Source organism: Dendropsophus ebraccatus, chromosome 5 (assembly GCF_027789765.1).
Source record: "Dendropsophus ebraccatus isolate aDenEbr1 chromosome 5, aDenEbr1.pat, whole genome shotgun sequence".
Lineage (NCBI taxonomy): Eukaryota > Metazoa > Chordata > Amphibia > Anura > Hylidae > Dendropsophus > Dendropsophus ebraccatus.
Genome location: NC_091458.1, coordinates 49,757,061 through 49,901,239, shown reverse-complemented (window position 1 = coordinate 49,901,239; position 144,179 = coordinate 49,757,061). Strand labels below are relative to the sequence as shown.

General features: G+C 43.8%; 1 protein-coding gene across 2 annotated transcripts; it reads left to right on the top strand.

The window, feature by feature from the left end:
- The first annotated feature begins 71,637 nt into the window (after positions 1-71,637).
- Positions 71,638-116,873, top strand: NR4A1 (nuclear receptor subfamily 4 group A member 1). Of its 2 annotated transcripts, none has more exons than XM_069972151.1 (7): positions 71,638-71,888; positions 111,319-112,133; positions 113,636-113,765; positions 114,370-114,521; positions 114,611-114,813; positions 115,107-115,285; positions 115,940-116,873. In XM_069972151.1, exons 2-7 carry the CDS (start codon positions 111,321-111,323, stop codon positions 116,194-116,196), a joined length of 1,734 nt encoding a protein of 577 aa, XP_069828252.1. In that variant the 5' UTR covers positions 71,638-71,888; positions 111,319-111,320; the 3' UTR covers positions 116,197-116,873. The 2 variants fall into 2 exon arrangements, with proteins under 2 accessions (XP_069828252.1, XP_069828251.1); XM_069972150.1 differs by lacking the exon at positions 71,638-71,888 and adding an exon at positions 108,582-108,690.
- Positions 116,874-144,179: the final 27,306 nt, after the last annotated feature.

Here is a 144,179-nt window from a genome sequence, read left to right as displayed (position 1 = left end):
TTGGTCCCTGCTATATATATATATATATATATATATATATATATATATATATATATACAGTGTGTGTATATATATATATATATATATATATATATATATATATATAGCACAAAAAATGTACGCGGCACTGAGGAAAAGAGGAGAGCAACTTTGTGCCAGCTAGCAAGCCAGGGGTCCACCAGGCTGTCCGTATATATCTTCAAAAAGGCTGCGGCACTCCAATGATAGTGATAAACTGTGCAAAAATTTATTCACTTTGACAGAGGTCACCCAGCTTTCTGGCATCCTGTAGTCAGTATAATGGAGGTCACCCAGCTTTCTGGCATCCTGTAGTCAGTATGATGGAGGTCACCCAGCTTTCTGGCATCCTGTAGTCAGTATGATGGAGGTCACCCAGCTTTCTGGCATCCTGTAGTCAGTATGATGGAGGTCACCCAGCTTTCTGGCATCCTGTAGTCAGTATGATGGAGGTCACCCAGCTTTCTGGCATCCTGTAGTCAGTATGACAGAGGTCACCCAGCTTTCTGGCATTCTGTAGTCAGTATAATGGAGGTCACCCAGCTTTCTGTAATCCTGTAGTCAGTATGATGGAGGTCACCCAGCTTTCTGGCATCCTGTAGTCAGTATGATGGAGGTCACCCAGCTTTCTGGCATCCTGTAGTCAGTATGATGGAGGTCACCCAGCTTTCCCAGCATCTTGTACTCAGTACGATGATTAAGAACAAAAAACATAGTTGCTTTCTTCTAAAACAGTGCCACCCTGCTCTTAGGTTGTGTGTGGTATTACAACTTGGCTTCATTCACTTCAGTCGAATACCACACACAAACTGAGGACAAGAGTGGTGCTGTCTGTGGAAGAAGGTGGCTATATTTTTCTAATCTTAAAGGGAACCTGTCACCCCCAGTACCGGGGTGACAGGCTCCCGACCACCCGTTAGAGACCCCTATACTTACCTCATCCCGCCGGGTCCCGCTTCTGGATTCGGTCGGGTCCCGGAGATCTCAGCCGCTGCAGCCCGGCGCGCGCGCTGAGAGATGAGTCCAACACCCATAGAGAATGACAGGAGAGTCCAGCGCTCCGTCATTCTCTATGAGCGTTGGACTCATCTGTCAGCGCGCGCGCCGGGCTGCAGCGGCTGAGATCTCCGGGACCCGACCGAATCCAGAAGCGGGACCCGGCGGGATGAGGTAAGTATAGGGGTCTCTAACGGGGGGTCGGGAGCCTGTCACCCCGGCACGGGGGGTGACAGGTTCCCTTTAAGCACATTTAATTTTTTTGTGGTTCTATATGTGAAATGTAGAAGCCTCTTACACAGCTCTTTTTCCTTATTCACTGTTAATAATGTTGAAGAATATACTCTTTATTATTTAGAAATCCTTGTCACCTGCTGGGTCATGTCGGTTTGGGGCCCACTCAGACTCACTCGCCCCCCCTAGGCTGAACCCCTAGCTACGCCCCTGGTCGGTTGGTTTGTGTAGATATGGCTAAGTCCAAAAATTCGATTTTTTTCTGTACTGATATGAGGTGTAAATTTGAGATTAAATTGGTTATTGTTAAGTGTTGTAATGAATGTTTCCAATTCCGTGCTTGGGCCTTTCCAAAATAAAATAATATCGTCTATGTACCTTTTCCAGCAAATTAAATTCGATTCTGGATGTTGTGTAATGGTTTGGGATTCCCAGTATGCCATAAACAGGTTTGCATAGCTTGGTGCAAACCTGGTACCCATTGCAGTACCGGTAATTTGGTTGTAGTATTGTCCATCAAAAAAGAAATAATTATGTGTGAGTATAAAATGTATTGCTTGTAGGGTGAAGTCTATCTGTTTGGTCGGCATGGGGGTCTGGCTTTGGAAGTGTTGGATAGCTTGTATTCCAAGATTGTGTCGTATGACTGTGTATAGTGATTGAACATCAAGAGTAGCCATTGTGAACTCAGGTTGCCATGGAAATGTTTCAACTAGTTGTACTACTTGTGTGGTGTCCTTGATGTAGGATGGGGTAGATTGTACTATTGGCTGAAGGATTTTGTCGATGTAGTTAGACAGGTTAGCAGTTAGAGAGTCGATTCCAGAGATGATGGGACGGGCGGGGGGGTTTAGGGGGTTCTTATGGATTTTGGGTATACAGTAAAATACCGGTAAACGTTTTTGTGTTCCTGTGATGAAGCTGTGTTCTTTGGAATTTAGGATGTCATCATCTAAGGCTCTGTCACAGAGATTTTTAAGCTCTGTTTCATATTGGTTTGTCGGGTCTGTAGTGAGTTTATGATAGGTAAGGTTGTCTTGTAATTGGTTAAGACATTCTTGTCTGTATTTGTCTGTGTCTAATATTACTTTTCCCCCCCCCCCCCCCTTGTCTGCTGGACGTATGGTGATGTCAAGGTTTGTTTGTAATTGTTTTATGGCTAATCTCTCTTTATATGTCAAGTTGTGTTTGTTAGGTCTGCTATGGAGATCCCTTAGATCTTTTTCTACAGCTTTCTTAAATGCGGTGACATGTATACACAATACATAGATGTCTTCAATGATTGGTCTACCACAGTACTTGTGAGTGTTCCTCCATTTGGACATTTGTGTATTGGAGGTGGCCTTAGAGGGCTCAAGTGTGGTCTGTAGAAGAAAGTAGCCCACAGGGCAATAATCCACAGAACATTATGCCTGGGTCAGTTCAGGGTCTACTATAAGGAAGTAGTTGCCAGATAGAAAATGAGAACTGACCCTCGGGTGTGGTCTCGTGTGAAGTAACACAATCCAGTAAGGGGTACCTAAAAAGAGAACAAGAAGTAAAAACTATTTTAAAACCGTTGACCCCTTTTACGTTCATGTCAATGTTGTATTATTAAGGAACAGTGTCTCCTACTGGGCAAGTGACTGCTAGGCTTTTGTGCCACCATGACTGCTCAGTGTGTGTGAAAATGTTATTTGTTTGAATTATTTAGGTCTGTACTTGTCATCTTTTGAAGGGGTTGTCCAGGAAAAGAAAAAGCACAGCTACTTTCTAGCAAAAACAGCACCACCCCTCTCCTCAGGTTGTGTGATATTACTGCTCCGTTCCATTCACTGCAATGGAACTGAGCTAGAAAACCAAACCCAAACTAGGGACAGGAGAGGTGCTGTTTCTAGATAAAGTGGACATGTTTTTCTAAGCCTGGATAATCTCTTTAAGTTTAGCTTCACACGTACTGGATCCGCAGCGGATTTCACGCTGCCTGTATGGGACCTGGCCCCTTTAACCCCCTGCTGCCGGCCGCCCGTGTACTTTACCTGCTCGGCCCATCAGCCAATTAGTGCACGGCAGCGTGAAATCCGCTGCGGATCCGGTACTTGTGTAGCTGTCCTAAAAGAAACCAAAGCACGAAGATAGAGACCAATTCCCATGGTACTTTTTTTTTTTATTTTCTACTCAGTTCAGGAGACACAGTTTAAGATAAATTGGGGTAATTTTCTTGTAAATGTTGCATGAACTACAAATAATGATGACTTCCAGGCATCAATGTGGTCTCACTAGTGCAGTTGTAGAGTACACTTATAACCTACTTTATTTTACTTTACTACTCGCGCAATGAAATCAGCTGCTAAAAATAGTCCGATATATGTGTCACTAATATGGGTTAACACCATTTGTAATTTTTGGCAAAAAGCAGTGTGCACAGTTGGGTTCTACAAGCGCACCCTTCTACTACAGCTGTTGTGTGTCGGTGACTGTATATGTGATCACTGTTTCCATTTGCTGAGCACCAAATACATTTCGAGTACTGAGCCTTATAAAAACATTTCGGGTGTTAAAGTGACTGCAAACGTTCCCTGAATTTGACAAACGCCCATTGACAAGTATCAAAACTATAATAAAATAGCTCAAAATATGAGGAGACAAATGCATTCATTGCCATTCCAGTCATATAAAGAATCATAGTCACTTATAATTATGATTTTGGTCAACTAACAATCATGAGGAAAAAAAATCCAAAAATTTTACAGCCAAGATTATGCCCTGCCTCCAAGACCACCCAGGACCTCATAAGTCAAAAGTGCATCCTTAATGAGACCTTAGGACCCTAGGATTCCCTGAAACAACCTTAAAACTTTACTGAAAGTCTCTGTAAAACAAAATGACTCCTTATACAGCACAGGATGTAAAGTTATAATACCTGAATAAAATGTTAGAAATTCGGCCACAGTTCCATTAAAGTAGTTGCTCCTCGGAGCAGTTTTAGTGCAATAAAGTCTCTGAATACTTCAGATCACTTTCGTATTGCTAGTGGTAATGTATGCAGCTTATACAGTCATATACAAAAGACTTTACTTGGTTATGTTGGTTGTGGTATGGCACATTTCGTGTTGTGAAAGGCATGCTGCACTTACACTGACTGTAAGCCCATATAGAGTTAAGTGTTGCAAGAGAGTCCTGGATCAGATTTAACTCTCTTGGCTTGCCACTTTTCCCTGTCTGGGTTAAGAACAAGTGCAGAATTGTCCTCTCAGAGTGACTGAAGGTAGTCTTGGGTAAAACCTGCTAAACTCCACACAATGCTGTGATCACCATGCAAATGACCCAGATCTGTCCAAGGTTAACATAACAACTGGATCAGCACCTTTAGTAGCTTGCAGCATACAGGTGTTTAGTTACTTGCTTGTAGCAGGTTTAATTAGGAACTATAAATGAATTGGTCCAAAGGCCAGAATTGGTCGGTGACCTGCTGGGTTGTAATTGGTCCCTTGGGCGCCTTCACGGTGGTTCAGAGTAGGAAACGACCCAAGGACGGTGTAGCTGCTGTGTAGGTGCTATTGCAATAACCACTAAAACCCGGTAAAATAAATAAACTTGTTCTTTACTGACGAATACGTTGGCATGCAAGTAGACAATCACTTTGGACTTGACTAGATCCACACCAAGAACTGTAGAGGTAGTGAACGTAGAGTAGCAGTGCTGACTTAGTTACGTGCAAAGAAGAATAGAGTGAGTTGAGAGCAGTGGAGAAGAGTAGGTCGTAAAAGTTCAGAGTAGTGGAGAGGAGTTTGTCCCAACCCAATTTAGTACTGTGCTCTGCCTGTCCCAGTGTCACCTGTGTTGCGAGATAGAGTACGTAGGCTCTTGGCTACTTTGCTCTATCTGGATCAGTTCCTCTGCTGTAGGATACTGTCCTGCACTTTTAGAGATGTTTACAGCGTGGGTTGGGGTGATCCCTAACTTTTCCTCTTTGTTGGTGTTTAGCACTGCATTAGAGGTAGAGATGTTGCTTTAAGGAAAAGAGCCTCTCTCTGTCTTCCATATGTCTGTCTACTACCTCACTCCAGACTAGACTACACTGGACTTGGTAGGGGGACCTGGCAGAGTCAGGACCCAGCTGGACTACAGCAGGGACCGTCTTGTCTTGCTTCCTCTTGACTAAAAATGACTAAGTGTGGGTCTACACTTCCTCTTCCCATGTGACAACTTCCTACAGGGTGTGTAACAGTTCCTGTGAGTGGTGGAGAAGAGAGTGCAAAGAGAAAGAAGTATAGAGATAGGTAGAAGAGAATAGCAGTTCTCATTGGTGGTGCAGATCCTGAGCAAAACATTAACCCTTAGTTCACTACAGCTGTGCAAAATACATACATGAATATACATAATACTGACATCTAGTGGTAAATATGACTTCATTACGACTCTACAGGCTTACAGGCTTTTGCGAGGGGTGTTTAGAACCAGTAACACCCGTGATGGGACATCACAGATAGATAGATAGATAGATAGATAGATAGATAGAAAGAAAGATAGATAGATACAATCCAATGTGAAATAGTCTGCAGCACTCCCAATGGTACGTGCAAAAAGTGGTTTATTCCATCAAAACAATAAATTCACAACATGTGAGTAAATGCGGCGTGTGCAAACGCGACGTTTCGATTACCTCACGTCATCATTTTCAAGCGTGACAATGTGAAACAATTACAACTTTATATAGATGTGTTACAAATTCAACAAAACTTTCATTGGTTGTGAGAAAACAATTAGAAGCTCAGCAGCTGTGTAGAGCCAAATGCACATTAACCCCTTATCCCCACATAGGATCGCAATATATGCGAATAAAAGTGTCCAGTGAGTGTCCATAGTAGCTTGAAAATATGGGGAAGGTACATCCCATAAGATATATAAAGTCCATTTATAAGTAGATATAAACAAATAGTTTTATTTTATTGCGTGGTCCCATGAGCTCACTGCTCCACAAGAGTTTAGACGTAGTTCACATTGGCAGAATACTTTTTCTGCCAGAATAGGCAAAACAGTGAGGTCCAGCTGTCGGTTCCTCTCTAGATTCAGGGCGGCATAAGGTGTTTATGCATTCTAAGTACCTAACACCGGCTCAGGGGGGCAGTAACATCGTCTCACCATATAGGATCATCGTCGGTACTGTAACCAAGTTCCGTCCACTTCCGACGCACCGATGTGTGCCGGTGTGTACTGTTCCTGGTAATCTTCCACCCCTTCCACGCCGGATGGTCACTCCAGACCGTAATAAATATGTTGCCGCTACTGTATCCTGCTGTAGTTGGAATATGTTGTAAATGCATCTACGTGTTTCCTCTTGTTATTCAAGTGAGCTCACGGTCCACCATGCTGCAGTAAAAAAAGAGAGAAAATATAAGTAAGTATAAAGTGTTTCACAAATTTAAACACCAGCATTAATGTGAACACCGTCCAAGGGATACCAATGGAAAGTCAGATCACCTGTACATACCACTGCTGACTTTATACTCTACATTTAATCCTTTAGGTGTTAATGTTTGTAATTCAAAAATCCATTGCAACTCTCTCCTTTTTAAAAGGGTTTTTCTGTCTCCTCCATATTTCAAAGGTGCAATCCTGTCAATTATCATGTATTTCAAATCTCTTTCTCCATGGCCTGCCTCAAAAAAATGCTTAGAGACAGGTAAGTCTAACTTCCCTTTTCTGATAGTGTAGCGGTGCTGTGTTAGCCTGGTTTTCATACTTTTTGCACGTACCATTGGGAGTGCTGCAGACTATTTCACATTGGATTTATCAGCCCTTGGTCAAGGCAATCTGCTGGCACCAGTATAACAGGACTTTGTGCTGTGCTGCTTGATTATACTATCTAGATCAGGCATGTCCAAAGTCCGGCCAGAGGGCCATTTGCGGCCCGCGTTCCGAACTTTTACGGCCCCCCAGGTATCCAGCTTGCTATTATCTGCCTGTGTTATAAAGCATATAGCATGTAAAATGGTCGGCCCTCGCACATGTTCACTTCATCAAATTTGGCACTCTTCGAAAAAAGTTTGGACATGCCTGATCTAGATAGATAGATAGATAGATGTACATGGTATTAAAACATTAACCTCTTTCTAACCAGGCACTTTTTCAGATGCCTATAAAGCATGTTTGAGCAAGATATTTATAGCCTATGTCGGCAAGTGGTTAAGAACTGGAAATATTAGAGGAATTTTCCTACACATACATGCAGTACACAGAGGCAGATGTCTTTTTATTTGTAGATCCTGATGGGGTTTAACATAGCTAATGAAGAATGAATGTGAGATCAAAGCAAAATGATTCCTTGAATTTTTTTTTTCACATTTTAGGGCAAGAATGATTCAAAGTTCCAGACATAACCCAAGACAGAGTTAAGTACAGGCTGACCACAGCTGCCCTGCATCTACTTGTGGCTGTATAAAACTTGCAGTGTATGGAGATTTCTGAAGGAACTGTGTAAGTAGTCTGTCTGAGCTCCTAGTCCTGGGCATGTGACACTTTAATGCACACATAGTTCACAGTACTAGAGGAAGCAAGTTGCAAAATACTCAGTGTGCACTTTTCCCAGAGTCGCAAATCCTCACTCAGCACAATCTGCACCGCCTGCCACAGGTCAGAGGTTAGATGCTTTTGGAACAAACAGGAACTGACCTCACAAAGTGAATTTTTTAAAAGAGATATCAGTGTTATTCCATGCCTTGTCTCTGGGGACACAACCTCCCTCACTGGAAAGCTAGCACCCTGGACTATAGACATGGCTGGGTTTCTCAATTCGTTTTGAGTCCATGGAAGAGATGACTGGATGACTCCATAGCCAGCTGCCAGAGCACATTTCTAAACTGGTCTCCTAACAGTTGTCTTGCCCAAGTGAACTCAGTAGTAATCTGGAACAGTAAAGAATTCATAGCATAAATATCTCCTATAAAACACATGTTGTAGTCGTATGTCTGTGGCTGGCGAGGTTAGTCTTGACTTGCACAAGGGACCATTGGGGACACTGGCCACTTTGGTTAGGTTCACATATGTCTGACAATCCAGAGCCATCCTAGGTGTGAATGCTAAATGCAACAAGCTGGTCGGATTGGATCTGGTCTCCCAATCTATGACCTATAGGATGAAGTAGGGAAGGACCCCTGATCAATGGATGGTCCAGTATAGATGCTCGCATGGTTGTGCTGGATCGGAAAACTTTGCATACTGGAACCACATCAGATGCCACCTATGCCAGATAACTGGACATCTAAGTACCTGGCCACTGAGTTTGCTTTCTCCTACCATTCCTACTTCAGCATGACCAACACAGACTGACCTAGATTGTTTATTGACTTGATTGAAAATTGGTTGCCTTTACTTTGGATTGAACAACCATGCATTTGCTTTTAGGGATTCCATGCACTAAGCTACATAACCATGTGAAACTGAAGATGAAAATTAAAGGAGAAGTATGGCATCTACCCCATACCATAGCTGCGCTGGATTGCTGCTCTGGGATCTCCTGCACTGCTGATATCACAACCCGGTTGAAGGACTGTCTGTTCAGCCAGTCAGTGACTGGGTGGGACACCGCTGCAGTCACTGACTGGCTGAGCATGCAATCCATCAGCAGGGACGGGCATGAGTCGTGATGTCTTCCAGCGGGGATTCCAGAGCCTGTGACACAGCGCTTCACAGGCAGGTAGAGAAGTAAGTAATTGTGGTACTCAGCCAGTAGTTGAGCTAAGCGTGACGCCAATTCTGTGGTGGTAATTCCTGGTGTACGGCTAGTGATGGTGGTTGTTGTGACACCAGTGCTAGTCCAGCACACAGGTGTGATGTTGGTACCTGCTTTGTAGATGGCCAGTTTGTGTCCCCAAAATGGTCGGTGACCTGCCAGGTTGTAGTGGATCCCTTGGGCTTTTGTCATGGTAGTCCTGAGTGGCAACTGACCCACCCGGACTATCGATACCATCACCCAAAGCAAGGAGAAAAATAACCCAAGGTGTACACTTGGTGTGTATGGAAGCTTGTGTGTATAAAGTATGACGGAGTACTGAGTTCTGCTGTAGTATAATATATTTTTGTAGAATAGATAAATCTTTGACATAGACTTTAGTGCTTGAACTTGTTTGTGCTTGAAGAGGTGCTTAGAGTAGTAGGGTAGAAGTTAGTTGAGAAGTTAGAGAGTTAGTTGTAGCAGTGTTTGAAGAGTTGAGTAGAGTGGAGGAGAATAGTTTGTCAAGGGAGCCCCAATCTAATATAGCAATGTACTCTGCCGGAACTATGAAGAAATACTTTTATAGTGAGAAGTTTACTTGTACCTGTGTTTAGACTGTGTCTGGCCACCTTATGCCCTACAGTGTCGAGTGACCAGTCCTAATAGGGTGATACAAGCCCCAGCCGTGGTTATCTGGGTGTAGCTAAGCTTCCAAGCTTTCCCAGTTACCTGCACTGCAAGATAGGATAAGTAGACCTCCTTTGGTAGCTTTGTCCTATTCAGACTAGTTCCTCTTGTGTTTCAGGATACTGCCCTGCACTTTTTATACGGGTTCACAGAATGGGTTAGGGTGTTCCAGAACTCTTCTCCCTGTTTAGTGTTTAGCACTGCATAGTAGATATAGTATAAGTAGTAGAAGAACTGGTTGTCTCTAGCTACATTTGTACACCTTGGTGTCTCAGACTAGACTCCCTCTTTTGTCCCGCATAAGCCAGGCCCTGTCTAGGCTGCAGCAGGGATGCTTGCTCTCTGTGTCTTTCTCCAACGAGAATCTGACTAGAACTAACTCTATACTTCCTCCACCAGTGTCTCCTCCTACAGGGCCCTGTGAGTAGTGGGGATAAGTGTGTGTAAAAGAAAGAGGGAAAATGATAGGTAAGAAGTAGAAAGCACCCCCTATTGGTCAATAAGAGCACATGGTACACATAAAACATCAACCCATGACTTTCTTCAACTGGGCAATACATAGGAATACATATACATACAAAATATACTGACATCTAGTGGTGAAACTTTAAAGTATTTCATCACAACTTAACCTGAAGGAAGGAACTTTTTGAGAGGTGAGAGAGATAAAAACACGTGATGGGACACCACATAATGACTATTTGTTATGTTCCCGCCCAGCTGTGAAAATTTTTAAATGGCTGGACTTCTTTTTTAACTGTCATTAAAAGGTATATACATGCAATAGCAATAATGTTCGTTCGGCTGACAGCCATCTCTTTTATATCATACTGTCATAATGGGACTGAAGTCTTGGATGGTGAATAGCCATTTCATTCTAGCCATTAGGCATATATGATTACAACGAAAGGTGACACCATTAAATAGACAAGATGGCATCAGACAATTCTCTGCTGCGTTTAGCCTCCCCCTTCCCTGCACACTGATCTCTGTGCAGGTAATAGAAAACTGTCCCATAGAAGAAAATAGTGCCAGCTCCAGTCTATTTTATAGCTGCCCATATAATAATGGAGTAAAAAAAAAACTACCAGAAAACATACAGTGATTAGAAAAAAACAATCATGTTTCAGTATCAGGCTCTATCTAGGTGAACATTCATTTTAACAGAGAAATAGTCAGTCCTATGGAAATAATAGACTGTCACTTCTAGACCTCTCCATACAACTGCTAGCAGCTATAATTTGCTGCCAGTTCTGTAAATTACAGATCAGTGAAGCATGTTCATCATGGGTGGAGTACTTCTCTACAACAGAAACAAAGAACTGTAATGGACTATTATTATTACAAGTTCAGGAAGATTTGGAAATACCCCTCTTAGTTCAATCCTCTAAGGGTCATGAGTCAGATCTTCACTGTTTTGATAAGTATGTAAGGGGGGGTGGGGTGAAACTGGGGTGATCAGTGAATTGCGCAAGGACCCCCATTTTGTCTGCTGTAATTTTTCTTAAAGGACTAGCAACTGTTTTTGTGGAGTATTGGTGTTATATGCCATGTTACTGCTTACTGCTTTTCTTTGCGGAGGAGCTGCTGTATGTTTTATTGTGCTAGTGTTACTGTGTTTGTTGCACGTATAGTACAGTTTAGCTATATGGCAATGGGGCAGTCCACTGGCTATAAGGCTAGCATGGGAAGACCTGTGATAAGTACATGTAATGTACTGAACTGGTTTACTATAGATATGGTCCAAGATAAATTAAACAAACTCAATGTAACCAAAGCTCCAGGGCCTGATGGATTGCACCCCAGAGTTCTTAGGGAACTCAGTTCTGTAATTTCACTACCCTTGTATGAAATATTCCGTGATTCTTTGCTTACTGGTATTGTGCCGAGGGACTGGCGTAAGGCAAATGTAATACCGATCTTCAAAAAGGGCTCTCGAACTTCCCCAGGTAACTATAGACCCGTAAGCTTAACGTCCATTGTGGGGAAACTATTTGAGGGGCTTATAAGGGACTACATCCAGGAATATGTAGTGGCTAATAGTATTATAAGTGATAACCAGCATGGTTTTACTAAGGACAGAAACTGTCAAACCAACCTAATATGTTTCTATGAAGAGGTAAGTAGAAGCCTGGATGGCGGCGCGGCTGTGGATATAGTGTACCTGGATTTTGCAAAAGCGTTTGACACAGTTCCTCATGGACGTCTGATGGGTAAGTTAAAGTCTATCGGTTTGGAAAATTTAATGTGTAACTGGATTGAAAACTGGCTTAATAATCGTACCCAGAGAGTGGTGGTCAATGATTCCTACTCCGAATGGTCCCCGGTAATAAGTGGTGTACCCCAAGGGTCAGTACTGGGCCCTCTTCTGTTTAACTTGTTTATTAATGATATTGAGAATGGAATTAACAGCAATGTTTCTATCTTTGCAGATGACACCAAGCTTTGTAGTACAGTACAGTCTATGGAAGATGTGCAGATGTTACAGGATGACTTAGACACACTGAGTGTTTGGGCGTCCACTTGGCAAATGAGGTTCAATGTGGATAAATGTAAAGTTATGCACCTGGGTACTAATAACCCGCATGCATCATATGTCCTGGGGGGAGTTACTCTGGGAGAGTCACTGATAGAGAAGGATCTGGGTGTACTTGTAGATAATAGACTACAGAACAGCACACAATGTCAGTCAGCTGCTTCTAAGGCCAGTAGGATATTGTCATGCATTAAAACAACAAAACACAGCAATCGCTGAACTCAGGGAGACCAGCGACAAAAAAAAATCAGACGGAGTACTCACTAAAGAGTCTCCACTGATGAATTGCCCCCTAAAAATTTAAATATGCAAAAGAAGGGTCCGTGGAGTCTCAGTTACGAGTCTCAAAACACGGGAATAGCCAGATATCCCTCCAGGGGAGGGAAGCCTATTGCCAAGGGGGTACCTCCCAGTGGGGAGATCACCAAACCACCCTGATACGTAGCCCCCTAAGTCCCACTCGGTTGCGAGTATTGGAACATAAATAGGGAAATACCAGGGTGGTCCCTTATACGTCAAAGTCTAACTCTGTGGAGAGTATTGCGACATGACAAGGGTTTACCAAGGCAGGCATCCATCCACAGACGATCGTTTCGGGGTAGTTGCCCCTCGTCAGTGTGGAGTAGGATTCTGGCTAACAGGGGCAATGAAAAATAGACCAACAAAACACAGCAATCGCTGAACTCAGGGAGACCAGCGACAAAAAAAATCAGACGGAGTACTCACTAAAGAGTCTCCACTGATGCATTGCCCCCTAAAAATTTAAATATGCAAAAGAAGGGTCCGTGGAGTCTCAGTTACGAGTCTCAAAACACGGGAATAGCCAGATATCCCTCCAGGGGAGGGAAGCCTATTGCCAAGGGGGTACCTCCCAGTGGGGAGATCACCAAACCACCCTGATACGTAGCCCCCTAAGTCCCACTCGGTTGCGAGTATTGGAACATAAATAGGGAAATACCAGGGTGGTCCCTTATACGTCAAAGTCTAACTCTGTGGAGAGTATTGCGACATGACAAGGGTTTACCAAGGCAGGCATCCATCCACAGACGATCGTTTCGGGGTAGTTGCCCCTCGTCAGTGTGGAGTAGGATTCTGGCTAACAGGGGCAATGAAAAATAGACCAACAAAACACAGCAATCGCTGAACTCAGGGAGACCAGCGACAAAAAAAATCAGACGGAGTACTCACTAAAGAGTCTCCACTGATGCATTGCCCCCTAAAAATTTAAATATGCAAAAGAAGGGTCCGTGGAGTCTCAGTTACGAGTCTCAAAACACGGGAATAGCCAGATATCCCTCCAGGGGAGGGAAGCCTATTGCCAAGGGGGTACCTCCCAGTGGGGAGATCACCAAACCACCCTGATACGTAGCCCCCTAAGTCCCACTCGGTTGCGAGTATTGGAACATAAATAGGGAAATACCAGGGTGGTCCCTTATACGTCAAAGTCTAACTCTGTGGAGAGTATTGCGACATGACAAGGGTTTACCAAGGCAGGCATCCATCCACAGACGATCGTTTCGGGGTAGTTGCCCCTCGTCAGTGTGGAGTAGGATTCTGGCTAACAGGGGCAATGAAAAATAGACCAACAAAACACAGCAATCGCTGAACTCAGGGAGACCAGCGACAAAAAAAATCAGACGGAGTACTCACTAAAGAGTCTCCACTGATGCATTGCCCCCTAAAAATTTAAATATGCAAAAGAAGGGTCCGTGGAGTCTCAGTTACGAGTCTCAAAACACGGGAATAGCCAGATATCCCTCCAGGGGAGGGAAGCCTATTGCCAAGGGGGTACCTCCCAGTGGGGAGATCACCAAACCACCCTGATACGTAGCCCCCTAAGTCCCACTCGGTTGCGAGTATTGGAACATAAATAGGGAAATACCAGGGTGGTCCCTTATACGTCAAAGTCTAACTCTGTGGAGAGTATTGCGACATGACAAGGGTTTACCAAGGCAGGCATCCATCCACAGACGATCGTTTCGGGGTAGTTGCCCCTCGTCAGTGTGGAGTAGGATTCTGGCTAACAGGGGCAATGAAAAATAGACCAACAAAACACAGCAATCGCTGAACTCAGGGAGACCAGCGACAAAAAAAAATCAGACGGAGTACTCACTAAAGAGTCTCCACTGATGCATTGCCCCCTAAAAATTTAAATATGCAAAAGAAGGGTCCGTGGAGTCTCAGTTACGAGTCTCAAAACACGGGAATAGCCAGATATCCCTCCAGGGGAGGGAAGCCTATTGCCAAGGGGGTACCTCCCAGTGGGGAGATCACCAAACCACCCTGATACATAGCCCCCTAAGTCCCACTCGGTTGCGAGTATTGGAACATAAATAGGGAAATACCAGGGTGGTCCCTTATACGTCAAAGTCTAACTCTGTGGAGAGTATTGCGACATGACAAGGGTTTACCAAGGCAGGCATCCATCCACAGACGATCGTTTCGGGGTAGTTGCCCCTCGTCAGTGTGGAGTAGGATTCTGGCTAACAGGGGCAATGAAAAATAGACCAACAAAACACAGCAATCGCTGAACTCAGGGAGACCAGCGACAAAAAAAATCAGACGGAGTACTCACTAAAGAGTCTCCACTGATGCATTGCCCCCTAAAAATTTAAATATGCAAAAGAAGGGTCCGTGGAGTCTCAGTTACGAGTCTCAAAACACGGGAATAGCCAGATATCCCTCCAGGGGAGGGAAGCCTATTGCCAAGGGGGTACCTCCCAGTGGGGAGATCACCAAACCACCCTGATACGTAGCCCCCTAAGTCCCACTCGGTTGCGAGTATTGGAACATAAATAGGGAAATACCAGGGTGGTCCCTTATACGTCAAAGTCTAACTCTGTGGAGAGTATTGCAATACTCTCCACAGAGTTAGACTTTGACGTATAAGGGACCACCCTGGTATTTCCCTATTTATGTTCCAATACTCGCAACCGAGTGGGACTTAGGGGGCTACGTATCAGGGTGGTTTGGTGATCTCCCCACTGGGAGGTACCCCCTTGGCAATAGGCTTCCCTCCCCTGGAGGGATATCTGGCTATTCCCGTGTTTTGAGACTCGTAACTGAGACTCCACGGACCCTTCTTTTGCATATTTAAATTTTTAGGGGGCAATGCATCAGTGGAGACTCTTTAGTGAGTACTCCGTCTGATTTTTTTTGTCGCTGGTCTCCCTGAGTTCAGCGATTGCTGTGTTTTGTTGGTCTATTTTTCATTGCCCCTGTTAGCCAGAATCCTACTCCACACTGACGAGGGGCAACTACCCCGAAACGATCGTCTGTGGATGGATGCCTGCCTTGGTAAACCCTTGTCATGTCGCAATACTCTCCACAGAGTTAGACTTTGACGTATAAGGGACCACCCTGGTATTTCCCTATTTATGTTCCAATACTCGCAACCGAGTGGGACTTAGGGGGCTACGTATCAGGGTGGTTTGGTGATCTCCCCACTGGGAGGTACCCCCTTGGCAATAGGCTTCCCTCCCCTGGAGGGATATCTGGCTATTCCCGTGTTTTGAGACTCGTAACTGAGACTCCACGGACCCTTCTTTTGCATGCATTAAAACAGGCATGGACTCTCGGGACAGGGATATAATATTACCGCTTTATAAAGCTTTGGTGCGTCCTCATCTGGAGTATGCCGTCCAGTTTTGGAACCCGATTCATAAAAAGGATGTTCTAGAGCTGGAGAGGGTACAAAGACGGGCAACTAAACTAATAAGGGGAATGGAGCATCTTAGTTATGAGGAGAGATTAAAAGAATTACATTTGTTTAGTCTGGAGAAGAGACGTTTAAGGGGAGATATGATTAACTTATTTAAATATATAAATGGCCCCTACAAGAGATATGGGGAAAAGATGTTCCAGGTAAAACCCCCTCAAAGGACAAGAGGGCACTGCCTCCGCCTGGAGAAAAAAAGGTTCAATCTCCGGAGGCGACAAGCCTTCTTTACCATGAGAACTGTGAATCTGTGGAACAGTCTACCACAGGATCTGGTCACAGCAAAAACAGTAGAGGGCTTCAAAACAGGGCTAGACAAGTTCTTAGACCAAAATAATATAGATGCATATGTATAGAACCTATCACCCCTCCCCCTTCCCTGTATCCATCCCCTCCTTGGTTGAACTTGATGGACATGTGTCTTTTTTCAACCGTATTAACTATGTAACTATGTAACTATGTATATATATGTAAGTGTGGGGTGGCAGGTGATTATTTTATGGGCAGGTTCCCATTCCTGCATAACACGGGTAGTCTTCCTGCCAACCTTTGTTATAAAGCAATGTAAAACGAGAACAGTTCTTCAACGAAGGGACCTGATCTAGGCATTTGTGCAGATTAGGCTCCCAGGGGCGATGCTCAGACCTCGGAGGCGGGCCTCCTATGATGTCAGGGGTTCCTGGCTCCGTAGCTTCATGTCCCGGTAAAACACTGTTTAATGCTGTGCACAAGACAGAGAGAGAGCCCCACACTAGTCATATGGGCGGTGTGGGAGCCGTGACTAGTCATCTGGGTGGTGTCTGAGCTGTGACTAGTCATCTGGGCTTTGTCCGAGCTGTGACTAGTTACGGGTCTCTGCCTGTCAGCGTGCTCTGTGGGGGTGACTTACAGGCAAAGAGGCCCATTAGAGGCCACCAAGGATACTTTCCAAGCACTTAACCCCGGTATATAAATTAAGAAACCACCTCAAAATCAGTTTATTTATTTGGTTAATTTTTTTCAAGCTCCTGTTGATGTCAATGTGAGCATCCAAGTGGATAGCTAATGGGAGGCATTTTTGCATGGAGGATGCGCTTTTGAGACATGGTTTTTGCCCATGTGAATATACTCTGATGCCAACTGCCAAGCTTGCAGTACCTCTATTGTATAGTGCATGCCTGAGTTATTTGCAAAGACTGTCGGTCTAGTACTTGCTGTGCTACACTAACAGCCCATGGGGGATACCATTATATCTCCAACTGGCCCCTCTTACTAATATCCTCCCATAACTACATGGGATTCACATAGCTCCTAGAGGTAGTCATAGTGACGGTAATACCATGTGTGACGTAAAGATGAGGCAAAGTGATTGGAGTCTTAGTGTCTGATTGATCACAATTGGACATTTGTACCATAAACTTTAAAATACAAGCAATTGCAGAATACTCAAGATGAAAAGGCAGAACACTCATAATTGAGGCAACACATAATTAAGAAGGAACTAAAGGACATATGGGGAAAGAACCATTATATATACATATCTTCAAAGCAGCTGTGTTGGTGTATCATAGAAATGTGTGTACAGAGGATTTCCACATAATCCAGAATCCTAATATCAATGTCTATTGTCTCATTATTAGTCATAGTGACACACATCTCTGAACTAGTCAATATTACATTACAAGAGAAATATGTTTATATGTGCACATGGAGCCTGTACGGAGACTACAAAGCCATGAGCATTCTGCATGCTGCTTTATGGTGCCTAAGTATAGCACCATATAATATGGTGAATGCCAAGATTATTCTCTAACATTCATAAAAAATCTGTCAAAAGTAACATCAGTATTCAGAGGTGCAACAACAATGGGCGTCCATAGGTATCATATCATAGTGCCATACATCTCTTAGGTCCTTTTTAGCATCACTATACTTATTGTTTTTGGTGCAGGGTCGACCACTGTATATTAGGTCATAGGCCAATAATAATCAGAACCATAAGCTTTTAAAGGGGTTGTCCAGCGAAAATCTTTTTCTTTCAAATCAACTGGTATCAGAAAATTATATAGATTTGCTATTTACTTCTATTAAAAAATCTCCAGTCTTCCCATAGTTATCAGATACTATATGTCATGCAAGAAATGTTGTTTTATTTTCAGTCTGACACATTGCTCTCTGCTGACATCTCTGGCTGAGACAGGAACTCTGTCTCGGCCAGAGATGTCAGCAGAGAGCAATGTGTCAGACTGAAAATAAAACAACACTTCCTGCAGGACATGTAGTAGCTAATAAGTATGGGAAGACTTGAGATTTTGTAATAGAAGTAAATTAGAAATCTATATAACTTTCTGACACCAGTTGATTTGAAAGAAAAAGATTTTCGCTGGACAACCCCTTTAAAACCCCTTTAAAACCTTATCATTAAGATAAACTGTTCCTTGGGAATGTACCTAATAATCGTCGTAGGTCACCTCAGACGTAGTTATTGTTGAAAGCAGCTCAATCTTACACAGACGGACTTTATATAGTGATTGACCTCCGAAAACAACTTATTTCTTCACAGCTTCTTTAATGTCTACCAATGTTCACTGCTCCTTAGGCACCCAGAACCCACACAGACTTATTTACTCAGTATGTTCCTATCCACACAAGCTGGAGATATAGCTGAAAACACACCATGTATTCATACTGTCTATTTGGACTGGAACTTGGGAAGACATTTTACCTTGTGGTTAGTGTATTGGTGCTAAATAAAGATCTGGCTCGTTTTGATTCTGGAAATACACACTTTACCCACCAACAATTTTATATGAACATATAACTAAGGGCCCTAGTACACAACGTGATTATCGACTGAACAGACTGTCACCCTGTGTAATATGAGTGTGTTTACACAGAAAGATTTATCTGACAGATTTTTGAAGCCAAAGCCAGGAACAGACTATAAACAGAGGGCAGGTCGTAATGGAAAGACTGAGATTTCTCCTCCTCTCAAATCCATTCCTGGCTCTGGTTTCAAAAATCTGTCAGATAAATCTGTCTGTCTAAATGCACCATAAGATTAGTGATCGGAAGATGAACAAGCAAATGTTTGTCTGCTGATCAGACCATTGTGACTACAGCCAATGGTCGCACATCTTCCCATATAATAGGGGATGTGCAGCCAATGGCTAATTGCTTAAAAAGATCCACACAACTGATTGAGACTTGTGAAAGCTAAAACTTGGCTTTAAAGGGGTTATCCAGTGCTACAAAAACATGGCCACTTTCTTTCAGAGAAAACATGACTCTTGTCTCCAGTTCAGGTGCGGTTTGCAATTAAGCTCCATTCACTTCAATGGAACTGAGCAGCAAAACCCCGCTCAAACTGGAGACAAGAGTGAGGCTGTCTGGAAGAAAGTGGCCATGTTTTTGTAGCCCTGGATAACCCCTTTAAGGTGGGTGCTTGTTTACAGACATGTCTAATATGGCCCTAAAGGCCTTACGTTACAAAGGGCCTTTAACGTATACAAAACCATAGTCAATAACATTTTTTCTACGCTAAAAAACGGGAAAAAACACATCTGTCTTGATCCTTTTTCTTTTTTTTTTTAAATGGAAGTCAATGGAAAAATGGATCCAAACCAATTGCACATAATTGCATGCGTTTTTGCATCTGTTTGTTTCACCAGTTTTTTACCCATAACACATATATGTTAAACAGATCCCCAAAATACAGTGTGTACCCAGCCTTACCTGGCCTAATTTAATAAGAGGAACACGCCTCTTAGTAAATCCAGAGGGATATATGTGGTTCTCAACCGGTGACGTGCTATGGTGTTGCTGGTGACGCCACTTCTATGGTGTTTGGTCGGTTCTGTTGTACAGCTCAGCCAAGGGTGGTAATGTCATGACGCCAGTGCTAGTCCAGCACACATTTATGGTGTTGGTACCTGCTTTGTGTTGTAGCTGGCTGTACAGTTCCCCAAAAGATCAGTGACCTGCCGGGTTATGATGGGTCCCTTGGGCTCTTGTCATAGTAGTCCTGAGTGGCAATTTACCCACCTGGACTATCGGTACCGCCACCCACAGAAAGGGGAAAAATGACCCAAGGTGTACGGCTAGTGTGTATAGGTGCTGGTGCAGAGGAAAGGATGACTGAGTCCCAGTGATATAAAAATATAACAGCTTTATTGTACATTCTCTTAGGAATACAATACACTTTGGCAGCCAATAGATAAATCTTTGTACAGGCTTTGGTGCTTGAACTCAGTTGTGCTGAGGAGATACTTGAAAACATAGGGTTGAGTAGAGGTAGTTGTAGCGGTGCTTGTATAGATAAAAGTAGAGTAGCGTAGAGAAGAGAAGAAGAGTTTGTCACAGGAATCCTAACCCAATGTAGTACTGTGCTCTGCCGGAACTTGAGAGAATACTTGAGAGTGACAGATACTCTCTAGCCTTGGTTACCTGGGTGAAGCTAAGTGTCTGAGTCTTCCTGGTTTACTTGCACTGCTAGATAGGATACATAGACCCTCTGGTTGCTTTGTCCTATCCAGGCTAGTTCCTTTTGTGTATCAGGATACTGCCCTGCACTTTGTAGAGTGGTTCTCAGCGTGGGCTAGGATGATCCCCATCTTTTCTCCCTTTATAGTGTCTAACACTGCATAGTAGATGTAATAGGAATACTGAAAGAACTGGTTGTCTGGAGCTGCATCTGCAAACACGTGTGTCTCTGTCCCACTCACTAACTAGACCACAATGAACTGACTTGTCCTGGACCTCCTCCCACCAAGTAACTTCCTACAGTGGATGTGTTATCTATCCTGGGAGTGGTGGAAAGGAATGTGTGCAAAATAAAGAAGAGAAGAGATAGGTTAGAAGTAGAGAGCATCTCCTATAGGGTAACAAAAGCACATGGTACACAAAAAACAATGACCCTTTGTTATCTTGTTATGCTGTGCAATACATAAAAGCATACATATAAAATACTGACATCTAGTGGTAAAACTAGAGAATACTGCCTTCATCACCACTGAACCTAGAATAAGAAGCTTTTGGGACAGTTGTAAGAGAAGAACATGAAACATGTGGGACACCACATATACTATATATAAATATGTATACTATAGCTAGAGGAAATGTAAAGTATTTTTTTCAAATATATTAATTGACAAGCCCTACTTACCCCTCAAGTTTAACTATATGTGTTGAGATGGGAATATCCCTTTAAACATCACAGCCCCTTTAAACAGCTTTTTAGTGGGGGCAGGGCCGATTCAAGGGTTTCTGCCGCCTGAGGCAAACCTCAGGCGGCCGCCCCGAGTGATAGCCGGCATCCCCCCGGAATCCCCCCGCCGTGGCCGCCGCTGCCGCCGCAGCAGCGGCCATCTACTCACCTGTCCCACACCGCAGCCGGCCCGCGATCTCTGCTGTCTCCACATCCCGTCAGGTCCCGCGATGTCACCCTGCAGCTGTCACGGACCTCCAGGCTGTGGTGAGTGAGTGGGGTGATCGGGTCGCGCGGGGCGGTCCCGCGCGACCCGATCACCCCAGCGCGTCCCCCACCGACCCCGGGCACTCACCACAGCCTGGAGGTCCGTGACAGCTGCAGGGTGACGGGATGTGGAGAGCGCCGGCGACGGGACAGGTGAGCAGCCGCTGTCATTTTTGTTAAGTGATACTTAACAAAAATGACAGCAGGGGGGACATAATGCCGCCCCCTGCCGGACCGCAAATTCTGCTGCCTGAGGCGGAAGGCTCATGGCAGAAGCCTCATGGCAGAAGCGGGCCTGGTGGGGGTGACAGGAGTTGGACCGACACTGATCTAATATGGATGGTTTATGCTGTGGATCTTATTTCTGTTGTTTTAATACAGGGAACCAAAAAAAGTTTGCCATTGTTTTTTATGTTTTCAATAATTAAAGGGAATCTGTCATCACTCTCATGTGGCCTGAACCATGAGGCAAGCAGTAAATCGTGGGGGTGCTGTGGATCTATCTAAATAATAATGACCTTTCCTGAGGATAGATCATCTATTTTTAATGCCGAGATAACCCCCTTCAACACACAATGGAAATTCCCTTCGCAGCCCTATCAGTCACATGACTCTGCTGGTAATGACACAGGACATCATACTTTATTATTAATTTCTTCCAGTTTAAACTTGTAAAGAGCCAAGCTGTTGTACTTTACTCCTTTCTATGATGTGTCTCTTCCAGCCCTTCCTGTCTCCTTTCCTCTGGGATGTTGTGAAATGCCTTGAGCTCGGTTCCCACCCATAAGCATTTCCTATTTCAGCAGCACTGACATCTCCCGCCTGCTACATATGTCCATGCACCCAAAACACTTATCAGCAAGTAACACAAGAGTTGTATGCAACCAGATACATGGATGATGTAACTAAATAAACCAGGGCTAATGGTTTAAGAAAAAATGCTTTACCACAAGTCTTGTGATATAATGACGCATTTCCAGTGTAGATTAGCAGAATGCATTGCCTGTAATAGGGATCTAGGAATAGGGACATTTTCACTGTCACTTTACTATTGTATATGCCATGAAAGAGGTAACCGGTATAAATATTTGGCTGGAGCTTCAGGTTAAACCTAGAAAATGCTGCCCTCTTAGGAAAGACAGATGAACTGCGTATGTATCCTACAGATGCCTATTCATAGCTTATCTTTTTATACATGTAAAACTATGGAGCATGTGGATAGGTGGTTAAAAAAATCCGGCAGCCGGCAGGGGGAGGGGGGAAATTGATTACAAGTACTAACTTAACTCTCCCTGTGCCCGCAGGGAGCAGTGGGACCAACCCTGGGACGCCCACTGAAAATGTCTTTCTCGGCTGATGGACTTACTGCTGGCACAGGGAGAGGTAAGTTTGTACCTGTTATCAAATTCCCCCCTCCCCTTGCCGGCTGCAGGATTTTCAAAAAATTAAGATGACACTCCAGTTTCTAGTAAAAGGTTGGGAAGAACTATGTGCAGAAAAGCTCTCTGATGCCACCTTCTGGAACTAATTTTTACTTCAAGCCAGTAATTCTGTTAGGAAGCCTTAGGACATAACTGGGAATGTTAGAGTCCTATTCCACGGGCCTATTACACAGCCCGATAACCGTTTAGCGAGGGGTGCAGCCCTTGTTTAAACACAATACTTTACCTTAGCATGTTGCAGGGCTCCTCCTGCGCTCCCTCTTCCTCCCAGTCCCGCTCGCAGCAGCAGCTTCGGTGCGGCCTGTCTGAGCTGACAGACTGCTCAGCCAATCACTGGCTGTGGCCAGTGATTGGCTGAGCGGACTGTCAGCTAAGACAGGCCCCACGAAGCTGCAGCTGTGCGCAGGACGGGGAGGAAGAAGGAGCGCAGGAGAAGACCTGCAACATGCTAAGGTAAAGCATGGTGCTTGTTAAATTGTCGGTCGCCCACCACACATCGCCATTCCACGCAGCGATGTGCGGTTGGTGCCCGATGATTTTAGGTTTGAACCTAAACAAACGATCAGCCGATGACACAGTCATCGGCTGATCGTTGTCTTTATTCCACGGAGCGATAATTGATTTGGCCGATTATCGCTCCGTGGAATAGGCCCCTAAAACAAGAAAGAAAATTTACGCTTCCCTCCCATTAGCAAAGCTGCAAAGACAAAGCAGTAGCCCCCTTCATTTGGGTGATCAGTAGAGACCCTATCTAGATTCTGGACTCCAAACCGACCGGTTATCTGAGACTAAAGAATGGCACCCATTGTCTTCCCCTTGCAGAATATATAAGCACAGATCCTAGGGATCCATCTGTTTGCTTGTGTACACATGGACTAAGTGGCTATGTTATACATACAATAAACCACGTGTGTGTCTAAATAAACAACCATTGCTGCAGGGTATGTCCAACATTCTGCCCATTAATCAAGTAACACACACTCCTAACCGAGAGAATACATAAAACCAGCACATCTGGACACTGTTATTTTGGATAGTGATCGTGCTCGTGTAGTAGATGATGTGCCCATATACCCATGTCTCCACTGCAGCTAATCGCTGGCTTTAGTAGTCTTATATACTGATAAGGCCAGAAATTGGCTGCAATGGGTAATGTCATAGCTGTGCACACAGCTGGTGAGGAGAACTGGAGCAGTGATACTGTACAGGTAAGGTATCTCATAAAACCCCTAAGTGTTAGTAAGAGCAGACTCCCAATGGGTGCTTAAAGGGGTATTCCGCTCAAACATAACAATTCATTTCTTGTTATTATTTATTCAGTTTCCTTCCCCCAGTTTTGAGCTGCTTTTTTCTACTGAAGACTCAAAAACTGTGTGTTTTCTCCCCTCTTTACCCTCCTCACTTCTGAGACAGCTGATGTAAACAAGTCCCTGGCAGGCTTTATCTGCAACTTTGTAGCTTCTTTGTAATTCTGGGAGGGTTAATCTTAGGTTTAGTTGCTAATGAACTCACTGGGATTAATCCTCCCAGCATTACAAAGAAATTACAAAGTTGCAGATAGGGACTTGTTTACATCAGCCAGCTAGGAAGGGAGGAGGACACAGAGAGAAAAGCTCACACACAGATTTTTTTGTGTCTTCAGCAGAAAGCAGCAGCTCAGAACTGGGAGGAGACTGAATAGACCATGGGTCTCAAACTGCAGCCCTCCAGCTGTTGAAAAACCACAATTCCCATCAGACAGCTTTGGATTTTGCTCTCCATGCATGATGGGAAATGTAGTATTGCAACAGCTGGAGGGCTTCAGTTTGGAGACCCATGGAATAGATGATAATAAGTATGGAATTAATTGTTATTCTCACCATGGGCAGCAACATATGAAAAGTTATGTTTAAAGTGGAATACTCCTATAACCCTGCAGCGGCAATCAATCATCCTGGGTTGGACCATCCCCTGTTCTTTCAGCTCCTTCTCGCCATGCTCCCAATGTCAGGAGCCTCTTTAAAAGCTTCACTGGAATAGGCATACATATCATGTGGCTGCTAGGCGGGCAAAGCAATATCCAGCACAGTAGGTTCCTCTATAAATTCCTGAGTTTATTAGATATGCATTAAAAATACTGCCACCGACATGGAACAGACAAATTTCATGCTATTGACGCGTTTCAGGTGTTAACATTCTGATTCATAACATCCAAAACATGTCAACAGTATGAAATTTATCTGTTCCATGTTGGGGCCCTTTTTTTTAAAAAAAAAAAGTATATCTAATAAACTAAGGAATTTTAAAAAGAAACCTACTGTCCTGGCCATTTCCTGCATGTGAATGTGAGACTCTACTCCTCAGCTTCTATCCGTGGTGAGCTGAATCTGCTTTCTGGATCTGTATAAACACAAGGCAGCTATGGGGCCCTGCAAGAGAGGGGGCTGAGCCCTGTTTGGTTCCCATTCTTTTGATACTGTAAAAAACTGTTTAGGGCTCCTCTCCTCTAATAAATGGAATAGTCTTTAAAAAAAAGATAGCGGTATTCACTTAAAGGTCATGGAAAGTGAAGGGATAAGACACCAGACCATTATGTCCTGGAGGGCACTATAATAGAAGGCTCATTACTATGGGCCCCCCTTCTTCTATGTACACCACTGATCTATGGCCATCATTACACGTGTGTAACTTTATATACAGGACCAATAACTAGTTTGCTTAGACAAGACAATGTATGGGCTTTGAGAGTATACTTAGGCAACTGTCTGAACTAAGAAATCACCAAGCTTTATTTACTGATATTATGTTGTGGATGTGACTCGCCACCTAGTGGTCATTGGCTGTAGTGAACAACCCTGAACAGAGAAGTTATTCAAAGGAGTAGTGTGAGATAAGAAAAATAAAGGGTTGAGATTTTCCCCCCTCAAAAAAATTACATGTGTGTGCTGTGTGCTGTGTCTACTATTACAGCTCATATTTTTATTACTTGACAAAAGAACAACAATTACCTTCTCTTCATCCACATATTGTAGCCCATATAATCACAGCTGCGATGAAACAGTCAGTAAGGATGATGCCACACAAGTTAATAAACACATACATCATTATTTTTACATTATCAACTATAATTAGTATGCTACAGATAGCTGTCAATCACTAAGTAGGGCCGCCCACTTGACTATTTAGCCCCAAATGGGCTTTCTATGAATAAAAAACAATTTCTCGTGGAACTTATCTCACAAAACTATCTATCAATATGCTCAGCTCCTCCTGCTCTATACCATGCTGCCTTTTAACTGTTCCAGGTTCCCTGTAAGTTGTGGACATGACTATTTTACGTACTAGTCTATTCATCATTGAATTTATCATTGTCAACATCTGAGTTTGCTGTAAGTAACTGGAAGCATATTTGCATCCATTGATTAACTGTCCTGATCGTGTCTGAGCACATGTTCACACAGGTCAAAATCCAGGGTGATCTTGGATCCGCATCAAAATCAATGTTGGTTCTACTCCTAAAAATGTCTCTGAAATCCCATTACTGTTAATGCAATGTTCTGCTGGGAAACTTTGGGTCCTGGCATTGCTGTGGATGTTACTTTGACACATACAACCTGCCCTAAAGCAACTCTGCACCCACAAAGTGCCCCTCCCAAACCGCTTGTACCTTCAGATAGCTGCTTTTAATCCAAGATCTGTCCTGGGGTCTGTTCAGCAGGAGATGCAGTTATTGTCTAAAAAACAACTTTTAAACTTGCAGCCCTGCGTCAAACTGCCGTGGCCTAGAGTATCTGTGCCCTAACCTAGCACCCTCCCCCCTCCTCCTCACCCTCCTCATCTTTAGGAATGCCACTAGCAGGATTTTTTCCTATTCCTCTGCAGTGAACACTGTACAAGTGCTTTAATGATGCAGCCCATGTGCAGTGTTCTCACATCTGATGAATAGGAGACAATTTGCCTGGAGCATTCCTAATGATGAAGAGGGCCGGGAGGAGGGACAGAGAGGTTGTGCCAGCCTAATGCATAGACACTCAAGGCCACGCCAGTTTGACACAGGGCTGCAAGTTTAAGGGTACAAACCCACTTGCCAGATCTGCAGCAGATTTGATCTAAATAACTGAACTCAGCATCAAATCTGCACCATCAGGACAATAACTGCATCACCTGCCGAACGGACCGCAGGACAGTTCTTGGATTAAAAGCAGCTATCCGAAGGAACAAGCGGTTTGGGGGGGGGGGGGCAGATTGTGGGTACAGAGTCGCTTTAACAGTGGTGCAACCCAAATATAACCCTTCATGGTAATGAGCTTCCTAAATGGTAGAGTGCTTTTTTAGTAGGATGACGCTCCAGATCCCCAGATCTCAATCCAATTGAGCATCTGTGGGATGTGCTGGAAAACAAGTCTGATCCATGGGGGCCGCACATACACACAGGTTTGCTCATAGGCTATATACCTTAACCTTAAACCGTCCACCAATAAATGTGACCAAAATATTGTTGTGAGGGTTGTGTGACTATGATGATACCACATTCCTTAGTGGGGAAAAATGGTTGAGTTTGCTTCTAAATAGGTCTCTTGTACCTAAACATAGACACAAGTGATGTTATGTACACAAAACCCACAAAGTTAAAGGGTGCGGTTCATTCATTTAACTTGGTAGCACTTACAATCTCTACACTGGATGGAACCTGTGGCTTTAGCATTTCCTGTGCTCTGTCTGTAATTACTAAAGCAGCATAAGAGTAAACTGGAAACCCCAACCTGAAATAGACGAGAACTACATACAAGAAAAAGTCCTGACTGACCAAATTACCGGCTGTCACAGTCATAAAAATACATGTCCTTCCATTCAGAGGATATCACTGTATGTTTCTCACTACAAAGACACAATTTCCATTTTTGCTTTGCAGGAGAAATTGCGGATCTGATTTTATTTATTTATCTCTCTCTCTATATATATATATATATATATATATATATATATATATATATATATATATATATATATTATATATATAGTTAATTTGTATTTCCAAAAACTTTAATAGCAATTAAAGGGGATGTCTGGCACCACATTTGTTTATGGGCTATTAGCGTAAATCAAGTCTCAACACAACTTAAAGGGGTTATCCAGCATTAGAAAAACATGGCCACTTTCTTCTACAGATAACACTTTTATCTCCAGTTTTATTTACTCTCGTTCACATCAGCCGTCTCGGAAGGGACAGGGGGGAGGGGGAGATGGAGAGAAAAGCTCGCACACAGTTTTTTGTCTTTTCAGCAAAAAGCAGCAGCTCAGGACTGGGAGGAGTAGATAATACCAAGTAAGAAATGAATTGTTAGCCTCACTATGGGCAGCAACACATGAAAAGTTATGTTTGAGTAGAATACCCCTTTAATATAAGGATTTACTTTCCCCCTGCACTGTGGATGTTAACTTTAATGAGTCAATTACTCCATTTAGTTAGATTGTGTCTGTCTATTAGCGTGACTTAGGTAACAATCGGACCATATTTTGTCTGTTATTAATGCTGATATCCAGGTAATTCCACTTCACTTACTTTTTATTGCAGTTTTTTTTTCTTTTACACTGATGCCATTGCCAAGTATTCCTTCACTTTTTCACATCCCTGGTGGAAAAATAGACATTTGATATTATGGTTATAGTCAGGGCCGTATTTACCATTAGGCACCCGTGGTCCGGTGCCTAGGGCAGCACCTTGCAGGGGGGCAGCACCAGGGAGCAGGGGGACAGAAAAAACTATTTTTTTTGTTTTTATTTTTTTTGTTTCCCTCCTCCCGTTCAGACTTGCCAGTAAATCTAATGTCTTTTCCAGGGGGGTGGGGGGTATGGTGGTATTGGTCAGGTCTGGTATCGCCAATAGGTGCATGAAGATGGGGCGTCTTCAGGCTTAGTGCCTAGTGCAGCAGCAACTGTTAATACAGCCCTGGTTATAGTCACTGATATAAAATATCAAATCAAGGAAGTATGCCCCATACTAGGAAGGATGGGACAGCTCTTCCATTCTTAAATGACATTGAGCGCTAAAAGACGGAAGAAGAATTCCTTCCGATTGATTAGCTGATAAAAAAAAGTGCAGTGGATTTTACCTCTATAGGAATACCTGCAGCAGGATCTCAAATTTACAGCAGTAGAATTTTCTACATGTGAATGTGGTTTAAAAAAAACTTTGTTCTGTTGCAGATTTCCAGTCTAGAATCAGCAATGAAGGCCAAGACAGACAGGATCATGCAGTCTGCCCATCTACATGTAAAAACTCTAGTTTTGTAATTGAAACCTCTATAGTGTCCTCTAGTGGTGGGAAAACAAACTTCTGCTGACTTCTGCTCATGATCTCTCTGCACACCTTAGCCAAGCCCCTTGGCATACAAGTAAATGTTACATTGATACATACCACCTACCCAACATTGGCTTTTATGACAACAATATTCCCTAATGCTAGATTCACTACAAAAATGGTTCTGGAATGGTTTGAGGAACATGAAAAAGAGTTTAAAGGGGTTGTCCGGTGAGCCGAAGACGGCTAAAGCCTTCTGTTCACCAGTTCGGAAAGTTTTTTCTCCACCTTCCCTTCTGAGACGAGGGTTAGGTAGGGGCTAAGTTGCAATTATTGTGTGTGGGTGAACACACACAGTTTGGGGGCTACCTGCAGTTGGGGAGGGAGATATACAGTATGGGGGCTAGGTGCAGTGGGGGGAGGGAGATATACAGTATGGGGGCTAGCTGCAGTTGGGGGAGGGAGATATACAGTATGGGGGCTAGCTGCAGTGTGGGGGGGGGAGATATACAGTATGGGGGCTAGCTGCAGTGGGGGGAGGGAGATATACAGTATGGGGGCTACTTGCAGTGGGGGAGGGAGATATACAGTATGGGGGCCACTTGCAGTGGGGGAGGAAGATATACAGTATGGGGACTACCTACAGGGGGGGGGGAGTATGGGGGCTACCTACAGGAGGAATATACAGTATGGGGGCTACCTGTAGAGGAGGAGGGATATGCAGTATGGGGGCTACCTGCAAAGTAGGGAGGGAGATATACAGTATGGGAGCTAACTGCAGGGGGGGGCACTATGGGGACTACCTGTGTGTGTGGATATACAGCATGGGGGCTACCTATAGGGGGGATACACAGCATGGGGGCTACCTGAAGAGGGGGAGGGATATACAGTATGGGGGCTACCTGAAGAGGGGGAGGGATATACAGTATGGGGGCTACCTGCAGAGTAAGGAGTGAGGTATACAGTATGGGAGCTATCTGCAGGGGGGGGATAGTATTGGGGCTACGTGTGTGTGTGTTTGTGTGTGTGTGTGTGTGTGTGTGTGTGTGAATATACAGTATGGGGGCTACCTGCAGAGGAGGGATGTATACAGTGTGGGGGCTACCTGTAGAGGGGGATATACAGGATGGGGGCTACCTGCAGAGGAGGGATGTATACAGTGTGGGGGCTACCTGAAGGAGGGGATATACAGTATGGGGGCTACTTGCACTGGAAGGGCTGACTGCAAAGCATATAGGCAAGTTTGATGTCATGTGTTTTCAGTCATCATCATCATCATCATCATTATGAACTTTGCAGTAACGGAGCAGCTTTATCAATCTGCCAAAAACAAAACACAGTCTGATTTTCCTATAGCAACCAATCACAGCTCACCTTTCATATCTTAACAAGCTCTTATAAAATTAAAGCTGAGCTTTGATTGGTTGCTATGGGCAACCTAGACTGTCTAAGTTGCGTTTGGCAACCAATCACAGTTCAGTTTTTATTTTACCGCAATAATTTGAGAAATGAAAGCTGGGCTGTGATTGGCTGCTATGGGCCACATCAAACCTTGTTCTTAGTGTGGCCTAACCTTAAGCTGTTTGCTTGGTTACAGGTGTATTTAGTGACCTCTGCAGAAAAGCACATCGCCAGTCATTAATGGGTTAATGTTTCAGATGTGTTTAGCTGTTTAGCGCTTATGTCATAAAGAAGGTTCCATAAAGCAATGCAGTACACCTTGATCAGTGCCATCTTGGATGGGCCAGAGGACCTTGAGCTTGACTACTTTATTGCCCCCTACCCCTTGGAGGTTCTAGCAGGGGAAAAGGGGTGGTCTGCTTTGGACAACCCCTTCATCAAGTCTCTACCTTCTAGAGAAGTGGACCTGGATCTGTGAGGGAGAAGAGATACATCAATAGCCATCAATAAGGTGACAGATATTGCAGCCAGATTTCTCTCACATCCAGATTATTATATTTATAGTATGGTATTACCCTCTAAGCCCAGACAGAGGGGCAATAAAATTGGGACCCTTTGACACCTGATTATAATGTGTTGTGTCTTTATTTTGCTTTCTTTGGTTTAACTTATGCTTGGGAGTTGGGGGTCCATCACATATTGCAGAATCATAAAGCTGGACATCTGCCTGTTACATGAATCCATCACCTGCACAATGAGCGAAAATAAGATGGAACAGCGGATAGTAGAACTCCTGCATGTATGTGCATATCCCTGGATTAAAGGGGCACTCAAATCTTGAAGAAAAACATGCATGGCAAGGTTTATACCTACATCTACAAGGTTTTTCAAAAGGTCACACCAAACATAGCATATCATAGCAACATGGACACCACCATATAGATCATATATATGTTGCAGGGAAAGGATTTGATGTACATATTGTGCATGTTTGTTTACTATGTATATAGGTAATATGCATTTCTTTATATCTGTGTATGATGTGTGTATATATTGTGCATATTTGTATGTAATATGTATGTACACGTTATATCCCCATACCTAAACCTGCTGGGGACTCAGTGTCCAAGTGTCAATTAAAGAGGATGTACCAAAAACGGACCGCGGCACCGGCTTCCCCGTGACCCTTTGTACCAGAGAATGAAAGCATTTTCTACACTATGGAAGCACAGACAAATATATTTAAGGTACCATGTGTCTTCTTGACCTAACAGCATCTAACAGAGTCAGCAGTTTGGAACATGAATTACAGATTCCCTAAAGGAGAAGTCTTGTGAAACTAACAAATGACAGGCAGGCAGTAGGATGTGTGAAGATAATAAAGAAAGTAAACTTACCAGTCCTGTGCCTCCATAGTGCTGCTCTCGGGTCTCTCTTACAACTGCCTGAAGTAATTTTTGCCCTGGTTCGGTGTATGTCTCAGCCCTGGCTCCTCCAGCTGCAATGTCACGGAGCGGCTGATGGATTGCCTGCTCAGCCAGTCAGTGACTGCAGCGGTGTCCCGTCCCAGGAAGCGCTATGAGGGCACAAGGACAGGTAAGTATACTTTCTTTATTATGCTCCCACACCCAGGGGCGTAGCTAACGTCTCTTGGGCCCTGGTGCAAGAGGTCAACTTGGGCCACCCCCCCTTCCTCGACCAAGCGATGCTATTGGAATATATATATATTAATCTCAAGACTGATATTACCAATAATACCAGAATATAGGAAATATCACCATACATATTACCGCCATACTGTTACTAAGCAAATCCTTTATGCTGAGAACAATAATACCAGTATATAGGAAGGAAATATTACCGCCACACCACAACCACTACTATCATCACGATATTGTGACTGACCAAATCCTGTATACTAAATCCAATAAAACACTGTACCAGATTACAAGTAACAAAGAATACCACCACATGCTGACTAACACCACCGCTACTGAATAACACCACCTCATACTAACTAACACCACCGCTGCTACTGACTAATACCACCACATACTGACTAACACCACCACATACTGACTAATACCACCACATACTGACTAATACCACCGCTACTGACTAACACCAACCCATACTGACTAACACCACCACATACTGACTAACACCACTGCTGCTACTAACACCACCACTGCTACTGACTAACACCGCGGCTGCTACAAAATAAAATCCTCTGTACACAGATCACTATCACCTCATACAGTCATATAGAGGTGGCCCCAGCTCTACACAGGTTCTATACTCCATATACATTACAGTGCTGTTACATCAGGTGACTCACAGGGGATGTCTTCTCTGATTGAAATTCTTCCCTTTTCATCTTCTTCTTGTGTCCTGGGCCATTATGAGAACTTCTCCGAGCCACAAATCCACAGAATCTGCCAGACAGACATATTAGGCTCCTCACTCTGGCACCACCCTCATCTCTCTACACACTGCACATCTGTATTGGCCCCTTTACACCCTCATTTAGTGGAAGGCTGACTCTATGTGACCCACTTATAGTATATGTCCCCTTCTGTGTGGTCCACTATAGTACATGCCCTATTGCATACACTCCTCGTGTAGTGCCCCTTATAGATCCCCCCCAATGTTTCCCCCTTATAGATCCCCCCATGTGTTGTCCCCTTTATAGATGCCCCCCCATGTTATCCCCCTTATAGATGGCCCCCTGTGTAGTCCCCCTTATAGATGGCCCCCATTTTATCCCCCTTATAGATGGCCTCCATTGTAATCCCCCATTGTAATCCCCCTTATAGATGTCCCCCATTATAATCCCCCTTATAATGCCCCTTATAGATGGCTCCAATTTTAATCCCCCTAATAGATGGCCCCCATTGTAATCCCCTTTATAGATGGCCCCCATTGTAATCCCCACTATAGATGGCCCCCATTGTAATCCCCCTTATAATGGCCCCCAGTCTGTGCAGAAAAACAAACACACAACTCACCTGACAACTCGCTCCCCCACCGTGTCTCTCTCCTCCTGTCTTCTCCTCAGTCTGGCTGTTGGCTACTGCGCGGCTCCCGTCCCCGATCGCACACGCACCAGTAAGCTCTGTGCGCGCCAAGGATGTTACTTTCGGCACAGAGGGCAATGCGCCGGAAGTACCATCCCCGCCACACACAGAGCTCTATGGTGCGTGTGCGGCCGGAACAGAGGCTGGGAGCCGCGAGGCAGCCAGGGGCCCATCCCAGCCTCCCTCTTGTGACCACAAGCAAAACCCTGCTTGCGGTCACAAGAGGGAATGGGAGGGGGGCAGTGCAGTGGCAAGGAGGGGGGGCGTCCCCTTAGTAGAGGCCCGGTCGCAGCAGCTACGCCACTGCCCACACCCCCCTGGCTGCCTGAGATTTGTTAGTTTTATGACACTTATTTTCAAGAAGATTAAGTGGCACACTATGCTAGCATCGCTGGTCAAATTCACAGCTCTGTGCAAAGTCGCTTTAGTAATGTAAAAGTTTTGACGCTGGTTATATCTGGTATATGTAGGGTGGTCCCATAGGATTATATTCCCTTGTGGGGCTAAGTATGGTAACGAACTCTCGTCCATAGAGAAATCTTCCTAGCTCCAGCATAGTAGCAGCAGTCACCATACTAACTCACTGTCTTTTCCTCCTGTAATGACTGGCACAGAGGAGAAACAGGTTACAGGTATATAGTCATTAAGTCATTTGGGGGAGGCTTTTTTCAGGTGAACGGAGGGGTGCACATAGAACAGCACATGGATTCCAGGGTGTGAGGGTGCGTTTACACAGATAGAATTATCTGACAGATCTTTGAAGCCAAAGTCAGAAACAGACTATAAACAGGGAACAGGTCATAAAGGAAAGACTGAAATTTCTCTTCTTCTCAAATCCATTCCTGACTTTGGCTTAAAAAATCTGTTGGATAAATCTCTCTGTGTAAATGCACCCTAATGCTGGGTTTACATGGAGGGATTATCGGGCGAATTTTGGCGATAACGATCGAATTCGAACGATAATCGTACGTGTAAACGCGGCGAACGATCGAAAAATCGTTCAATTTGATCTTTTAACAGGTTCATAAATCGTCGTTCGCCGATCGCAAAAAATTCGCCGATCGTTCCGTGTAAACAGCCGTCGCGCGATAGTCCGGCCGCCCGGCCCCCCACTCGCAGCCCGGCCCCCCGCTCATCCGCAGCCCCCTGCGCCGGCTCGATCACCACCCCCGCCGGTCTGATCGACACCCCTGGATAAAATGGTTATGTCTCTTCCTGGATAACATGGTGATGTCACGACCCGACTCCCAGTGCTGTGCGGGCCGTGGCTGCTGGAGAGCATAATGGCAGAGGGACACTGAGGGTCACAGGGCATTGGAGGGACACTGAGCATCCCTCTTCCTTTAAATGAGGGCAGCATAAACTAGTTAAACAGAACAGTGTATTACTTACATTATTCTGATCAGTCATTCTCCTAATATGTAGGAGAATGGGATTCGTCCAGCACTAGGCCCCCCCCCCCCTCCAGCTGCTGATTGACAGTTGACTGCCTACACACAGCATGGACAGATAACTGCCAATCAGCAGCTGGTAGGCGGAGTTTGCTGAAGTTCATGAATATCCAGGACTACTAAGCATGTCCACATGAAGAAGAGGACTATTTATTGTCCATGATATCTCAAAGGATATCTCCAAATCAGCTACACAGACCAATGTAAGTGATACATCATTCTGTCCAGCTTCTCTGTTACTAGTTTATGCTACCCTTAGGGCAGCACAAACCTACTGCAATATGCCTGCATGAAACCTCCTGTCACAGTTCTGTAAGCTATCCCTCTGTTGGGAGTCCCATGGCTGCAAGAGGAGGTGGTAATTGAATGATTGCCTGTCAGCTAAGGAGACTGTCCGGCTCTTTTCCAATTGGCAAATCTCAAATAGAACCAGAACCTCAGCCGCACTCCACAGGGATCCCTTCACAAGCATTTATGAAGTTAAGTTAAACACATGGACAGTTAAAAGCAGGGTCACTGTCCTAACCTTCAGTTGCTGAACTTGAGCTCCTCAACCATATAACTTATTTTATCTTAAGTAGAAGTGCCAACACAGAGCTCCAGAATGCAACAGCTTTTATCCATCACCCACGTGTGATTGACAGCCTTTGACAGCCTCTTCAGTATACTCCACTGTCAATCAAAGGCAGGAGGCAGAGACAAGAGGTGAGAGGAGATGGGATTCTGGGGCAATCCAAATTCATAGATGCCCTGTGGGCACTTGCAGTAATTTGCATATTAAAATATGGTACCCTGTTCTCCCGAAAATAAGACAGGGTCTTATATTAATTTTTGCTCACAAAGATGCGCTAGGTATTATTTTCAGGGGATGTCTTATTTTTCCATGAAGAAGAATTCACACTTATTGTTGAAAGAACTATCATTTATTGTATACTGTATAGTATTGGTCATCACAAACTAGCTTAACCAGACAAGGGATCAGTAGTATGCTGCCAATAGAAGTCTATGGAGAGGGAAGAGGGAGAAGAGGCAGACAGAGAGAATACAGGACCCAAATATAAGATCTCACTTTGGGGCTGTATTCACTTATATTGTATTATATACTGTTTTATAAGGTTCTCTCTGATGCTGAGAGTGTTCTACAGGGGTGCAGTGTGTGTGCAGTGTATGGGAACCATATATTTGTTCTATACAAGACCTAATACAGTGAAACCACTTTCCCAAAACCAACTGTTCCCACCCATCAAAGCTGCATTAGATCAGTGATGTGGTGATGCCCTTCTTAAAGAGGGGTTCTGTAGGACAGGTTAATATATCTAACAATAATTATATAAAAGCTACATATTGTTCTACTGTGTATAAAACATGGTGCAATACCAAATTAACACAGCAGATGGCAGCATAACAAAAAAAAAAAAAAAGACCAAGCCTGCTGTGTATGTTTATAAATGCTGTTTTGACTTGTGAACAGTCTGGTGTGAGTTACTTTGTATATAATAGCTTAACCCTTTAGTGACTAAAGCCCATGTTTTATAGTGGCTCAAACACAGCTTTACAGGGAAGACCAGGTCCCTGTAGGAATATTGTAGGCCACAATCATATTCAATGACCCATACTTTTTATTATTTGATTAGGGACTGTATCCTGTTTTTGTAATAATTTTAGCAGTTTTATTAAGGAGTAATGATTATTGTTGTGTCAACTGTGAACAACTTGCTTTCCTTGGAGGGGGTTCAAACCAGTCGCCTTGTATTGGGAGTCAGTGCCGCTAACCATGAGGCTACAGCTCCTATTGTGCTGAATGGGTTGACACTTATAATTATAGCTGAATACATAGGCAGCGAATGAAGGGAAGTGAGATCCTGACACACACACTGCTGACTACCCCCATGGCGCCTGACTGCCCCCATGTTCATTCTCTGAGCAGAGAGAAAACGCGCAAGAGAAATCCCATTGAAGCAATAGGACAGGCAGGATGACAAGAGGAAATTTCACCTTTTTTACTTAATCATTTACGTAATCATTTACCAATGTAAATTTTACATTTATCAATGTAAAAACACGTATTTTTGTCGAAAAGTGGCCAGATGCGAATAAATTTATTTGCAAATGGCTTTTTTGCAAATAAAATATTCGCATCTGACCACTTTCAGACCAGTAATCCAGGGGGCGCTCTATTCATCATTTTATTCGGCAAAAGATAGTCAGGAAACCTACTGGTGCGCACAGGAGTTATATAGAGGCAGTGCGCCTCTATATAAATCTCCGTAGTGTCGGATGCTGCGGGGACATTTTTAAGTCCAGCGCAGAAAACACCGGACTTTATAAATGTCCCCCGATGTGATTTTTTTTCCAGAATAAGTAGAGGAGAAAAATAAATATATAATATCAGTCAATTTTGAAGCAAAAATTATAAAATCATTAAAGAGTAGAGATGAGCGAACCTCGAGCATGCTCGAGTCCATCCAAACCCAAACGTTCGGCATTTGATTAGCGGTGGCTGCTGAAGTTGGATAAAGCTCTAAGGCTCTAACGCATGAGTAAGAGGGACACGCCCTCGAAACGTCGCGTGGCAGACGGGACCCACGCAAACTCCGTGGATGCAGACCTCCTAAGCCTCCTCAGCTGAAAACACGAAAAAGAAAATGAATAAAATATGAAGACGGCAAAAAGTGAGTCTATCTCCTGCTTCTTTATCATTTTCATCATTGTATAATTGTTGCATAAGTGATGCACGCTGGCTCCAATCTTCATTGTATGGATAAAGCTCTAAGGCTATCTGGAAATCATGGATATAGTCATAGGCTGTATCCATGTTTTCCAGACAACCTTAGAGGTTTATCTAAGTTCAGCAGCCGCCACTAATCAAATGCCAAACGATCGGGTTCGGATGGACTCGAGCATGCTCGAGGTTCGCTCATCTCTAATAAAGAGGAGTGGAGTAAAGCCACTGCCAGCAGAAACATGTTCTGTGGAGTAATACATCACCCTTCTCTATCTGATGGATGAGTCCTGATTCAGCTAATACCAGGAGAACATTGCCTGCTTGACTGCATTGTGCAAGTCGTAAAGTTTGGCAGAGGAGTCATAGTGCTGTGGGGTTGTTTTCAGGTGGAGGCCTATGCCTCTTGTTTCCAGTAAAAGAAATCTTGGTGTTTCTGTATACTAAGGGCCCTATTCCACCGGACGATTATCGTTCAGATTATCGTTAAATCGTTTGAATCTAAACGATAATCGTTCGGTTGAAATGCAGTAACGATTAACGACCGAACGAGAAATCGTTGATCGCTTTATAAGACCTGGACCTATTTTTATCGTTGCTCGTTCGCAAAACGTTCGCAAATCGTTCGCATTGAATAAGACATCGTTCGGTCGTTCGCAATAGATACGAACGCAATAGCGAAGAAATACGGAAGAAGAAACGATCGCAATTACGATCATAAGTAACGATTATCGTTCCATGGAAATGAGTGAACGTTTTCAGGTCTTTCGCAATAGCGGTCGTTTGAGATCGTTAATCGTTAACGATTATGCTAACGATAATCGTCCGGTGGAATAGGGCCCTAAGACATTTTGAACATGTATATGCTTCCAATTTATGGGACCTAAAGGGGTATTACTCTCAGGTAAAATACATGCTAAATCATCCCCCCTCCTGGAGACTAACAATTTGTTCCATACATACTTGTTATTACCTTTTCAGTTCCTTTCCTCCAGTTCTCAGCTGCTGCTTTTTGCTAGACACAAAAAACTATGTGTGAGCTGTTCTCTCCGTCTCCTCCTCCCTTCCGAGACGGTACATGAAAACAGCTCCCTTGCCAGCTGTTTCTCCTCTCTGTAATGCAAAATCAGGCAGCCAGTGTCTCGTAAGGGAGGAGGGGTACAGGGGGAGATGGAGGGAGCAGCTCACAAGCTCACAGACAGTTTTCTGTGTCTTCAGCAGAAAGCAGCAGCTCAGAACTGGAGAAAGGAGATTTAAAAAGGTAGTGACCTGTGTAAAATGGAATGTTGGTTTCGGGGGGTTGTTAATCCCTTTGCGGCTGAAGAAGTTGGATGCAGCTCTAGATACAGGCATTACATAGATACAGCCATTTGAACATGGTCAAGGTTTGCTTAACTCTATAAACTACCAAAACCTGAACTTTCTCCAATGTTGCCCATTACCTCAGAAGCCAGTGTGTCAGTCGCAGCCATGCTCCTTTGGGTTTCACTGTATTTGGATGTCACTTGTGGAATATAATTGACCACAGACTAAAGAAGGGATAGAGATGTAGAAGTCACACCAAGACCCTGTTGCCTGAGGAATCCAAAGGCCACATAAGCCTCTAGCATTACACACAGCAGTCAGTGGGGTCCCCTTTTACACATTTTGCATTGGGGCCTCTGGCCAAAGAGATATACACAAGTTACACAAGTGTATTTGCCTCCTACCAATAACATAGTCATGTTAGACAGTAGCTAAGGATTATCTTACATACTTGGTACAACTACAGATTTCTACCTGCTCTTGGAGATCCCATTCTGTGTGCCAGCTGTATGCTGTATGAGCTTCTCGTAATCCCTGCTAAACCATCAGCCATTGTGCCTGTGTGCACACCTGTAACCTGACAGCCCTGCCGCTTCCTTAGGCTCTTCTCCAGGTGTTGTATGTAAGTGGCCTCCTTTGTTTGAGTGTTTTCTAATACTACCGGTAATCTTTTCCTCGATCCAGGAATAAAAATCTCAGGATTAATGTCTACATGCAGGACAGATACTACTTTTTTAGGGAAAATTTCATGAACTAGATCATTTTTGGGCATTTTTTTGTGCTGACTACAAATGTGTTATAATACAGTATATTGTAGGGGTTACCATTAGTAAATCTAAATTGATAGGTTATGGCATAAACCGCTATTCTCAGCAGGATAAAGGGAGATTGCTAAAAAAAAAAAAATCCATGAATCCAGGACTAGGTTATTTGGTAAAAGCTTCACATTCTATTAAGACATATTAAAAACCAACATGGCATAAAGGAACAGCACTCCAAATGTCTTACATGTTTTGGGATATGCACCCTTGCTCATTCTGCTGCACATGGATACCGCTATGGGGGAGATCGTGGCTGCTACCCGGTTTTCCTGAAAATAAGACCTAGTACAGGTTTTGTGATTTGCTAAGTATAAGGCCTCCCTTGAAAGGATGACCTAGCAGAGTTTTTGTTTGGGTGCATGCCACCGAACAGAAAACAAGGGCATGCAATTGTGATTCTTTTCAGTCTGCCACTATTGTCCTCTAACTTCACCGCCCATTGCAAAGCAGCTGCATGCAGGACATGAAGACAGTCATCTTCCCTGGCCACAAGGCATCCGCAAGGCATCAAGAGGCCCGTCACCTGCCTCCAAACCCCTTTCACCCCTACCGCTAGATGTAGAGCCGCACACATTCTGACGTTATCCCATTGCCTGCTGTGTCCCTGCTGTGCTGTACGAGTGTGCTGTGGTGAGCTCCCCCTGGTGGCCGGAAGCTGCCATTCCGTACGATCTGTTCCTGCAGTGCATGTGACTCATGAATTCTTCTTCATGGAAAAAATAAGACATCCCCTGAAAATAAGACCTAGCACACCTTTAAGAGCAAAAATTAATATAAGACAATCTTATTTTTGGGGAAACACGGTACTATTATGGGGTACTGAGACTGTCACTGCTATGGGGGCTGCTGTCTGAGTCATCATTCTATATTGGGCAACTTATAAGGGCACTGAAAATAACTGATCAATTCTGCTATGCTTTGTGCAGGACCTAAGGGGGTGCTTGATGTATGGTGGGATTCTTTCTTTTCTGCTGTGAATACCCATATGATGCACCAACTCTGCAGGAGCCGCATAGCACCCCAGCTTTACTTATACTATTCGTAGTATTGTGTTGTAAAAAATGACATTGTTTTACAGAAGTGACCATGAGCAGAGGCTGACATTTGCCAACTCAATTATTTGTATTGTATGAGATAGAACTACTATAGAAAATGTTCAGACCTATTGGAGTTTTTTTCTAATTGAAATAGGAATGTAATTCGTACATTAAATGCGTAACATAAAGAGGTTATCAAAGACAAGTCCTTTCAGGGTGTACACAATAGAAAATGATGTATACCTATGTCTAGACACCTTTATAATGGATTTTTTTTTACATGCTGAAGAAAGAAGTAAGCTGAATTAGTGCCATTTTGTGGACTTAATCTATGAACTGTATTCCTCTGGACTACATAGCTTAAAGGTACCTATACACTTTATACTCACTTGGGTGGGATCGGACGTCAGTATAAGGTGTATGGGCTCTCGACAATCCTCCAACAGATGATGTCAGTGGAGATAGGGGTCAGTCGTGAAGGAAAATCAGCCCAACCCCTTTGTTCTCTGAGAGATAAGCTGCAGTCATGTCGATCTGGCTGCAACTTATCCTCAGGGCCGTCCCCGCATCCCCCTCGCCCTGACCCTCTAACCTTGTGCTGTGCAGCCCCATGTGGGGGAAAAAAATATACTCACCTCAAACATTGCTCCCCAGCTAAGTCTTCTTCCTTGAGGAGCTACGATACCCAGCAGCTGCGGTGGCTCCTGGATCCTCAGCGGCACTTCCAGGAAGTGACGTCAGTCGCCGAAAGGGATGTCAGGGAAGTAGACGTGCCTGCGCGCGGAATTTAAAAGTCAGTGGTCCATAAGCAGGGGCGTAGCTAATGTCTTCTGGGCCTTGGTGCAAGAGGTCAACTTGACCTCTCTTCCTCGACTAAGCAATGCTATTTGTATATATATATATATATATATATATATATAATCTCAAGACTGATATTACCAATAATACCAGTATATAGGAAATATTGTCACCATACATATTACCGCCATACTGTCACTAACCAAACCCTGAATACTGAGACCAATATTGCCAATAATACCAGTACACAAGGGGGAAATATAACCATCACACCACAACTACTGCCATCACCATCATTTTGTTACTGACCAAATCCTGTATACTAAATCCAATAAAACACAGTACCAGATTACAAGTAACAAATAACACCACCACATACTGACTAACACCACCACATACTGACTAACGCCACCGTGGCTACTGAATAATCCACTGTACACAGATCACTATCACCTCATCCAGTCATATAGAGGTGGACGCAGCTACACACAGGTTCTCTACTCCATATACATCACAGTGCAGATATATTTAGTGACTCACAGGGGACGTCTTCTCTGATCGGAGTTCTTCCCTTTTCATCTTCTCCATCTGCCCTGAGCCGTCATGAAAACTCTCCGAGCCACAAATCCACAGAATCTGCCAGACAGACATATTAGGCTCCTCACACTAGCACCATCCTCATCTCTATACACACTGCACATCTGTATTGGCCCCTTTACACCCTCATTTAGTGGGTAGGCTGACTCTATGTGACCCCCCTTATAGTATATGCTCCCCTCTGTGTGGTCCACTATAGTACATGCCTATACTATTGCTTACACCCCCCGTGTAGTCCCCCTTATAGATGCCCCCCTGTGTTGTCACCCAGATAGATGGCCCCCATGTTATCTCTCTTATAGATGCCCCCCATGTTATCCCTCTTATAGATGCCCCCCCCATGTTATCCCCCTTATAGATGCCACCCCGTAACCCCCTTATAGATGGTCCCCCATGTATCCCCCTTATAGATGGTCCCCCATGTATCCCCTTTATAGATGGGTCCCCCTGTATCCCCCTTATAGATGGTCCCCCATGTATCCCCCTTATAGATGGTTCCCCATGTATCCCCCTTATAGATGGTCCCCTATGTATCCCCCTTATAGATGGTCCCCCATGTATCCCCCTTATAGATGGTCCCCCATGTATCCCCCTTATAGATGGGTCCCCCATGTATCCCCCTTATAGATGGTCCCCCTGTATCCTCCTTATAGATGGTCCCCACCTGTATCCCCCTTATAGATGGTCCCCCCCATGTATCCCCCTTATAGATGGGCCCCCCTCCTGTATCCCCCTTATAGATGGGCCTCCCTCCTGTATCCCCCTTATAGATGTTCCCCAATGTATCCCTGGTATAGATGGGTCCCCCCTGTATCCCCCTTATAGATGGTCACCTCCCCATGTATCCCCCTTATAGATGGTCCCCCCCATGTATCCCCCTTATAGATGGGTCCCCCTCCTGTATCCCCCTTATAGATGGGTGCCCCTCCTGTATCCCCCTTATAGATGGTGCCCTCTGTATCCCCCTTATAGACGGTCCCCCTATGTATCCCCCTTATAGATGGTCCCCCATGTATCCCCATTATAGATGCCCCCCGTATCCCCCTTATAGACGGTCCCCCCTAATGTATTACCCTTATAGATGGTCCCCCATGTATCCCCCTTACAGATGGTCCCCCCTGTATCCCCCTTATAGATGGTCCCCCATGTATCCCCCTTATAGATGGTCCCCCATGTATCCCCCTTATAGATGCCCCCCCCCCCTGTATCCCCCTTATAGATGGTCCCCCATGTCTGTGAAAAAAAAACAAAAAACACAACTTACCTGACAACTCGCTCCCCCGCTGTGTCTCTCTCCTCCTGCAGTCCGGTCTGGCTGTCAGCTAACGCGCGGCTGCTAACTGTTGAATGAACTGTGGCCACCTAATAAATTATATAGAAAATGCAATGCTGCTCCTATAAATATCAAGGCGGGACGGACTTGCTGCGGCAGGCGACCCCCAGGTCGCTACCCCTGGTTTGGTTGCTAGTGACGGCGGGCGAGGCGTGGCAGGAGCAGTAGGCAGGAGATGGTGCTGGCAGAGGCCTGTAGGCGTAACCGCAGGAGTCAGGCTGAACACAGGAGCAATGGTATGACAGGGGAGCAGGAACCAGGAACAAGGACTAGGGACCAGGTAGCGGACAGGAATCAGGAACAAGGACTACGGACCAGGTAGCGGATAGGAATCAGGAACAACAGGGAGCTGGGCCAAACGCTATGGGAAGCATGTAGAGGCTCCAACACCTGGAAGGGGGCAGGGCTGGAACTTATAGGGGAGTGATTGACACATGGACCAATTAGGAGCGCACTGCCCCTTTAACTCCGAGACAGCCGGCGCGCGCGCGCCCTAGGAGGCGGGGACGCGCGCGCCGGCCGGCACAGCGGGTGACGGGAGCGGGGCGAGGTAAGGCGCCCCCCGGGGCCGAACTAGTGGCAGCGCCAGGTCCCTGTACATGGACCCCGGCAGCTGCATGGAGAGGTCGCAGCAGCGGTCCGGAGCACGGGACGCTGCCGTGGCCGTGACAGTACCCCCCCCCCCTTTGGCCCTCCCCTCTTTCTTTCCTGCAGATGGAGGCAAATCACTGATGAAGTCCATCCCTATGTGGCGAGGGGATGTGGATTTGCGGTTGAAACCCTTCTGCAAGTTCTCCCGGATATAGGGGGACATGGCCTCAGTCTCGGGTACGGAGAGAGGGTACATCCGAGCTCGTGGAGAAGAAGTACCAGGAAGGAGGTCTATGGGACAACTGTACGCCCGGTGAGATGGTAGAGAGCCCGCCTCCTCGGCAGAGAAGGCATCCGCCAAGTCTTGGTCTTCCGCCGGTGGGCCGGATAGAGGCTTGGCGGGGTCAGGTGACGACATAGAGTACTTGGTCTGAGGTGACTTGAGACACTGGTTGGAACAGTCCTGACCCCAACTGAGAATCTCCCCGGTTCTCCAGTCCAGCTTAGGGGCATGTAATTGCAGCCAAGGGAGTCCCAGGAGGATGGCGGGAGAAGAATGGGGCAGGACGTAGAAGGATATCTTTTCCTGATGTAAAGGATCCACCTGGAGGACTAGAGGTGCGGTCTGGTAGTACACATGGTCGGTAAGAATCTCGCCCGTGACCGAGGAGATAGTCAGGGGCCTGGCTAGTTGGGTCACGGGTAGCCGCCATCTTTGGACCAATGTTGCCGCAATAAAACTGCCTGCAGACCCAGAATCGAGAAAGGCAGAAGTCTGGTGAGTTTGTCCTGAGGGTGTCTGGATGGAGACTGGCACAGACAACTTTGGAGAGGTGGCATTCACACTTAGGGAGACCTCTCCCACCGGACCTAGGTGCTGGCGTTTCCCGGATGCTTGAGGACGTTGGGGACATCTCAGCCGAAAGTGATCCGAACCACCGCAGTAGAGGCAGAGATTCAGCTCCAGACGACGAATTCTTTCATCAGGCGTCAGGTGAGCCCGTTCCACCTGCATAGGAATCTCAGGAGTCGACTGGGACACCGGAACGTCAGGATTCTGGAAGAACGGCGCCAGCTGGTGATGGCGACGGGAGAGGCTTAGTCGCCGTTCATGCCAGACCTCCTCCTCTCTCTCAGAAAAACGAGTATCGACCCTGGTGGCCAGTAGGATGAGTTCGTTCAGGGAGGTAGGTAGGTCTCGGGCGGAAAGCACGTCTCTCACCCGATTGGACAGGCCCTTCTTGAAGGTGGCTATCAGAGCGGCCTCATTCCAGTCTAATTCTGCCGCCAGGGTGCGGAACTGGATGGCGTAGTCACCAACAGAGGAGCTCCCTTGAGAGAAGATGAGGAGAGCAGTTTCAGCTGAAGAGGCACGGGCAGGTTCCTCAAAGACGGAGCGAAACTCGACTAGGAAGGTTCGGAGATTGTCAGCAACAGGATCATCTCGATCCCACAGCGGCGTGGCCCAGGCCAGAGCTGTACCCTCCAATAGGCTGATGATGAAAGCCACTTTAGAGCGCTCGGTGGGAAACTGACTACTTAAAAGTTCAATATGCATGGTGCATTGGGTCAGGAATCCTCTGCACAACTCGGGGTCACCTCCATATTTACTTGGGAGAGCCAGTCGTAGCTTAGCAGAGGCTGCAGGAGGTGATGACTGCTGTACGGCTGCAGTCAGTTGTTGGATCAGCTGTGACTGTTGCTGGATTTGTTGAGCCTGTAGGGCGACCACTCGGGCTACTTCGCGGATATCAGGCACCTCGCCGGGATCCATGGTGGGAGCCTACTGTAACGCCTGGAGTAGTGGATCCACTGGACCGTCACCAGCGATGGCACTAACCTCACCAGGGAGCGGAGTCTAAGGGGCCGCTGGTTTTCACCAGAGCCCGCCACAAGGCGGGATGGACTTGCTGCGGCAGGCGACCCCCAGGTCGCTACCCCTGGCTTGGTTGCTAGTGACGGCGGGCGAGGCGTGGCAGGAGCAGTAGGCAGGAGATGGTGCTGGCAGAGGCCTGTAGGCGTAACCGCAGGAGTCAGGCTGAACACAGGAGCAATGGTATGACAGGGGAGCAGGAACCAGGAACAAGGACTACGGACCAGGTAGCGGATAGGAATCAGGAACAACAGGGAGCTGGGCCAAACGCTATGGGAAGCATGTAGAGGCTCCAACACCTGGAAGGGGGCAGAGCTGGAACTTATAGGGGAGTGATTGACACATGGACCAATTAGGAGCGCACTGCCCCTTTAACTCTGAGACAGCCGGCGCGCGCGCGCCCTAGGAGGCGGGGGCGCGCGCCGGCTGGCACAGCGGGTGACGGGAGCGGGGCGAGGTAAGACGCCCCCCGGGGCCGAACTCGGTAGCGTTAGCGGGCCGACCAGGTAGCGGATAGGAATCAGGAACAACAGGGAGCTGGGCCAAACGCTATGGGAAGCATGTAGAGGCTCCAACACCTGGAAGGGGGCAGGGCTGGAACTTATAGGGGAGTGATTGACACATGGACCAATTAGGAGCGCACTGCCCCTTTAACTCTGAGACTACCGACGCGCGTGCGCCCTAGGAGGCGGGGGCGCGCGCCGGCCGACACAGCGGGTGACGGGAGCGGGGCGAGGTAAGACGCCCCCCGGGGCCGAACTAGTGGCAGCGCCGGGTCCCTGTACATGGACCCCGGCAGCTGCATGGAGAGGTCACGGCGGCGGTCCGGAGCACGGGACGCCGCCGTGGCCGTGACACAAACACAGTCTATAACTCTAAATAATGGGAATACCACTGTACAAGAAGCATATATTATTATCATACATATTAACATTATAATGTCACTGACCTAATTCAGTATACCAAGATTAATAATACTAGTATACACCAGTATATACCAGTTAGTGGCAAACAATGGCACTCACATCATGACCATTGCCGCCATACAGTGACTGGATACTATCATTATACTGTAATTAGGTATATATCGCATAATAATAGGCATAAGAGAAACAGATCGCTGGTCTCAGAGAGACCAGTCAAAGATAACACTGCCAGCAGCTGGTTAAAGCGCTTAATGCAGTGAAATCCTAGGTGCATTGCTCCCTGGGAAACATGAATATGCAAAAGAAAAGCCTGTGGAGTCTCAAAACACAGAACTAGCCAGATATCCCTCCGGAAATTACCCAGCCAAGGGGTGGCTCCTGCAGGGAAACCACCAAAACCACCATATTAAGTGGCCCTATAAGTCAATGTAATGACAAGGGAAAAACCAAAGACAGGTATCCATCCACAGACAGCTGTTTCGGGGTGTTGCACCTCATCCATGTGGAGCAGGATTCTGGCTAGGTGGGAGCAATGCCTAGTAGAGCCATAAGAGAAACAGATCACTGATCTCAGGGAGACCAGCCAAAGATAACACTGTGTTTTGAGACTCTCAAAGGAGGCTCCATGGGCTCTTCTTTTGCACAATAATATGCAGTATTACCCTATTAGATATGTAAATTCCCCAAAGTAGTTAAGTAGTTTCACCATTAGGTAGATATGTCCCCTAGTAGGCACATAGTTCCACCATTTTTGGGATATGTCTCCCACAGTAGTTAGGTACACTATTTCCTTTATTAAGTAGGCATGTCCCTTAGTAGGCAGACAGTTTAGATAAAAGGTAGGTATATCATTAGGTAGGTAGCCCCCCCTTCCCCAGTAGGCAGGTGTGTCCCGCTGCCCCCCCCCCTCCCCCCTTAGTGCTGAGAGCCAGGCTGGTGCTGGTGGAAAAGACTGCTGCGAACGCAGGAACTGGGCAGCATTTGAAAAAAGGACTGCACTACTGGGATCCCCACGCCGGCACTGAGCGACTAAGGTAAAACAAAAGACAACAATGTACCTGATGGTAAATTCTCTTTAAACTTGTGTCATGTCTATGAAAAGAATCTGACAGGCCAACTATTCCACCATCTAATAAGGAAAAATAGCAGAGGGCATGTAAAAATGCAGCATGCAGCAGGTTTGTATGGAACTGAGAAGGTTACATAAAAGGTTTCCCCGGCGGATTGTAAGGAATTCTGCCTTATTCAGTCCTTCTTTAATCCCGGGACACATGTCAGAGAGCATGTGACAGAATGACTTAATCTACTTGAGTCCCTTTTTTTAATTTATGGGAGATCCCTTTCTGTCATTCTGGCACCTCGGAAATGGCTCACACCACTCCATCATCTGACTGCATGTGCCTGTCTCATGCGTGTCTGACTCTCTGAAATGTCCCCTCCTCATCCCCTTAATCATCTGACACATGGGCTGTCACCATGGTGAAACCACACCATGCTTCCTAAGGTTTCAGCGGCACAGATTGCCACGCTTCCCAGCAACACTCAGCGTCAGGTGGGGAGGGATCGAGTGAAGGGACATCGTCCAAAGCCACAAGACCCCGTGCTAGTGGAGGGAGGGGTGTGTCGCGGTGGCTGCTTATTGCAGCTCAGATGTCCTGTGCATGTTCCAAAATTACTTTGTGTCTGGACATTTATGGTATGGGTTACTTGTGCCTTCTTTTTACAGTCAAGGACATTGCTATATCCAGCCCAAAGAAATTATTCCTGTACTGTCCTCCTGCCAAACAGAAAATCCTAGCCCAGGCCTAGTAATGAGATGGGTCATCTGATGAGATTCTTTCATGACTGCTCTCATTGCCTCTTAAGCAGGGCTTTCCCATTTTCCTTTGCTACTAAATCAGCAGGTCAGAGTCAGAGAAGGCTTTAGAGGAGTTTCATTCTGCAAATTCAGATCATCAGAAAAAGAACGTAAAACACCTCTGCCCAGGAGTATATTATTACAAGATGCGAGAGAGGAAAAGTCAATGGACTCGGATTGTGTAATTCACTGCTCCGCAATTTCCTATAAAATCTGAACTAAAATAGAAATGGTGAAAAATGGCCAGTGTTACTACGGGAGGGCTGTTACCTTAGAATAGACAGATGTAGGTTTATTTGTCATCTTTTCTCATCTTTAATATTTTAGATGTTAACAATACTAATTATTCACTATAGGGGCCCATTCACACTGCGAAAACAGGTGGAAATTCCAAGCATAACCCCTGCCGCGGACTCTGCTTGGAATTCTGCCTGCCTCACTGCCTCAATGTTAAGTATAGGGCGCCTCCGCTCTCCACTGAAAGAATTTACATGTCAATTCTTTGAGTAGAGAGGGTCGGAGAGCGGAGGCGCGCGAGGCATCTCATTGAAACTCTACTGAGTTTTACTCAGTATGAACATACCCTAACAATGTAAAAATCACCCACAATTACAGGCCATGACCCCATAATAGGGGCCAAAGCACCAGCATTACCCCCACCAAACTGCCCCCATAAATAGTACCAGGAGAATATATCTTAAAGCCACTTACTCTATTGAATTATAAAAGCCAATCCTACCCAAGGATAAGGCAAAAATAGGATAAATATCAAAATATCCATTTTTACCATATTCAATAGTGTCTCATAGCAGTGGCAACCCCACTAGCGTATCTACAGTATCTACCCAGGGTAATATAATTAATTCAGCTACTATAACTAAATCAGCTTGGTATCACCTAAACTGACTTTTTCTTCAATCAACAGTGGATCAACACTATAAGGACTATGCTAAACTGGCTAAACTGGTCTTTTTTCAGGCTTATGTAACTATCATTGGTGCCTATTTCTTCAACTTACGGGACCATACACATTGTATAACAGTAGGCTGATGGTTGAAAAACCATTAAACAAACATACAGGCATAGAGGCATAGTTGTTCAAATTGTCCATACCTGGTCAATGGCTCTGGGTGAAGCACGATCAGTGTGTTTTTTCAACATAATAAATTTGTTTTCTGTTCTCTTGGTTATTTATACTGCTGCTATAATTTTGCACAATCTTTTTGAATCCTTTTATGTTTTTACATAGGGCTGTCTATTTTCTATGGCCAACTGCAGTATATATGTTGCAGTGAAATGCAGGGATTTGATCAAATCCCTAGAGATATTTTCTTATCCTGGGAAATGATGAAATGAACACGCTATTCCATCATTTCCCTAGGGATTTGATCAAATGCCTGACCCCTTTCAGGGAAATGATGAAATGAACGATCGAGGAGTCGCCCGGATCTATGTTTGGGGGTTGAGGCGGATTGGGGGAGCAGAGCGGCACACCTCCCGGCAGACATATGGTGTCGGGGACGGACGGGAACTCCTGGCAGGCATACAGCAGCGGAGGCGGACAGGGGGAGCAGAGCGTCACACCTCTCCGGCAGGCATGTGGCGGCGGAGGCGGCCGGGAAGCAGAGCGGCACACTATCCGGCAGGCATACAGCATTGGGGCAAACGGGGAGCAGAGCGGACAGGCCGGGGGAGCAAGAGGCATGTCGCAGGGTGGGGCAGATGGGTCTGGAGGCAGACGGGGAGCAGAGTGGAACGCCTCCTGGCAGGCATACAGTGTTGGGGCGGATCGGGAGCAGAGCGGACAGGCCGGGGGAGCAGGAGGCATGTCGCAGGGCAGGGTGGACGGGACCGGAGGCGGACAGGGAGCAGAGCGGCACACCTCCCTGCAGGCATATGGTGGCGGGGCTGACGGGGAGCAGAGCAGGCAGGCCGGGGGAGCAGGAGGCATGTAGCAGGGAAAATGAGCAGAACAGGGAGCAGAGCGGACAGGGTTGGGGGAGCAGAGAGGTGATAGGGTAAGCAGATTCTATGTCTCAGGGGGAAATGATAGAACTCATTCCATCATTTCCCTGAAAGGGGTCAGGGATTTGATAAATTCCCTAGGGGAAATGATGGAACAGCGTGTTCATTTAATCATTTCCCAGGATTTGATCAAATGATTCTATCATTTCACTGCAACATATACGTGCTTATTTATAAAGCAGTCTCTGTGGACGCGCTATGTAAAAACAGTTTATGCATAACAGCAGCTGAACGGATATACTACAATGTACATGTATAAAATGTATTTTTTTTTTACAGTAAACTGATGTTTACCACATTTATTGTACATCATATATGCAATTTGTCTTTTGCAGCTGTACAATATTACAGAAAAGTGAATGTCCTAGAAGGCCGGTACTGTGTTGTTTTCCTAGACTCAGCACCTCTTCAAGGCTACATTCATCTGACACTGCACCATCAGAGGCTGTGACATAATCACAAGGTCACTCCTACTGTAAGACATGAGGCTGAATGAGATCACCAGAGAGAGTCTTGCATAGTTACTGATGACTGTGCACACCAATGCTAAGAAAACTGTGCTGTTCTGTGCATACGGGAGGAGGTAGAGGAGGAAAGCTTCTTAGCATCGACTTCTAATCACACTTGAATTACATAATACATAATATACTATGCTATTGACAGTAAATTAAAGGGGAACTCTGGACAAAATAAAAAGTCTGCTGCCGGCAGTGGGGTGTGGGAACATAACGAAAAATATATACTTGCCTGTCCCCATTCCCCCACAGTGTTAAATCACTAATCATGGACCCCAAATTTTTCATTTTGGCCACAGTCCCCTTTAAATTAAAAACAAACAATTAAATAAACTCCCCACCCTCATTTGATTTGGTTGTTGTTACTCTATGTAGTCTATGCCTGGAAACAGTCTATAGGCAGGCCAGCTGTGCCTCATATACCACTCACATCCTATTCTTTATAAATGGCCATGAATGTTTTTACATAGGGCCGTCTATTTTCTATGGCCAACTGTCTATTGTTACAAAATGGTCCATAGAAATGGGGTCTATAAGGCTGGATAGACACTAGGAGAATACAGGTGCTTTGTTGTGTCCATATGACCTGTACTATTGTGTTCCTCTGTTATATTTCCTGGAAATGTATGAATTAATTGACAATTACTATTCTACTTGTCAAAGAGCTGCCATTGTCAGACTGCTGTGCAACCAGCTGTCCGCTTATTCATACATTCCCAGGCAGAACAACAGAGAAGACAGAGTTCTAAGACAATATACTGCTTTTATGTGAACTATAGAATTGGGCCAAACAGGCCCATACCAAGGTTCACTTTATATTTTATCTGTATATTTTGCTATAATCTTCACAGTTAACCGTAACGTGTGGGTGTGTGTTTACATGGAACATTTTGTGCTTGATGCCAACAGCAGTATCTGGTATCTTTGAGGGACAGATAACATTTTTTTTTCTTACTATAGACTCCTTCCACCACTGGGGGCAGCAGTGAGCCTTCACAGAAACACTATTTCTGACCAGCTGGTGCGATTCATCACACACACTGTACACATGTCATTGTTGTAATACAGACAAGTACTTCTACCACTGGTGCTTTAATTCATGTAGATTTGGGATTCTTGTACTATATATAACATGTTTTATGTTATATGTTTAATTTTGGAGTTTACATATAAGTTACAAGCTATAAGCGTGCAAGCGCTTGTTTGTCCATAGTTGTAGGCTATGACTCAGAATTTGTTTCTGGCCTTTACATTGTTATAGTTAGACACAGAGCCATTCATACCACTGACTTTAGTCTATTGAAGGGAGAGAATAACTTGCTGGACAGCAGTGTGCATGGCCAAAGTCTCAGTAAGTGAATACAATCCATAATTGTGCACAAGAGAATAGCATGCATCTACCTCACAGCTAAGTAATGCAAGTGCAGAGGGAAACTACTTATCCCAAAAATCCCTCTACCCTGACTTTACAATGAAAAATATATGTATATACAGTGGTGCCTTGGATTACGAGCATAATTCATTCCGGGACTGTGCTTGTAATCCAAATCCACTCTTAAACCAAAGCAAATTTTCCCATAAGAAATCACTGATATGCAGACAATTGGTTCCACACTCCCCTAAATAATGATTTTTTATTCTGAATAACATGTAGAACACATTAAACAAACAATGAGAAACAGCTAAATATGTCATATTATAAGTTACTGTACAGTATAGTAATCAGCATGTGGTGTATAATGTATAGTAAGTGCATAAACCTGAAAAAAACAGAAGCAGTTTGTAGATACAGGATGGAACTGCAGATCCACATAATGCAGTAGTGTAGTACAACAGGCTAGAATAGAGAAGCAGGGCTGCTGTCAGAGGTCTGTGTGGTCACATGACAGAAATGGGCAAGGGGGTGTGTTCAGCATGGACCAATTAGGAAGTGAGAATCACAGAGTTGTGGAGGAGGACAGTAACAGAAACTTTTCTATAAAGCAGTGTGTATAGCTGAGTGTAAGTGCAGGCAAATTATAGCAGTGTGTATAGCTGAGTGTAAGTGCAGACACATTATAGCAGCAGTGTGTATAGCTGAGTGTGAGTGCAGGCACATTATAGCAGGAATGGAGAGGATGGGAAACACAGAGACTGCAGGGAGCATGAAGGAATGAGCAGGGCAGATGTGGGCACATAATGCAGCACTCTCTGTCCGAGGAGAGAGGGGTTACAACTATGAAGAGATTACCTCCACAGTCCTGTCCCCTGATGCAAGCCCCAGCCTGAAGTGGATCTGCTATGATTTGGAAGGTAAGGGAGACTTCCTGGGACAGAGTACAGTGCTGTGTTAAAAAAAACTATGAGCCCTTCTTGCAAAACGCTCTTAATTCAAGTTATTCTTAAACCAAGGTACCAAAGTATATATGGAATTCTAGTGGTAGGCATGGAAATTGATAGGTGTTGTATTCCAGGTTAGTGGAGGGATGAATAGTCCTTTGTTTGGTGATAATAATATTGATGTCACATGATAAAGTGATGTTGATAGTCGGTCCCCTGTGATCCCACAATTTAATAGGGGTCTGCAGAAGGTAGAAAGTATTTGACCCCTGGGCACTTCCTAGTAATGTAATCCTTCCTGGCTGGTGGTAGGTGGATGCCTGTGTGCAGTAAAGACCAAGACGTCGAGACTCAAAGGGTGTTGCTGTATAATGGGTAACTCTTACTGAACACCTTGCAGATCTTTAATCGTTACGATAACTGCCCCCTAAGCAGATGGTGGCAGGTAGTACATGTGTGGAGAGTAGTTGTTATGTACAGCAGTTCTGGAGGACATCACCCTGTATAAGGGATGGTGTCCTGGACTGTTGGGGTGGTTTGGCAGCATAAGGGGTTAATGGAAGTAAGGGGACGGGCTGCGTAGGATAGGCAGCACACATGTTATTGGTTAAGGAGTAGTTAGGGGAAGTTTGGTAATGTTGCTAGAGGGTGGTACTGGGTGGAGCTGGGAGGTTTATAAGCTGGTGAAGGGGCGGGCTCGTCCTTTTGCCTTCCAGCAGTGTGAGATTGTCTCTCCCTCCCTATTGTTAGGCTCCGTTCCCACTGAGCAAAGCTAGCGGAATTCCGCGACGGAATTGTCCGCCGCGGAATGCCGTTAGCCTCCCGCTCATAATGGGACTCTATGGGAGGCGAACGCTCCTGCCCTGTCCACGCTGAAGAATGAACATGTTCATTCTTCAGCGCGTACAGAGCAGCAGCGCGCGCCTCCCATAGACTCCCATTATGAGCGGGAGGCTAACGGCATTCCGCGGCGGACAATTCCGTCGCGGAATTCCGCTAGCTTTGCTCAGTGGGAACGGGGCCTTAAATGTGAATAGCCTTGAGTTCAGGCTAGGGTAATTCGTTGTTGTGCAATGGTTTACGTTTGTACTGAGGTGATACTACTTTTAAAGTCACAGCTGGCGGTTTTAAAACGGAGATGGTAGCAGTGCCCGTCGGCCTTCGGACGGCTGGCACGACCCCGGGTGACAGTACACAATCGGTTAGTTTACAATGTAAGAGTTAGTAAAGCTGTGGCCGACCCCGTCCACTAAAGGTTACAAGTTGTCTGTGTCTTAATTCATTACACAGGTACGACCCCTTTGTGTTTAGTTGGTAATATCCGAACAGTCCTTAGGTGTTGATTTCTTAAAGTCACTGTAAAACACTGGAAGTTTGCTTTCATCAGGAAAAGGACTTCTGGTCTGACCAGAGGTCAACAAAAATCATAGATTTGCTTAAGGGCCCTTGCTTTGCTAAATTCTCCATTCAAATATGAAAAGTTCTATAGTAAAGTAGAAAGTCCTTCAGGAGACAGCTAGAGACAGTATACAGGATATTGTAGACCTCTGCATTGCGGCCTATAAGGATACACGTGATCCTGGTCAGCTTTAGCACCCTGCTTCAACTAGTCTAAGCGTTTGAGACCACTTTGAGATAAAGATGGAGAGCTGGGAATTTATAAACTACCTTTTAACAAGCCAAAGGCTTGCAGTGATTGTTCTAGCCCTTGTTTAGAGGGTACACCCCCGTTACTCAAGAATCCTAAGGGCCCTATTCCACGGGACGATTATCGTTCAGATTATCATTAAATCGTTCGAATCTAAACGATAATCGTTCGTTTGAATAGCAGTTAACGATTAATGACCAAATGCGAAATTGTTGATCGTTTGATAAGTTTGAATAAGATGTCGTTCGGTCATTTGCAGTAGTGACGAACGCAATCGCGACGACAAGACAACCGCAAGAACGATCATATGTAACGATTATCGTTCCATGTAAATGGGTGAAAGATTTCAGGTCTTTCGCAATAGCGGTCGTTTGGATCGTTTATCATTAACGATTATGCGAACGATAATCGTCCCGTGGAATAGGGCCCTAAGGAAACTTGTAAGTACCAGTGTTTTTCTGAGAAATGACTATTGTGCAGCACTGTGGACGATTCTGCTTGCTCCTTGCCACATCTACCTATTTCTTATGAGACAGGCTTCCCGCTGCGTCTCCACTGCTCCCATTTCCGGCGTGAGACCCAGCATAATGTAAGTCTATGGCACTGGGTCTTATACTGGAGCTAAGGATACACAGTGGGAAGCTTATTTCATAACCTATAGTCAGGGCCGTCTTAACAGCATTATGGGCCCCTGGGCAGAGGTGTGAATTGCCCCCCCCCCAACCGCCGCCATCAAATCCCCCACATCTTTGCATATAGTGCCCCCCATAGTAGCCAATCGCCCCATATAGTGCCCCCCATAGTAGCCAATCCCCCCATATAGTGCCCCCATAGTAGCCAGTGCCCACATAGTAGCCAGTGCTCCCCATAGTAGCCAGTACCCCCATAGTAGCCAGTGCCCCCCATAGTAGCCAGTGCCCCCCATAGTAGCCAGTGCCCCCCATAGTAGCCAGTGCCCCCATAGTAGCCAGTGCCCCCATAGTAGCCAGTGCCCCCCATAGTAGCCAGTGTCCCCATAGTAGCCAGTGCCCCCATAGTAGCCATTGCCCCCATAGTAGCCAGTGCCCCCATAGTAGCCAGTACCCCCCATAGTAGCCAGTGCCCCCCATAGTAGCCAGTGCCCCCATAGTAGCCAGTACCCCCATAGTAGCCAGTGCCCCCACAGTAGCCAGTGCCCCCCATAGTAGCCAGTGCCCCCATAGTAGCCAGTGCCCCCCATAGTAGCCAGTGACGCCATAGTAGCCAGTACCCCCCCTAGTAGCCAGTGCCCCCACAGTAGCCAGTGACCCCCATAGTAGCCAGTGCCCCCATAGTAGCCAATGCCCCCCATAGTAGCCAGTGCCCCCCATAGTAGCCAGTGCCCCCCATAGTAGCCAGTGCCCCCATAGTAGCCAGTGCCCCCATAGTAGCTAGTGACCCCATAGTAGCCAGTACCCCCATAGTAGCCAGTGCCCCTCATAGTAGCCAGTGCCCCCCATAGTAGCCAGTGCCCCTCATAGTAGCCAGTGCCCCCCATAGTAGCCAGTGCCCCATAGTAGCCAGTGCCCCCCATAGTAGCCAGTGACCCCATAGTAGCCAGTACCTCCATAGTAGCCAGTGCCCCTCATAGTAGCCAGTGCCCCCCATAGTAGCCAGTGCCCCCCAAAACAACAAACCAGTTACTCACCTGTCCGGTGGCCCCAGAAGCTCCTCGCCCGGCAGAGCGCGCACTCCCGTCATTCTCCGGGCACAGGCGGCGGGGTACAGAGAGACTGCTTGTGCCGGAAGTGTCCGGCTGCACGACACATCCAGGACACAGGCAGCGTCTCTGTACCCCGCTGCCTGTGCCGGAGGATGTCGGGAGCGCGCTGCCGGGAGATATCAGCTGCTGGGGCCGGCGGACGGGTGAGTTCCGGGACTGCCCGCCCCTTCTATCGCCGCTCAGCTGAGTCAATCAGAAGCCCAGGAAAGTGCTGCTCATTGCACTTTCCTGGGCTTCTGATCGGCTCAGCTGAGCGGCGATAGAAGGGGCGGGCTGAGCGGCGATAGAAGGGGCGGGCTGAGCGGCGATAGAAGGGGCGGGCTGAGCGGGCTGGGCAGGTGGAGGGGGCAATACAGGGGGCGGGCGGGACGGCTTCCTTGCGGTGCTCAGCACTGCTTGGGAGCCGTCTTCGCTTTATAGGATGCACTTAGTTTTATAAGTGCGTCTTATAAAGTGAAAAATACGGGTCACAGAGGGCAGGGGCCCCCTAGGACACAAGGGCCCCCGGGCAGCCGCCTACTCTGCCCAATGGGTAAGACGGCCCTGCCTATAGTTACATGTGGGGCAATCGGAGAGCAGGGGCTTAGAAACCAATTCTGGTGGCAAATTCAAAATAGATATACACTAAAGAAATAACACAGGGCACAGTTTTTACAAAAGTTACTGCCACCACTGGAAGGTCACTTTAAAGACTCTAATGTTGTCCACCAGAGATGGCAGCAGAGAGTGTAGCTGTCAATCGGCTTAATCTTTTGTCCGTCAGTGACTGGTTTAGGGGCCTATCAGTGCTCTCATGACCATTTTCTTTCCAGTTTTACCTTTAAATGTAAGAATACTCCATCCCTGAAGAACTGCCTCTAGAAAAAAAAAATGAAATGCAAAATTAGACAACTCACCTCTCATACACAGAGGCATGGCTACCATAAAGGCAGACCATGCCACTGCTGGGGTGTCTGTGTACTTCGGGGTCTTGTAGGCCTGGCCTGGTATCTGGAATGCTCACAGTTAAATGCTGCAGTGCTCTGACTGTCATATGCCTCCTGCCCTCTCAATCTATCTTGTGGCCGGAGGCAGCATTGCAACTCCAGCCACAGTGCCCCCATACACATACTCACCGTACATTCTACCAGCTGGGCCAGGTGAGTATGTGTGTGTGTGTGTGTGTGTGTGGGGGGGGGGGGGGGGGGTCGTATAGGATTCATAAGCCCTGTACAGTTTTTTGCTATAGGGCCCCACGAATCATAGCTACGCCCCTGCTCATACAGCATACAGACGGTATGGAGAGAGGGTGCTGAGTGCTCTGATAAATATCTTATATCCCAAGACACTATGAATATACTATAGTTAAAACACCGTCCCTCCAGTCATTGCTTGTTCTAATAATACTAAATGAGTATGTTACACATATATATATATATATATATATATATATATATATATATATATATATATATATATATATATCACATGCTGTTCTATTTTAAATGACTTGGAGGGAAGTAACAATAACAAACATAAGCAATAAGATATTGTGTGATATAATGAGTGATAATGCAACTTTGTACTATATATAGTTTCTGCATGAGAAATATCTTGGTGTTTGACTAATACTACTGATGCCGGGTAAGCGTTTAAATTGTCTTTATAGCTAATGTTTTGTCAGTACTTTATAATACTATATGAATATTATGATGTGGAAGTTTGAAACAGTGGTGCTAGAAGTCGAAATGATGTTAAGAATAGCATTAGAATTATACCTTTCTTTCTGGTTCTTATTCATTGACTGTACAGTTACTTGGCTTGTGATATTAAAAGAACAGGATATATTGTATATGGCTCTATGTGCCTTTCACTAGCTTCTGCCATGTCCACTGTATTAGTGTTTATAAAGGCGATGTGTTCTGCTCACCCAATCCTGATATGAAGTCACCCAACTCTGTTAGGTTTCAACCCTGGTCCCTGGACTCATCTGGACTTTTTCCAAATGTAGGTATGTGTACTTGGTTCAACAGCACTACAATATGTACGATTCCTTAGGAAAAAGGACATCTCTACTGGATTCTTCACATGGCAAACTAGTATTTCCATGATCTCTAATGGCTTTAATGGTTGTGCTGATATAGGGACAGTTCTATTAGCAGTGGAATGTTGCTTTTGTCCTAATTCCCACACAGAGGGAGCTAGTCTTAAAGGGGTTGTTCAGCTAAAAAAATTTTCTTTCAAATCAACTGGTGTCAGAAAGTTATATAGATTTGTAATTTGTAAAATCTCAAGTCTTCCCATACTTATCAGATACTATATGTCATGCAGGAAATGTTTTTTTTTTCAGTCTGACTCTCTGCTGACATGTCTGACCCCCACTGTTCAGGTACTTATTCCCTATCCTGTAGACAGGGGGTAACTCTGCAGTTAGGGATGACCCCTTTGAGACTAGAATCCTTCATAATTGGTTGCCCTAAAAAAACATATCCTTCTAGGCAGGCTTATTGTATTTTTTCATCTGACTCCTTTCCTTATACCTCTTCCATCCCTATACATCATTCCTTAGGACCCAATTCTTTCTTTCAACTGTCACAGGCTTTCTACCTGTAGACACAGATGTAAGCAGGGTAACTGGGGTTTTATGTGTACTTGCCATGGCTGGTGGTCTGAATGTTCAGACTGGGACCGATCAGGAGAACAAGAAAGGAGAAGTCCACGTGCCGCATGGGCTCTCCCAGTTCTGTGTTATCTGACCTGGACGGCCACATAATGTAAGCGGATGCAGCCAACCAAGTCTATGCGGTCAGAAAATGACACTGACCTGGAGTAAATGCATGGCACGTGAACTCCTCCCAGAATATATAGGACTATATAACAGCACTGTAACTACTGGCATGTCCTGATAGTACATATGAATGATATGTATACTTAATTTTTTAAAACCTGGTTGGGTAACTGTATAAAGCAAGCATCTTATTAGTGTCATCCCTATTTGCTCATAGACTGTAAGCTCTTGTTAGCTGCACACCCACCCCTCCTACTGCAAAGTCGGATTTTGTTTTTATAGTTACCCCCCTCCATATTGTAAAGGTGCTGCAGAATATGTTGGTGCTATATAAATAAAGATTATTATTACTATTATTTTATCTTTTACAAACTGCGTCTTGGAAGCCTCAAACCATAGTAACAAGCGGATTAAGCTTTTTTCTTCTGGCACCGATTTTATCCGCTAAGTACAAATACAGTGCGGTTCAAAACAAGCAGGTGCATGAATTTCTTGGAAATAATACACTCTCTCCTGGCCTCAGGAAACGCTGAGGAATTAGCTGGGAATAAGAGAAGGCTGGCTGCCTAGCAACCTGTATGCGACCAGATCCCACTAATCCCCTGTGTGTTCCCTAACCTTGATACAGGGGCCTGGTACACGTTCTCAAGCCGGAAGAAGGAGCATTGTCCAGCACAATAGCCGCCCTATCTACATCCAACTGCTCCAACATCAAATTAGTTAACTCCTAGAGAATTGTGGTCATTGTAGTCTAATCTGTAGCGAGTGTCTTTTCAGTATTATGTTTTTTTGTTTTTTCTTTATTATTATAATTGATGTTTCATGTTCATATTTATCCCTTTTTGGGTGTTTGCTCGAATTATATCTTGTCTATAGCATTCATTTTATCTCGGGCGCTCTCTATTCACCATAACCATTTTGCTTTCTAAAGATAATACTTGTCTAAACATAAAATCTGCTTTTTGTTTTGTTAAGGTTATCCTGGGCTTACCATTGCAGATGTCATAAATTCTGGCAAGATGTTCATATAATCCACCTTGTTGACAAGTACTCAGATTTCGGGGCTAAAAACTCAATTAACCAATTCAGGAAAAAGACCATTCTAGTTATAAAAAAAATAATCACCAAAATGATGTACTGATTAATTTCTTAATTTTCTTACATTCGCTTTAAGTGTTGCATATGAATAGAACGGCACCAGCGCGGCTAAACTGGTGTCGCAGTCCTTTTTTTGAACCACTGCCCAGTTCCCGGGTACAGTGGCGGTCTATACCGAGCACTGGCCAAGGCTCAAGCAATGAAGGCGGACCACTCCGCCCCCAGTGGGAAGAAACCCGCTCCCCTCTGGGGTTTTCCTCTCACTGGGGGCAGGCCAGTCCACCTCCAGTGCTTCACCCCCGGCCGGTTCCCGGGAATAGAACGGCGCCGTACGCGGGAAACAGGTTGCGGTTAAAAAAGAGGAACAAGGTACCCTGCGCTGCCGCTGCTCTTTCCGTGTAAATATCAGAAAAGCTATGTACCGGTTCATTGGCTTTAAACTATGCTTTGTAGGTCTTAAAGTCTGGCTCTGGCAAGGATATGACAGGCAGCAGGGGTGGGGCCGAGTGTAACAATGAAGCATTGCTTACGTCTCCCCGTGCCGACGATGCACCATCTAACCAGCCCGACCCCCGCTGGAAGACATTTTACCCTGCGTTGTAATGACGTCATGGCTCGAAAGGAAATAACCTGTCCCGGCTGATGGACAGCCCACTCAGGCAATCAGTGACTGGAGTGGGGTCCCGCCCCTATCACTGACTGGATGAGCAGCCAGTCCATCAGCCGGGTCGTGATATTAGCAGTGCAGGAGATCCCAAAGCCGGTGGGGGTGGGAGGTCCTGGAGTGGTGATCTAGCACTGAGGAGGCATGGAGAGAGGTGAGTTAGCACCATTTGTTTTTTTTTGCCCTGTGCCCTGCCATTAAAAAAACAAACCCTGAGGCCAGACTTCTCCTTTAAAGGGATATTCCACTTAGGTAAATTACATGCTGAATTATCCCCCCTCCTGGAGACTAACAAGCCTGCTTCTTTGTGCTGAAGACCCAGAAAACTGTGTGTGAGTTGTTCTCTCCGTCTCTCCCTCCATTCTGACACGGCTAACTTAAACAAATGTACTTAGCATCTCTGGCCGGCTGTTTCTGCACACTGTAATGCCGAGAGGATTAATCACAGTGAGGCCATCAGCACTTGACATCAGATTAACCCTCCCAAAATTACAGAGTACAGAATCTGCCATCCAGGGAGCTGTTTCCAAGAACCATTTCAGAAGGGAGGGGGTAGACAGAGAGAACAGCTCAGACACAGTTTTCTGTGTCTTCAGCACAGAGCAGCAGACTCAGAACTGGGGGAAGGAGACTGAAAAGATAATGACATGTATGGAACAAATTGTTAGTCTATAGGAAGGGGAGTAAAAAATTAAAGGCATGCTTTCTATAACTAGGTAAATCCATACATTGCACATTCTGCACAATTTGCAACTAATCCACAGCTGATCCAGTACATGTGCACATGTCCTATGGGTCACAGATCATCGTCGCTGATTTCAGAGCATGATGTCACTAAGTTACGAGATCAGCTAGGGTTAAGCTGACAGCCATATAATACTATAGCGGGGACAGACTAGGCTCTGTTCTTACTAGTGAATTCTTTGTATCAGCTGCTGTTTTTAATTAGTAACTAACATTTCCACCACTCACAGATGTGACTCATTCTGTTACAAATTAATTAAATGCAGCTCGCTAATCATGTGACCCGGCCAGGGGTGACATCACTGCGTCACTGATTAATAAAGACACAAGACGCGCTGAAACTGGTTACAATCTAAGGTTGCCCAATACTCTTGACATTTCACCCAAACTCTCCAAAACTTACATGACATATAAGAAGTAAAATCATTTATTATTCAAGTCTAGAAACATAGATGCAGCCTGACCACCAATCCATTAGAGCAGGGGTAGGCAACCTTGGATCTCTAGCTGTTGCAAAACTACAACTCCCATCTGCAACAGTTGGAGAGCCAAGTTTCCCTACTCTGCACTGGAAGTGTACATATACTTGCATTGTAAAATACACTACCGGGTATAATATATATATATATATATATATATATATATATATATATATATATATATATATTTACATATTATAAGGAGCAAGTTAACCTACATTATTTGACCATATTAGCACATGAATAGCTATCATTTCTGCTTACATTTCTTGCTATCAAAGGGAAAGCACCGGAATTTGACTTACTCCAGGAGTCTTTTTATACAGATGCTGCGTCACTATGTTTCCTTTCTTGTCACTTTCACTACTAAAAATAAGAGAGGATTATGAGCGGAGGAAGTTAGCAATATACATATGATGAGTAAACACTGGCGTAAGGGTGAAATATGATAGAATCTGTGGTAAAAAGAGGAAACCCTTCCCAAAAGAGGAAGATCCGGAGCTGGAGCGGCACTGAACTCTCTAGCATTGTACAGACTTTACTGCCACTTCTGCTCCTTGCTTAGAACTTATCTCATTTTTAACATGTTGTTATTTTAAATGTAATCGGAACAATCTGCAGTGTTAGATTTCTATTATATGATTCACATACAAGCATCTAAAGATAGACATGTTAATATAAATAGTAGGCTGACCGCAAATGTAGTAGTTTGGTCAGTATTTAAAGGAGAAGTCCGGCATAATTTTTTATTAAAGTATGGTATTGCGCCGCAAAAGGTATACAAACCCACAATATACACTTATTACGAGAAATGCTTATAAAGTGCTTTTTTTCCTGCACTTACTACTGCATCAAGGCTTCACGACCCGACTCCCAGAGCTGTGTGGGCTGTGGCTGCTGGAGAGGATGATGGCAGGGGGATGCTCAGTTTCCCTCCAATGCCCTGTGTCCCTCTGCCATCATCCTCTCCAGCAGCCACAGCCCGCACAGCTCTGGGTGTTGGGTCATGACATCACATTTTATCAAGGAATACTTTAATAAAAAATTTTCACCGGACTTTTCCTTTAAGCGCCATTTGCAGTGTTTTGCCTGTGGTCACAAGATGCTGCCCTCTCCCCCAGTTTCCTAGCACGTGTGTGCCTGCAAAGCAGAAAGCAAGAGAAGATTCTGGTGGACTGTGCGGGAACCAGGTGAGTTCATTTTTGTTTTATATTAATGAGGGGGGGGGGGGGGGTCCTACAGGGGGATAACTTACACCCACTGCTTTTGAAAATTTGGAAGCAGCAGGAGACCTGGTGAGATAACATCAGGAGCCCAGCATTTACATTAAAGGGGTTGTCCAGCGAAAATCTTTTTCTTTGAAATCAACTGGTGTCAGAAAGTTATACAGATTTGTAATTTACTATTTAAAAATCTCAAGTCTTCTCATACTTATCATCTGCTGTATGTCATGCAGGAAATGTTTTATTTTCAGACTGACACAGTGCTCTCTGCTGACATCTCTGGCCGAGACAGGAACTGTCTAGAGAAGGAGAGGTTTTCTATAGGGATTCATAGAAAATCAAGACAGAGTTCCTGTCTTGGCCAGAGAAGTCAGCAGAAAGCACTGTGAATGAAAATTAAACAACATTTCCTGCATGACATTCAGCAGCTAATAAGTATGGGCAGACTTGAGATTTTTAAATAGTAGTAAATTACAAATCTATATAACTTTCTGGCACCAGTTGATTTAAAAGAAAAAGATTTTCGCTGAACAACCCCTTAAAGTATCCAATAAGGTTCCATCACCCAAACCTGGAGTGGGTCCTGATGAAAGGTTCTCTAAGGGGCACTCACACGTTCTGTTCATGGGCCGTAATTACAGACGATGTGCTTCGGAACGGACTTTGAAGTTCCCAGCATCATCATTCATTACGATGCTGGAAGCTTCAAAACTATTTAAATCTATTTTTTTAAAACTATTTAAATGTCTGGAAAACCTAAAGCATAAACCTGCTCCGGGTCAGGTGTAGATTTTTGTGCGGTTCTGGTAGGCTTAACTAAGAGGTGTAAATTTGTCCAGGAAAATAGGGGTGGGGCTTTATCCAGTATGCCGGTCTTGATAAATGTCCCCCCCAAAATGTACAAAGTTGTGTCTAGTAAAGAATAAAGGAGCCACAGTGCTTGCTAAAGCAATATGGCACCTTCGATACGTTGATTGATGGGGTGCCTGTCACCGATCTGATTCAAGTTTAGGATATACTTTTAAAGAGGCATTCTGCTCAAACAAAACCTTTAATATGCTGCTCCCCTTGGGGAGCCCGGCCGGTGTCCTTCAACTACATCATCGGGTGCTGGCTGAGTGATCCTGGACTCATCTTGGTCCACTTAGCCAATCACTTGCCGGGATGCTGTTCCATTTCAGTCAATGATTGGCTGAGCGGGCTGTCACTGCCGAGATTCCTGGAAGTTGAGGCAGGATTGTTCAGCTGTGACCCGGAGATAACATCAGAGGACACCGGGGGAAGCTGTTTGTTATGTTCTTTCCATGGGCAACAACATATTAAAAGTTTAGTTTGAGTGGAATACCCCTTTAAAATACCTCAACAGTCTATGTGCAGAAAGTGTTCTGCATATGATCAAGGCCACATATAAGCAAATCTCAGAATCTGTCCCCTTCTCCGTGCACTCAGGCTGTCTGGGAGGGAAGGGCACGTCATAGTGACTGGAAAATGTAGTCAGGGCTAAAGTGTACAAACGTCATATTGTCAGCAGTGGAATGCTGTTCTCCTGACCTCTTAGGCCCCAGGGCCAGTATGTCAACCCCAAGCACATTACAGGTTCCCTTTACATAAACACCTATGGGTGTAGCTTTTCAGACAGACATCTACATTTCAGTTATATAGGCTTACTGGGTGGATGCACCATGTAGCAACATATGTATACTGTTCTCACTGATGGTGTCCACCTTTACCCCCAACCAAGTACAGTAACACTATGACCATAGTTAGTACCTAAATTACCAATGCAATGTTGATGTTATTGTCACAGGACTGAATAGGACTGTAAAGCTCTTTTACACATTAGATATGTGTGATTGGGGAGACTGGCCAACCACCTATTGTGTATGGGGCCCTCCCCATCTTACTTTAGTAAAAAAAAAAAAAAAGGAAATGTTTTCAAATTAGGTGGTTTCAGAAAAAATATGCAGGTTTGTAAATTACTTCTATTTAAAAATCTCAAGCCTTCCAGTACTTATCAGCTAATGTATGTTCTGCAGGAAGTGGTGTATTCTTACCAGTCTGACATGGTGCTCTCTGCTGCCACCTGTGTTTGTGACAGGAACTGTCCAGAGCAGGAGAGTTTTTCTATGGGGATTTGCTACTGCTTTGGACAGTTTCTGTCATACACAGATGTGTCAAACTGGAGAGAATACATCTCTTCCTGCAGGGCATACAGCAGCTGATAATTACTGGAAGACTTGAGATTTTTAAATAGAAGTAATTTACAAATCTGTATAACTTTCTGACACCAGTTGATTTGAAGACATTTTTCACCAGAGTACCTCTTTAAGGAAGAGAAAGGTTTGGCATGTTAAATTTTAACACACCTAATCACCTTGCTCTTGGCAACATCTTTTCTTTTCTTTTTGAATTTAGATCTCATGCACTCTTGGCCAAGCCTAGCATGCATGTGTATGGAGTGATCAGGAGTGGAAGGCCAAATTAAAGTCAAAGGGAACCTGTCACCTTCCGCGCCGGGGTGAAGGCCACCCAACCCCCCGCTAGAGCCCCGTATACTTACCCCATCTCGCAAAGTCCCGCTCCTGGAGCCGGTCCTGGGACGGAGATGTCCTTGTCGGAAGCTCGGCGAGCGTGATGCTGAGATGAGTCCGACGCCCATAGAGAATGAATGGCTCCATTCATTCTCTATGGGCATCGGACTCATCTATGCAGACGGAGATATCCTTGTCAGACGCCCGGTGAGCTCACTGCATAGAGGAGTCCGATGCCCATAGAGAATGAATGGAACCATTCATTCTCTATGGGCGTCGGACTCATCTCAGCATCACGCTCGCCGAGCTTCCGACAAGGATATCTCCGTCCCGGGACCGGCTCCAGGAGCGGGACTTGGTAAGATGGGGTAAGTATACGGGGCTCTATTGGGGGGTCGGGTGGTCTTCACCCTGGCATGGAAGGTCACAGGTTCCCTTGAACCTGTCAAAGTAAAAATACAGTGTGATCTGCAAGTAGTCGGCCTTACTCAATGATTAATACATAGTAATTGACAGCTCTCTGTATGCACACTTATAAAAGATAGCTGTCAATCACTGACTAGGACAACCCACTTGACTACTCAGCTCAGATTAGACTGCATATATAGTATGTAAGGTCCTCTTTAATGCTTGGCAGAGGTGTATGTCACTTATCTACAAATAATACAACACTAGAGGGTCACTTAAAGGACAACATGATGTAACATTTTAAATAAAATTTCAGTGATTTTTTTCACCAAGCAGCTGAATCCTTGTATAAACGTTCAGCACTAAGAATTCCCCAAGCCTTGAGGAGTGAGTCATACTGTACAATGTAAACAGTTAAACCACTGGAACTTGCAGGGTGTTTATGGAGGCAAGCACACAACACAGAGGAAAGTTTATGTTTGCAGTGCGTCACAGAACAGGATCTGGGGTCCCCGTGTTTGTTCAACTTTTGCTGTGTAAAAAGAGATTACAAAAGAAGCTTCATCTACAAAATAGGTTTCCGGATCCGGCAAAAACACATTTATGGCTGTGTTATATTATAGCAGCGACCAGGTGTTAGACCTCGCTATAACATGCTTTTCACACACTTTCTGTTATGATACAGTTTTTTATGTGTATGTGTTAGCCCACTCAGTTTCAGATTTTTTTTTCATTTTGAATTTTTATATTCAGATGTTCATTATTTGCACCACAGCAAATTCTATTATGTCGACCATCCGACTCATGGCAGGTGTGGGAGAGAAGGATCGAGCATTTTGGTTTTTAATTGCCTGATTCTTTTGTTCTTAGGGAGATAAGTAGCTGCCAGAGGAGTCTGGCAGCGGCTTCCTCCCCTCTTCCTGTACAGAAAACGTGCATACTTGGCCGAGCAGGCACGTGTATGACAGATCAGGAGAGATAGCTGTTTGCAAGACCAGCATTTAGTGGACAGTTACCTTATGTGTATGGCAGTTTTCTCCTATAGTCCATCAAAGTAGTCTGTGCCAATTTAACAAAATGCCTGTTGAGGTGAAAGGGGTTATCCAGCGAAAATCTTTTTCTTTCAAATCAACTGGTGTCAGAAAGTCTGACACAGTGCTCTCTGCTGACATCTGTGGCCAAGACAGGAACTGTCCAGAGCAGGAGAGGTTTTCTATGCGGATTCATAGAAAACCAAGACAGAGTTCCTGTCTCGGCCAGATATGTCATCAGAGAGCACTGTGTCAGACTAAAATTAAAACATTTCCTGCAGGACATTCAGCAGCTGATAAGTATGGGAAGACTTGAGATTTTTTTTAATAGAAGTAAATTACAAATCTATATAACTTTCTGACACCAGTTGATTTGAAAGAAAAAGATTTTCGCTGGACAACCCCTTTAAATGTGGCGAGTGTTCTTGTGTTCTCTATGGGAAGGGGTAAGCTGCAGCCAAACAGCTCTGGCCACGATTTATCTTTCCAAGGGGGAAATCCATCACGGCCAACACTTACCTCCACAGGCATCATCTGTTGATGGAGACTACGGGCCTTACATTATTATCAAGTTGTTAAATGTCTCATGCCAACCCTTAGAAGTGCTGTGCTGCCCCAGCTTTCTGTGCACATTTTATTTATTTTTTTCCCTAGACAACCCCTTTAATTTATGATACCAGAGCTCATGTGGCTACCATAGCCCATAGAGGGTGATTACCTGACTGCGAGGCTGCCCCTTTCACGCACTCTCTAGTCGCTGGCGCCAAAAGTTATATAAGGTTGCTGGCAGTAGTTGATGCAGTTTCTGTCGCAAATGTAGCGAGTGTAGCAAAAGAGGCGTCGTCAGAAAAGGCAACCATGAAACCAAGGATTCGCCCTATTTAATAGGTAAACACCCCTCACAGACACTCCCAGAGTATAGCCCCAATGTCACCAGGGGTAAACACCCCTCACAGACACTCCCAGAGTATAGCCCCAATGTCACCAGGTTCTCTATTCACACAGTTGGATAGAGAGAAAGAGAGAATTGACCTCACCTAAACGTTCCCTATGTGGAACTACAAAGTCCAGCAGATCCATCTTAAACCCTTGGTGCGCATGAGTAACCGACAACAGTAATGTGTGATGTGCTTACTGAAACAGGTTGAAAGACTAAGGGTACTATTACACGAAACGATAATCAGCCGAATCGGCCCTATCTGGCCGATTATCATTCTGTGTAATAAAGACAATGATCAGCCGATGATTGTTGTCATCGGCTGATCGTTGATATAGGTTCTGACCTATAATCGTTGGGCGCTAACCGCGCACTGCTACGTGTAATAGCGGTGCGTGGCCGACGCTGATGATATGCAAAGAGGAATACATTACCTATCCAGGCTGCAGGGCTCCTCTTCCTCTGTGCTTCTCCCCGGGTCCCGCACACTGCAGCTTCAGAGCGGCCTGTCTCAGCTGACAGGCCGCTCAGCCAATCACAGGCCGGGACCGCCGCGCCAAGTGATTGGCTGAGCGGCCTGCCAGCTGAGACAGGCCGCTCTGAAAGTGGAGCGCGCGGGACCCGGGGAGAAGCACAGAGGAAGAGGAGCCCGGCAAACTGGATAGGTATGTATACAGTTTAAACAAGGGCTGCAAGGACATTGGGAACGATGTCCCTGCAGCCCTTGTTAAACGATTATCAGGCCGTGTAATAGGCCCAGTACACGAGCGCTGATCTAGCAGATCGGCACTCGTTTACAGGTATTATCGGGCCCCCATGGACCCGTGTAATACCACCCTAAGGCTATTACACCAACAGATTATCTGACAGATTTTTAAGCCAAAACCAGGAATGGATTTGAAAAGAGGAGACATCTCAGTCTTTCCTTTATGACCAGTTCCCTGTTTATAATCCATTCCTGGCTTTGTCTTAAAAAAATCTGACAGATAATCTGTTGATGTAATAGGGCCCTAAGGGGGAGATTTATCAAACTGCTGCTTTCTGATACCTTGTTGGATATTTCACCAATGCTACAATATGGTCATAGAATTCCATGGTAACTTGAGATGAACAAATTTACAGTACCAGCAAATGCTTTGCTGGGCTCCATGGTTGGCTTGTCAGCCGGCTGCCTTTGAGCTCTGTGACGCTCTTCTCTGGGTGCCTGGAAAAGCTGGGTACTGTCCTGGGAAACTTCTCCCAGTTCCCCAGGTCTGGATGCGGCTTTTCCAGGCACCCGGAGTGGAGCGGCACAGAATTCAAACGCTGTCAACCGAACAGCCTAGCAAAGCGCACTGTAAATTCGGTTATACATTACCTTCTAAAAATAGGTTATACATTACCTCCTATATTTACCTTCCTGGGATTGTGCATACATAGAAAATATATATATATATATATATATATATATATATTCTATGTATAGTGTTTTTATACATAGGGGTACCCAACACCGGTATGAATTGTGCTGCGGTATATAAATAAAAATGATTATTATTAATATGAAAGGCGCATGGTAGACAAGCTCCAGAGTTAGCATTGGGACCCAGAAGCTACAAGTTCCTCCCCGTCTGCAGTCTATTGTCCTTCCCTTCTCATGCTAAGTTTACACGGAGCGATAATTTGCCCGATCATACGATTAACGATTTCGAAGTAACGATTTTTTTTTATAACGATCAGCGTTTAGATGGAACGATATATCGTACAGAAAATTTGTTTTGCGATCGCTTAAGCCTATCTCACACATACGTAAAATCAGTGAACTGTTTACACGGAACGATCGACGAATTTTTTGCGAACAACGATTTAAGAACATGTTAAAAGATCAAAATGAACGATTTATCGATCGTTCGCCGTGTTTACATGTACGATTATCGTTTGAATTTGATCGTTATCGCGAAAATTCACCCAATAATCGTTCCGTGTAACCTGAGAACGGAGAGACACGGCCAGTGCCCAGTGTGTAAGTACAGAGTGTCACACGTGTAAATGTAGCATCAGGGTCCATTTACACAGAAAGATTATCTGACAGATTATCTGCCAAAGATTTGAAGCCAAAGCCCGAAACAGACTATAAACAGAGATCAGGTCATAAAGGAAAGCCTGAGATTTCTCCTCTTTTAAAATGCATTCCTGGCTTTGGCTTCAAATCTTTGGCAGATAATCTGTCAGATAATCGTTCTGTGTAAATGGACCCTAATACAACCCCTCCGACCACCGCCGCCGCCAGTCCGGTAAGAAGCTTTATCGCAGCTGCACCAACGTAGGCGACAAGCAGAAGTAGTATAAGCGGCGGAGACTCTGCATGATGGCAGCTGACGTCTTGAGGCTTCTATTTAGGAAGATAAGGACTTGGCAGTCTTCAAGTGTCTGTAATTAGTTCTCCTTGTGCAGGCTGAGCCTAAAAATACAAGCTGCCCCCATTGTTGTCTGTGGAAGAACTGCTGGGGCTTGTGACACAAAAGGCATGAGAGTTATTTTGGTCTTTTCTTCTGTGAGGCTATATTTAGCTCATTGATGCAGATACAGGGATTCCACTGACGTCAATGGAGCCCGGCGCTGACGTCACTGGCCCTCCTCCCCCGGTCAGGAGAAGGAAGAACCTGGCAGAGAGAATGCGAGCAGGGCTGTGTGCTGTGCACAAACAAAGGGGCATCACATTTCCATGCCTGTCTCCCTGCCTGGGCAATGGGCAGCCGGCTGCATCTGAGCAGGAGCTCCCACAGCACAGGGGGGGCAGCAGGGAGGCACAGGGAGGGGGCTCACCGGCACCCAGGGATCCCCGCTTCTCTCCCCCCGCGAAGAGCAGCAGGTGGACGTGTCCGACTCGTGTAACCTGAGAACGGAGAGACACGGCCAGTGCCCAGTGTGTAAGTACAGAGGCTGCCGTGCCCGGGTGTCACACGCTGCTGCATGCTCCTCACTATATTTAGACCTGCTATGCTGTTTGTTTATGTTGTTGCTGTTTTGTTGGTGAAAGAAACTTTGTGTCAAGTGCCTTAAAGGAATTCTCCATTTTTTTTTTTCAGCTGGTTGGTTTATTGTTAGTAGTGACACTGGTGGGGATGTGAAGTTAAATATGTTATATAAGGTTCAGGTGGGAGGTGTTCTTAATAGGAAACTGACCACAAGCACAATCTAAAAAGATTGGAAGCAAAATGAGAAAATATGACTTTGCTAAAGGAGTAGTAGATGCTTGGAACAAGCTTCCAGCAGATGTGGTTGGTAAATCTATAATAGACCTGCCTGGGATAAACCTATATCTATTCTAAGATAATAAGAAGGGAAATAATATAAGGGCGGACTAGATGGACCAGGGGGCTTTTTTTCCTGCAGACAATTCTCTGCATCCTGGACAGTGCAGTCTATAAATTTAACAGAATTCCTTGGGTTTTTCCATAGAGCAGAATGATTATAACGACAGCTGTAAATTTAATGTAGAAGAATGGAGAATCCCTTTAAGTCTAAGGTTCCCTTCACACAGAGATTAATTTGACAGATTTGAAGCCAAAGCCAGGAATGGATTTGAAAAGAGAAATTGCCATCTTTCCTCTGTTTATGGTCTGTTCCTGGCTTTGGCTTCAAAAATTTGTCAGATTAATCTGTGTAAAGGCACCCTGAGGAATAAGAGGAGCGACCGCAGTTTTGGATGTATTGAGTTAATGTAAGGCCACGTTCACATAGCAGGATGTCTGTCAGTACTTGTTTATGTTCCACTCTTGGTGGCTTACAAATAACGACTGACCTCCTGTGTGAAGGAGGCCTATACCCGGTATATAACAGGTGGCGTATCTATGCGACGCCTCTATACGAGTGTAAGAAGTGTTTAGTTGTTGCTTTTCTTAGTGTGCTTTATGTTGAAAAATACAGTTTTCTTTCTATAAATCTGCCATGTAAGAATATACCCTTAAAGGGCTCCAGGCACTTTTATAAATAGCATTAGGGTGCGTTTACACAGAGAGATTTATCTGACAGATTATTGAAGCCAAAGCCCGGAATGGATTTGAGAAGAGGAGAAATCTCCAGTCTTTCCTTTATGACCTGTTCTGTTTATAGTCTGTTCCTGGCTTTGGCTGCAAAAATCTGTCAGATAAAGCTCTCTGTGTTAAAGGCCTCCTTTGGGCCCTATTACACCAACAGATTATCTGACAGATTTTTGCAACCAAAACCAGGAACGGACTTTAAACAGGGGACAGGTCATCCATTCCTGGCTTTGGCTTCAAAAATCTCTCAGATAATCTGTGTGTGTAAGGGCCCTTTTACACAGAAAGATTATCTGACAGATTATCTGCCAAAGATTTGAAGCCAAAACCAGGAACAGACTATAAACAGAGACCAGGTCATAAAGGAAAGCCTGAGATTTCACCTCTTTTCAATTCCATTCCTGGCTTTGGCTTCAAATCTTTTGCAGATAATCTGTCAGATAATCTTTCTGTTTAAAAGGGCCCTTAAAGGACCTTGGCTATATATTTAAAAGTTTACGACAAAATGGTCATCACCTGATCTCTCCATACACATGAATGTTGTCATGTGTCCTCAATGGAGGAGAGGGAAAGCACTGACAGAAAGCTCTGGTGGCGGCTTATCTCTCTTGGGCAGTTAAAATCTAATGGTCCTTTTACACGGAGCAATAATAATCGCCCAATCGATGGTTTAGAGATTTTGAAGTAACGATGTGTTTTTCATAGTGATCAGCTTTTAGACAGAACGATAAATCGTTATTGCTATCGTTTTAAGATCGCTTAAGCCCATCTCACACATAGGGTAAATCGTTGAAAGACTGTTTACACAAAGCGATTTGCGATTTTTTAGCGAACGACCAACGATGATTTGAGAACTTGTTGAAAGATGAAAATGAACGATTTCTCGCTCGTCGTTTGATCGTTTGCTGTGTTTACACGAGCCGATTATCGCAAAAATGCGATCGTTATCGCGAAAATTCGAACGATAATCGTTCCATGTAAAAGCACCATAACAAGCCCAAACCTCCATCCCCTAGGCATCCTTTGATGGGGAAGGGAGGCCCCCTCCATACACTTTAGACGGTCAGCCAGTGCTGCTGGAGTCGCAGGGTTCGGCAATCCTTTGACCACCGTGTATGGAGAGCTTCTGAATAGGACATGCGGGTCATTTCTGACAGTAAGATGCCATTGTGAGTGACATTTTTTTTATTGCTGCATGTGGACTCCTCTCCAAGGTTAAAGCAGTTTTATGGTCTTTAAAACGTGTGTAAATAGTTTAACTATAGTAACATTAGCTACATACTAAGTACCGTCTGTAGATGCAAAGCCTCTGAGAATCAGTCTCACATGCAGTCACAAGACTATGCACCTGGTATGTGTGACATCCCGTACAATGACCACTGGTTATCACTCCTCTACCCTGCAAGGTCACACATCACATGCCTCTGATCTCCACTGCCCCCTGACTCTCCTTACCTGTCTGCAGCAGATCATGCACTGTCCAGTGTATAGACCAGGATATTTACAGCACTACCTTATACCTGGTGCTGGTAGGCTATCCAGCCTGTTGAAATTTGAGGTAGGGTCTGTAAAAGGGAAGAGGAATCATAAGAACTGTAGACCTTTACAGTTTCTGCCCAAAGCAAGCCCTGGCAGCATTTAAACAAAGGTACTATATGGGACTGGGTATAAAAATTTAAAGGGGTTGGCTACTTCATAGTAAAATTGCTCAGTATACAGTATTAGTAAGTGTACTCACTATATGTACTGACAGCAGCTCCCGTTGTACCTCATAGAGCTAAACTCAGACTCCCCTCCTCCAGGTTGGGCTGCCCTGCTCTGTGGTGTGTCCATAAGATGGCCGACATGGAGGAGCATGTGACCATGCCCCGCCCTCTTTGTCCTCTATAAGCATATACAGGCTTAGTGGTGGACACAGGGAGGTGGGACATGGTCACATGCTCCTCCATGTCGGCCATCTTATGGACAGAATCACCAAAGAGCAGGGCAGCACAGCCTGGAGGAGGGAAGTCTGATTTTAGCTCTATAACAAACACAGGGAGGTGCTGTAAGTACAGTTACTAATACTGCATACTGAACAATTTTACTGGCCAACCCCTTTAAATAAAATTATTCTAAGCTCTTGTAAGCATGTAGACACGTGGGTAGTTCTATGTGATTCTCATAACCTCTGAAAATCTCTTTAAGGCTAGGTTTACACCAGCGTTTTACCCTTTACCACAATTCCATTTTTCTTTTCCGTTTTCTTAACAGAGAAACAGAACCTAGCACATACGTCATGGTCTCTATTAATGTGAATGGAATTTTATTGTGTTTCAAGTGTCACAGCTCTGATATTATCAAATCCATCAGTGTTCAGTTTTTTTTGGACGGACATAAAATTTGTTCACACAAAAAAATTTTTGTCCGTCTAAAAAAAACAAAAAAAAAACAGGACGGAAAGTGCACATACTTTTCTTTTTTTCTATGTTCTAGTCAATGATAATGGATATAAATGAAAGGTATTTCCCTTCACGTCTATGTGCAAGTTATCAGTCATCAGGTTTTTTTTTTTTAACTGAGCATACGCAGAAGAAGTGAGAAACCAGGAAGGGTTATAAACTGATATGCAAGCTGAAATGCAAATGCACTGCTGAAAGAAAAATGATAATTTCCCCGTCAGTATTGAAATTTAACCATATTGATCATACATGTTCATAGTGGAATTAAAATATGCAGCTGTCTTGCTAGGTGTTTCGCCAACATTTTACTCAAGCATGTGAACAGTAACATGGGAAATGTTCCTCCTCTCCCTCCTGCCATAACCCAATCTTCCCTTTGATTTAAATGGCTTAAAGCGACTCTGTACTCACAATCTGTCCCCCCCCAAACCACTTGTACCTTCAGATAGCTGCTTTGAATCCAAGACCTGTCCTGGGGTCCGTTTGGCAGGCGATGCAGTTATTCTCCTAAAAACAACTTTTAATCCGGCAGTGCTGTGTCTAACGGCCGGGGCTTACATTTGTATATGCATTAGGCTGGCACCACCTCTCCATCCTCCCTCCCCACCCTCCTCATCATTAGGAATGATCCAGGAACATTTACTGCCGTTTGAGCTTTGCACTGGTGTAATAACGATCCAGCCCATGTTCATTATACACACAGGTGGGGAATAGGAAGCAATATGCCTGGAGCATTCCTAATGATGAGGAGGGTGGGGAGGAGGGACAGAGAGGTTGTGCCAGCCTAATGCATATACAAATGTAAGCCCCGGCCGTTAGGCACAGCGCTGCCGGATTAAAAGTTGTTTTTAGGACAATAACTGCATCACCTGCCGAACGGACCCGAGGACAGATCTTGGATTGAAAGCAGCTATCTGAAGGTACAAGCGGTTTGGGGGGGGGGGGGGGCAGATTGTGGGTACAGAGTCGCTTTAAGACTTAAGGTGGAGATATCCCTTATATAGCTAGCTCCCATTCGGCCATACATGTACATCAGGGATGGGGGATCTTTGGCCCTCCAGCTGTTGCAAAATTACAATTCCCATCATGCCTGGACAGCTGTGACTAAGGCTTTAGCTGTCCAGGCATGATGGGAATTGTAGTTTTGAAACAGCTGGAGGGCTGAAGGGTTCCCCATCCCATGAGCTTATCTCCCCATTGAGCTTGGCTCAATCGGTGTGCATGCATTCTCAGTTGAGACTCCTCTCCCATGAGAAAAAGGATTGGGCATTTTAAATCCCAACATTCCCAATCAGGGGCATAACTAGGAGTCATGGGGCCCCATAGCCAAAAACAGTATGGGCCCCTTGAATTCTAGTATCTAGGGGATAGTGTATGTGACCGCAACCCCCCCTCCCCTGGACAGAGGTCAGAGCAGCTCTTACATAAATCCATCAGATGAGTTATTGTCTCCTTCAGTATTAGGCTGGTTTCACATAGGCATATAATGGATTTATGGATTTTGCATGCTCAATACCACTGCAAGTCCCTGCCCAACCAGCTCATATAGCATGCTATAATGCTAGAAGCAAAATGTTTAATAAAGACCTCATGGGGAATTTATTTTTTTGCACCATAAGAAGTCCACAGTCAGCCTCTGTGGCTTAAAGTATAAAAAAAAAATGACTTTCCAGGCTGGAGTGCTGCCTAAACCACATTGTTGTAGAAACCAGAAGTGGTTAATAGAAAATGATTTAAAAATTATTAGACCATGACTGTAGGTTTTTACGTTCCTCAAAGAAATTAATTAGAAATTGACTGATTATAATATTATAACCTGTCAGTTCTGTCCCTGGAAACTTCCTTATAAATTCCAAAGAACTGTCTGATTTTTGGGTTGTTTTTTTGCTTTTTATGTAAATATCCCAAGTTTTATTTATGGTGTCGTATAAAACGCAGTATGTGGTTGTGTGCTAAATGCAGTTCTTACAGTTTATATGTGTTCTAGGTGTAGCTTACTCCTGCGTTTTTTGTATTACTTCCATTATTGTAATGTCCTGATAAGAGAGCTAATAGTAGTCATTGTAACAATTCACACAACTGTATCTTTATATGTTTATTTTACATATACATCATCTATCATTGTCAATATTGATACTGACTGTTCTTACAAAAGTATACAGTAAGGCCTTATTCACACGTCCCGTAATTTAACGGATCCGAGTTAGTGCACATTGATGTCCATTGTCCTATTCACACTATCAGTAGCAGAAATGGATGAAAATCAATCCTGAAAAAAAAAAGGACATGTCCTAGTACGGACCCGGTGCGGACCCTGATTTATTTACGGATGCTCTCATTGACATCAATTGTCTACAGATTGTTTGCGGATTGCAACATGTTTGGCATCCGTATTTCCGTAAAAAAATATGGATAACTCATGCTCCTATTTGCACAGCAGTTTATAGAAAAGAGCCTATTTATGGCTCAAAAAATGCCTTTTACAGTTTAATTTTCATCTAAATCGATTGAATGTTGGCTGGTAGTTCCCATCAGTGAAATTTTATGACCAAAAGGGGTTAACTAGCAAAAAATATTTTTTCTTTCAAAGCAACTAGTTAAAGATTTGTAATCTTAAGTCTTCCAGTACTTATCAGCTGCTGTATGTTCTGCAGGAAATGTTTTCTTTGCCGTCTAACACAGTGCTCTTTGCTGACATTTGTCCTAGACAGGAACTGTCCAGAGCAGGAGAGGTTTTCTATGGGGGTTTGCTGCTGCTCTGGACATCTATTTGGCTTATACCTAAAAAAGATTTCTTGCATTATTTATATATTGTCATCATTAAAATTATTACAAGTGTAAGGGTATTAACCCGATGCACCCATATATATATATATATATATATATATATATATATATATATATATATATATACACATTGGCACTTTGCCTATTAATACCATAGGTATTTTGCTTGGTTGACAGCAGTTTTACAGGAATTTGCTGCAGATAAAAAGTCCCTGCTTTTCCATTTGCTGTTTACATGTTAGAATTATCTAAATAACAACTATATAACAAAGACTTTCCAGATGATCTGGTTATTTTACTGGTTCACATAGTTGACACTGCTGGTTTCTGCTGCTACATGTAAGAACCGCTATGTAATGCGCCATGTAGACAGATGTCTAGATCTATTAGCTTCTATCAGTTTGACTTCACATAGTTGAATCCGTCACATAATGATCTAATGACCCTGCTTCCAGGACAGTTTGTCTTGGGTGCAGTGATAGAAGTGTGTGCCGAGACTCAACAAAAGCCGCTGATTAGATAAAGATGGGCAAACTGTACTAGTCCCACTCTCTTATAGTACAAAGAATGGAGCGTAAACCTGCTAATATTGCACGCAGATATTAGTGTTGTGATGTGAGATCCCGCTCACAATGTAATGTCTGTCGGACTGCAAGGTAACGTCTGATGTTGGGAGGAACAGAGATAGTAATTTTCCAGTCTCATGGCTTTTTCCTATTATATGTGTATCACTAAATGTATTATCAAAATTCTCCCCAGAACTGGCGCCACTTTTTTGCAGCTCATATGTATATATATTTTTATTTATTAATTTATTTTTAACCATTGATGGTAAAACCCCATAATTGTAGACCCATTTAGACAATAATAAAAGAAACCTGTCAGGTCAATGGCATGCCTGTTTATAATCTATTCCCAATATAATGTATTCCCAATAAAATGACAATTCCGGGGCACCGTATCGTAGAACTTTTTGTTGTGGTGTTCTAGTATTATTCCTCCTGGCAAGGTATGAATAAATTGACAACCGGGTGATAACTTTATCAAAGGGATAGACTGGGTTCACACCATGCTTTTGCATCCCGTTATTGGGCAAATTTGCCAATGAAACAGGATGCACGAGGGAACAAACATGATTCAGTATTTTTTTTTTCCGTCCTGTTCCATAACACAATGCATTTGGATCCAGTTTTTTTTGTAACCCAAAAGTCAATGACAACAGTTTTTAAGGGAACTTGTCATCACTTTCATGCTGCTTAAACCATGAGCCATTGGGCTGGTCCTGCCATCCTTGATACATTTCTGCCATGATTTGCAAAAAAAATTGCTGCTTTTTTTACTGCAATTTTGCACAAATCAGGGCATCATGACCATATCTATCCTGTACTGTGAACACCACGCTAGTGCCGCCATAGTTACAGTGGGCTGTGGAGGCCCGAGCTTGATCAACAGCCGGGGCCTATGGTAAAGTTATTCCGCCCCTGTTTGGTGTAATAGTTTTTTCATACATTTCCAGGGGAATAACAGAGGAAAAACAGAATTCAAAAAAAGGAACATACTTTCTGTCTTCCTCTAGGTCATAGGTCTCCAAACTGCGGCCCTCCAGCTGTTGCGAAACTACAATTCCCATCATGCCTGGACAGCTAAAGCTTTGGATTTGGCTGTCCAGGCATGATGGAAAATGTAGTTTTGCAACAGCTGGAGGGCCGCAGTTTGGAGACCCATGCTCTAGGTCCTAAAATCTTATTTATTTCTCCTTCTGTCAGACTGTGCTAGGTGTTATAGAATACAATAGTATGTTAATATGTAAGAAGAGACTGCAGGAGCAGACGTTAGATTGCACATACACCGCAGGGAACACTTCTATTCTTCAGGTGAATTCACTAAATCTACATATTCATTGAAATATAACCTGATTCGGTAATTGCTAGTTGCACGCTATAGCATAATATTACACCGCTATCTGGTGTGCAGCACATTGTATGCTTCTTACAGCAAAGCAGAGTTTATCAGGCAGAAAAACCCAGTAGAACAGGCTCAGTTTATAGACATATTTCAGCATTGGGAGAGAAGGTGTCACCATCTGCCTCATTGTCATGGTAACTGTATGGAAGAGCCGCGGCTGCTCTATGTAATCACACACAATGAACCCGTATGCACAGAAAAACAACCGTCCTGATTAGGAGTATAGTAAAATCACAGCGTGCAAGAATTAATCCACACACCAATATTAAAGCCTTATAAAAATTAAAAAAAAAAACTGAAATTATTGTTTTGTCAAAACAATGGGTTTGAATGTAAAAAAAAAAAAAAAAAAAAAGCATAACTGATTGAAAAATTTACTCCTTGACTTTTTTTTCGGCAGGTTCGGTCTACTTTTCAGTAATGTGTAAACCAAAGTTATTGGTAAACATAATGGAACCTAAAAAGATTGATCTGAAGAGAATATAATTTACCTCAAACCTAATAATCTTCTTTGACACGATATTTGAAAAATTGCTCCACAGTTGTAAATGGTCTGAATGGTTAAATACAGTATACTTTTCATATGTACTGTATATACAGTATGTATGTGTGAGTATTAGAGATGAGCGAACCTCAAGCATGCTCGAATCTATCTGAACCCGAACTTTCGGCATTTGATTAGCGGTGGCTGCTGAAGTTGGATAAAGCCCTAAGGCTATGTGGAAATCATGGATATAGTCATTGGCTGTATCCATGTTTTCCAGACAACCTTAGAGCTTTATCCAAGTTCAGCAGCCCCCGCTAATCAAATACCGAACGTCCGGGTTCGGATCGACTCAAACCCGAACTCGGTTCGCTGATATATATATACCCTTCATTTTACTTTGTACATACAGGCGTGTTGTACAAGGTACAGGCATAGCTTGCATAATACGGCCAATATTCAGCCTAAAGGCATCCGTAAAACAGACAAAAAAAGGCATTGTAGGAACATAGCCTTATAATGTAGGTAAATAACTTTCATTTTCCCGGCATTTTATTAATAGTAGCTGCACTAGATAAATATAAATCTTTTAATTTATGGCATGTGAATCCTAAACCCACTTGGTTTATTCTGGTCTCTGAGACAAGGAAAAGTGATCACAACAACTATTCTAAATCCCTGCCCCATGGATGTATGTAAGTCCCCGACTCTTCAGCCAAGCGCTACACCTCAATGACACCAAGCAGGTGATTATCATACATTACACGCAGGGACCAAATACTTCTTTTAAAAGATTGCCCGGCAAAATGAACTGATGAGCTGTCCACAGGATAGCTCACCAGTCACCGATCGGTGGGGAGCCAACACCTGGCACCTGTGCTAGCCAGCTGTTTTTCATCACTCTGCACAGTGAGAAGAGTTTTGCTACATTTACAGGGAACGATTATCGTTCGAATTTTCGCATAAACGATCACATTTGAGCGATAATCGTATCGTGTAAACACAGCAAACGATCAAGTGATGAGCGAGAAATCGTTTATTTTGACCTTTTAACATGTACTTAAATCGTCGTTCGCTGAAAATTCGCAGATCGCTTTGTGTAAACAGTCTTTCACCGGTTTACCCTATGTAAAAGATGGGCTTAAGCGATCTTAAAAAAACGATCGCAATAACGATTTTTCTAACGATTTATTCGTCTAAACGCTGATCATTATGAAAACCAAATCGTTGTTTCAAAATCGTTAAACGATCGATTCGGCGAATTATCGCTTCGTGTAAATGCAGCATTTGTTTTGTTCATTGTGTAGCAGTGGCAATGTGCAACTGTAGCTCGTGTGCTGTTAAAGTAAATAGGTGCTGAGTTGCAGTTACAGCTCACCACTGATACACAGTGAACGAAGACCAACTCCTCTCATTGTTTAGTGCAGGCGCCAAACAGCTGATCACCATGGCGGCTAAGTCGGAAATAACAGTCAAGAAGTTATGTTTTTGTTGCCCTTTTAATGAGTTCAAGGTGGAAGTTTCCCATTTCTATGTGGAAGTCCCTTGCAGTAAAGATTTGGGATTTCCATACGTTGCTCATCTTTTTCTACGATCTATGCTGGTCAGTATAAACCATTACTATTTATACTCATTTGATTTTTTTTTTTAATTTTTTATGAGGTTTTCCAGGCAAAAATGCTTGATGGCAGATCTGGTGTGTAGCAGAGCCATGGGGGTACAATCAGAAACCCTAGTGTAGTGGCTGTGCCACGCTACTGCAGCCCAGCACATGTTCTTTAATGTAACTTTAGCAAAACCGAGACATTCTCCGATGCCCACCAACAACATTGTAGAAAATTTAGCGTGGGGTCTTGTTATTAAATGGGTTCACTGCCAATGTTGCATAATTGCAAAACCGCAACTGGAAGGGCTGATGTGTCTGTCTACTACGAGGCAGCAGCTGTTTATTATGCATTTTTTTTAGATTCCACGGTTACAGTAGTGTCGTGGTGGTCTCTTCTATAAATGTTCATAACAGGTGTCCCGGCTATTATATTAGAAGTCTTGTAGACGTGTATGGCACAAGGAGAAAGAGGACAGGCCCTCCAGTCACTGAGCTATGTCTCTGCACAGTCAGATCTCATTTTGCATACTTCAGTGGCAGTATTTTATACACTAATTTAATTCTTTATCCGCAACATATTGTGATTGACAGACCATCTGTCAGGAGCCGGGCTTCCAAACTGCTGATGTATGCTCAACCTTGCTTTGTTATTGAGCGGTCTACATCTGCTAACTGTGTTACATGAAATAACCTAATAATGGGGCCGTTCTGCCAAGCCTATCATCTACTGGACCACACCAGCCTTTTTATGATAGTCCTATTATTCTGAAATTGTGTGTTTTATTTTTCAGACTTTAAGGTCTCCCTGGTGAAATGTTTAACCCCTTAGCTAGTTTGGCAATGATTTTATGTACGTATTATGGTATTTCTCTCTCTTTGAAACATTTTTGTCACCGTATTGAGAGTCCTAAGTATTTATTTCTGCTAATGGAGCTGTGCGAAGGCTTGTCTTTTGTGGGAGATGGTAGTTCTTGTTGCTTGAAATTTTTTTATCACTTTAAAGGGGTACTCCGGCGCTAATATAAAAAAAACAAAAAAAAAAAACAAAAAACTATCATAAACATAGTTTTTACATTTACCATCCCTCCGGAGTCTGTCTCCGTTTGAATTTCCCGCTGTTTGCAGGTCCCTGAAGCTCCAGTTGGTGTCTTTATTTTTTCTTTACTTCCTGGTTTGGGCTTTCCCATGATGCACTTTGTCTCCTGTGATATCTAACTGACTCTGTAAAACTGTTAGATGGCTTACAGCTTGCTCAGCCAATCAGAGCTGATGTCACCTGACAAAGGAAGGCTGGCTTAAGAGGACTTAGACCTGCCTCCCTCTTGATGATGTCATTGTCACAAAATCGCTGCCATAAAGCGTCCTGGGGTCAACAGTCGTTAGGTAAGAATGAGTTTACTTCACTACCTCGTGGGGGATTGAGGGGGGAAAAGATAGGGAAGAGGGGCAGATAGATGATTGAAGCATATTTCAATTACTGGGAAAAAGCTTTTTACTGGAGTACCCCTTTAATCAAATGTTTATTTATAATGGATTTTTTTTTCTTAACATTTATTTATTTTATTTTTTATTTAATGCCACTAGGTGTCTTGACCATGATCACTGATAAAATACACCAAAAAGACTTTATTCACACGTGCATTGATCCATTTGGGGCATCCATTAGTTAAAATGGTTCTTTAGTTAAAATGCTGTGAAAAAAGGCACAAGCTAGAAACCAAACGGACCCCATTAAAATCTATGGATCCAGTGGTGTCTGGTTTGCTGCCAACCCTCCATACTCCATTTGAGGTGTCATATGACGTCTCCTATGTATATGTGAACCTAGCCTATTATATCAAGTGATTATCAGACTTATTTGGCAGATTATCTCTTGGTGTAATAGGTAGTGTTAAAAGGAAACTGACATCAGCTGACATGCAGTATGTTGGCTGATTGTTGTCTTTCGACATGTTAAATAAGAATGGTCACGATAGTCTGTTGGCTGTTGCTCCGTGTGAAAGGATCATCCAGCCAGCCCCCAGTCACCCTGCAGTGTCCTGCAGCCCCTCCACTCCATCCCGCTCGATGTCTGTGCGTGCAATAGCACAGAGAGCGATCAGGGAACAAGGAGGAAGCGAGCGCTGACCTGACAAATCACCGCTTCATTCCTCCTCACATAGTGCCGTGTAATACGGCATTTAATTTATACTCTATTGTATCATGCCAGTATAATACTGACAGGTATCCTAATAAGCACTGTATAAGGATGGTAACCTTCTGATCGGGTTGCAGAGGGAAGGCCCCCTTTGTTTAACCACTTAGATGCCACAGTGGCTGTGGTTTCAGGGAGGATTGTGGTAGAAATAAAAGTTTTTTGCAACTCATTTTCCTTCTTTAAAACTGATAATTACACTCTGTTACATTTTTCTTGAGTAGGCAACTCCGATATGCACTGCTGCTGCTATCTGTTGCTGTGATTTTTAGCCTATAGTGCTGGATGTGACTTGTAGTGCCACCATTGATTTCTTTATATAAAGAAATAAAAGTTACTGTTAATCCCAGACTTGATCCAGCAGAATGTCAGCTCTGCACCATCCTGGTGACCTATTATCACAGTGGTTTGTGCAATGTGTATAGCTTTAGTGCCATAAACGTACATCCCTGGACACTAAGGATATAAATATACCCATATACACTTTCTGTATATTGTTAAAGTGGCTGTTTCTTAAAGACAATCTTTTACTCGGAGGTCAGCCCATCTCATGCGCTGGCGATCAGCTGTTATCATTGGGGGGATGCCACATCTAGGCATACAATCTGCAGTCTGCAACAACGTGCTTATTTCTGCCAACAGGTGGACCCATCAGCAAGATCATCATTCCAGCAGATGGTATCCACTTGAAGTTTAAGTTAAAAGGAAAATATTCTTCTATGTATTAGACCATACATTTCAGAAGTTCTTACGGCATACACTAGTGCCAATAGAAGGATCAAACACATCCACAGATTAACATTTGATCAGACATCTAGAGGGCCTAGAACGCTACACTACTACTTTGACTGAAGTTTCCATTTTTCATGCTGAGAATACACAGCATGTAGCATCCTTGGCATGTAGAGCTTTTCACCCACTGACTTAAATGTGCAAGGGTTGATTATTTTTATTGCTGTCCTTTATTGTGGTTTCCATAGAAGAAACTAGTAACTCTCTTTGTAAAGGAATATTAAAAAGACATTGTAATGTTGCTGGGTGTCTAATGGCGGCATTCCTCTGCTCACTGCTCTGTCTGGTCTTGTCCATTCTTCCACCGCACTTTCCGTGTGAGCCATGGCGACAGAGGCCCAAAGGCATTCTTTCTCTTCCTGGCCTGGGCTCTGTTCTTCCAGCCGCTCCAGTTCCCCAGTGTGCTTTAGGTGCCTGTTCCTTGCATTATGCCTGCCTCCTTCCTTCTGTATTGTCAGCCTCCTGTTGCCTATCCAAACTATTTGACCTGCATCTGAGCTGCCTGCCATGACTCTGTATCTGGCTAGACTACACCTTTGTCTCATCTCTGGTACCGTTCTGACTTGCACTGCTAACTATGTGTTTACTACCAGTTTTTCCGATGCTTCGCACTGGCACGTGCCCAGGACCAGCTGCTACCCACACTGGGACCATACCTGTGGAGTAATCTAATGTACTCTAGTAGCAAAAGTCTAGCTTCCCAATCCTGAAGCAAGACAAAGGGTAAAGACCTAGAAGGCACTTAGACTCCACTCCCTGGTCTGAGCCAAAGTCAAACCGGTTGTGTAACACAATGGATCCACACCACTACCCATTACAGACACTCACCTGTTGACTTAGGGTACTATTACACAGAACGATAATAGCCGAATCGGCCCTATCCGGCGGATTATCGCTCTGTGTAATAAACACAACAATCAGCCAATGATCGTTGTCATCGGCTGATCGTTGATATAGGTTTGGACCTATAATTGTTGGCGCCGACCGCGCTTCGCTACGTGTAATATCTGTGCACGGCCGGTGGCTGACAATATGCAAACAGAATACATTACCTATCCATGCTGCAGGGCTCCTCTTGCGCTGTGCTTCTCCCCGGGTCCCGCACACTCCAGCTTTAGAGCAGCCTGTCTGAGCTGACAGGCTGCTCAGCCAATCACTGTCCGGAACCGCTGCGGCCAGTGATTGGCTGAGCGGCCTGTCAGCTGATACAGGCCGCTCTGAAGCTGGAGCGCGTGGGAACCGGGGAGAAGCAGAGCGCAAGAGGAGCCCTGCAGCATGGACAGGTAATGTATACAGTTTAAGCCAGGGCTGCAAGGACTTCAGTAACGATGTCCATGCAGCCCTTTTTAAATGATTATCGGGCCGTGTAATAGGCCCAGTAAACGAGCGCTAATCTAGCAGATTGAAATAACCAGAGTAGAAAAAATGGGCAGATACTGGGAGAGTCAATCAAACCAAAATACACTTTAAACCAGTTTGAGGGACTGGACTAAATAGGACTCTAAATTTACCCAGAATCTACTAAAAATACCTTTATTAACAATGGGTATATCTACTAATGCAAAACATAAGTTTAAAAATAGTAGGTGTCTGAAAAAGTCAGATAATACTGACAATGAGAAACCGGTATCTCTCTATTTGATACGATCAGTGTGTTTGGGAAGGGGGGGGCCAAGAATGGCCACTAGAGGTCAATACTGTTGCCCTTCAATGATAGGTTACAGTTCACAAACACTATTATAGATGTATATACACAATAGCAATCAGTCTCCGCTGTGAATCAATGTTATTAGGGGACCAATCAAATTGCCAGTATATACAAGTACACACTGATAATAAGTGTCACGGCAACCATAGCAAATCAATGAGTGTAAGTACGGCAAGTACTGACTAGAGCACAGTCAGAAATCGTTGTGCCACATACACATCATTGAATACATCCTCCCAATATACACACATAGTATGAGAGAGAGAGTACCGGTGCCCTAGTCTGGTTATAGGGCTGCAGGGCTTTTGCCCATACTACTAGGTAGACTATATACTAGCTGACTATCTAGTTAGTCTAACACTCCCCGTATAAAGCCGGACAGCAAGTGATCTGCCGGCCCCGGGGACAGAGACTCAAGTGTAACGACAACCAGGATGGATACAGACAGACACCAACATACACGCTCGGCTGCAGTCACGAGTATTGAGCCACTCATCAATGCTTATTAAAACACAAGGACAGGCCCCCTCGACATGTTTCGGCATGATGTGCCTTTGTCAAGAGGAACGGGCACTGTGCCGCATCACCCCTTCGTGGGGATTCTTATACCTCCAGGTAGAGTGCATTCGCCAATGGTAGCAGACGTAGGAGGAGTCAGTCTATGTATCCAATCGTCCTAAAGGGTTACCCGCACATGCGCTGTCAATAGTAGTAAACTGCCAATATCACTGCCCATGAGACCGGGACTCCCATGACGTAGATGCGCAGGAGACCCTGCGCCAACACTTAGGTGATGAGAACCTCACAGCGCATTAGGTACGTATATTGAGAAGTACATATGATCATACACTTTGGAGGAAAGACTCTAGACACTGGATTACAACCAGATAGGCGCTTATCTTTGCTAGAAAACATAAATAATAGGACTGTCCCAAATGAAATCATAAGAAAAAGCTCTTAAAAGAGTGGATGGGCGGATCTCAATGTTACCAATAAATATAGAGACTATAATCATTAGATGAATGCCGTAAAAGCAAAGCCCTCATTTAAACCTAATGGACTGAGGCTTTGAAAGCTTGTAAATCCAACGGGACTCCTCTTGGAGGAGCTTAGTATCTAAGTTCCCTCCTCGTGGGCCCTGTGTAATCTTACGTATTCCCCACACTTTAAATACTGTGGGGGAGCCTTCATGAAAGTCTCTTGCGTGCCTAGCTATTGCAGTGTCATTGCCCGTGTTTATATCGCTTATGTGGCGGGAGATACAACGTCTCAATTGCTGTAATGTTTTGCCCACATAAAGCTTCGGGCAAGGACACTGCATAGCATATATAACACCCGTGGATTGACAATTGATAAAGTCTCTTATATCATAATTTTTTCCATCAGGAGGATTTCTAAAGGACTTTGTTTTAGGAAAAAATTTACAGAATTTGCAATGTCCGCAGGGATATGAGCCGACAGTAGTTGATTGTAGCCAATTCGAAGTGCGTTCTTCCGCATAATGGCTTTTGACTAGATGTTCTCTAATATTACGAACGCGTCTATAGGTGATAGCTTGATGCGGAGAGACTACGTTTTTTAAGTCCGGATTGGCCAATAGAATCGGTCAGTATTTTTTAAGAATCTCTTTGATCTGATTATTATTCTGATCAAAGGTTCCAATACATCTAATAAGTTTAGTTGATTTTGTGTCATTGGGTCTATCATTAAGTAAGTCCTGGCGTGGTGTGGTCCTGGCTCTAGCAAGTGCCTTATGAAGGATTTTCTTAGGATAGCCACGAGCTCTGAATCTCTTATATAGGAGATTACATTCTTCCACAAACGCTTCCTCAGTGGAGCAGTTGCGACATGCTCGCAAATACTGCCCCACTGGGATCCCTCTCCTGAGGGGAAGGGGGTGACAGCTTGACCACTCTAACAGACTGTTGGTAGAAGTAGGTTTTCTATATATACATGTCTGTACGCCGCCGCCAGGCTCCAAGGAAATCGTCAAGTCCAGAAAGTTGATTGTACGTGAATGTATCTCAGAAGTGAATTTCATCCCAATATCATTCTGATTGAGTATGGAGGCAAATTCTGTGAATTCGCTCAGAGTGCCGTCCCAAAATAACAAAATGTCATCGATAAATCGACCCCAAAATAAAATATGTGATGTGAATGATGTATGTGTTTCTGAAAAAACAATTGTGTCCTCCCACCATCCAAGAAATAAATTTGCAAAATTTGGTGCACAAGCCGTGCCCATAGCAGTACCTTTAATTTGCAAATAAAAATGGCAGTCAAATAAGAAATAATTGTGGGTAAGTAAGAAACGCAACAAGGACAACAGAAAAGTGTTATGTGCCGTGTACTGTGTTCCCTTGGTGCGTAAAAAGTGATGTACCTCCTTTATGCCCAAATCATGATCGATGTTGGTGTAGAGTGATTCTACATCTAGACTGGCTATATATGTGTGAGCTGGAAATGAGATCTCCTGGAGCCTGACGACGGCGTCTTTAGTATCACGAATATAGGAAGGTAATGTCACGACGAGTGATTGTAAAAAACCGTCTACATACTGACTGATATTTTGTGTTAAGTTATCATTACCTGAGACTATGGGTCTCCCAGGGATGGGACGGGTCTGTTTGTGGATCTTTGGTAGTGCATAAAAAGTTGCCACCGTAGGTACTGGATTAAATAGAAATTTGAACTCATCATTAGTGATCAAGCTGTCATCCCTAGCCCGCAACAGGAGGATCTTGAGTGCTACCAGATATGTCTCAGTAGGGTTGGAAGTCAGTAGTCTCAAAACCATCTTTTTGTAATCATCCTTGGTCATGATGACCACATTCCCCCCTTTATCCGATGGTTTTATAATATTATCGGAGTTTTCTTCCAATTGTTTAAGGGCTAATTTTTCCTTGCGACTCAAATTCATGGGTATACTATACTTTGGCTTCATTTCCTCCAGATCCTCCGTAACGAGATGAACAAACGTATCAATATTAGAATACTGACTAAAAGGTGGTGTTAATCTAGATCTAGGTTTAAGATCAGAAAATGGTGCTTCTAATGGGGTGACTATCCCTTCACTCTGATCATAGAGTTGGGCCAGAGTAGATAGAGCCTCATCCTCCCTTCTTTGTATAAGATTTGCATTGGTTTCTAGACCCTTAAACATTTTATGAAGCGCTAACTTTTGCGCAAATAAATGAACATCTTTAATCCAATTGAATTTGCTCATTGGTGGTGTCGGTGTAAATGACAGGCCTTTCCTAAGCACTGTCAACTGATCCGTTGTTAATACCACATTAGTAAGATTGCAAATCTGTAGATCCTGTGTTTGAGTCTCTATTTCGGTCTCATGTAGGCCCACCTCTCCCTGTCTCTCAGGTCTCGGGGTAAGGCCCCTTGACCTAAAAAAGGAGACTGGATAGATGTGTCCGAAATCATGGAGACCGTCACAGTAGATGTGGCAGTAGTGAAAGGTTGTTGTTCTTGTACAGTGGGTACATGCAGGGAAGATGAGAGTGAAGTAGGTAGCAATGAATAGGCAGGTGACGTAACTGTACATGTTGTAGTCTGTGTATTATTAGCTGTTTGATCCTGGTGGGGGATCAATGCACCTGGCTGGTTCTTGTTGTTATAAGTAAAGTTACGTTTAAACTTTTGTTTATTCTTTGGTTTGTTCTGTTGTTTGTTCTGTTTGTTTTTTGTAGGGAATCTACTAGAGACCAAGGCTGCAGGTGTTTCCTTTAATTCGGCCACTTCTGAATCTGATATGTCTGTATAGCGTTGGTAAGGCTCCCTAGGCTGTTTTTTAGGGTAAATGTTACCAGAATCAAAATCTTTCTTGTCCCTGATATATTTTTTGTGTTTTCTTTCTTTAATTTCGATCTGTAGAGTCTCTATATTTTTCTGCAGTCTTTTCTCAAAATTAACAAACTCAGCGTGTGTGTTAAATGTCTGTATCTCTTTGAGTTCCCTGTCAAGTTTAACAGTCAGATTAGTTAGGAGTTTACTTTCAAACTTGTAAAGGTACTCTAACATACGTAGAGAGTTTGCCGTAAGAATCTCCTGCCAACCCGCCAGGAATTCAGTATAGTCCTTGTGTGTATTAGGGACGATATTAATACGTAAACCCCTATATACAATTTTTTGAGATATATACGTCTCAAGACTTTTAGTCTCCCACCAGGATCTTAAGTATTGTCGATACGTTTGTTGTAAACCACGAAAAGCGGAGGAAATGTCGACCTGATTCAAAGGGAGGTCCTCAGTGGAAAAAACGTTTGAGGCCTCACTCTGAAAAATATCAGGATTGGGTATATGTGAAAGAAATCCCGCCATATCCGCTCAAAAGAGCCTTGAAGCACACCTGTGGTGTCGGATTATTGCCCACATAAGGATAGAGGGGGATAACCTCAACAATTATAATAACCAAAGCAGAAAAAATCTAGCAGATTGACACTCGTGTACAGTTATTAACAGACCCCCATCAGCCTGTGTAATAACACCCTTACACTATTGGTAATGGCAACCATAACATCCAAGGTACTGCAGTACTGTTCAGCCAAGGGTTCTCTGAGAAGGGTTAACCTGTCCTTACTATTCCATATACATGACTGCTATGTGTGTGTGGGAAATGCAACCTAGAAAACACTCGTGCTGTTGCATGTAGTACCACGCTTGTTTTCTTGACATACACTATGGTCTGTGTACGGCTTTTTGGCTTTAATGTGATAAAACTGTGACATTTAAAAAAAAAACTATATAAAAATAGTCTTCACATGCAATATCACGCCTTCAGTTTTTGTAGGAAACCGTTCTAGAAATGTGGTGACAGGTGTGCGAACTTGGCCTGGGGCAGGCTGACTAATGGAAGCTGTGGCCTGACTGGTGGCAATGTGAACTTCCTCTACTTATAAATCTGCCTCTCAGTTATTGGCATAGTGACATAATAGTCACTACCTGCGGTCAAACCATGTCATGTTATACCTCCTGTTTTACGTCTTGTGACTTTCTTTCGCAGGCATCTATTGCATTGCTGTGGTGTTAGCCTATGATCATCTGTAACATTATAACATCCCCGTTCCCCTCGTACGCTGGCTGAAGTGGCAGCGCTATAAGCTGTTGCCTAAAGCATAATCGCTAGGATCTGTAATAAATTAGGCAGTAAAAATAAATCTTTTAACTAGCCACAAATATTTCCAGGGTGCCACCCCCTATTACCTTACTGCCGCACCAGCCATCAAAATGGGTGGGAGAAAATGGTGTTGAGAGATGTTAATGACGTGCTAAGTTGTAAGGATTGATGGCACTACCACTTCAGTAACTTGGCACTGCACGCCCACAGGATTTTTATAGGACCCACTGCTATATTAAACCTGTTGTGTTTATTTACGTCCTATAGGTTGCAGATATATTAGTGAATAGTTATCATGTTGCATTCTGTGTTTGCTATGAATAAGTTATACCTGGACAGTGTATGGCAAAAAAAAATCGGTAAAAATTCCATGTCTGGAAGGATTTTTTTTCTTCCTTTCTGACTATCTGGGGTTTTCTTTCTGACGGTGTATTACTTCCCCTCCCTGTACTGGTTTTACTGTATGGAAGGAATGTACAGAATCTCCTTATATTAAAACTGAGGTTAGGGAAAACACCAGAAGTTGTAAATTGTCGTCAGCAGGGGCCCCCTCACATCATGTTTCTGTCAGTGCGGCGCTTCAATTTTCCACTCTTCAACAGCACGAACAGCAGATGTGGAAATAAGTGAATCATCCTGGCTTCTGCTTCCTTATAGATGGTTATTTAACATTTGTACATTGGTTATATAGCAGGGATCTGCCTACTTATTAAATACACATTTGATCAGATATCGAGCATTATCTATCTCGATTGTCAGTCCCATTGATTTTGAATGGAGTGGCACCAAGCATGCTTCTTGTGCACTGACAAATATTGGAGGGGGGGGGGGGGCAGAATCATTGTTCTTGTAACCCAGGGGGATTCCAATGATTATTTAAAATTCATTGTGTGGATAAGTGATAGATGTTCATAATAGGGAGAAGGTGTGTGTGTAAATGTCTGTAAGTGTCTAAACTAGACCACCCTTTAAACTATTGGCATGGGTACTTTGCTGGTTTGGCTTAGCAAGGCTAAAATTTTTCTTGCACCTTTTCTTATAATGTTCCATGTACTATAAATCTTATGAGTTGTCTCTCCACCAGGTAGCTAGTGGTCTTAGAAATTTTCTTTTAGGCTATGTCCCATACAGTGTATTTGAAAAGACAGAAGGGCTATGTTCACTCACTGTTTAAAGTGAGTGGATGGCTACCATTTAATGGCAAATAACTGCCATTATTTCAAAACAACGTCCATTGGTTTAACCCCTTCGGGACCAGGCTAATTTTCGTTCTTGCGTTTTCGTTTTTTCCTCCTTGTGCTTAAAAGGCCATAGCACTTGTATTTTTACACCTACAGACCCACATGAGCCCTTACTTTTTGCGTCACTAATTGTACTTTGCAATGACAGGCTGAATTTTTGCATAAAGTATACTACGAAACCAGAAAAAAATTCAAAGTGTGGTGAAATTGAAAAAAAAAAACGCATTTCTTTTATTTGGGGGAATGTGTTTTTACGCCATTCGCCCTGGAGTAAAACTGACTTGTTATGCATGTTCCTCAAGTCGTTACGATTAAAACGATATATAACATGTATAACTTATATTGTATCTGATGGCCTGTAAAAAATTCCAACCATTGTTAACAAATATACGTTCCTTAAAATCGCTCCATTCCCATGCTTATAACGCTTTTATCCTTTGGTCTATGGGGCTGTGTGAGGTGTCATTTTTTTGTGCCATGAAGTTTACTTTCTATTGATAACTTGATTGCGCATATACGACTTTTTGATCGCTTTTTATTACATTTTTTCTGGATTTGATGCAACCAAAAATGCGCAATTTCGCACTTTGGGATTTTTTTGCGCTGACGCGAGATCAGTAATGTGATTAATAGTTCGGGCGATTACGCACGCGGCAATAGCAAACATGTTTGTTTATTTTTTTACTTTTATTTAAAACCTGGGAAAAGGGGGGTGATTCAGACTTTTATTAGGGGAGGGGACTTTTTACTTTTATAACAATACTTTTTTTTTTTTTTTACACATATACTAGAAGCCCCCCTAGGGGACTTCTAGTGTATATACTTTGATCTCTCATTAAGATCTTTGCTGTATAGATATACAGCAAAGATCAATGAGATCGGCACTCGTTTGCTTTCGGCTGCTGCAGCCGAAAACAAACGAGTGTCGAGCCGGGGACAGCGCCATCTTGGAGCGGTCCCCGGCCGGCTTCAGAAACGGAGATCGCTCCTCCGGGACAATGTCCCGGAGGAGCGATCTCCGCCACTAGACACCAGGGAAATGCTGTATCCGGTAATCGGATGCAGCTGTCATGTTTGACAGCTGCATCTGATTACTGTATTAGCAGGCACCGCGATCGGACCGTGCCCGCTAATACTGGCACGGTTCAGAGCAGGGTCTCCGCGCGGCCCCGCTCTGAACGCCCGCACAAGGACATACAGTTACGTCCTTGTGCGGAAAAGGGTTAAATTGAGTGGATGGCGGCCATCAACTCAATTTCAACAGTGTGTGAACATAGCCTTTCTGTGGTTTCAATCCATGCCTGGTTTTGGTTGCAAAATACCGACCAAAAATACTGTGTGGGAATATAGTCTTAGGTTGTTTTCTATTGATTTCTATGGAAACGTGATATAAAACTGGCTCCTGGATTGGTCTAGCTGGCTCTCAGTTTGCCAATATTCTCTCTATTTGCCCTATATATAAATATTAAAATCTACTACAAATGACTGTGTCATTGCACTTACATGAAGGTGAAAGTGACATTTATGCAAAATAAAAGACAACAAAACAGAAATTACAAAATGCAATGAAATAAACATAATCTCTCAATTTCTAGAATGCCATCTGTGCAGACTTACCCTTTCCTTAACTTATTGATGCATGATGAATGCATGTAATTTAAAGTGTTTTTTAGGCAGTGGCTAGGATCCCAGAAGGTTGTTGGCAAAGCATTCCATAATAATAACCACCATCACATTCCGAAAAGCAGCAGCCCTGGGCCGCTTTCCAAGAATCCAACGCAAACATGCCATAAAGTTGTATTAATTACGCATGTGTGTGGATCTGCTTAACTCAACCCAGAGAAGACTCCCGAAATAGAATTTAACAATAGGAAAAGTGCATAATCTATTTCTCTTTGCAGTGCTGAATTTCCATATCTACCTTTTCCTCTGCCAGCTTGGGACATTGTAGGCATGTATGTGCAGAGCTCGGTTCTTTTATAGGGTACAATATGCAAATGGATATCTTGTTAAAAAAAAAAGTGACAAGACGACCAGAAAATTTTACAGCTTCATAATAGAAAAATGTACAAATATATAAAATACATAGATTTTTCCCTTTTCTTGGTTACATATCTTTTCAGTAGAGTTGTGTGGCAGCCCCACACGTCCAACCCAGAAAATGAGGGTGTATTTTAATGGGGAAAACTGCCTGCTAAAAACATTTGGGCTCTATATTCTAGATCCAAATGTCTAGGACATTTCACGCACGGTATGTTTTTTGGAGGAGAAAAGGTATGCAAACATTGGGAGAAAGTGCACAGGGATGGCAATCGTATACATAGAAACAGGTTCTCCTCAACTTTTAGACAGTATTCAGCTCTTCTGGGAAGTCTCGGAAAGTCTGCTCAACTTAGCGCAGGGTCCTGCTGGGACCTCGTACTACCCTATCAGGACAGAAATCCGACACTATAGGGCAAAAGGTGGTCAGATTAGTGAATCTATATGTGAATACGAGTATCTTCTTCTTCTGTTCTCCACTTCGCTATCTCAACAGAGTACACTGCTACATTGGGAAGGGCCTTCAAGACGTTCCTCTACTCTACCTGGCTGTTACAACTTTTACTACTACCTCTTGCCTGCACTTGAACTGGTTCTTACAAGTAAACCAAGTTATCATGGTAAAGCTTTTTGACTCTGGTCTATTTTTTCGCACCTGCACCTACATACCTGTTCACACTTGAATTTTCCTCAAGCACAGTGCCCGTTTGTCCGAGGTTGGGTTCTACCACCACTACTGGCCACCATGACAAATGCGCAAGGGACCCTACACCCACACAGTAGCCACAACACTACACAGCTACCCCAGCACCCCCACTGTAATGATATCCCCTCCACTTGGTGATGCATCTCAATTAGAATCAGGTCTGGGTGCATCACCGAGGGGAGGAGATATCTGTACACTTGGGGCACCTGGCCTGCCTCCAGTGCATATAACAGGCCGGTGCACATGAAGAAACCGGCCCTGATCGTGGGAAATGGGCGGCGTTTCGCAAAAATCACAAAAGATGGATGTCCAGCACCAGTACAAGATTCTAGTTCACACGTCTTTATTAGTAGCTAAACAAACACTCCATAGTCCAAGAAACCAACATGTTTCAGGCCACAAGCCTTTAATTATGGTATCATATGACACTATGATACTACTACTAATAAAGGCGTGTGAACTGGAATCTCGTACTAGTGCTGGACATCCATCTTTTCTGGTATCCTGTTCGGGCTGCATTGCCACGCAGCAGTCTCGTACACAGAGAAACCCACTGGATAAGCGGTGAGCAGCCATACAAATTCTCAAAGCATTTTGAAAAATTGACTGTGGCATTGGGATCTCTGCACCGGTGCCCACCAGGTAATTGGGTAAAAAAATCACCACCCCAACTGGTAAATTTGCTTTAAGGGCAAAGCAGCATGGTATAGGTTCTCCTTCTACCCCTGTAACAGTACAGCTGCCTGCAAGTTATAGGATCTAGCCACTTCCTGGGACCCAAAACAAATAACAGTCTTAACTGATGGTTGTTTGCAATGCTATGCAACCATGTTTTTCTCCTAAGCCCATGAGACATAGAGGCTAAGCTGCAGAATGCACACCTTCTCCCGCTCCCACCCTTCCTGCCCTACATGATTGATGTACAAGGTTTGGCTTCCAGCGCTGACCCTTGTACAGCAGTCATGTACAGGCTTGTATGCTGCAGCTCAGCCCAGCCTCTATGACCCTTGAACTTGTAAGAAACATAGTGTTATACTTTTTCAAATAGTTATCAGCTAAGAAACAGTTATCATATTTTTTTTTTTATCTTACTACCAGCTATCTGCCCATGTCTGTAGCTCTGAAGATGATATACAGCTGAGAGATTCCCTTTAAAACCACACTACCATTACATAGTACCTTTAGAAATGATAGCGAGTATGAGAATGGAAACAACACCTCAAACCTCAAGAGGAACAGTAAAAATATGATTCACATCTTCAAGATACGCCGCTTACTTGTTCTGTACAGTATGGTTTTTGGTTATCTGATCTTGGTGTATGCTCTGTCTCACTTGTATAATACCAACATACTTCATGTCTAGCTATTTTACATTTTTAAACTTATTAAAGGGAAAACCCAATGAGTTTGTCAACTTCCAACAATTTTGCCAAACCTTTGGCTGACCAGGCAGGAAGGGAATTATAGTTTTGTTTCAGCTGATCTTCTTCTTTTTGCGTACGTTAACAAAAAAACTGATGCGTTTTGATACTTTTTTTTTTTATAATGGAAGTCAATGGAAAAACGGATCAAAACGGATGCACACAAATGCATCCATTTTTCCACCAATTTTTTTTTTTACAAAAATGAATTTACAAAATGGATTGCAAAAACATAGTGTGAACCCAGCCTTAGTAGGGCTTCACTGGGGGTTTTGGTTATGGTGTTTTCAAGGATTGAATGTATTAAGGTGGCCACACACCTTCCATAACTGTGTTCCGGATGTTATATCTCCCATCCTCCCCATACATATGAATGTTTTGGCCGAATGTTCCTGTGTTCCCTAAGGAAAGGGCAGGGGCAAGCAGCAAAATTCCATCACACCGACCCCTTTCTCCACCAACATCATCTGTCAGGGAGTCTCAGGAGATGCCCATACACTTTATATGGATGGCTGAAGCCCTACAAGGTGTATGGGGACCTTTTAGATCATATACTCTAATCCAAAATCTAAAGACTATGTGGGGAGATTTATAAAACATGGTGTAAAGTGAAACTGGCTCAGTTGCCCCAAGCAACCGATCAGATTCCACCTTTCATTCATCGCAGACTCTTTGTAAAATTAAAGGTGGACTCTGATTGGTTGCTAGGGGCAACTGAGCCAGTTTCACTTCACACCATGTTTGATAAATCTCCCCCTATGGGGCATTGCCACCATATATGATACATATCTCCTGAGGATGTACAACAGTTGTAGATACCGGAAAATGTAATTGATTGAAGTTTATATCACTCTTACAGAGCAGACAAAGTGGGAGATTTATCAAACTGGTGTAAAGTAGAATTGTCTCAGTTGCCCCTAGCAACCAGTCAGATTCCACCTTTCATTTTTCAAAGAGTCTGTGAGGAATGAAAATTGGAATCTGATTGGTTGCTAGGGGCAACTAAGACATTTCTACTTTACACCAGTTTGATAAATCTCCCCCAAAGTGTTTTGTTTAGTTTTTTAAGTAATTTTATAAAACTCTCAGATAATCCTTTTAAAGGGGGGGGGGGGGGGGAACTAAACTAGTCTTTCTATAAAACACAGAACTCCATTTTGGAGAATCTGATGGGTCGATTTCACGAGCGAGACGTGAATTTATCTGGGCATCTCTCTTTATCCTGTAACTAGAGATAAACTCCTGCAGAAAATCAGGCAGAAACATCACATCACTATATCCTGTATCTCTCTTAACCAAGTCAAGTTTTCCTACTGACGTACATGGGTGTTATCTCTGATGATTACTACTCTTAATGCATGACTGCCTGACCATATGTAGCATAGAGAATAATTACTAAGTAAGTGAGATATGGATTTCCTTTACACATCTAAGCTGACTAATGACCCGTAAACCACAGAGTGGAACGCGAGGCCAATGAAAGATGATTATATATACATAAAGCGTACGTTTATTTCATCGTTTGAGCCAGGGTGACAAAGCATAAAAGTGAATGTGGTTTCAGAGCGCGCGGGTAAAAATTCTTCTATCGGAAAACAGAATGACAACCTATACGGCTAATAATAGGCTAGTGATATTAGCAGTCTATGCAGATTTACCGTGCAGAAGTCTGGAAAAGCAGGAATACAACCCCTATAGGATTGGTAATTTAGCAATTTATACCACACACCGCCGCAATGTCTCTAAGGTTTATATGCACTGGTAATTTCTTTACATTTTCAATGTGATAGCTTCTAGTAATGAGTAAAATGAAGTCTGTGTTTGGCATCTATAGTGTATTTTTCCCTCAGTAGCGGTATAGTTTATTGCTTGCCTCGCTCCTCTTTCTTGGCGGCTGTCATGGTAACCAGCGTGAGCATGTTGCTAAAAATGCCTGGGTCAATAGTTACAGGCAGGGTAGGTTACTGTGGTGCTATGTTAGAGGCCTCTATAGAGCCGACCATGATCTCGCTGACAGATAAAAGATTTATTACAAAGCAAAGAAATGCCTTTTCCACAAGCCACTTCTACAGAGTTTAATGCCGCAAGCAGCCACTTGTTTTTTTTTTTCTTTGTGATGGACTCCAGCACAGATGGAGGTTGTGTGTGTACAGTATTCATATTTAGGTGTCTGTTCACATTCAGCAGTTCTCACTCCCCCCAGAATGATATACAGATTATATACTGTCATTATTCCAATACTTCTGCCTGTTTCAAATGAGTTTAGGTTGTCTTGTGTATTAGTTATTATGGGAGCTGGTGACTTATGGTGACTCGAGTGGATAAAAGTATCCAGCATGGCAATCTCACCTGTCCGATCCCTCTTAAGGCTACATTCACACGTTCTGTGCACAGACCGTATTGATGGATGGTGTGCTACGGACTGGACTTCAGAACTCCCAGAATCTTCATAATTCATACGGCTATGTCAATTTTTGTCTTTAAAATCAACTGGTGAAAGAAAATGCCAGTGATTTGTAACTTCTATTAAAAAATCTCAAGTCTTTCAGTACTTATCAGCTGCTGTATGTCCTGCAGGAAGTAGTGTATTCTTTACAGCCTGACACAGTGCTCACTGCTACCACCTCAGTCCATGTCGGGAATTGTCCAGAGCAGTAGTTAATCCCCTTAGAAAACCTTTCCTGCTCTCCAGACTGGAAAGTATACCACTGGAAGACTTTTTAATAGAAGTAAATTACAAATCTCTGGCACCAGTTTTTTTTTTTTTGTAAACAAGCCCTTTAACTATTTCAGCACTCAAGGCATCATAATGAAAGATGATGCCAGGAGTCCTGAAGTCTGGTCCGTAGCACATCGTCTGTAAATACAGTCCTTACACGGAGCGTGTGAATCAGGCCTTACTCTGATGGCTTACGACAGGGAACCGTCATACAGGCCCAGTGACCATAAGTCACAACATTCCTATATCTTAATTCCTACTCTAGCCCGTGGATGAAAGGCCATATCCATATGTTATGCAGACCTTTTAAGATTTCAAATGTCAAAGGAACCACTCCCAACCAGAGACAAATGGGAAGCCAAATTGGTGCTTCCATTACTTATTAGCCGCCTGTTACATAGAGAGATGTGCAGCTGAAGAACAAGGATTTCTAAGCCGGGCATTTGCTTGTTCATTGGCTGATCTCTGGCCCTATTACACATTGGGATATAACAATTCCCATAGTTTCTGCTCAGAATGACCTTCCATAAGGCACATTCTATTATGCATAGACTACACATCTTTAAACCAGATAGCCCCAATATATGTCCAGCATGCTACTATTTTCCCATGGCAGAAATTTAGCCAGGAGACAATACACCACTCAAAGTATAAGTCTTTTTGGATGGCCATGGGGCCCCCAAGAGCTCAGGGCCCCGGGCTACCGCCCAAAACTGACCTATTATAATCCACTACTGCTTGATATATCTGTATCTGCCCTCTAAACCCACCCCATATGGGCTCAGCCCCAGATCATTACCTGATTTGAGAATCCTTACCTTCCCCCATCTAACTAAACTCATTTAATTTTACTTCTCTTTCTTCCACTATGCGTCTCTCTAGTGTCATGGTCACTGCGCATTGTTTTCAAGTTTTGGTTACTGTTACCAATTGAATGAACAATAGAAGTCAATGTAGATTTTCAAAACCTTTACTTCATGTCTGCAAGTTACAATGTTTTCTTTGTTCAAATAACCAAAGACGTACGATGATGATGTATACTTTGTTGGTTATAAAAAAAAATATTAAGGGGTGGGAAAAACAACACTAAGATCTATTTTAAAGTGACTCTGTACCCACAATCTGCCCCCCCCCCCCCCCCCCCAAATCACTTGTACCTTCAGATAGCTGCTTTTAATCCAAGATCTGTCCTGGGGTCTGTTCGGCAGGTGATGCAGTTATTGTCCTAAAAAAATACTTTTAGGGTGCGTTCTCACCTACCGGATCCGCAGCTGATTTTCATGCTGCGAGTTTGCAGCGAAATCAGCTGCGGATCCTGTACTGTGAAGCTCAATGGGTCCCATACACACAGCGGATCGGCTGCATGCATGGGACCCGGCCCCTTTAACCCCTGCGCCGCCACCGGACGCCCGCAGCTTAAAACCCTGGCCCCCTTAAACCCCCGCACCGCCCAATCGCCGCCCCGGCCACCCTGCACACCCGATCGCCGCCCCGGCCACCCTGCACACCCGATCGCAGCCCCATCCCCGAGCATACATCACCTGCTCGGGCCGTGGCTGTGTGATGCTCCCAGCATGAAGAGGGTGTGAAAGAGGGACGGAGGGGTGGTGCAAAGTTAGGGCACAGATACTCCCGTTTGGCACAGGGCTTCAAGTTTTAAAGTATTTTTTTGGGCAATAACTGCATCACCTGCCGAACGGACCACATATGTAATATATATAATTTTTTTTTTTTTTTTTAATATGTGCCCAAACGGGGTACCATTAAAAATAGGTTATACCTCTCTTCTTCACTCCCCACTGTCAGAGCCCTGGTCCTGATGTACAGCACTTTTGGTATTGGAGTTGGCACAAGTCTTGACCACCTTAGCCAATCTGTCACAGTGGACACTCATTGGCTGAGCAGGCAATCTCTTGTACCCTGATCCCAGAAATGCTGTGCATCAGAGCCAGGTCTCCATAACACTGGTGGCCGACAGAGCAGGGAAAGTATGGGTCTTTTTTTTTTTTTTAGGTTGCCCCCTTGCCAGAGCACATACTTTAAAAATTCCTTTAAGGAGTCCCCTACTTGTTGCATACTGCAATAGACGAAATCCAAGGCCAAATTTGCATAAAAATACGATTTCACCAGAGATTCTTTGGCAAATTTTAGGGCTATTTTGTTTGCGGTGTGTGAACGCGGCCTAATAAACTTTTGCATCCCAGCTCATTAACACATGAATACCCGATGCAAACATCCCCTGCTTTCCCCAGAGAACACCATTCTTGTTTCCTAAGAACAGACTGAGAATGTCCATGTTCCAATCGCCGGTTTATTGAGAGCCGAGCAGATATTTAGCAGCAAAGTTTTGTGCCAGACTTTGAGGAGGCAGAGGTGGAAAAAGAATTGTGCAGCAGCAGATTACATACTTTTGTTTATTTGCTGAATGGAATAGGTAGGATAGAAATTCACTTGTTCTGAAAAGACTGACGTAAGAGATGCAGATTATCTGCCACTTAAAACAATGCTCCTGAGTTATAATTATCGAGGCTAGAAAGATAGCATTTCATACACTGCGCTTCTCATACAAAGCCTATTCTACTTCTAGGTATATTCACCTATCAAATAACATCTACATTACAGTTTGCTTTCCTTTATTATTAGGAGAAAAATGGTGATGTGGTATAACATGGTACAGATGTATAAGGCTACGTTGCACTGAGCATGCGCAGAAGCAGCAAGAAACCAAAGAAGAAAAATAAACGGATAGAAAAACAGATGCCGACTGATGCAAACTGATGTACAAAAGTCAGTTTTATTAAGCCAAAGTACAAACGGACCATTAAAAAAAGATGAACATTTTGCAATCAGTTTGCATCAGTCTGCTCATCAGTTTATGCTCATCCGTTTAGTTAATATAGACGGATCCGTTAGAAACAAAGAAAAACGCTAGTGTGGCTGAGCCCTAAGTCTACTATTTAGTTATAGTTTGCAGTGAATTGCAGAAATTGGCTCTAGTTACTATGAGGACAGCATCAAAATGCTTCTGGGTTTTTTTTGTTTGTTTTTTATTGTATTGTATTTTTGTCTAGTACTGTGGATTCATGATGTACTGCTGTCAGTAGGCTGTGGGTCTTATTGACTCACCATGTTCACATAAATTCACGTGTATCGCTGTAAAATGAACATAAAATTTGTGTATTTACAGTTTTTGGGTTTTTCTTAAAGGTAAACTGCAGATTTTCTTTTAAATGGGTTATCTAGCATCAGAAAAACATAGCAGTTGTCTTTCAAAAACAGCACCACTCTTGCCCTCAGGTTGTGTGTGGTATTACAACTCGCTGCAATGCACAAACTGAAGGCAAGAGTGGTGCTGTTTCTGAAAGAAAGTGGCCATGTTGTTCTCATCTTGGATAATCCCTTTAATAATGTGTTCTGTTGTCAATGAAAATTCATCCGATGGGAAGAATCAGCCGTTGGCAGTTAATTACGGTAATATTTATCTTCAGACAATTTTAAGTACAAACTAGCCTGAAAACATTTTTTAAGGCTACAAAAACTGCAGAAAAAAAGTTTGTAAACATAGCTTAAAGGGGGTTTCCAAACAAATATAATACTTTGTTACCTGGTCCATTAGTATTAACAAAATAATACTTACCGCCACTGCTGCTGTCCCCGCTACGCCCCTATTAGGGATGAGCCAACTTGAGCATGCTTCAGTCCAGTCGTTCAGCATTGGAATACCAGTTGCTGCATCCAACTTCTTCAGCCAGCTATATTCAAATGCCAAATGGTCATGGTAGAATTGTGCTCCTCTCTAGTCCTGCTCTTCCTCCTTCCACTAACAATTCCCTCCTGCAGGAACTGCCTGCACAGCCCTGTGATTGAGCAAGAGTGGAATGTCATTGAAAAGATAAAGAATGGGACCGGGGACCAGGAGATATTACGACTGCAGCGGAAGGGGAGTGAGGGAGGTAAGTACGCCTTTTTTTTTTTAATTCACAGGTAGGCATGTAATAAAGGTATAGTTGCCAGGAACACACCTTTAGGAAAGAGGATTAGGAGAGTTTGCCCCTAATTTAACACTGCTGCTCCAGTCCCTGGTAGGAGTAAATTTGTGATGTCACTGCACTATACATTGAACTCTGTGACCAATCAATGGCCTTAGCACTCAAATGTAGAACAGTGTATTGAGTGCTTATGCTGGTGGCGCTGGACCAATCACAATCCCTGCCACATTGTTAATTTAAAAAAAAAAATCCTTTAATATTTGCACCCACTCTGCTCAGTGTATGACCATCCAGTGCAACTATTATTTATTTATACGCCTTGAAGACTTGCGCCTTTCCAACTAACTATAATGTTAGGAGTAATATTATGATCAAAGAAATGATTTTCTATAGGGCCAATACTGCAGATATTGCTCATGTATCTTTTTGTTTGCGGTGACTGAGGATAATATGAAACGCGTTTGGCCCTTGCTCTTCGTAATGGAACAAAGAGTAGAATCTTTAGTACTATAAAGAGATATGGCCGGATTGTGATGAATAATTTTTTTGCCTATGGCCACATTTCCTCAGGTATGCATTACTATACACTGCAGACTGTGGGGCGTACATACAGCAAGCCAGACCTGTCATACTAGTTTTCTTTTGCGTTACTACACATTTATAAAATAACTTAGAAACTTAACAGTATTCCTGGTCTTGGCAAGTATAGACTGGAGGAATACACACATACCATAGGGTTTTTCCTATTATCCTATCTGTCCTATTCTACAGCCATGGCTGTGTACTGTAGGCTATCAAATGTAAGTTCTCTTGAACTGCTTTACGTTATAGGACAAGTGATGCAAACAACATGTCTGTCACCACATTAAAGAAGACAGTGTAAGTAAGACGATAGGGTCACTTCAAAATGTACAGCTAAATACGGGTCACATTATCTATAAGGGGTTATGTGGCCGTACATCAGTTGTCGTCAGCCAGATGGAGCTGGCGATCCAGGCACTTTCTCGTTCACTAGTTATTTGTGTGCAGCATTTGATTACCAGAAGCGTCTAGGGCGGCGTCAGACACCGGGGACTGGAACGCCGTAATGCGGGACCCGCTGCTGGAACCGGGGAGGTGAGTGGACGTCTTTTTTTCCTCAGCCACCCCCTCCCCGGTCCCATCAAAAAAGTGCCCCCCCCCCTCCGGAGTACCCCTTTAACATCTAAACCCCAGCAAATCTCTTTCACGTCAGTTTTTATAAGGCCCCCTTCACACCTCCGGAAAAACCACCCGGATTTCCTATCAGGAAATCCCGATGGATTTCCGGACGCATAGACTTTCATTGGACACGGACACCCTTCCGGAATTTTCCGGAAGGGTGTCCGTTCCGGAAAATAGGAGCGGATTTTTTAGAACCGGTCCTATTTTCGTCCGGAAATCCGTGCCGGACGCCCTCTTAGGAGTCTATGGGAGCGTCCGGAGTTCCACTCAACCGGACCACCTTCCGCCTCTGCCCCGGCCTCCTGCTGCCTCTTCGTCCGCCGCCTTGTCTGCAGGTACCGCACCGGACCACATCACCCGCACCCCAGCCCACGCCGTCCCCCCCGCGGCCACTCGCCGCACCCCCCACCCCCCTGCGTGCGGCCAGAAGACCAGGACAGGTGAGATTAAAACTCCCATCATGCCCGGCTGACAGGCCTTGATGGGAGTTGTACTTCTGCAGCCTGTGGCCATCCAGGTTGCAGCAGTACAACTGCAATCATGTCCTGCAACCTGGGTGACCACAAACTGCAGAAGTACAACTTCCATCATGACCTGTCAGCCGGGCATGATGGGAGTTGTAATTCTGCAAGCTGTGACCATCTAGTTTGCAGAAATACATGTCCTATTTTTCTTCTCATCAGGAAATCCTGAAGGTTTTTCCTGATGGTTTCCTGAAGGTAAAAATGGATTACTGTCAGGAAATCCTGATACTTTCCTGATGACATTTGAGGTCTCCTGATCAGGATTTCCTGACAGTAAAAACTGACACGGACGTGTGAATGGGGCCTAAGGGATTGTTTTTAAAGGGGTACTCTGGCAAAAATCTGTTTCTCTCAAATCAACTAGTGTAAGAAAGTTATAGAGATTTGTCATTTACTTCTATTTAAAAATCTCAAGTTTTCCAGTAGTTATCAGCTGCTGTATGTCCTGCCAGAAGTGGTATTTTCTTTTCAGTCTGACACAGCGCTCTCTGCTGCCACCTCAGTCCCTGATGGAAACTGTCCAGAGCAGGAGAGGTTTTCTATGGGGGTTTGCTACTGCTCTGTGCAGTTGCTGTCTCGGACAGAGGTGGCAGCATAGAGTACTGTGTCAGTCTGGAGAGAATACACCACTTTCTGCGGGACATACAGCAGCTATTAAGTATGGGAAGACTTGTAATGTACTTTTATTTAAAAAAAATCTCAAATCTACATAACTTTGTGAAACCAGTTTATTTGAGAGAGAGATTTTCACCAGAGTACCCCTAATGTAAGACTGTTGAGGCATGCTGGGAGCAATGGGTTGGGGAACAGGGCTGTACAGCCTCAGGTATAGCCAACCATTCTTATCACAGCTGCCAGGGCATGCTGGCAGTTGTAGTAGTGCCTCAGGTCTAGCTGATTATTCAGGGAATGCTAGGAGCTGTAGTTTTGCAACAGCTTGCGTGCCACCGGTTGGGAATCACTGCTGTGTGGCCCCAGATCTAGCTCCATATCTGTGACAGCTGTCAGACCATGTCGGGAGTTGTAGTATTTCGGAGAGACACAGGTTGGGGGACACTGCTGTGCAGACTTTGGTCCAGCTGATCATCTATAACAGGGCATGCTGGGAGTTTTAGTGTGTAGGAGACACACAGCTGTGCAACCTGGGGTCCAGCTGATCATCTAGAACAGGACATGCTGGGAGTTGTAGTGTGTAGGAGACATAGCTGTGCAACCTGGGGTCCAGCAGCTGATCATCTATAACAGGTGTCTGGGCATGCTGGGAGTTGTAGTGTGTAGGAGACACAGCTGTGCAGCCTGTGGTCCAGCTGATCATCTATAACAGGGCATGCTGGGAGTTGTAGTGTGTAGGAGACATAGCTGTGCAACCTGTGGTCCAGCTGATCATCTATAACACGTGTCTGGGCATGCTGGGAGTTGTAGTGTGTAGGAGACACACAGCTGTGCAGCCTGTGGTCCAGCTGATCATCTATAACAGGACATGCTGGGAGTTGTAGTGTGTAGGAGACACACAGCTGTGCAGCCTAAGGTCCAGCTGATCATCTATAACAGGTGTCTGGGCATGCTGGGAGTTGTAGTGTGTAGGATACATAGCTGTGCAGCCTGTGGTCCAGCTGATCATCTATAACAGGACATGCTGGGAGTTGTAGTGTGTAGGATACATAGCTGTGCAGCCTGTGGTCCAGCTGATCATCTATAACAGGTGTCTGGGCATGCTGGGAGTTGTAGTGTGTAGGATACATAGCTGTGCAGCCTGGGGTCCAGCTAATCATCTATAACACGTGTCTGGGCATGCTGGGAGTTGTAGTGTGTAGGAGACACACAGCTGTGCAGCCTGCGGTCCAGCTGATCATCTATAACACGTGTCTGGGCATGCTGGGAGTTGTAGTGTGTAGGAGACACACAGCTGTGCAGCCTGTGGTCCAGCTGATCATCTATAACAGGTGTCTGGGCATGCTGGGAGTTGTAGTGTTGCACTGGTGTAGTCCCTACCCTCCCAAGGACAAGGCCATAGTGTGTGTATAGTGTGACATGATGGGGACTACAGCTCTCCCCGGCTCCGGTCTTCTCCCGGTATCCCTGGCAGCTCTGCCTTATCCGGTCCTCATACCCGTACCGGGTGAGCAGTACAACCTTGCCGGTCACAAGCCGCAGCCCCCGTGACGTAACCCCAGCATGTGACATCACGGCCACATGACAGCCCTGCTCTCCGTTCCCCGTAACCACCACGTCGCCGCCTATGGAATCCCTTCAGCCGTAAATATGCAGAGAATCCCAGGGAAGCCTCCAGCCCCGTGCTATATCCGCCGGGTGATGACGTCCGTACGGGGTCTCCCCTCCCCTGGCTGCTATTTCAGGGCCGCGTCCCTCCAGCCGCCCCGTCTATTAATAGAGCGCGAGCTATTAATAGATCAAACAATGCGCCCTGCGTCATAGGAAACGGCGTGCGTCACCAGATACATTCCAGCGACGTGCCGGAAAGGCCACGCCCCCTCTCGCCTTCTATGGAGAGCGGAGAAAGATTCACCATGTGCGTCATACTCCCCCTGCGTCGGGACACGCCTCCCATGCGTCACAGAGGCTTTAATAGAATGTAGATGCCAGACTGGAGCTCAGTGAGCAGTGCAGGGTCCGGGAGGCACAGGCAGACAGTCGCTGCTATAGACAGAGAGGCTGGGCAGCAGCAGCAGCAGCGCACCCTGCGGACAGCCCGCACCCGGGAACTCCAGCTCATCCGTCTGGTACGTGTTATGTCTGCACGAGAGACCCCAATGCATTTACAGGCTCTTGTGCATTATTCCTTCTTTGTTTTCAGTGCATTGGGAGTTTGACAGCGAGTGTGCTGTAGATGGTGACAAGGCAGACATTGGCGAGCTGTGTAGCAACAGGTGCACCATTATTCCAGCACTCTTCTCCTTCTTCTTCTTCAGGGATCAGGCAGTCTATGGGGATACATGCCATCTGCAAGATTCATCCCCTATTAGTTATATAGACAAGGATCTGCTACTATTCCTGTACTGCACGACAATCCCATACTTGTGAATTTCAGCCTTTGTGCCTTGTGTGCACCTGCCTCAGCCTGGGGTTTGTTCTGCACATTTGCTGTGTATGTGTGTATGTATATATAATATATAATATACACACACACACATGTTTGGGTATGTGTAGGGCTATTTGCATGTAATAGGGTGAGATGCATGATATCGGTGCTCTCCAACTGTTGCAGAACTAGGACTGGTAGGCATGGTCATTAATCCCTCTCACGTCTAGCTGATCATTCATTACCCAGCTGTCAGGTTATGCTGGGAGTTGTAGTTTTGCAGCAGCTTAGGGAGCTACAGGTTGGGGATCATTGTTGTACAGTTTAAGGTCTAGCTCAGTGATAGAGAACCTTCAGCCCTCCAGCTGTTGCGAAACTACAACTCCCGTCATGCCTGGACAGCCTTTGGCTGTCCAGGCATTATGGGAGTTGTAGTTTTGCAGCAGCTGGAGGGACAAAGGTTCCCCATCCCTGGTCTAGCTGATAATTTATAACCCAGCTGTCAGGGTGTCCTGGGAGTTGTAGTTCTGCAACACATGGAGTTCCATAGATTAGGGAACCATAATGTAAAGCCCCCGGTGTAGCTGATCATTCATATCCCAGTTGTCAGGGCATGCTGAGAATTGTAGTTTGCAACAGGTGGAGAGCCGCAGGTGGGCAAACACTGTTGTACTGCTTTAGGTCTAGCTGATCATTTGTTAAGCAGACTGCCGTGGGCTTGATGGGAGTTGTAGTTTTGACACAGGTTGAAGAATGCTGACTCTTCATTTCACTTCACACTATTGCATGTACACTATTTTCTATGCTTCTTGCACTGCAAGTGGTGATGGCATACACAACCAAAGACTATCCAGGCTAATGGGAGTTGTAGTTTTGCAGCAGTTTGAGAGCCACCGGTTGGGGATCACTGTGGTGACAGAGAATATACATTATTTTGTATGCATAGTACTCTGCAAGTGGTGATTACATACACAGCCAATGGCAGTTCAGACTTGCTGGGGGTTGTAGTTCTGCATCAGCCAGAGAGCCAGTCTGCATTATATAGACGAGTGGCCTATCAGGAGCTCATCTTTTTGCTATGTCTTTGTTTTCTTGTGCAAAGTGCTTTCTTGGCTCTGGGCAGACTCCTATCTCATGCTCCCGGCTGCATTTGCTCAGGGGAGAAGTCTAACCTATAAGGCTTCTAAAACAGTTTTATTGTGTCGGATTACAATGGCGTTTATTAGTCGCTAAAGAAAAGAAGTAGCGGTTTCCATGTAATGCAGCCACACTTGTGAGCAGCTATGGCACCTTCTGAGTATTACCGATTTTTCTTTTTTTTCTTTTTTTTCTTTTTTTTTTATTAGGGTTTTTACACTTGTGTGCTATATGATTCATAAAACCCTTTAAGCCAGTGCTCCCCAACCTATGGCTAGCCAACCGTTGCAAAACTACATCTCCCAATATGCCGAAAACTAGTTTTTTAACAGCTGGAGAGCCACAGTATGGGAAACACTGGTTAAAGCTATATTGTCCTGCACTACTATACACTTGCTAGTGCATCTGCCAGTACAACTGCTGCAGAGCCTCTTGAGGTGTAAATCCAGCTGTCTGCGCTGCGCTTGATGACGTTCCATCCGTTAGTTGAGTATGATGTAAAGAATCAGAAAGCTCATTAACAGCTCTTCTTCCCAAGGATCCCTGCAGCAGCTGAGATGCCTTCGATAAGTCCAGTCATCCTGGCAGATCCCTGCCTGGGCTATAAATATAGTGAGAATACTGACGGCTAGGCTATGACCTAATAGTTTGCTATCTCCCATATGTTTCAATTTCACAAGTTTTTAGCTATATGGGAGTTGTAGTGCATCAGCTGTCCAATTTTTTTTTTCTCTCTCTACATTTTTTACATTTCACATTTGGAATTTAGTTTTTTTTTTTTTACTTGTCATTTGCGTAGAGTGGAAACTTTACGTCTTGTATGTCCCTGCAAGGCTTTTGTTTAGATAGTAGCTATAGGCAATGGACGTACATCTCAGACAGCCGTCATTGAATGACTGACATACAATGAGACTTGCTGGCTTGAACTGAATGACTTGTCAGGTAAATTTATAGCACTTTGTGCTAAAAAAAAAAAAAATAAAGAGCTGGTGTTTTGCAGTGTTAAAAGGTCTGTGTAGGAATTCATTTATAACATAAATTCAATTAGTGGTTTTCCACTAGAACCACATCAATGGACCATTAATATATATCATATATAATGGAATGGGGAAAAAAAGATAGATATTATACCGGTAGTAGATAATGTATTTCCATATATTAATAGTCTTCTTTTTTTCTGTTCTTTATTCAGAAATGCCCTGTATTCAAGCACAGTATGGAAGTCTGTCTCAGTGTGCAGGCCCCAGTGACACTTATGTTCCAGACATCTTAAACTCTGAGTTCAGTAAGTTCGCCATGGACCTTGTTAACAGTGAAATTGCAGCTTCCACTTCATTGCCCAGTTTCAGCACCTTCATGGACGGTTACACTGGAGAATTTGATGCTTTTCTCTACCAGATACCTTCTACAACACCCCAGACGTCGCTGAAGGTGGAGGAGTTTCAGGTGTTCGGTTGTTACCCAGGTTCTTTCACAAATCAGGTTGACGAAACCATGTCATCGAGTGGTTCCGACTATTACGGAAGCCCTTGCTCCATCCCATCTCCGTCTACGCCAGGTTTCCAGAATCCTCAAGTTCCTACGTGGGACAGCTCTTACGGAGCCTACTCTCCGACTCAGAATTACGACAGCATGAGGCCATGGACTGATCAACAGAAAAACAGCATTCCACAGTCTTCTTTTTTCTCCTTTGGGACACCATCTCACAGTCCAAACATGGCTCCTAATTCATTAAAGATGACCCAAGGTCCACATAGACTTGAACAGCAGGTTGTAGATCCTGATGTGTTTGCACTAGCACAGAGCTCTCCTGCCGGATTTACCACTATCCCTATGGGTCAGGGGTCTGTGGTACTGGATGGCTCGGTTATTTTGGACAGTCCGTTATCGCCCTCAAAAGCACGAAGCCCCAGCTCCAATGAGGGGCGCTGTGCTGTCTGCGGAGACAATGCTTCATGTCAACATTACGGTGTACGAACCTGTGAAGGATGCAAAGGTTTTTTTAAGGTAAGCACGAAATACACTCTGGATATTGTAAAACTAGGCTTGATTGCCTCACCTCTCGGTCTTCTCGCTGCCCTGCAGACTTGGCAGGTGGTCTTGGCACATGCATTTGGTCCAGAGCCACCATGTCTTTGCGCTTCAGCTGATACACGTTCCTAGGGATGAAGGAAAGGGGCTCGTCCCAAAACTGTCCTATGGTGTTTAAAAAGCAGCTGTCCTCCTCGTGTACAGTTTCTTGGCCCGCTTTTACAGCAGTTGATCATCTCTGCTGCCTTTTTCTAACGTCAACTGAAAAGATTGATCTGGGGCAAACGGGATAAGAGGAGGAACCCAACACCAATTATACTGGCTAGGCGAGTAGAAGTTTCCATTAGGCAGCAGGTGTTGGAACGGTGTGAGATAAACTGCAACCTTAACCCTCTGTACCAGAGATCCAGAATCATTTAGTCTGCAGTAACCATGCACAATGATTTTTATAGATTGGATCTATTCCTGTGTACTGATACCCACAGTGAATGTGATGGGCATGATGCATTGCTGCATACTGAAAGTAGCCTACTTAGTGTTGCCTTAAAATGTGTGCGTATAGGGTCTTAACATTTTTTTAATGTTAAAAGTGATAGTTTTCGGTAGTTTATACTTGATAACAAATTGAAAGATTTCGAGGCTATCTAGGTGTCTTCAAGCCAAGCCTGATGAAGAAACCTACTGTAGGTAGTCTCAAAAGCTTGTAGCCTATTATCTGTTCAGTTAGCCATTAAAAGTTATCAATGAGAGGGCTTTCCGGTTTTTTTTCTAGAAGTAATTGTAAATTTCTGTAAATAATTTTAAGTATGTCTACCTTTGAGTAGAGATGAACGAACATGTAAATTTAGACTCGTGCAAACCGGATCACTTGGCATTTGAATCCTATTCACCTTCTCTAGGCTGCGGGATTCAAATGCCAATTTGCAAACCCAAACTTTGCTCTAAATTTGAGAGTCCGAAAAAGCCATTGTATTTGGCTTCCAAGACTGATGATCAGTCAGTAAAGTAGACTTTCCAAAGTGATGTTGTGATGGAAAGACGCAAGTCGGTTGTTAATTGTGTTCCATCCATTGTTGTTAAACTGTTACTAGTTGGGTTTCCAACGTTACTACAAGCGATTTCTGAATTTGGTGAAGGGCTAGTCTTTGGCCGGTGTCCCTTTCATTTGCAGTAATCTATCTCAATATTTCTAGATTGAGCAAAGTGTCTAAAGTTTCAGCCATCCCCCAAATAATTTGTTTTTGCATTTTTTGGGCCAAGTCCATCCATGTTGTCGGCAAATCAGGTGCTTTAGAGGAGATGCTCGGCCAATTAAGATAGGTGAATCACTCCCTTTTTGCTCTGAGCCAAATGTCAACTTGATATTAGGAACAGTCCGACACTAGAGAAATGTTACAAAAATAAATAGGAACAGACGGGGCTTTGTGCTGGTCTGGCATCTTGCTTCCCCTGACAATTGTTCCCTTTTCTCCCCACAGAGGACTGTACAGAAAAATGCCAAGTACATCTGCTTGGCTAACAAGGACTGTCCCGTGGACAAAAGGCGCAGGAATCGCTGCCAGTTCTGTCGGTTTCAGAAATGCTTAGCAGTGGGAATGGTAAAAGAAGGTATGTACTTAATATATCTTCTAGAATGTTCCTAATATATTCCTATTTTATCTTTTTGGCTTGTGTTTATAGAAATGATATAATTTTTTTTGCAATATGTAAATATTTGGAACGGTGGTCTATAAATGGGCTAAAAGTCGAAATGTTAGTAGATCTTTAATTGGAGGCATTTATTTTTTATTTTTTTGCCTGGATTGCCCATTTGATGCGATATCTGGTTTTGTAAAAAAAAAAAAAAAAAAAAACATACGTAAGCTTTAAGGTGTACTTGTCATTTAAAAACAAAACTTTTGATTAGCCAGGATATTTAGGAGAAGTGCCCGGCCAAGTGCTTCTTTCCATGTCTTTCTGAAGGAGTTGGTCCCATAGACAACCATCTCCTGCTGTGAGGGTTAAACTGGAAGAGAACACACTTGGGTAAAGCCAGAAAAAGCAATTGCTATGGATCAGTGGGCATGTGAACACCAAGACCCCAACATGTCAAAAGTTTTTGAAGTGACAGTGGCCATATAAATGTTTTACTTTGCATTGGATCTTGGTAGAAAACTTTTTTTTTTATGTTCCTATAGTACTAACAAGGACAATGTTTGTTTCTTTCTTTCAGTTGTACGTACAGACAGTTTAAAAGGCAGAAGGGGCCGCCTTCCATCAAAACCAAGGCCAGCATCAGACTCCTCTCCGGTCAGTCTTATCAACTCACTGGTGAGGGCACACATCGACACTATCCCCAATACTAGCAGTCTGGATTACTCACAGGTAAATCAGAATAAGGTCTTTAAAAAAAAAATAAAAAAAATCCTGTGTGTAATGTATGACCGAGAGTCTAACAACCATGTTCATTGTAGTACCAAGAGAACGTCCCAGTTCTTCTGGAGAAGGAGAATCCTGTTGATGTGCAGCAGTTTTACGACCTTCTCTCTGGTTCTTTGGAAGTGATCCGGAAATGGGCAGACAAAATCCAGGGCTTTGCAGAGCTTCCTAAAGAAGACCAGGATCTTCTTCTGGAGTCTTCTTTCCTGGAACTTTTCATCCTTCGACTCGCTTACAGGTAAAACAGCTGTCACCTGCTAGAGAATCTAGTTCTCCTTGGGTGTTAATCCTGTTCTGAACATGCAGTAATAAATGTTCAGCTATCTGTCCTACGAGAATCTGCTAAAAGAACACAAAGCAAACCTGGCATCTATTTAGTAGAAATGGAGGCCCAGATATTTTCTGACTTTTAATAATATCTGGAAACTATTTTTGATTTTCAACACAATGGGTTTTGCTTACACAATTGCAGATTTTTGTTAAATTCTGTTGTTCCCTGTTTATAAACCTGATGCCATTTTCTACAAACAGCTCTAAGCCAGACGAGGGGAAACTGATCTTCTGCAATGGAGTGGTGCTTCATCGCATGCAGTGCGTCAGAGGGTTTGGCGAATGGATCGACTCAATCATTGATTTTTCACACAGCCTCCAACGCATGAACATTGATGTCCCATCATTCGCCTGTCTTTCTGGCCTTGTCATCATCACAGGTAAGCCCAAAGCCTAACCTGTTATGCTTCTAGTTGCAGCCAATTTTTGTACTCATTGCAGTCATGATTTATGATTTTAACCAGTGATGGCAAAAATACAAAAATTTATTCCAAACATGCAATGGACATTAGATGTGGATGAGTGAACGGGCTCGTTCACTTGTCCACAACTGTTGTCCATCGCACTCCAAACATTTGGATTTTTGCTATCACTGGTGAGTGCCACATTGATTCCTGTTTTTGCCATTGGCTCTCCTTATGGAGCATTTCACCATTGATAGCGTGGACTTTTGGGCTATAGACCAGCTTGGATTTAAGCAAACTAAGTAGTGCCAAGGTGTTCTATCTGGAAGTGATTGATTTATGATTTTATATTACTTACAAATCAATAATATATAATTTTACACCAAATATTACCTTTGTGGTTCAGTTTCCCTTATTGCCTATGGGATACCTAAAATACAAAAGTAAAGGAACATCCCATGAATAGCCAGCCAGAGGCAGAAAAAATAAGCAACAGTGATGGCTCACTTTCATAAGGTCTAGTTTTGTATTTGGGTCTACATTGCTTTACAATACTTGGAGATAAATCTATATTGCACACTTTGTAGCTATTGCAGGTTGCAATATTGAATTGTATTCTTTGCATTGCAGACAGACATGGCTTGAAAGAACCCAAGAAAGTAGAAGAGCTACAAAGCAGGATTATCAATTGCCTTAAAGAGCACGTGCCATCAAATCTAAGTGAGCAGAACAGATCCAACTGTCTGTCCAAGTTACTGGGCAAACTTCCTGAGCTCCGCACCTTGTGTACGCAGGGCCTCCAGCGTATCTTCTACCTGAAGCTGGAGGATCTAGTACCACCTCCTCCTATTGTGGAGAAGATCTTCATGGACACACTGCCCTTCTAAACCAGCACTGCACTTTTTTTTCATTCTTACAAGTACAGAGGAAAGGAAACCATGTGTGGACAGTGAAGAATCCTGTTACAAACTTGTGGAACCTTTTTCTTTGATATTCGGTGCCTAACCCAGTATACCCCTTTTTGTCTTTGGGATTTTCTGGGTCTTATGTGAAGACTTAATTTTTATTATTCTATAATATCCAGATGTGCCTTTGGCTAAAAAAAGACTTATTTTTTTGTTCAACTTTTTGTTTCACTTTTAAAGTATTTTTTTAAATACTTGCATTGTTCTTTGGGCTCTTGTACTGCCTTTCCTTCAGCACTCCGGGACTGGACCGGTCCTTTATAATAGACTGTAATTCAGAATCTGGGGAGGCAGGTGCCACCTCCCCATTCGCTTATCCCGTCGGTCATGAAGCAGGCCGAAAGGGATGGACCCTATTTCAGTCACAGCCAGTTTGTAAAGTCTTGTACATATATGAAGTGAACTGTACATAGTATTAAAAAATGCAAAGCTACCCCTTGTTATAGTCACTATGGTTTTCACAGTGTTCTGGGCTGTGTGTAAATATGTGTAATTTTTGAATAGAAACATTTATATTTGTGTATCCTACTGGATTTACAGTATGTGTTTTTCTGATTAATATATATTTAATATATTGAATAAAAAATGCTGTAATAGTACCAAGTGGTCATGCATTAGTTGCTTTCATGATGTGTGTAAATCTATTAAAGGGAATTTTTTCAGCTGTATATCCAGAGCTGAAGTGTCAAGGAGGCTTTGCTGAGCAGTAAGATGCATGCCTGCACCTCCTCTTCCTGCATAATTGGTGTACAGGGTGCAGCTTTTATCATAAAGCCCTGTATTTCAGTCTGTCAAGACAAGCATGTATGGGGAAGTGAGTAGGCATGCATGGTGTGATTTGGCGACACTTCAGCTCTGAGCATGATATAGAGCTGAAAGATTCTCTTTAAGGCACCTAGTAGTGTTGTGCATTTTCCATAGATGGAGGTTTGTTGTATAGTGATCAAATGGCCAATGACCATGACCTAGTGGTAACTCCCTACTTTAGTGAAAATCTTTTTCTTTCAGATCAGCTGGTTTCAGAAAGTTATATAGATTTGTAATGTACTTCTATTTAAAAATTTCATGTCCTCCCATACTTATTAGCTGCTGTATGTCCTGTAGGAAGTGGTGTTTTCTTTTCAGTCTGACACAATGCTCTCTGCTGCCCCCTCTGTCCATATCAGGAACTGTCCAGAGCAGGAGAGGTTTTCTATGGTAATTTGCTGCTGCTCTGGACATTTCTCATGGACATGTCTCGTACAGAGGTGGCAGCAGAGAGCACTGTGCCAGACTAAAAAGAATACACCAGTTCCTGCAGTATGTATAGCAGCTGATAAGTACTGGAGATTTTTAAGTGGAAGTAATTTACAAATCTATACAACTTTTTATTAAAAAAACAGTTCATATTGAAAAATAAATAAATAAAAAAAAATCGCTGGATAACCCCATTAACTTTAGTGGATACTTCCCCTGACCTTCCCATAGAAGATAATGTTAGAATGCAATAGAGTTTTGCTAGTGTATTTAGGTATCCAGTGTGAGTTGGTATATAGTTATTTTGCAGTAATGGAAATGGACATCTCAATTAGTCTCGTAAGCTGCCAAAAATAAGCCATTCTTTATAGTAGCTGAAGCTGGGACTCTAGCAATAGGACAGAATAATGCGAGCTGTGGAGATACATATAGAAACGCCCCTAGATAATTCTAGCTTTTTAACTGTAAATCTGGTTTGGAGGTAGATGAGCTAGTAATGCATTATTTGCAGTTCCCAAATATACTCTCAATGGGTGGCAACAAGGTTAAACAAATTCACAGTGGTTGCCCCAGGAGCCCATTGATCACTACCTAATAAACCTCATTTTATAGCTGTCTGTAGTTTGTCTTTTGCCTCCAGACTGGAGCCTGTTGATGAGGTGTATGGAAGAATTTGTCTTCCTCCTCACATCCTTCTTCTAGCTAAAGAACACAGCTGCTGCAAGCTAGTACTGGGAAAATACTGCAAGTCTCTAAGGCTGCATTCACACGTCCGTAAATTTTGCAGACCTACGGACGGAGAATGCATGCAATGGTTTGTGTCCCTGTCCGGCATGATGTATCAATATCATGCCTGCAGCGGCGAAACTGTTTGAATTGCTGCAGCAAAATTTATGGTGCAGCCTTACTTCGTTAACTAGATTCATACAAAGAGTTACAGTTTAAAGTGGACCGGTCAGTAGCTTTTTATTAACTAAAGTAATGGTAGCTACTAAAGGGCTTCTTACCATCTCAATCCCTTGCTCCAGCAGGTATAAGTTTTAGAAGTTTTATGCAAATTAGGAGATAAATCCACAGGGCCGCCTCTAGGTTGCAGAGGCCCAGCAGCGTTGAGCCCCTTCTCTCCTAACAACCACTCCTGTAAATGTCTGCTCTATGAAGGGTACTGGGCTTTTGCAACCAAGGGGAACACCCTGTGAGCTTTGTCTGCTAATTTGCATAACACTTTTAAAGCTTATATCTTGGCACTGGAGCAACAGATTGATTTAAGAAATATATCTTCTGATTCAGGGTAAGAAGCCCTACTGTATACTGCTGTATACTGTTTGAGGAAAAAGCTGCTGACAAGTGTGCTTCAAATGGGGTCATCTTGACAAGTTTGGCCCTGTCCCTGTCCACAGAGTAGGACATAACTAATAGATCATGGTAGCTCTCACCAGTGGGGACCACAAGACACTGCTCCATTCATTCTCTATGGAGCTGCCAAAAATAACCGAAAGCTGCTCCAATCTCTGATTGCTCTATAGAGAATGAATAAAGCTGTGCGGGCAACCTGCTATTACATCCAGCAGATGGACCTCGACGATCTTACTTATACCCCATTGCATAGATATTATCCATCGAACATAAATTGTAAAGATGAGGTAACCCCTTCAAGACACATAAGTTTCACATAAGTGCAGTCCAATCTTGTTTCTACACCAATATTATGGCCACAAGCACCCCCCCACACACACACTCAACTGCGCGTCTAAGGATCTGAACATACAACATCACAGTGATCTATGATGCTGTCAGTTCCAGTCATTAAAGTCGGGACTTGCAGCCATAATACTAGGCAAAAATAAGCCTGTATTAATGCTTGTGTGAAATTGGCTTTTAGGGCCCGTGAAATAAGTTCCTTGAAAAGCAAAATCCAAGAGATAGATTTCAGCTGACTGCAAGTTTAACCTTTTCTATAATACTGTGACTTTTACTATAATATGTCTCTACTTTACATGTGATGCTGCCTGACATTCATACCATCACTAGTCACAAAGTGACAAATTGATATCATATTATATAACTTGGTGCAGGCATGGTTTAGATAAGCGCTCTATAATTTGCTCACTTAAGAGGTAGCCTTCTGATCACCAAGTGCCTGCAGATTTTGCCACTTTGTAATGCTAAAGGGGACTTGTCATTAGTAGTGATGAGCGAATACGATTTGATTAAGTATGTATTCGATCGAATATTGCGGTATTTGAAAGATTCAAATACAATCGAGTAGTGTGGCAAATACGCGGGAAACATTCGAAAGCCCTCCCATCGCACTTGGCACTTTTTTATTAATCCAAGAACCATGCAGGGAGGCCGTGAGGGACCCTGGGAGTACGCACGAGCGCAAAAACTGCGTCTACCCTCATTGGATGGCTGAACCGCATGACCTCAAATATTTAAGACTTGACTTCCGCTTCTCGATCGCAGATGCGCTTTCAACCTAGTCAGGGAGAGTTGTTCGAGCAGGAAGAGGTAGGTATTAGAAGCGTTTTGGCTAGACAGGATTACTATAGAACCCAAAAGTCCTTTTTAGGGCTAATATCCAGCAAAAAAAGTCATCTCTGGAGTCTGCATCCAAAGCACTTCTCAGTGCTATGAAATTGATGATATAACAGCAGCATCTGCATCAGCAGCTGTATTCATTCCAGTACCCTGTGTGTACAAGTGACTTATAGTGTCCCTGGTTTAGCCCACTAAGGGCACGTTAACCTTATACTGTACCTAGTGTGCCAGTTGCACAGTAAAATGTACGTTATACCAAATGTGCCAGTTGCCCAGTAAAAGGCAAGTGATACCTATTGTGCCAGTGGCCCAGTAAAAGGCAAGTGATACCTATTGTGCCAGTTGGAATCATGTATGTAACGCTGTGCAAGAAATACGAAAGAAATGTGTGAACATTGCCGTAAAGCGTTCGCAAATATTTTTCCTTTGCAACTGCGGAGAGTGGCATTATACTGCGATTTTGGGGTGTTGGGTGCACCCAGGCATGTTCCCCCTAATGTCACAGTGTCATTCCGGAAGTGTTCGCATCTTTTAGGGAGGTTTCATGGGGGACTTGGTGACCTCCAAGTGGTCGAATTTTGATTTCCAAGTGCCGAGAACTTTTTTCCTATAGACTATAATGGGATCGAATATTCGTTCGAATAGTCGAATCTCAGTGCCTATTCGATTCGAATTCTCGAAAGTCGAATATTTCACTACTCGCTTATCTCTAGTCACTAGTTTCATGCTGCCTAAACTACACAAACGGTGAAAGGACCCTTTAAGGGGTATTCCCATCTGAAGAAGTTATCCCATATCAATAAGATTAAGGAATAAGAAGCTGATTAGGTCTGATTGCTGGGACCCCCACTGATTCCAGAAATGGGGATAAAATTGTCCCTAATAAAGCTGCAGAACATTGCTTATTTTAGTGCTTGGCAATATTTAGTTGCCCCACAGAGAATACATGGAGCGCTGGCTGCACGCACCCATCATTCTGGGGATCAGCTTGTTATATTCGATCTTATTCTTCAAATGGTAATACCCCTTATTTACTTCAATGGAACTTGGCTGTAAAACCACACCCACACTTTAAAAGGGTTATCTGGCATTAGAACTTTTTTTATGTTATGCAAGCCCTGCTGAAAAACATACTAAACCTCTTGTGCTCACCTCTCTGTGCTCCCCTGGTGTCCCCACTGACTGCAGCCGCCACTGCTGTGACAAACTCGTCTTGGGAGTGACAGCAATGACCTAAAAACATTATTCTAAGGCCAAATTCACACCTCGGTTTTTCATCTGGTAAGGATTCCATATCTAAATACATATGCAATATGCCTATAAACCACATCCCACTGATTTTCAATGGAAAATATGCACCATTGATTATAGTGAGATTGATTGTTTTTGTTTTGTTTTCAGCGTGTGGAAAAAAAGAAGTGACCTGTCCATAATTTGTGTATGTTACATCTCCATTGCGTCCACTAAATCAATTAGAGCTCTCAAAAACGCTACAAAGCATAGGATCACATATAGGCCATGTCAAGGATGGGATTACATCAGGATGGTGCTGACAGACAACGCAATAAAGGGAGCAGATCATCGGTGGGGCAGACATAATCATAATAGTATGTCAAGATGTCGCCCTGTGTAATCATTGACGTATTTAAAGGGAAACTGACAGCACGGATATGCAAATATCTATGTTGCCAGTTTCCCATTGCCGATCAGTGAAGCAGTGCGTACTTACCTTTCATTCTTCTCTGTGATCCAGACTGTTCCTAAAAAATTATCTAAAGACGGTATCAGCATAGAAGTGGTATTTAAAGCAATTGGATTACAGTATGTAGACCAAAAATATAGATCGAGGTGACAGAACCTTGGAAAACTCCAACAGTGTACGCATAGGAGCGTAAGGTAAGGTGAGGTGAGTGGGAGACACTGAATGTTGGTGAGGTATGAGGAGATACAGGTGAAGGCCAAATTTGTCGTGCCGAGGATTGAGAGGGTTTGTAGCAGGAGGAAGTGGTCTGCTGTGCCAAATGAAAGGGATATAGGTCAAGGAGAAGAAGCATAGAGTATTGATACAAGGCTTTGGCAGTCAACACATAATTGAACACATTTCAGTGGTGGATTCAGTAGAGTGATAGGGACAGAAACCCAGGCCCGGATTGGTAATCTGGCGTACCGGGCAAATGCCCGCTGGGCTGCCCGATTGCCAATCCGGGGAGGCTGCCTAGTGTGTGTGTTAAAATCGTATATTAATGTAAACCAGTAGCGCATCTGAAGAGGGCCGCTTCCTGACACTGGGGGCCGCGGCTTCTGACACTGTCATCCTGTCACACTGCAGTGAGGGGAGCGCTTCTGGACGCTGCTGGACCCTGCTGGACGCTGCTGGACGCTGCAGAGCAATCGCTGACGGCACAGAGGAGGAGGGGGAGACAGGGCCAGCTGCTGCCTGACCACTCACATGTCGGGAGGCAAGCAGGGGAGAAGAGGAGCTCTGGCTGATACTGTGGGAACACTGAAGCAGTGAGCTCCCCTGCAGGCAGATTCCCCTGGGCCAGTTGGTGAGTCCCTGTAGGGGCTGCTCTCCTCTGATCCCCAGCCCCAGACAGGTGAAGAAGCCGATTTTCATACAAGGTCCTGACCTGGGATGTCTTCTATGTGTCCCGATTGGCTCCGCCCCTGACCTTTAGCCCCGCCCCCGCACGGGCTGGCGATGCCGTTGGGGATAATGCTGGATTACCCATCCTCCTCTAGGGGTCACCTGAGGCCGCTCCTCAGCTCCCTCCGCCTGCCCCCAGGCCTCCCAGAAGGAGGTGAGTTAGTTGCAATGCTGTTTTTTATGGCAGCAATTCCATATTGCTAAAAGTACAGGTGACAGGAATAGGGGCTGAAATTCTGCCCCCATATCTACAGTATACAGAGGATTAGTGACCCTGGGTGGTCATTTCAGTCCCTGTTCCTGTCATCCCATTGATGTGACTCTTGTGGGGGCTGAATCAGTCTCTATAGAGGCCATAACACTAGGAGGTAAAGGGAAACTATGGGGTATAACCAACCAACCCGCTGATACCCCTGCAGCTGCGTACCTCATGTCTGTGACAATGACCCCCAGAGCGCCCTCTCACCCCACCTGCCGCCTCATTCAGTGACTCTTACCTATGTACAGATGCCTGCTGTTCCTGCACATGCACATCAATGTCCGCAGCTGCAGGGGTATCAGCGAGTTTGTTTGCAACTCACCTCTATTGTCCCCTGATGCATGCAGTACAGGTTAGATGAATCATGATTTCTGGTCTGGTTTTTAATTTATAGGTATGTGCACACTATGAAATTTGGGTGGAAATATCAAGCGGAATCCGGGTGGCGGTTCCACCTGTCCCATAAGATCAATGATATTCTGAAGCTCGATCTACCCAAAGAATTGACATGTCAATATCATTGAGTCTATGGGAGAGGCGGAACTTCATGTGGGGACCGCCGCACAAACTCTGCTTGAAATTTCCATCAAATTCCGTAGTGTAAACATACCCTTACTGTGTAGGTATAGAGTTGTGGCTGCCTACAGGAATGAGGGGCCAAGAATGCCTCAGCAAGAAAGACATTGTCATGGTGGTCGGAGGCAGGTGAAAAAGGAAACAATGGGGAACATTTATTAAGTCCGGCGTTTTTTGCACCAGGCTTAAAAATGTTCCCCCAGCTCTGACAGTAGGCAGATTTATGTAGAGGCGCACTGACTAAATAAATCCTAAGCGCACGGAGGGAAACCTACACCAGCTCTGAGCGCGCCCTTTCTGCCCCTTCCCCGCCCCCCTGGTGCAAGTGGCGTAAACTGGGCTTTCACGAATAAATTCATTCGCATCTGCCCGTTTTACGACGAAATAAGAACTTTTTACATAATAATAACATAACATAATTGATAAATTCCCCATGACTTCAAACAGAAAGGACGTTCTCTGTGAGTCTCAGATTATAGAGACCCTGTTACCTCCCCTGACCTGTACAGTACATCCTTTTTATTTCCCACAGCATAATAATTCTGGAGCATTTTGACTTAGAACTCTGTGTTGTAATGTCCCTCTGTTATTCCTCCTGGAAATATCTATGTAAGGTCGGCTCTACATGGAGACTTTTGTAACACAATGGGGCGAGATTTATCAAACATGGTGTGAAGTGAAACTGGCTCAGTCGCCCCCGGCAACCAATCAGATTCCACCTCTCATTCCTCACAGACTCTTTGGAAAATGAAAGGTGGAATCTGATTGGTTGCTAGGGGCAACTGAGCCAGTTTCTCTTTACACCATGTTTGATAAATCTACCTCAATGTCTTCATTTTACCTATGAGGCTCCGCCTCCAATGAACAGCAATCCATTTAGTTGTGGAAGGCTGCCGTCACTCATTAGTTAATATGTATTGGATGCCACCATATTCCTGTCCCTGGACACTGTACTGTGTGGGGACACGGCACTATGACGAAGAGAATATTTACATCCAGACGTTCATATATTTCCAGGATGAATAAAAGAGGATCAAGATGCTCTGGAATCATTAATGGATAATACATTTATATACTTGTATTTCCTAAAGCAGACTGGTTAGGAAAAGTGGCAGATTCTTTATTAGCCTATGTTCCCACGCAGTATTTTTGCAACCAAAACCAGGAGTGGATTGAGAACACAGAAAGGATCTGTTCACACACTGCTGAAATTGAGTGGGAGGCCGCCATTTATTGGCAAATAGCCGCCATTATTTCAAAACACTGGCAGTTGATTTGAAATAATGGCCGTGATTTTAAAAAATTTGCCACTGCAAAAAAACTGACCAAAATGCTAAGCAAAAATACTGAGTGGGAACATAGCCTGATAGTACATGTAGTGCATCGTGCAGCTGATCAGTTCTGTATTCTGTACTACAGTCGGCAGTGTGATAATACTTTCCAGTGCACCTATGTATTATGTGTTATATGGTTCTTTGTGTAGTGATAGTGAAGATGTGACGGGATGTGAAGGGATGTGACCTAGTAAGTCAGAGTTTGCCACAGCTTGCATTCCGCTCTGCATTAAAGGGCTACTCTGGCTATATCAACTGGTGTCAGAAAGTTATAAAGATTTGTAATTTATTTTTGTTTAAAAATCTCCACTCTTCCAGTACTTATTAGCTGCTGTATGTCCTGCAGGAAGTGGTGTATTCTCTCCAGTGTGATACAGTGCTCTCTGCTGCCCCCTTTGACCATGTCAGGAACTCTCCAGAGCAGGAAAGGTTTTCTATGGGGATTTGCTGCTGCTCTGGACAGTTCCTGACATGGGCAGAGGTGGCAGCAGAGAGCAGTGTGTCAGACTGGAGAGAATACACCACCTCCAGCGGGACATACAGCAGCTGATAAATACTGGAAGGTTTGAGATTTTTTAAATAGAAGTAATTTACAAATCTGTATAACTTTCTGACACCAGTTTAAAAAAACAAGATATTTGCCGGAGTACACCTCCTTCATTTGATAATTGGCTTGTCTAATAGGTCCTTATCACAGAAACCTCAGCTCATCTTATCTTTTGTGTGGGCAGTCAAATATATCGCTATTGCCCACACATCTCACTGGACAATAGCAATATATTTCAATGGCCACATGATCGTTTGTGCGGTCCGGCTGCTCGATTACTCGTACCTTCTGAGGGCACTGCATTGTATGTGGGCTGGTAGGGTTTGACTGCCAGGGCTGCTTTTTAGTCCCAGTCCGGCCCTGCAGAAACCAGATTAAAGATGGTTAAAGAGTGAGTTGGATAAGAGGCGGGGAAATAGTTGAGGGTTGACAGGAAAGTTTGAAAGCTTCCGCAGGAGTCCCACAACACAGCGAGTGAGTAAGAAACCTATGAACATGATTAAGTTCATTTATTTCTCAGTGTTTGAATACCCCCTTTTTTGTCTATTATAAAATTGTCAACTTAATAATAACGTTTAGTGGCCAGACCAAAAACTGTCAGATTTTAGGATTCTTTTATAATATAAACAATGGAGTGGGAAATTAGAAAAAGAAAAATGTCCGAATACGCAAAAAAATGTTAATTATACACAAAAACTTGATTTTAACAATAGGTCATTTTCTGATGACCTATTCCCTTTAATGCACCTGTTTTTTTTTCTCAAAAACATTTTTTTTATTAAACACACACTGTCTGAAGGGGACGTAATGCAAAAGTAACAAATGTTAACAGCTTGCTTTCTTACATGGATATTAGCCTACTGTTTATTCATTACAATACACATAAATTGATCTCACCTACAGTATATTTAACTATGAATAGTTGATTGCTCATTTCAGTTATAATAACATTTGTTGGAGCTGAAGGTACTCAATTACACATACCTATTATATAGTTAGCTGTTTCTAAAGCAAATAAGGTGCATAATAGAAAAAATATGGTAAAAAAAAAAAGTAGCATAACAAATATGAACATTTTAGAGCTTTAAATTTTCATTGAATGTATTTACAGTCTGCATAGGAGTATTTATTGAGCTCTGTATGTTGGGTACTGTATTAGGGCAATAAGTGGGCATTGTATGGTAGTATTAAAGGGACTGCCTGGCGCCACAAATTAATTTTGAATGGGTTTTAAGCTGGCATAAAAAAAAGTTTTTGACTGACAGGTGGGCATTTACCATTTCCAATGTTCATGTCAGTTCTTACAGTCAGGAAATCCTGATCAGGAGGCTTCAGGAAACCATCAGTATTTCCTTATTAGTATTTACGGTCAGGAAATACTGATGGTTTCCTGAAGCATCACAAATGCTTTCAGTTAGCATTCTGAATGTGCATCAAGAAAGCGTCTGTAATTCCGACGCTCCCATAGACTTTTATGGGAACATCAGTGATGGAATAGGACAGGCTCTATAATTTCCTGACCTATTTTCCAGAATAGACAAATTCTGAAGGGTGTTCGTGCACAAAAGAACCCTATGATCAGAAATCCAGATAGATTTTCCTTACGTGTGAGGGGTAGGGGCTAAGTTTTAAAAGGGAAGTAGAATCCAGGCACCAGGTCCCGACACAGCAGAGGGTCGGTGAGAATCATTTATCACACAACAACTAGGTGTGCATTAGACAACGCCTTTACTTTTATGCAGTTACATTTACTTTGAACCATGAGCTGCAAATGTTTTCTTTTGTTCTGTTCCTTTTAGATGTTATCATTGATTATTGATTTTTGCATGACTGGCACATTGTTGTGCAATATATTGTTAGCTAAGCACTTTTACCCAAGATCAAGATGGAACGTAGCGCTAAGGATACTTGACTCAAATTTCTATGACTGGGGTGGTAGTCGGCTTTGACAGGTTGAGAAACACTGCTCACCCTCGTGTAATTTACTGCTTCTAAAGCCTATAGAATGTTACACTACTACACTACAACTACCATAAGTCATACAAACCCGCCAATACCAAAGCTACTGAATATGTGTGCATTGAAGCCTGCAAAGAGTGCAAAAGTTTAATAATGTTGTTAAGGAGCATTGGCACATCATTTTAGTGTTGGGTGCATAAAGGTTAAAATGATCTAATTTCTATGTAGAATACAGGTTCTGCCAATTCCATATCTATCAAGCCTTATGTCCTGTGTCTGACAGTAATAAGTTGTGAAGGTCCCGGCAAAGATTACAGAACAGCTGCAATGCTCCAGTGCGAAGACAGACCTGACCTCAGGAAAGGATACATTCCTCCCGGACCTCTAACCAATAGTGGGGCAACTATTTTAACCTTAGCACTTCTTCCGACAACAGACTTAAACGTTTGCAGACCAGAAATTGCTATTCTGAAACAGTATACAGTTAACCAGAGAATGTGAAACCCAATGCCTACACTGTACATATGGTGGAAGACTTTAAGTGCTTGTAGAACACATTGTATGTGGTAATGACACCCTTGGTTTTAAAGTGATACTGTTACCCCAGTTTTCCTGTGTGATTTTACCATTATTGGACAGTGTCAGTAAGGTGGGGCATAGCGTCCATTGAACCGCCTCTCTCTGCCTCATTACAGGGGAAGAGTGGATAACAGCACTGGATTGAGGCAGGAAGAGGGGGCTTAACGGATAATAAGCCCCGCCTAGATGACACTGTCCACCAATGAACTAAAGCGATTTCAGAACATAAAGAAGACAACATTTTATAAAGGTATATGTGGAATGTGCAGCATCTAAGCTTGTGGATGGTGCGGAGAACTGCACATAGAGTAAGGGGGAGGTGACAGTATCACATTACATATAATGTATTGCTAAACAAAATTATTTGTGGGGTGAAATAAAAAAAAAAAATGTGCACTTTCCCAAGGAGTGAATTTTTTTCTATGTGGTACAAATGACTAAAGAAAAGTCAAAAACTATTTTTACAGCTTTTAGGCTAGGTTAACAATTGCGTCAAAGCTCCATTGCAAGTTCTGTTTATTTTGCAGGATCAGAACGGACACAAAATTACTGCGTACAGGTCCGTTCTAATTCTGCAGAATAAAGACATACCAGATGGAAACCCAGCAGTCCCCAATGAAGTCAACAGGATCTCTTGGGGTCACATGGGTCTTACCAGGAGGATTGCTAACACTCAGAAAAAAAAGAGAAACGTAAAATACAGACAAAAAGAGAAAGGAGCGCTGCACCTCACACCTATGGCTGACACTAATGTCTCTCGGCTACATTTAAAAACCAGCGCCAGGATGTTGGTATATAATTTGATCAAACCATATTGCCTCATGTACCACGTGCAGGTCCCCTGCTTGACTAACTCAACACTGTGTCCGTCAGCGACTGCTAACCCAAAAAGAACGAGCACAAACAGGGAAGCGAGGCCAAAGAATAGTATATAGTACTATTATTGGAGCTGCGCCGTGTTGACCCATACTTGGAGAAGAGGTGTATCGTCTAATGCTTGATCCTGTGAGGATTACATGGAATGTATTGTCTGGATTGTGTGCTCAAACAAGAATTGTGCCTTGCAGTTAGCACAACTCGACTAGGTGAGAACCTTCAATACATTTAACTCACCTAAGTTATTTGTCAGATTTTTGCTATGGAGCGCTGTCTATTACTTTGTTAGAACTGGCCCAGGCCCTGGAAGTGTTTTGAGCGAAGGGACTCAAACTGTGTGATAATGGCTGCAGCTGAGGGAACAGGGTAGGGTTATTTCTTTTTATTACCTGTCTGAACTCCTTTAAAGGGGTTGGCCAATTTAGAAAACCCATTTTATTTATTTTATGAGATAATAAAGGGTGGGTGCTCCAATTCGGATCCTGATATCATAGGCATAGTGAAATGCAGCTACAAAAATTGACTGTCCTTCTCAAAGACCCATCTCTCATTACACTACCCATTAACTACCCATAAATATTACAGCTGATCACTAGGGGATCAAAACATTTTTTCTATGAAAATAAAAAGATTTTTTTATGAGCTGAATATGACAAAATGTTATGTGATAAATTACAAATAAAACACATATATAAATGTAGAGTATTATAGCCCTGTAGGCATTCATACTCGCACACAGATCAGATCTCTAAAGTTCCCAGCCAGGAGGATTCCTGCCCATGTTGCCGTCCTCATGGTGAGTGATGAGTGACATCTACTTAGATGGATCTCAACTGCACCATGGGGGGTAAGAGACTCTATGTTCACTGACATGAACCCCTGTCACACACACAGAGACCTATGTCCCCAGTGGAATATGTCACCTGGCAACCCTGAGGAGTGAGCCTGCAGGATCCTGATGTGGATATAGCACTAGCTTTTCTATCACAATATGGTCTTCTACTATATACTCTTTTTCTCAAGCCAGGTCAAAATACAGGTTTAAAAGATGAAATGAAATAAATCATTAATATCCACTGAAGGTATATGACACCAAGGCTTTTATTTATAACCTACATTGAATTAATGAAATTAATAACAATATATATGATACTCACTCTTATTTTATTAATAGTTTTAATACACTGATGAATAACCGAATACAGTGATCTCTCACTATGTAATGGTGACCCAGACGGGTGTAAACACTACAGCCACGACTCATTTCTGCAGAATTTAAAGGGGTATTCTGGACTTTTTGCAAAAATAGGCCAAGGTCAGGGAATAGGGGCAAAAAGAGTAAAACATGCTAACCCCCTGCTTCAGGTCCAGGTCAAGTGCTCAGCAAAAGTATATCGATGATGCCCCTGTACACTCAGCATGGGAGGCTTAAGCCAGTCATTGGCCTTGGGGGTCAAGTGCAAGAGGAAGTGCATGTGGCCCCTAAGAACAGTGTATGGCCTATGCAGAATGTACAGCACTGCGGCTCTTCTTCTGGGCAGCGCTTCTAGACAGGGACTGGGTGTGTTATTTTTTTCATTGTGTTAGCTTTCGATGCCCCTGGTCACTTTTGCAAAAAGTTCAGAAACCCCTTTAATTATTGCAAGTTCTTTAAAATTATCCCTTTTTAGTAATATGGACATATGATTTGATAAGTATAAGGAGGACACAAGGAGCACGCCCATGTGACAAGGTGCCCATCACTCCAAAGGATTTAGTAAGGGATGTATTAAACTGCCGCCAATAGGGAGTGCAGAAGGTGGACAAAGAGCTTTGGATAAAGGTTGCTTTTGTACATTTATGTTAGTGCAATAAACTGAAGATTTGAACTGATGAAGTCTGCTGGAGTGCAGGGTAATGTGAGCCGGGTTTCGTCTAGCATGGAGCGTGGCAGCCGCTGAATTTACGTGTTGGTTTGGGCAAAGCAGGGTGGGCAGAGCTGCATGACTGTAAGCAGCTTTCTGTGGCGCTCTGCTATAGATTTAAACTATATTTGCTTCCTGAGGACAAAGATACAGTTGAGAACAGTGCTGATCACAGACAGTCCCCTTTCCCTTCCAGCATGTTCACAACCCTTGCAACATGCACATTATAAAGCTGGCCACATACGTTAAATAATGTAAATGATGTGTATAGGATTCCCCCTTGTTGGGGGGACCAAAAGGCTGCACAGAGAAGGTGCATAGTGAGTCTTGTACTTTATTTCCCTATGCCAGGTCCAGTACATCCATTGCTTACCCCTCTGTAGTGACACTGAGCATAGCTTAGCCCATGGGTATTCCAGAAATACTATAAACTAATTTCAACTGAAGGGCATGTAGTTAGGATGACCTAGCCAGGTTCTGGACAGCTGTCACTGGGCCATCTCATGTTTAAAAGGCAATGCTCTCCCACTGCTAGGTCACCAGAGTGCATACACACATATGAGGTCTGGTCACAAGACACACTGACCCTTTACGTCTATGTCAATGCTAGACTTACGAGCCTAACATCAAGGGTCGTAAAACATTTTAAAGGATTCTCTTCCATAATAAAGTTATGTAAAACCTATCCAGGCATCCAGTTCTACTAACTAAATGCCAATATGTTGGCGTCTCTACTTTCACCTTTACATTCAAATACACACTTATCCAAAAGACATCTCCAATATGCCGTAACAGACAATGCACCCAGTCCTACCAGGGAATACATTTCCATTTCCTAACAGGCTGCATTTTTGAGGTCTCTGGAACCTAAGCCGGTTAACAGGAATGAACAAAGAAAAATTGAAAACATTTGCAACAGGGGAAAGAAGCTCCGTACAATAGGATTATTGAAGAATGTCAAATTCACTGTTCTGTCAATTCCAAAAGGCGAGTCAAAAGTTAGATGAGATATTCATCAGAAGTCTTTGTGAGCTTTCCACAATCAGCTTTTCTGAAACCGCAAGACACAATCCTATTACTGAAATGCAGGTTCACAATCCATTACGTTCTGCTTCTGTGTCATGATTTATTGAATGATCAATGCCTGCATTATGGCTTTGACCGCCACCATCATATCGGCAGGGGTAGCTCACATTACTGCACTGCTAGCCAGTATTTTATTTCTGCTAAAACCTGACAGAATGTCAGGACTTATTGTTACTATACTGACAAGCAATAATTATGTTGGTGCTGATGCCCCTTTGCCTATATAAAGAATACATTTCTATCCTACAGAAGGTGAATTAGTTCCTAAAGCAGTAAGGGATGTCACCTGTCCCTGCCATTCCATTGCTGCCATAATTTTCTAAATTTTCCTTTTATTATTGTCTAATTCAATTTTATGGTACTTTGTTTCTTTGTGTTTGTATTGGACTTTGTTTTGTTGTTCTTTGCCTCATGTTGCTTTGTCTTTGTATTTTGCTTCATCACTCAAGTAAACTATGTCTTTTCACTTTGCTATTGTGTGCAGGCCTATTTATTCTCATGTCATAGAACGCACTGTAAACACTAAGTAAAAATACCCCTTTGATGATTACATAATAGGCTGTATTTCCTCTGAATTATTGGGCTGCATCACCAAACTGTAGGAGAAGAATTTACTGGATATCACTGGAGAGATGCTGGATAGCAGGCAGGAAGGAGGCTGTTGGAGACAGGGAGGGTGCAACCCATGTCTTGAGGAGAGGAGTCATGCTTGAGACCTAGAATAAAATGGGGACCCATGCTGAGGGTTTGGAGTCAGATGGGAAAACATGCTAGGGATGATAAGCTCCTCCTTCCTCATGCGCATGAGGAAGGAGGAGCTTATCCTCTGAAACGTCCGCAAGACAACAGGTGGACGCTGGGTGAATGTTACAGCCTTGTGAGCGATTTTTGTACCAGCACCCTGAATAAAGCATGTCTACTTATGGATCTATGACCAGAGTTCGGGGATTCCTTTCTTTAAAGGGAACCTGTCACCCCCCGTACCGGGGTGACAGGTTCCCGACCCCCCGTTAGAGACCCCTATACTTACCTCATCCCGCCGGGTCCCGCTTCTGGATTCGGTCGGGTCCCGGAGATCTCAGCCGCTGCAGCCCGGCGCGCGCGCTGAGAGATGAGTCCAACACCCATAGAGAATGACAGGAGAGTCCAGCGCTCCGTCATTCTCTATGAGCGTTGGACTCATCTCTCAGCGCGCGCGCCGGGCTGCAGCGGCTGAGATCTCCGGGACCCGACCGAATCCAGAAGCGGGACCCGGCGGGATGAGGTAAGTATAGGGGTCTCTAACGGGGGTCGGGAACCTGTCACCCCGGCACGGGGGGTGACAGGTTCCCTTTAAAGAGTCCGGATATATGAAGGACAGTTGTCCGGAGGTGCTAAGGTACCGGTGTGCAAACACCAAGTTTTTCTCACTACTATTCTGAATATGGTTTATTAAGTGGGACTCAGTTGAAGTCCTGAAGTGAGAATCTAGTGGATATATACAGTGCGGTTTTGCTGTTTTCTGTACGGAAAACATGCTAGGGAACCAAGACTGAGATGGGGTGCCATGCTGGGAACAAAAACAAAGTGTGCATCAATGCTAGGGACCAGGAAGGGGATAAAAGCAATGCTTCAGATCAGGCGTAAGATGGGATCCATGGTTGGGACCAGGGCAGTTTCTAGGCCGTTTTGACTACAGGGCGAATCTGGAGAAAATGCCCCCCCCCCCCCCCCCCCCCCCTGTGCGTTGGTACACAGCTATTTATCTGACAGATTATTGAAGTGAAAGCCAGAATGGATTTTATAAGAAGAGAAATCTCAGTCTTTCCTTTATGACCTGTTCCCTGTTTATAGTCTGTTCCTGGCTTTGGCTTAAAAAATATGTCAGTTAAATGTCTCTGTGTAAACGCACCATAAGAGATGTGTGATTATCATTAATGAGTATTTCAAAGGGCTTATGCCCACGTCCCTTAATTTACGGTCGCAATGTACAGGGAATCCCTTATGGAGCATGACACAGACAAAGAGCTGCGCGGATGTGTCGTCCAAACAGTTTTCCTGAGGCATTACAGTCCTTGGCATTACAGTCCTTGGCATTACAGTCCTCGGCCATTACAGTCCTCGGCCATTACAGTCCTCAGCCATTACAGTCCTCAGCCATTACAGTCCTCGGCCATTACAGTCCTCGGCCATTACAGTCCTTGGCCATTACAGTCCTCGGGCAAACAGTCATCCAAACAGTTTCCCTGCTCCCGGCATGATGCCCGGAGCAGGGAAACGGTCCATCACAGGGCTTTCCTGTCGGTAGGGCCCGTAATTTACAGGATGTGGGAAAAACGCACATTTACAACGCACATTTCCCTATAGCGATATAAACTTGCCAGTGATCAGCTGACAGGCAGGCACATGCTCACTTGTTTGCCGGCTGAATCTTTTGGGCGGCCATATACATTACTGTTATCAGTGACACATTGCCCTTTATATACATGGGATGTGCGGCCGATAACAATGTAGGTAAATGGCTGCACCACCAATACAGCAGACCGGCTGCATATGACTGCATAATGGGCCATGTAGAAGGGGCACTATTCTCATATAGGTCCTGTGCTGGGAATATCTATCACTTATCTTACTATACTAATATGGCTCCTGTGCTGGGAATATCTATCACTTCTCTGCTCCTTCAGTTTCTCCTCATCAGACATTTACTGCAGCATAGAGATAGGGTTAACCCTTACATTGTCTGCACAGGTAACTGATTCATAGGGAGGCAGTGTGAGGGTTAAACTCTCTGCAATAAATACAAGTGACTGATGAGGAGAAACTAGTGAAGCTGCCCATCCCCCCCTCCCCACTCACATCGGGCCCTGATACTGTTGTCTTCCTGGTGACACACATGACCCCCCCCCCCCCCCCCCCCCCCCCCCCCCCCACACCACCACACACAGCTCAGATCCGCTGTAATAAGATAAGGGAGCAGGACTTACACAGGGGCTGTCATGCTGTGGCCGGGTCGGGAAGGAGACGCTCTGAGGGCTGCTGGCTGTGTGCAGGGTCATGTGCAGAGCGGCCAGATAACGTCCCTGCTCTGCTCCCTTCTCCTCTTTGAAGCAGCCACAGGTTAATCCGGCCATCTCCCAGGACACAAAAGGGCCCCAGGAGCCGGGTGCTGCATGTGGGGGCGCACTGGACACTAAGCCTGCAGCTCTGGCACAGACAGTATGTCGGCCACTGCTGCTGAGTGAGGTGTGGGAGGGCGCCCCCTAGCTGTGAGCGCCCCGTGCGGTTGCCCCACCCGCACGGTGCTAGAAACGGCCCTGGTTGGGACCAGAAATGAGATGGTGAGCTGTGCTGGAAACCAGGGTTAAGAGAGGAGTCATGCTAGGATTTGGATTAAGATGGGAATCTATGATGTCAACTAGGAATGAAATGGGCAGCCATGGATTAGGAATGAGATGGGAGACTTCCTGGGGTTAGGAAATAAATTGATGAGCTGGGCTAGAAACTGGGGATGAGATAAATGGCCTTGCCAGAGACTATGAATCAGATGGGGAAGGATGCTGGAGGAAGAATATGAAGAAACAATAATTTAACAGATTATTTGTCTTTACTTATGTGCTGCATGTGCTTGCCTACTCCACTGGACATTTTAATCAACATTCTGCATAAGAAAAGAAAGAAAGCTGCTAAAATATCTCTGGTAGAGATGAATAATTTTACAGTAAAACCGAAGTGAACAACTTTGTTATCTTGGCAATCTGCTTATCAGCTGGCTTCCTTCTAACTCAGTACCTCTCCGTGCTGCTCTGGGTACTGGGAAAAGTTGGATCCAGTGCTGGGAAACTGGGAGAAGTTTCCCAGGACTGGATCCAGCTTTTCCCGGAACCTGGGGAGGATCGGCACAGAACGGAGCTAAAAGGCAGCCAGCAGATTGCCAAAATGACAAAGTAATCCACTTTGGTTTTACTGTAAATTCGCTCATCTCATTCACTGGTTGTCTCAAAGAAGTTTTTTTTTTTTTTACATGTTCACTGGAGCAGTCATTTTCCCCAACTTGCTGAACTGCGAACAGCAGTTCAGAATTTGCTTTATAGCAGCCTCACGGACATAAGAAACCTGGATCAGAATGCAAACATTCTCTGTAATGTAAATAAACATATCATAATACAAACTACAAACCAGGAACTGTGGCTAATAATATAGTAAAAAGACAACTTACAATGTAATGCACAGCAGCAGCAAAAAAAAAAAAAAAAAAAAAACTGCAAGGAAATAATAAACATGGAATATTAGATTGTGGATATCATAAAATATTACTGAATCCCATAAAATAAATGAAGCAGAGATTTTATGTAATTATCTAAAAAAAACTCTGAAAATAATCATTGTAACATAAAGCAGTAAATAAAATATTAAAATGTAGCAAAATTCAAATTCCCTTTTTTCTCATACTGTACTTTTCACAGGATGCCAGTTTTACATTGTGAGCCTGGCAGAAGGTTACTGCAAGTCTATTCCAGTGAGAAAACTGAGTCTTGTAAGACTGCTGGGTCAGGCTGTGTTTCAGATTCTGAGGGGAGTATGAACCACAGATCAGATTGCATTGGTTTCCAACCATAAATTTTGGCCTGGCTGTTGGCACTCTCCTGTGCCAAGGGTGTTCCAGGCATATGTCCAATACTGAAATCCACCCCAAACTATAAAAGTAACATAGACTGTGGAATTCTTCAAGCAAGAAGATGCTTATGATTGGCCACTGCTTAGAAGTCAATACATTGTTAAAAAGATAAGCAGTGAATGGCTGGGTGTAATGATAGAACTCTAAAAGCATCTTAAACAAATGATCCTATGATCACTGTTAGTAACGGTCACTAAAATTAGAAAGTTCTGCATAATGGAAAAATGAGGATTATTTATACAACGGGAAATATAAAAGTATAGTAAAGAAAACAAAAACAAATAAACTTGTTTAAAGGCTATGTCTTCATTAGATATCTCCTACCACTGACCTGCCAATCAAGGATTGGATAAGTCCATGGAGGGTCTGCTCTCTCAGTCTTATATATACACTGTAGTTATCAGTAAATATTAGTAAATCAGCAAAGGAGATGATATACTTCATCTTTGCAATTTACTTAATTTATTTATTTTGGCTATAAAATCGGCCACAAGGTGTCTCACTTACTGGAAAACTGCAGTCCAGGTTCTGTCACTATGGCTATTTTGTCTTAAGTAACAACAACAAAAAAAAAAGACCAAATACAGGAAGTGATGTCAGTTGGCCAAGTGAAGATAAATGCTGATACTGCAGATGAGTAAACTGATAAAAAAAAAAAAAACATCGCCCACCAGCTCAAAGTGAAATGCAGAAGCATGAGCAGCCCAATGAGGCACAAAATGGGCCACTGGAGCAGCGAAATTAAAATAAAAATGGACAGCATATATAATGAAAGTGTTAAAAAAAACAAACAGCAAATATATAGTTATGTCCTGACAGGTACACTTTAAGCTCTGTATAAAGCTGCTGTGCAGCTTGTGGCATGTACCCGCCTCCGCAGAAGAAAATCAAATTAAGGGTATGTTCACACGTACCGGATCCAGAGCGGATTTCTCACTATGAATTTGCAGCGAGACCCACTGCAGATCCTGTATTGTGAATGTGAATCCGTAGAGCCAGGAGCGTCGCACACAGCTGCCGCGCTGAGCAGGTAATGTATGCGCGGGGCCAGGGCTGCGGGCGGGCGGCTGGGGGGTTAAAGGGGCTGCGGGCGGCCGGGCGGTTAAGGGAGCTGGGGCTGCAAGCGGCCAGGGGGGGGTTTAAAGGGGCCGGGTCCCATACACGCAGCGGATCCGTTGCGTGTATGGGACCCATTCACCTTCACAGTACAGGATCCGCAGCGTGTCTCGCTGCGAATTTGCAGTGAGAAATCAGCTGTGGATCTGGTACGTGTCTATATGCAATAATTTTAATCTTGATAAATCCTACAAATATAACTATATTCGTGGAGATGGAATACCCCTTTAAGTTATAAAATGTAGTGTGTGCTGCTAGTGAAATGCAACTGCAGTTCACATCACATTTATTTTAGTTAATAGGACCAGTTGGTATGATTAAAACACAAAATCAATGGCCCAACATGTTTTGTGTGACCAGCATATTCAGGGGTATATCTCTACCCAGCCCACATGGAACAGATAAGATAGTTTTTGAGAAATATTTTCTTTTCCCCTTTGAAGGCACATGGGCAGTAAGCCAGAAATGTATGCATTTTTCTCCTGCTTTACTTGCAAAATTCTGAAGTTATTTTCTACATCCTTGAGTGTATATAAAAACAAAAGGGTCCAGCAAGCCACATACTATATATAGGGTTAGTCAATGTGAAATCTGGAAAGTGGGTAATAGAAAAATGGGTGATTCTCTCTCAGAAACTTTTAAAGTGAGGGCAAGACTGTAAACGATAGTAAATGTCTTCCTCAACTTGTCAGCCTCTTTGTGAAGACTTGGATAATCCATGTAAGATGAAGAATGTCAGAAAGTAATTTTTAACTGTATTCTCAGTCATTCAGAATAGTAGAAATAGCAAATAATGGTTTTATAGTCAACAGCTGCTAGGACCATTTTACACATAAGTGATATATGTCATCTAGAACATGGAGTGGTCATAATATGGCAAATAGTTCCAACCTTTCTGACAAAGTTTTATAAGGACAACATGAATACTTTTCTTTTTCCCTAGGGATTACCCTTCTTTTCATATTGTTAGAAGACGCAGACTGTGTGTGAATTTTATTATGAGAAAGGACTATGGTTGGTGAAGCATACTGGTAAGTGTTTAGCCAAGTTAACTCAATGTTCAATGTTCAAACAGGAGCGAGTCAGAAAATCTCCCACTACCTTTGTGAGCATGGCTGGGCCTTGTTACGCCAAATGATGAGGATCCAAGGGGACCAAAAAGTGTTTCAGTTTTAATTATATTTATGGTATGACATATTAATTATATTTATGGCAAATGTATGGCCAGGACTGTTAGTAAGCAGTTGTCTGCAAAGGTCCCTGTAACATTGGTGTATCACTAAAATATAATGTCTATTAGATATGTGTTAAAATAACTTAATAATTGTGGATTGCACAAAAAATACATATTAAGGCTATGTTCACACTGCGTATGATTCCGTCCGTAGTTCGTACGCCGCCATACATGTGCGGCTGAAACTACGGGCGTGGGAAAAATCGGCATGCACCCGGATGCGTACAAACCGCGAACATACGCCGGCAGTACAGTTCTGCTTCCCTAGCTTGTTTCGAAGCGATCTGAGGCAGGTCATTTACTTGGAAATCTTCGCCCAGCCCCGTAAACCACACAGAACCTTTTGGATCGAAAAATCAAGTTCAATTTGGCTGAAATAAGTACTTCGTACGGGACCGCACTGAAATCCATGGCTGAAATCATTTTTCACGGCACCATATACGATCCGGCCGTAAGCTCATACGTAGTGTGCATTGTGTATATCGTATACTTTCAAGCGAACGCACCAACCTCAAAACTACGTGCGTATATTTGCGGTTTGCACTACGGACGGAATCATACGCAGTGTGAACATAGCCTAAAAAAAAAAATGAAAGGGTCAAGGGTATGCAAATGCAAAAACATTGGTCCAAGCGTATGCAAATAAGTAGTGAAGTATGTCACAGATATACAGCAATGGTGCAAAGAAATATAGAGGGTAACTAATTATTCCTAAAACAAACATAAAAATAGGGTCCCAACATGTTTCTTCCACACACTACAAGGTTCACCAGGGGACCAAAACCTGAGATAAAAGACAGAAAAACAGGCAATATCATACAGTAGCTATTGGACAAAAAGAAGAAAAGCAAGAAGCTATGATTAAAGATGAGATCCAGAAATAAATCATACCCGGGCTCATTTGGACCACTCATTTACGAACCTGTGCCTAATATAATGAGCAGCCTCAATACATTTTCTCTATTTTGGTAATGGTTTGCATCAGACAGCATATTAGTATTTCAACAACATTTTCTGCTTTTATACAATGGGTTGAACATCTGTGTTTTAGCATGATCTTTTTTTATAAAAGACTGGGCTATGAAAGTCAGCTTTTCCTATTTGCCTAGAGCCCTAGACTGATCGTTGCGATGTCCATATGTAGACGCAATCCTGTCTATGTTTCACCATGACAATTATAGACAACACAAGGCAATACTCACTGATGGGACTATGTAAACCCGTGTGTGTATCCTTATGTAATAAGATGTTTCTTTGCTTGTAGTATATAAGTTTGACTTACGTATTCACTGTACTTCATACATTTTTAGATCTGGAACATTATGCAATCTGATCCACCTCCTACCCTTCTGAACTGGAGCTGTCAGCAGGCCGGTGCTGAAAACATGATTTATTATTATTGCTTTGCATTATGTGATTTTACATCATCCGCCAATGCCCTCCGTGTGTGAATTGTAGGCAATGGAGTCCAAAGTTTTTACAAAGTGGATATCATAATAGAACATAATATAATAAAGTGTCACACATCCAATCACAATTACCGGATCTATTAAAATCCAATAACCCAAAGGCACAAAGCTATGGATTGCAGCATCTGCAATCAAATGTGAATTAGTCATTCATTTGATGTGAAAAATTACCTCAACAATCTGGTGTCTTGATTTTTTTTTATGTGTGCATTCTCCAAAGGAAGAATATTATACAGATCAGATAGGTGTGAACTTTCCATGAACCTGGTAAGAATAGACATTAATGGCACCTATCAAATGCCAGGTTCAGTTTGCATAAGCATCAATGTATGGAAGTCATACACCCATAAAGCGATGTTACCGACAGGATGATATCAACAGAAGGAAAATATTATTTTATGGTTTTATATCTTGTTGTATTTTGTAAGGGTAGCGTCAACTTTCAACACCGTTTTTTAGTTTTTAGCTTCATATCATCTATATAACTTCAAAAATGTATTGTTTTTCTTGTCTGTTTTACCTCTCCGTGGTTATCTTCTCACCCACAGCTGTTATTACCTTTAGTGGACTGTGGGTTTCTGAGCTTACGTCATCCAGTTCCCCCTGCTTGTTCAGGTTCTGTAGGCTGCAGGTTCTGTAAGCTTGCACTCTGCATGTTCTCTTGCAGGTGCTGTCTTTACAGTGGCGTAGCTACCATGAAGGCAGGGAAGGCGACTGCTATGGGGCCTTCTCTGCCTTCATGGTAGATATGCCACAGACAGCCGCCTACCGCATCCCCCAGGGGCCCAGAGAGGAAGAGGGATCCAGCATTGTACTCTTCAGCCCGCTCACTGTAGTCCAGGGTGAGCGGGCTACACATCAGGAGAGGAAAAGAGGAGCAGGTCCTGCACCGCACAGAAGGAGAGGACGAAGGACCTTATCACATGACCCAAAGGTCCTCAATACTTCTGTGTGAAGATCAGCCGACTACAGGAGGAGGAGGGGGAAGCCTGGGAGCTGTAAGTGCTGAGTCTGTGTATGTATGTGTATCAGTGAGTGTGTGTATGCATGTATCTGTGGCTAAATATGTATATGTTGGTGAGTGTATCTACTGTAGCTATGTATTTTTGTGTGTGTATATGTCAGTAGTGTCTGTGACTGGTGTATATGTCAGTAGTGTCTGTGACAAGGGTATATATGTGTGTATATGTCAGTAGTGTCTGTGACAGGGGTGTATATGTGTGTGTATATGTCAGTAGTGTCTGTGACAGGGGTGTATATGTCAGTAGTATCTGTGACAGTGGTGTATATGTCAGTAGTGTCTGTGACAGGTGTGTATATGTCAGTAGTATCTGTAACACTGGTGTATATGTGTGTGTATATGTAAGTAATGTCTGTAACACTGGTGTATATGTGTGTGTTTGTGTATGTCAGTAGTGTCTCAAGTGATTGACAGGTTTGCTCCCAAAGATGTTCTGCAGCAGCTTCTATTAATGCTGGGCTCTAATAAAAGAACCCACCATTAAAAAAAAATACAGCAGATATTATTTCTAGTTCAGTATTTCTTATTACACTGAGATGATTTCCCTGTGTACAGTCTACTCGTAGTGTATACATCTGCACTAATGTAATCACATTCTAGTGTGAATGTGTGTATGTCAGTGGTATATCTGTATATATGTTAATGGTGCCTCTGTGTGTATATATGTGCGTCATTGTGTGTGTTTGGGTGTTGGCCATAAATGGTGGGCGTACAGGATTCATGGGGCCCCATACAGTTTTTTTGCTATGGGGCCCCATGAATCCTAGCTACGCCCCTGTGTCTTCACAATAGCAAAAAAAAGTTTTTGTATTGTAAGAGCCCAGCTGAGTTGTTAGTAATATGTACGTGCAGCGACTATTATTATTCCCGTAAATAAAACAGCAAAATGGTAAATACAGCTATAGGCCATGTGTGTATAGTTCTGGGTCCTGTATCTATACTGGTTCATTAAGGTAGATTTTGCTGATTTTACTTATTGCTAATCCATAGTAAAACATGGAGCAAGTCTGCATGTAGATGTAGAGGGTTACAAATCATTACTAACAAAGCAGAATCCAATATGTAGCCATAAATACAATGGAATTCATTGTAGTGACTATGTTTCTCTTAGGGTATACTCACATGGAGCAGAATAGTGCGTCAGTGATGCTCTGACAATTGGGCACTGTGTGCAGACAGCTGGTAATGCTCTAGGTGCCAGGGGTTTCCCTTATTTGTCAGAGGAACCTGGGATTCCCATACACATTCCCATGCTGGTACATGCCGAGCCTTAGGCTGTGTGACAGGTCTGTGATCTGACAAGAGCAGGGACATCAAGCTTTGAACAGCCATTCTGAGCTTAACATGCTCACCCTTGTCACATCACGGACTGTTACACAGCTTCAGGCCCAGCATGTACCAGCGTGGGAGTATGAATGGGAATCCCAGGTTCCGCTTTTCCTTATATGTGTGTGTATTACTGTAGATGTATATACTTAATGAAAATGCCCAAATGGTTGGCTAAAGAAATGAACCAGATGAAGGCCCGTATATATTATAGATCTTAATTTATCACAAAAGAATTCTGATTTAAATTACGAATAGTCCCATACCCCTTAGTCAAAAGTCATCTAACCCATTGACTTTAGGGCTTCACTAATACAGTTTATGGGGGGGGGGGGGGGCTGATTTACCCGACAGATAACGTCAATGAGAGAAGAGTCACGTGAAGAGTTGGATTTCTCTCTTCATTTACAATACTACTCACAAAAAGTTGGGGACCTATGGAAAATGTAACAAGTTCATGTTACATTGATATTATGTAATGAAAGAAGGGCATTTAAGTAGAAGTATGCTACAGTGATTTTTTCATCTTAAATTATTGAAACAAAAACTCAATAATTTGTCATGTGCCCTTGAACATCAGTTCAAAATTGACACTGACATCATTTGCTGTTCACAAGTTGTCATATTGTTTGCTGTGTTATGGTGTCCCACTGTTCTTGAAGGGTGGCCCCCAGGTCTTTGAGGTTCTGGGGTACAGAGTTACAGGTCTATACACGGCGACTCAGCTAATCCCAAAGTATTTCTATGGGATTCAGGTCTGGAGAAAGTGCAGGCCACTCCCCAGTCTTCAGCAGCCGCAGGCAGTTCTGTATTGACTAGACACACCTGCCCACACTGTAACATCATCACCACCAAAGGCAAAAGCCGACGATGCATGGTGCTCACCTTGACGTCTCCAACAAACTCTCCGGCTGTCATTTCTGAATTGACTTTTATCATTGAACAGCACTAAGGCCCACTGGTCCCTCATCCAGGGTAGATGCTCGCTGGCCCATGCAAGGCAATGAGCCTTTGGTGGTGGTGTTACAGGATGGGCAGGTGTGTCTCGTCAATACAGAACTGCCCTACACTTTCTGAATGTTACAATGATAAGCCCATACTACTTGAATAATATCAGTAATCCGGTCATTTTGCCTCTGTATGAACAACACAGGCCTAATTTCATCTGCATAGACAATGCTTGTCATAGAATGCTCCATCTTATGGAGATTGCATCATTAGAGATGTGCTGCTGAAAAGTGGGGTACCTCAAATGGAATGACCTGCACTTGCTGTATACCTGACTCCTATAGAAAACCTGTAGGATTAGCTGAGTCGCAGTTTAGAGGCTTGTACCCTAGAACCTCAATGACCTAAGGTCCACCCTTAACCCCTAGCTGCACCAGGACTTTACTGAATGTCCTGGTGCCACTAGGGCAGTTCAGAGGGGGGGTCACCCCGCTCTGAACTGCCGTCATCCCGGGTGCTATATGCTATATTGCGTCTATTAGCTGGCACTGTCCGATCGTCGTGTCCGCTAATTATGTATTTTGATGCAG

What these genes read in the sequence shown, in the direction of transcription:
- NR4A1 (XM_069972151.1), top strand. Translation starts at nt 111,321, where the DNA reads ATGCCCTGTATTCAAGCACAGTATGGAAGTCTGTCTCAGTGTGCAGGC. An exon ending in GATGCAAAGGTTTTTTTAAG is followed by an intron (nt 112,134 to 113,635) that starts GTAAGCACGAAA and finishes TTCTCCCCACAG; the next exon opens with AGGACTGTACAGAAAAATGC. An exon ending in AGTGGGAATGGTAAAAGAAG is followed by an intron (nt 113,766 to 114,369) that starts GTATGTACTTAA and finishes TCTTTCTTTCAG; the next exon opens with TTGTACGTACAGACAGTTTA.